The following is a 134,291-nucleotide window of genomic DNA, read 5'->3' on the forward strand; positions in this document are numbered from 1 at the left end:
CTTTAAACAGTCTTGATTCAGGCTCTGCTCCTGCTAGCCTGCCAACACCTGCTGGCGAAGGTAGGGCCAGACCAGTGACTGTTTCTGCATGAGCAAGCCGTTATAAAAGCAGCTAAATGACTCTTCATTTTACAAAATACCCCTTTGTGATACATGTATGCATTAGGCTCTGTGAGCATTTTAGAGACTCACACCTCAGTTTTCATTGAGACTACCAGTCCAAAACACTGTTTAATCTGATTTTTACCATGCACAAGAAAGACATATTTTAGAAACAGATATAGATATGTGGGATTCTTCTTGTGCCTGTTCCTCATGCAGCTCTCAGGAGGAGTGGCAATATCTTCAATTTAGTTATTAGCTTTTTAATAGCATGTGAATCCCATCCTAGAAAAGCATACTTTGGTGCAAGAAAAGAGATAAGCTAAAGGTTAAGGCTTTCGTACACATAGATCCAAAACATGAAAAACTTCTCTATACAAGGATGTGTTATTCTAAAGTCACTGTAATGAATGTTTACCCTAATGCTTCTGATCTTTAGAAAGAACCAGAGCACATATACTGTTGAAGCAGCAGCATGTATTTTGACCTGAAAAAAAAAAAAAAAAAAACATATCCTGTCACCTATATGAATAGTTTTTGCTCTCTTAAAAATATCTGTATTATATAAAGCAAATTATCAACAACAGAAACAAAACCAAATCTTTATTATTCCAAACATCACAGAAGTTCAGGAGCAGTTTTAAAGAGTGAAAATGCCCACATGTAACAGCTAGGAGTTCCTCTGTAATTATGTGCACACAATTTTACATCAATCCAAGAGAAAAAAAATATGGTTCTGAAGAATCAAAACATTGCTGTTTCTACCAACGAGCTTGGAAAGAAGCTTCTCCATAATATAGTATGAGGTAGTACAATGAAACTAAACCATATCTGTCAAGTAAAGGATGATTTGGTATTTTGTATTGTACAGATGCTATCTTTAAAATGATAGAAACCAGGCATGTAAACTTCTTAGTCAACAAGCTGCATCTCTAGTTTTGTTTCTTGGGAATTTTGGGGTTTGGATTTGTTTTTAAGACAAGACTACAGGTCAGGCAAACTGAAATCAGAGTTGTACTGTGATCTTCAATTGAGCAGCATTTCACTTCAGATTTATCTGCTAAATAGGTTAATTTATAAAAGGGAATTAAGTGACTCAGCATCGTATTTCTCCCTGATATTTGCAAAAAATCAAGGGATTAGAAAAATCATCCAGGGATCTTCCTGTGAGAAATTATTTACATTATGTACAGAAATATAAAAGACTTCAGTGTTTAAAAAAACAGAAGCACACTTTAAAGAGAAATGTGAGAATTTGAAGACAGACATTTTTCCTGTTTTTTTTTTTTTTTTTTTTCCAAACAGTACAACACAGCATCTTATTTAGGAATTCTAATAAATTGAATTGGTTTATGTAAACTACATTTTTAAGTCTTTAAAACCAAACTGAGGCCAGAAAACTATGTCTCAATGGAGCACTGGTTTACTGCCCACTCTTCCTCCACTGTTTCCCTACTTACTTATGCTGATAATCATTTATGGAGTTAAAAGTAAATACAGAAGTAGCTATCCAGTATCTGAAGGAACAGAGAGCTTCATGTTTCTGGTTTGTTAGAAGTAGACCAGTATCAAAAGAACCAGCTTAAAGACAGAACTGAGAGTTTTTATTTTACTGAAGGGAAACCTTTAAAATAATCGCATGTGATTTCTGTATTGGCTTTATTCATATTGAACAGCACATATCAGCACTCTTACCCCACTAACCAGTTATTTACATTCAGCAGCATCAAAAGGAAGTACAGAAATGCCTGTAAAACTCTCCATCTCCACAATCATAAAATGTTACACTTGTGGATACTTTCATGAGCCCCTGCTGGAAGATTGAAGATGTAGAAAGTTAAGGAAACATTTTGGTAACATCATACTTTCACAAAAACAGAACCTATTTGGATAGCTATTGGTACCTGCAAGGAAACAAGCTAACAAGGTCTTTCCTATTCAAACGGGAGATGAAAGCTGCTGTGGATAGAACAAACTCAGTACAGTTCCAGAGAGAAGGAAAAAAGTTAACAAATCTGAAAGTTAAACCACTTTCTGTTCTAGCAACGGTATTCATGAGCTGTTCTCTCACCAGGCATGTTTAGATGCATGTGATACTGAGGAAAACACACTGACAGATGCCAAGAAACTAGGATGATACAAAAAACGCAAAAAACATTAACAATGTAAAAACTCAGGCCTCAAAATTAATTATGTCAAACTTGAATTGCAAATCAGCATGGACTTATTTCCACTTTTGAAGAATGGAAGGTTCTAGATACATCCATTAGCTTGATCACAACGGTATTTTTGGCTTACTTAACTGGCACATTCTGTACTGTGTTGCAAATTAGTGCATCACAAGAGTAACCTAAATAATTTCAGATCTTCCCATCCTGATCTCAAATCTCTAGTTCATCTTTCTCCTGTCACAACAGTACAGAGAAAAAGGATATCATTGCCTCAGACTGCAAGTGGCAGAGCAGCTTCTCCAAAGGAGGATAGCGGCAGAGGGAGGGAACACAGCCCAGCATGATGAGTTTGTGCTTGGCTCTTGTGATAGCAACATTAAGGCGTCGCCAATCCTTCAGGAGGACACCAAGCTGAAAAATAAGCATAATTTGCTTTTCTTTTTCCTACCTAGCCTTCAGAACTTACTGTAGATAGACACATTTTGAAAATGAAGGGTTTAACTATTAAAATTGACTGAAAGTTAATATGGCCAACTTACATTTTCATCATTGCTGTTTCTAACAAAAGATACAATTATGATACTTTTGTCTCTCCCTTGGTATTTGTCTACTGTGTTGACTTCCACTCTGCTCTCCTTCAATTTTGCCATCAAATCAGTGATTGTTTTTAATTGATGTCTGTATGGTGATATAATGCCAATGTCTGAAGGCTTACAGCCAGCCTGAAGGAAGAAGAAACAAGAAAAAAAAGTGGTCACTACAATTGTTTGGGATACTCATTACTGCCAGAAGACCCTCAAGGATTCACACTCAACTTTCAATAGGTCTGTTAATAACTGGTATTAACTAAAGAACATAGAAAATATTTGTTACTGCAAGCTCCCAAGCTTTGTCCTAATCTAGCACAAAGACATACATGCTTGAAATCCTCTGCTTTTCTTCCTCTGAGGTGAACATTCAGAACTCCTAGTCTGTACTGCTCCTGAAGCTGACTTGATGAAATAAGGAAGAACAGCAAATCCTCTCCCTCCCTCACAAGAAAGTCTTCGTCTCTTAGAAGAATATGGCACCCACATATTTTTGCATCTCAAATACAACCAGGCAAGAGACAGGGAACTGAATGTAGACTTCAAGCTGCTCACTCATCTGGGGTGAAATAACAAACATCTTTATGTGAAACCAGTCTAAAATCTGAGCATACGCTAAATTAGCCTCTGCTTTCTAGATCTAAATTCCATTTACCACCTTCTTAATTTTCTGTCATTTACATGTAGCCAATGTTTATTTTATCCCTCAAAGAACAGATACATATAGAGTACATATAGTCACCATTATTATAACTATAAAAATTATTAATAATAAGCCTGTCCCTCCAACAATATAATAAAATAAAAGATACCTTAATAAATAAGGATGTGAGGAAGAGTACTAGTTTAGCTTCTGTTACGTTACTTACACCACCTTTTTCTGCATGTTCTGGTGCTGGGACCTTCAAAGATACAAACAGAAAATAATAACTCTTGCTGTCTACACTGGCATGCTACATTCTCACTCCTAACTCATTCTATCATCTGTGTTTTTATAGTAACATTTTAAATAAAACTAAATGCTAAATTTTACAGACTATAAGAACCTATACTGTAACTTCAGAACACTGCATTTGCAAAACAAGTTGAAATAATCTGCTGAAACACATTTCTGATATTTGCAAATCACCTTAAGAAGGCTTCCATACAACTTCACAGTTCACACAAAATGTATCATATAAAACAAGTGGGCATTTCCCTGCCCAGCCTGACAAGGTAAAAGAGCAAACTACATTTGATATGGAACTTCTGTTTTAAGGCTTTCCACAACAATGATCTTTTCAGTGAATTTCCCCATTTCCCAGAGTTTTTATTCCTTAAATGCTTGAAAGCCTACATTTAAAAATACATGAAGAGCTATCCAAAACAGCAGTATAAAATTGAACTTCCAAATGTTTTTTTATTTATTCACTGAATTTACTATTTCTTAACTTTCCCCACACCATGTATGAATGAGCCCAGAAAGACAGAAAACTAGCTTAGAATGCAAACTTGGCAGACAGGTGGGGTGCCCGAGGATTGGAAGAAAGCCAATGTCACTCCAGTCTTCAAAAAAGGGTAAGAAAGAGGTTCCAGGAAATGACAGGCCAGTGAGACTCCCCTCCATCCCTGGAAAATGATGCAGTGGCTCATTCTGGAAGTCAGCTCTAGGTACTTGGGAGAGAAGATGATGATCAGGAGTAGTCAGCATGGATTTACCAAGGGGAAATCATGCTTGACTAATCTGAGCCTTCTATGATGTTGTAACTGAATGGGTAGATGCAGGGAGATCAGTGGATGTAGTCTACCTTGATCTTAGTAAGGCTTCTGACACTGTCTCCCGTAACACCCTTCCAAGTAAGCTCAGGAAGTGTGGGATAGAAGAACAAACAGTGAGATGGATTAGGAACTGGTTACAATATAGACTCCAAAGAGCGGTGGTCAATGGTGCCAAGTCCAGCTGGAGCTAGTGGAGTCCCCTAGGGATCAGTGCTGGGTCCAGTCCTGTTCAACATCATCACCAATGACATTAATGAGGGGACACTGTTTGCTCAGCAAGTTTGTTGACTATACCAAACCAGGAGGCTTGGCTGAAACACCTGAAGGCTGTGTGGTCATTCAGCGAGACCTGGACAGACTGGAGAGCTGGGCAGAGAGAAACCTAATGAGGTTCAACAAGGATAAGTACAGAGTCCTGCATCTGGGAAGAAACAATAAACTGCACTAGTACAGTTTAGGAGGTGATCTGCTAGAGAGCAGCCCCATGGAGAAGGATCCGGGAGTCCTGGTAGATAACAAGTTATCCATGGGTCAGCAATGTGGCCTTGTGGCCAGGAGGGCTAAGGGTATCCTGAGGTGCATGAAGAGGAGTGTGTCCAACAGATCAAGGGAGGTTTCTCCTCCTCCTCTACTCTGCCTTGGTGAGACCAACGTGAGGAGGAACTTCTTCACTGTGAGGGTCACAGAGCACTGAAACAGGCTCCCCGGAGAGGTTGTGGAGTCTCCTTTTCTGGAGACTTTCAATGCATCCTTTTCTGGATGCATTCCTGTGTGACCTGTACTAGATTCTATGGTCCTCCTCTGGCAAGGGGGTTGGACTCGATTTCCAGAGGTCCTTTCCAACCCCTAACATCCTGTGATCCTGTGAACTTCAGTTATTTCAGCATCACAGCTGTATATTTTTTCTCTTAGTTCAGCTCTTGGCTTCTATAAAGTTTAAGTAGTATCACTAGCAATGGATGTGTCCCTGATGTCCTTCTTGTAAACTAGCATTGAGCTAACTATCTGGGGTTAAGTAACAAACCTCTTGATTTAAAAAAGTCTAAAACTGAGCATACACTAAATCAGCCTCTGCTTTCCAGCTCTGAACACCATTTACTACCACTTATTACTTAATCCATTCCACTATTTGCCTCTTGTTATTAGTGACATACATTTTGTTTTCTTAGAGGCCACTTTGTTCAGTTTTCTTTCTAATTTTTTATGACATCTTTACCCCTTAATATGGGAGGTGATATAGTTTGACTTAAAGCAACTCTCTCAGAAGCCTATTACGAGTTTTACTTGTCCAAAGAACCATCCTATCTACTATCACCTGAGTGGCTGAATTTCTTACTATAACACTGACCATGCAGGTAAAGTAATACACAGTATTTGTATGAATGGTGGGTTGTATCTGCTCGCTACAGCAGTATCACCACACACAGAATCTGAGTAGTATACAAGATGCAGCAAAAGCTTGGCAAGTCCAAGAATTCAGCTGACTCATTGAGATTAAGTGCAATCTATGTTCAATGCCTAGAGCACTAAAGCACTGCAACTGAAAAAAAAAGGAATCCTCTAACAGAGATGGACAAACCCACAGGTGACACTACTGCAACTCTATATAGTGGTCTTCGAGGCAACACATATATTAATAGTAAGTTACTGCACCCCCAGGTTTATTTTAAGATTCCAACCACACAACCCCCCCAGTCTGTATTGTTGCTTAAGTAGTGCACTACAAGCTCCACCCAGAACTGTATTTTTTTGCAACACATCCTCCAAGCTTCTTTTCCATGACTTAGCATGTTTTCAGTATGTTGTGCAGATTAAAGAAGCAAAAGATATTTTCCTTCATATTAGAAGACTCCAATACCTTTTCCAAAACAGCAGTTTTGACATTGCCTGTCTCAAAAGGTACATGGATCAGTACTTTCTGCAAGCTAACTTTTTTCACCCTGCCATTCATGCACTCAGCCTAACTGTTGTTATGACTTGTCCTATCAAAACTGAATTAAGATCTACACTGTTACAGCTGTTTGTTATTTTGGTTTAATTTTAAATTCACAGTGCTTAAAACATCATGCCATCTCCAAACTTGTGTGTGCTCAAGTTTTCTTCAAGAACTGTTTTACCAAACACTTGCTTTCTATCCACGCTAGCATTAACATGGTCAAAACCTATACAATGATTACTCCAGGGAAAAAAGGATCTAAAACCTAGGTCATGCTTATGATAAATAGAATTGGAAGTTTGTATTATTAGTTCCAGATAGTGCACAAAAAAAAACCCAACCCCACAAAACCACCTTTGGCCTAGAAATCCTCAGAAGACTGATACTAAGTCAAGGATATATGTTTTCATATCCTGTTGGAGAAACTGCAGACACAGCGTGTGGCAAAAAACAAAGAGATTTCCAACTACTGTCGTAAACATTTCATGTTATTAAATCAGAAAACAATAGAGGCTTTTTCCTTGTTTTGAGAAGTAAGCATAATAAACGCAAGCTCCATGATAATATGGTATTTTTTACTCACCTTCCTTCCCTATTGTATCTCCTCACAAATACATTCATAGTGTAACTAAGAAAAGCTGAAGGAACAACAGTACACAGGGGAAAAAAGGCTATAAAAATCAAAGACAAAAAAAAAATGTACTGGCTTTGTGTTTGGTGCGGGTTTTGGGGATGGAATTTTTTTCATCCCTTTTTTTTTTTCTAACACAATACCTAGGAGTTTTGATAGGAAGCCAGCGTAGCTGCAGACTTTGAGCCACTCTATGTACATGAGAACAAAGCTTATAGCACATTTACTGTGTTCTGAAGTATTCCGAACTGAAACTTTCAGCTGCTCCTTAGATGTGCTGTTTCCAGCAGTAGTTGTACTACCCCAATTCATCAGCTATATACACATTTTTGCATGTTGTACATTTCACATGTAATTAGAAATCCAGTTTTTAAAATTACGTATTTAACCCTAGCTAAGCTGTATGAAGTTCAATGTGTTGACTACATTGAGCATTAGCATTCAAAAACACTATTTTGAAAGGAGAACACAATGAACCTTACCTTCTCTGTGTTCAGAAAGCAGACAGGTGTGTCTGGATCAAGTACTTCTTTCAACCAGGTTTTCGAAACATCTGCAAGCTCAAGTTTTAGGTTTTTTATGTTGGACAGGTTAACAGTGGCATTTGACACCTTCTCTGAGCCACATTCCAGTTTGCCTTCATATACTAACATGTTACTCAGTGACATAATTTTACTAAAGATTTAAAGAAACAAGAAAAGGCATTAAACCTCACAGTTTCCATCTCACATTATATTCCTGTGTAATAAATAAAAGTTTAAAATACCTATTCATTCTGTACTGCACAGTTAATTGGACAACAGCATTTTGGTTTTTTTCCAGCCTTTTAAATAAACTTTCACTCATGCCAAGATCTCTGTTAGAAGAGAGAAATAACATCTGTCAAAACACTGCAAGAGCCTTCCCAGAATTCACATTACTAACAACTGTCCAGCAGCATTTTATCTTACCTTGCTTCTGCATTCAGTACAAGTGGAGGCAGCTGCTGGTGATCTCCTACCAGCACAAACCTTTTGGAGCAGAATAGTGGGCCCAGGCAGGTGAGCTGGCTTATCTGGGAAGCTTCATCAACTATACAGAAATCAAATTGCTTCCGATCAAAGATGGGGTGATTTACTCCCATGCAAGATGCTGCTACCACTGGCTGAAAATTGAGACACACTTTAAGGATATGGATACATCTGACACCCCTTAGCACTACATTTTCCAGGTTAAAAGAAAAAAAATACCTCAAATAAAGCTAAAGAAATCAAAGCATTAGTCCTTGAAATCAGACAAACACACCTTACAAACATATTGGCCTCACAGGTTCTTGCATTGGTTACAAGTGACAAAACAAAAACCAGCTTTAGAGAGGAGTGTAGTAAACTTGTACCTGGCTACATGTTTAGAGTGGCCTCAGGATCTACGCATATAGAATTCATGGAGCATGCTAAAATTACTACTGTAGAAAATTATGCCTCTTGGGGTGTTTTTTTTTTTTTCAGAATTCCAAAGAGAAGATTGTTGTAATGTGGTGGGCTGAAATTTCCCTCCCACATTAACAACACTAGACTAGCTCAGTTGGGAAGCAAATGTAGCTGTATTTACAGGCAAAAACTATAGTCTACAATGAAATGCAATGAATATATACAAAATATACAGTATTTACAAATATGTCCAATTACAGAAAAGCACAAAACCCTCCTGGCCAAAGCCAGGAAAGCTGCCCCCTCCCCCAGACTCCCCTGTGGCAGAAGGAAGAAAAACCAGAAGCAGAGAGATTGTTAGAACTTAGCTTTTCAAGGTCAGCATGCCAGTATGTTATCTTCAAAGCAAAGCCAGAAGAGAAACGCAGACTGCCCAGCAGAGAAACACCAGACAGACTGACTTTGAGTACTGACTCTTAAACATCTCTATCTCCCCAATGGAAGTGTTTAGAATAATCTTTTTTTTTTTTTTTTTTTTACACCCAATCATGATTTAGTTACATTTTTTTACTTTTCTGCTTGAACTCTGTGAAAAGAAATTAAAGGCATAGCCTTAAACCATCACAAAGATAAAAGAGCAGCAGCAACAGAGTCCTTCCCACAACTGTGCTTTCACTACAATGACTAAAATACGAAATGTTCAGTGATTTCCTTTATGACTCGTCCCCTGCAATGCCTGTCAACAAAAAATTAAACAGCAGCCTTTGGAAAGTTAACTCTAGCTACCCTGAGGCTTCATTCTTTTAACAAATGTAACATAGAGCTGCCACTGAATCAGTTCACCCAGCTCCCATTACAATGTGCATTAATAGTCATACAGGTGTCACTAATCTTTCCATCAAAAAAAAAAATAAAAAATCAGTGTTTGGCCAGGTCAGCTCCACAGAACACCACTTCATCTTCCCCCATCTGCTGACTGCGCAGATGGCACCACCAGCACATGTGGGAGGAGAAACAGGACAAACAGCAGAAAGATATGAAGAAAGGTAGAGGACATTGCAGAAGTTAATCATCACCATCCCACACAAGAGCTGGGATAAAAACACTGAAGTCTTCAGAATTTATCACTTAAAGTTACATGGACATAAACAATACTTTTCAACTTTCAGACTGTTAATTTCAGTCATTATTTCCTATCACAAAATTATAGCCATGTAGAGATTGAGTATCTTTTTCAGCTCAGATTTCCTGCAGCAGTAAGATGTACCCTTGGGATGGGCTCCTTTTCAGCAGCATCCAAACCTACCAGAACACTAATGTAATTAGCCTTAACAAATTTGCAGGGCTAGCAAAACCCACTTTTCTTACCTGACTGTTATAGACCTCTTCCAAGTCTGTTACACATTTAATTGATTTGGACCTGCAAATTTCTTCCTCTGTATATTTCTGTATGTCTGGATGAACCTTCTGAGCTCGCCCCAAGCGCAAGAAACCAACTTTGAATTTGGCTAGCTTTAGCAGGATATTGTCCACAGCGGTGTGCGTAAAACTTGTCAGAAGTACGCTGAAGCCACAAGCAGAAAGAATTCTCACCTAATGAGTGGCAAAGAAAAGTAGTTGTTAGATCGTATTCAAGAATCAGCAATCCCATGTTTGACTGGGTAGACAAGAAGTTTTGGAGGAAGCCAATAATAAGTATGACTTCATTTCAGTCTTTCTAGCAGATCTGCCAATTAGCCATTGTCAAAGCAACATGGGCTGTAGACTTGATGGCTTTCATAAACAGGCTTACCACACATACAAGCGGCATGAGCTAGAGACACTCATGCACACTCAAACTGCACTGAGAAGGAACTGCACCCTAAAGATCCCCACTGTAAGAACAAGTCATGCAGGTCACTCCCACAAACTGCTCTCCATGACAAATTAGCTACAACATATTCAGTAGAACACACTGGTCTGATAATAGCAGCAGCTGCTGATGTTCCAGCCTCCTCTTTTCCTATGAGCAGATGACAACTGGAGGCAAGATGACACTGCTATTTCAAGAAAAACTCATCTTGGCCCACAGTCTGAATCCAGTATGCTCCCTACAGTCTCTTCCTGGGGAAACGACCATCAGCTACAGAAGATAATTAGCAGGCTGTGCACAGTTTCAGCACCATGCATTTATACAGTTTACAGTGGACAAGTTACTGACTTCCCCAAGGAGTCCCTTTGTTTGAGCTGTAACTTAAGATTTGAGGATGTGCTGACACTTGGGGGCAATATTATCACTGAAGTATCACAGAAGTAATTAAATATCACATTTTGATCTCCTCCCTTCCTACCCAAGCAAAAGAAAATCCTACTCCACAAAATACGTCTTTAGTTCCACCAAATATAATGCTTTTAAGTACAAAGACATGCATTTTCTCCTTTGAAATTATGCAGATAACAGTAGACCAAGTCATGACAATTCATGTTGCATAACTTGTTTAACACTATCCTCTAAATCTCACCAGAACAATTTAAACATCACAGTTCATGATCTTACTAGAGCACATATTGTAGTTGTTTTTCCTGTTCCAGGCATACCCACAATAAGTGTGTAGTCTCTTGAAAGCAGCACTTGTTTCATGGCTTGTTTCTGAGGTTTATTTAGACCTTTAAGAAGAAAAATCAAAATTAAATACTTACTCTTCATAACCATTGTAATAATTGCTAGTTAATAAAACAAAATTACAGCTTCCTCCTCCAAAGTCCTTAAAGAATTAAACAAAGTCCATAGGTTCTAATGAAGTAACAGTATTAAACATAATACACACGACACAGTACTGGGTCTGCACTAGAGTCCTAGAAATAAATCCCAGAAGATATTTTTATTCTTAAACTTTTTGTGACTTTTTTTGTTTCTAATATCCTAAATGATCACCTCCACATTATATCATTAAACATATGGCTCACAGTAAGGGAAAATCAGTTGTACATGCATCATCATCTTGTTTGCTTGTAAACATTATACCAGAGCTGTTGTTCCTCAGCCAGATGTCAATAAGCAGCAGGTTGCAGCTATTTGGCCTAGGCAAAGCTCAAACAAAAAAGTCTTCAGACTGAATTTTTATGAAAAGTTCTATTTGCTCCAAGAGAGTTTAAATTTCCGTTTTCACAGACAACTATTAGAGAACAACAAATTCTCAAATACAAGACACTGCCACATGCCTAAACAAACTTGTTTTTCAAAAAAGATAAAAAAAAAAGGCATCACACACTAGAGAGCAGCCAAGTCATCAAGGGCAATTATACAAGTCAATGCTTACAGCAAAGCTCATCTCTTCCTACTCCCTCAAGGTTTGCACTCTTTAGTTGCTGCAGCTTGCAGTTTCAGCAGAAGTAAGATTATTAAAAAAAAAAAATTTAAAAGCAAAACAAACATCTGGTCAGGTCTTCCAACTAGTTTAAAACTAATATAGTCACAGGAAGACATGCAAGCCAGGAAACTGATTTTCATTTTTAAGCAGAAAAACTTATCACTGGACCCCAAAGCAGGGGAAAAGAAACCTTGTATTTCGTGTGCTAATACTTTGGACATAGACATACTCTCAAGCAGATGATTTTGGGGAAAGACTTTGTACCTTTTAAAATATTTGCAACAGTTTCCTTTGCTTCTGGAGGAAGGACAGAGCTTAAATGCTGAATAAAACGTGGTTTTTCAAAATCAATTATCAAGTTGCGGAGCCTTTCACTGTGGATTTAAAAAAAAAAAAAAATCAAAACCCAGAAAAAACCCGAGAAGAGCTACCAGCTGAGAAACTTTATCTGAAAACACTAAATTTGTGAAATTAGTTGGATTTTTCATACCTGACTGGGGAATTTTTCATCAATTTAGAAAGGTTTTCAAAAGGGACTCCAATGCCAAAACCTCCTTCTTCGTGATCCAACCTAAATACAGTGTTCTTGGGGAGCTTTGACAGATTCCTGAAGGATAACAGTAACATGGACAAAATCATTCTGTTTACAAGCAGTATAATGATTAAAGACTTATTAATAAGTGTTAAGTGATATCTTCCAGAGGTCCCAGAGTGAAGCAACAGCTATTACCTATGCAAGTAAAACAACTGAAATAAACCAATATAGTCTGAATACTGAAAGTCATTATTTTATTCAAAGTATCTATGCATTTCTGATCTGAAGGAGATGCAAGCTGATGGCATTCGCAAGCATGCTTTTATCCAGAGAACTTAGTTCAAAAAACAGTTACATGCACTGATCAAGTACGGACACTTTTAATGGCTGAAAGATACTTCCCCAAGCCCAGAGAGAAGAGAGAGAACACGTTAGCACTTTTTGGACACCAAGAAGTACTGAAGACCAGATCATAGTGTCTTCAGACAAATATTTTTGTTTCTGCTCTATTACCTGCCCAACAAACAGGAGACTTCTGTCACACTGACTCCTCTAACATAGCCAGTAGCCAAACCAAGTAAACCATTTTCCTCTCCACTCACAATCACTCGATCACCAACCAATAGGTTTGTTCCAGGTATGGCACCATTTCTGCGTTGGAAAATATGTAGATACTGTCCCTCGGAAATTTCCCGCACTTCATCAACTCTGATCATGTTTCCAACACAATCTCCAGCCATCTCTCTGAAGACATTAGAAAAATAAATACACTTTAATATTAATATCCTCTCAGTAAGAGAAATATTTAAAACATACACAAGTGAAAGGACTTTAAAAAATCCAACACATACTCCCCAAAACGGAAATACAAAGGACAAAACAACAAATATCCCCAAAACAACAAAAAAGGGTACAAGCCACACACAAGGAGAATGAGGAAGATTGAACAGTCACTTTACAAAAGCCATTTTGACCAGAAAAGGACTGTAAAAGTAGTGCAAGCATGGTACTTGTTCTAAGAACAGACTCTAATACGTAGGCTGAAGTCATCTATAATTTTCTGTTAAAAAACAAATACTGAAACATATAGATTCACTTCACTAAGATGTTGCCTGTTCCACTTAAAATAACTCAGCAACATCTCACATCTGCAGCTGCCTTGAAACGGGCCTACAAAGTGCCATTTACTTTTCACACAGCTGCTGGACTAGGTGAGATCTAACAACATGCTACTTCAGCCAACAATAGCCCTTAGCCATTCTTAGCTACATCTAGGAATATGGTCCAAAAACCACATCACTGTCAAGCAAATCCTCGGGAAGGCAGCACAGTGAGCCCAACTCACAATCAGTACCCAGCCTCTGGTGCCAGCAACATGAACAAAACAGAAGTACACCACTTTTGCTCCCGAAAACTGAGACTCCACTTTGCTCCTTCCTGTGTGTGACTTAACAACAAAAAAAACCTCAACATCCTATTGCCAACACAAACCCAACAAATCTATTAGGCTATTGTGTTCATCAGGTCACATCTCACCAAAAAAACCCTGCCTATGCAAGTAGCATATTCAGCTATTTCTACAAGAAGCAGAAAATAACTAGTTTTCCTTGTAGTGAAAACACGTTTCACTCGTGCTTCATTTTCAGTTACTGAAGGGAGCACTATTTATACCAGGGGAGAAAGTACTTCTTACCTTTCCACAGAAGGTAGCATCCATATATTTTTATATCCCTTTTTATACTCTTCACTTTGCAGCTCCAAGGTTAACATTAGATACCACAGGCTGAAATACTCTAAGTGGGAGGGTTTCAGGTGCTGGGTTTCTCTTTCAATAATAGGTACCATACCAGGAGGAAAAGACACACTATCCATCTTTTGTTCTACAGCTCTAGGAGCAGAGGCAAGCATAGAAAAGATTTAACTTGTGTCTTTTTTCTTGCAAATCACTATATATATAATGCCAAATATATACTGTAACATACCAGACAGATTAATCTATCATCACTGACAAAGTTGAATCCATATCCTTTTTTCATAAGAACCATCTCGTACTAATAACTTCACATCATCTCTATGATTTTGAATTAAGGACAATAAGCCAAATTAAATACATTTCCAAGACTGCACTGTACACATTTAGATAACCAATCTTTTACTCCTCTTTTTGTAACACAGGAATGCTATATTGAGACTTTAGTTACTAGACAAGCAGATATCAAATTAATTTAACTCAAAGCCAAATATCAAGACATTATACCTAATCACATATGCAAAATGTAACCAAAGAAAAAACTTAGTTCAGAAGTTAATGGCTACCCAGTTAGCAATAATCCTGATGATGCGACAACTGAATATTAGAAGTAATTTTTCACAAAAACTAGTTTACATAAACGTAATGTGTGCCCACAAAGCTACTTCCCCAATATACACTTTTACCACTATAATTTTTATGACAATTGGGCATTATATTCACATGAGATCACCCCAAATCTCTCCTGTTCTAACATATTTTATTTGATCTCTTCAGTATACAATTCTGATTGGTTTTTGTGCAACAATAGAGTAAAACTTACAAGTTTAAAATGGTTCACTAACTTTGGGATGCAGTAACACCTCAGCAGAGTAATACCAATGTACCATTATTTGTATGATACTCCACAAGGAAACAGTATGAAAGTGGAAGAGCTGTCCAGCCATAATGCAGCCTCAGAAGGCTGCCATTTTTTAAGAGTTGCAAGAATATCACTTTGACAAGTTGTAATTACTATTAACTTAGACATAACAGAAATCTGATATAATCAGCAAGTATTTTGTTGAGTTTTATCTCAGATCTTGTCTTGCAGATAGCGTACCTGAGCAAATACATTGTCTGTAACTCACAAGGGTGCAAGAGTCCTCGAACAGAAATAAGAAATAAAAATGAAATCACAGTACCAAAAGCTACAATTATTCAAGATTATTTAAAAACACAAATCAAACTTTTGTTTACCTGCTGTAAAGAAAGCAATTGTGCATTTGGGAACAAAATTTACAGGCTTGATTGTCATCAACTACAGGGGGCAAAGCAGCAAGCTGCAAATGCTGTCTTCCCACAGCAGCTTTATATGTACTATGCATTAAGTAGAAGGCCACGTGGTTTCTTAGCTTCATTAATTCTGTCAAAAAAAAAAAAAGAAGATGACATTTTGGGCTTCATTTGTAATAACTTCTAACTCAAAAGTAACTACCCATCAATTCTGTAGTCAATTAAGAAGTGAGAATTCATATAGCAAAGTCCGAGTGGAGTATTAATAAAAACTAAGTTTATAAAATAAGCTTATTGTAATTCGTAACATTGTAACATGATACATGTCTGAATACAGGTATGTTCATGTAAGCATACCTTATGCTATTGCTAAAATATTTCATTTTAATTATGATAATTATGGTTTCTGGGGAAGGGAATCAACTTCACCTCTTCGGTCCATGCGAGCTCCAGAAACAGGGTACATAGTACCAGTTTTAAGATAAAGAAGAAATCCAGCTTCAGGATCTACTCTTCGTTCTAAATTCAACAATGTGTACAGAATAACCTGCAAACATTGTAGATAAACTTATTACAATGCATTAAAACCAAAATACACTAGAAGCTGTATTTAGTTTTTCCATCATTTACATGGTTAAGCAGCCATTACTATCACAAGTAGTCTAGAGGCCACGAATAGTAAATACCTAACCAAGGATTGCCATTAAGGGGCATCCTCCTTAACAAAAGCTTATAGCAAGACTACTCGCTCCAGATCAGGCCGTCTCTGGACAGATGTCCAACACTAATTCCTAAAGCAGTCTGCCTCATCCTAATACTTCAGTGTAGTAAGAAGAGACTAAAGAACAGATATTCCAATATAACAACTCTAAACATGTTTGAAAGTGGTAAATGCATCTCTTTCTCACTCTTCAGTTCACTTGTATTTTATATCAGTAGCTTTGGGAATGCCAGTATCAGCATAAATCCAGAGCATACCACATACAAAAGGTTTCACATTCATCAGACAAAATAGCTCATCTAGTAAATTAAGTATAAATAACCACTGATTGTGAAAACTGACACTTGGGTTCCATACCTGACTTCTGTGCTCTATGGAGTTAGATTCCTTGCCAGACTTGAGCTCTAAGGGCATTATCCTAGACTGTACTCCAGTCTGGCGGTGGATTTTTACCCTGGCTGTAACATCAACCTTCCCCTTCAGCCCAAACCTGGGAGACCAGATATTCTCTTCAACATCCAAGATATCTACAAACTCTATCTTGGAAGAACAATCTTCTCTTTTTCCATCACTTGGCCTAGGAAGAAAATTAAGTCAGAAGTTAACAATTTTCCTTAATTCTTCATATTAAAATTTGTTGCCTTTTTTTTTTTTGCATTATAGGCACTCATTAAGCACTAAGTAAAGTACATCTTCCCATTAACAGAGGAAGAATCATGTCAGAAAATTATTTCTATTATCTATTGGCATACAGTTTTGCTATTCACCTACACTTCAAAGTTAAATTTTTTTTTTAAACTTTTTAATATTTTTTGACCTTCTCTGACTAATCACATTCTAAACCAATTTGTTTCTTCAAAAAGTTTACTGATATAACACTGGAAAGCAGCATACAGATTTTACTCAGACCTGCCATTTCATTGGCACTTTAATACCCTATAGATATTATAACTAACAGCAAAAAGTGACAGTCAAGAGCAGCTCCATGGCAGAAGAATAAAATCCCTGTTTCACTGATAAAACTCTTATGTTAGTGAAGAATTACATTTGATTACTACAGCTTCACATTCTGATCTGTAATCTTGCACATATTTACAGTGTCTTCTAGCTTAGTCAGTAGACTTAGTATGCTTGCTTTTCTAATTACTAAAATTTCTACTTCGCACCACACTGTTTACAAGGATTTTAAGACCAATAAGCTATTTATGTCACTTCACCCTCAGTCTTAACATCCTCCCCACTACTCACAACAGCAGCTAAACATGAAGTGTTAAGGTAAGCTATTTTGGCAGCAAGGCCATTAATTAGCTCCATATCATTGAGAAGATTTGCATTAAAAATGTTGTTCTAAAAATGAGAAGTAAACTGAACAAGATCTGACACAAAACAGTTTTAACTTAGACTTCTGGGTTCTTACAGTTTTAGTTGCATTTTGGTTTGGTTATCTGGATTGTGCATGAAGTCTTCTACCCATTTAAAAAACGATGGCAAATATTCTTGCACCTCCTGCATTATTTCTGTTTGTTTCAGATTTAAATGATACCTAAAAAAATAAAGCCATGCACATGGAGACAGAAAAGTTACATTTGCTGCACTAGCAACATTTTGCCTCAAGTAGCAACATAACAGATGTAACTGCCAAGTTTTTTATAAATATCTATAAATTGTTGATAATGAGAGATTCACTAAGAGTTCGACTCAATCCTTAAAATTATAACTGAACATCTATTACAAAAGACAAAATGACACTAAGCTCATTTCTGATGCAACTTTTGAAATGACAGGTGAAGCACAATGAAAGCATCAGCATGGTAGATGCAATGAAACAAAACTAGTAGTTCAATTGCAAGAAAGGAACACCAAACTATTGCATTTAAAAACATCTGTTCCTATGCTTTATGCAAAATTGAAAACAGTCAAAAAATATTTTAAAATACCATTTGCTTTTATTTCAATACACTGATTCACTGCTTCTTCATGTACACTTTGACAGGTTGCAGGCTATTTTAATGGGACAGGAATTACGATCCTCTGCAGCTGCTACAGTTACAAATATCTAAGAAAGCAGAAGTGTCATTACACAGAACCTGATCACGGGGCATTAGATAAATTGGTGCTGACATTCACTAGAAATAATGTAATTATTCTACAGCAATAGAGTAATAAATCTTGTTACAATGTTCCAACTCCTTTGGAACTAACACTGCCATTTCCCAACATATATTTTATAATACTCTAGACAGAGTAATCTTTTACATGATTGAATTAGATTTAATCAGGCATACAGTAAAATATTATAACTGCCAGACATTCATCTTGCCATTTTATGATAGAAATACAAAGATTATTGACTAGCATTTCTATTAACTTTGCAGAGAAAATAAGTTAAAGGTCCTCTGACAGTTGAGCCATTAAGTAACCATATTAAAGTATATGAAAATATCAGACACCTCCTTCCTTGGTCAGTCACAAGATTCTTGTTCATCTCCTAAAGATCAAAATTAATTGTGGTTACAACATTTAACTCAGCTTTGGAAAGTGCCTGAAAAATCTAATGTTACAGCCACAAACATTCCAATCTGCTTGGACTGAAAAAAAAAAAAAGAAACAAAAAAAACTCCACACAGTTACTCCAGAAACATAGTTCAGATCAGTAAAAGATACCCAAATATCATTAAGCAAGGTCATTTGGCAGGAATCTCCCATATTAGTGCTGCAATTTTTCAAGTACAACTTTATCTGCTAGTTCAAGTGTTCCTACCAAGTCTTCCAAGCATAATAGACAAACACTTACATTTCTTTGAGATACTTCTGTCCATACACTATTTTATTTGCTAGTACTTCAACTTTTTCTTGTGCCAAGTTATTAGTTACTGATTGCTGGAAAATTTCATGAAGAATTGTACCAATGAGTGTTTGGCGTGAACCAAACTCTGAGCCCTGCAACAGATGTTAGAAAACACATATAATACATAAATATTTATGCCCACTTCATGCCAACTTTTCTGTGAAGTTATGGTTTTTATTTCCTGCATATGATGGACTATATGATGGATCATTAGAGGTTTCACCTCACTAATACCTATTCAAACCTGACAGTTAGACAGATGTAAATGGGTCTCTCCTATTGCTTTATCTCTCAATTTTAATGTTACAACCCCTGCATGGTTGACAGGCAAGAAAAACGTACAGATTAAAATCCATTTTGAGCAAGTTTTGCCTACGGGCAGTATTAATAGCAGTATTTCCTAATGTAAAAGTTATTATTACTTTTTTCTTTTCCATGACGCAGTTATCAATTCACACAAGATTATTCCAAGTATCAGTGGATAAGGAATTGGCTGAATGGTCACAGAGGGTAGTGCTCCTCTAATGAAGGGCTCACACTACTTCACAGTCTTAATCTCCTGTATTAAATTTCTTGCTTCAATCACAGACCTATTTACATTTGGATTTATATTCCTACCATGTCCACAAGTTTTCCTCAGCTGAAGATGGCAGCTGTTGTTTCTCTACCATCCGTTTATCAGCAAGGACACTACCACAACAAACTTTTCCTCATCGCAAACTCCAGCAGCTGGATTCAGATTCCAGAGTTAGTCTACACCAGTTCTGAGCTGAATCGGCCAATGTTTTCAGGGGCTTTTAACTTGGTCAACTGCAGTTATGTTTTCATATGGTGAAAAATAGCCCCATCCCTCACAAAGTATTCATATCCACACAAAACGTGGCAAGAGATTATTAAAACAGTTGCCAGAATTTAAAGTGGAATGACCATTTCTTTGTCCAATTACCTGTATTAAGAATACAGGATTATCTCAGCTGCAATTCTCAAAAAACACAAGCAGGAGCATCTGAGGAAACTGGAGTTGTTTAGCCTGGAGAAAACAAGGCTGAGGAGAGACCTTCTGGTTTCTCTACAACTTCCTGAAAGGAGGTTGGAGCAAAGGTGAGAGTGGGTCTCTTCTCCCAAGTAACAAATGATAGGATAAGAGCAAACGACCTCAAATTGCCCCAGAGTAGGCTTAGGTTGGACACAAAAGAACAACTTCTTCACCAAAAAGGTTATCAAGTCCTGGAAGAGGTTGCCCAGGGAGGTGGTGGAATTACCAACCCTGGAGGGACCTAAAAGACTTGGAGATGTAGTGTTGAGGGGCGTGATTTAGTGGTAGACTTGGCAGAGCTGGGGTTAATTGTTGGACCTGACAATTCTAAAGGTTTCTTGCAACCAAAACAATTCCATGGTTCTAAGTTGAACCAGAGAGTTTTCATTCTAAATTACTCTATGCTGCAAACATTATGAATAGCTAATAATAACATTTTTTATATTGAGCTAACCCACCATTCTCGATGGAACAGTAACTCATTAACATACTCGATGTTCTGGAATTAACACTTACCCTAAACTTTTCACTCAGCACTGCTCTTCTCACACATCGGATACTATTTGATATTGTAGTGCCAGAAAGCAGCAAATCTGGGTAAAGGACCAAGTAGCCAGACTGTTCATTTATGACCCAGGTACCAGAGCTACACTCCCCTTCTAAATGAATGATATCTCCTGGAAGAACTGGAACAGACTCCCTGCAATGCAACACATTTGAACAACCATTTGCAGGCCAGGAACATCATATATTAATGTACCATTTATAATACATCAGAACTGACGTACTTGGAAACAGGAGGTAATTGTGATTCTTTTTAAAGAAATTAACTTTAACAAAATCTTAAAGTAAAAAAAGGAATTTTTGCTGAGAAAGCATTGATAATTTTGAGTACTGGGCCATGCATCAGGACAGCCTGAATGTAGGAAAATCCTCCTGGCTTCAAGCCATTCTAGAGCTGTGAACTAAGCCATTTCAGCATCCTTATGTTTTATATTGGCATACTGCTTTTTCATTACATGAGATTTAACTTTTTACTTTGCAATTCTTGTTGTTTCAGAAGCTCAGTAAAATACTTCAACTGATTTAGAAATTTCAAAGTTCAAGGCCTTTAACATATTTTCCTTCAAGAAATGGGAGCCTTACACTTTTCTCCTATCTTTCAGGCTTCAACAGAAAATGAAGCAGTTCCAAACAGCACATGCACACCCATGTGTTTCAAAAGACTAAGCTAGTCTTTTTTTCTGTAATAAGCCATGCAATGTACAAACACCTAGAATTACAACCCTATCCTTGAAAATCTCTTGCAGTAGAGCTCAAACTAAGGCAACTTTAACAGACTGTATAAAACCCCACATTTTACAGACATAGCTTTGTACATTTTTATGTATGAGGGCACATAATTTAGAAGAACACTTCTAACTGTTGCAAGACAACACTTAAAATGGCCTGCTTAGAGCTTATTGAAGTTTGTTAGTACAAACTAAAACTTTAAGGTAGCAATACCCACTCAACACAAGTTATAGAACATGAGTTCTCCCAGGGTGAATAGCCTTTACGCTAATATACTCATATTACATTAAATAAATGTCGCTTCAGGACATGCTATCATTTTTGATAAATTAAAACTCATGTCAAAGGTAACACCAAGAAAATTGAATTAATAATCCAATATTTCACCCTCTTTTCAGACATCTACATTTCTGTATGGATTACCAGCCATTCCTAAGAATGCACAGTTCTGTGTCTTCCAGGGACTGAGATGCTGTAATTGTCAAGTGTTTCTCAGGGTCACTTCCATTTCTCTGTATCATGTTGACTTCCAACACACAGTATCTGTTGTTCAACCCATTCCTAAGTATTGTGTCAGGGGAGTCAGTCCCTTTCTTCTGAAAACTGAAGTAACAATTCATTAGTGCAAAGACACCTCAGTATCTGAAAAGAGAACGGCCAACCCATATATACAAGGATAGGGAAAGATTCAAGTGTAAATCCAGCTTTACCCCTCTTCATTTTTTATATACCTTTAGAGTTGTTTTTCAGTTCTACCCAGGTAGACTGTAGGAAATCTTATATTTGGTAATGCCTTTTTAGATGATGGGGATAAAAAACAAGCATTTGGGCATTTAAAACATAAAGGGAGATACAGGTATTAGGAATTTGTTATTTTTGCAGATAGTACTTCCTTTTGGTGTCCAAATACTTGTACTCATCTAGAAGTTAATCATAACTGCACTGCAACCCTGTGCTTGTGAGAAAGCTTGTATCTCTCTGAACACTGTAAAGCACACAAGAATTCCTACAATCACCCAAGTACATCAAACACAGAGAGCTTTCTTTTCCCTTAACCTCAAGATAATCATAGAGCTGATATTCAGGGTCCAGTTTTCTTCTAGCCAATGGTCCAAATTTCGGGTAGAGCAGCCAGGCCAACCAGTCTTCTGACTCCGAACACCGGGGGCTACAGCTCTGGACAAAACCGGAGGCTCACGCCAGCCGCCTGCACCCCACCCCATCGTCCACCCTGCCCACGGCAAACACCAGTTACTCGCCAAGCAGCAGCGGGTTCCTTTCACCATCTGATCCAGGCAATCCCGAACGCTTCCTAACTTTCCCCCATCCCCGACGAAGGCCTGTGCAGCCCCGTCTCCGCTCCGATGAACCTGAAGCCAACTTTCTGCCTTCCCGCGCCCGGAGCCGGAGGGGCCGAGAAGGACCAATAGGGAGCGCGACATGAAATTTCAAACCCCCCGCGCTCACGGCCGTCTCCACCCACTTGTTCCTCTCATTCTGCCGCTACCTCTCAGCCATGAGCAGCTCCCCCGCCACGCACAGTTCAGTTCAGCTCGGCTCGGCTCAGCTCCACGGCCCAGACCCAACACACACTAAGAGGAAAACGCGAGCCGGTTCAGACCCCCGCTGCATAAGACACCAGGACGCAGGCGCACTACAGCCCCATTACCCTCCTCGCTCCCAGCTCTGCCACTGGCGGACTGAGAGTAGGCACAGCCAATGGGAGGGTGGGGAGAGGGGCCCTCCGCCATGGAGGGGCGGGGCGCGCGCTTCCCGCGCGGGCAGGGGATTTTAAGGCGCGAAGTGGCGCGCGGCTTTTGCTCTGCTGCCGTAAGGGAGTCTGAGGGGCGTCCTCCTGGCAGCCAAGTGCTCAGCTCTGCCCGTCGCTTTTTTTTCCATTCTGGCCCGTCTTCTGATACCAGCGCAGCTGCGTGAGGCACAATGAGACGAGGCTTTTGCTCCCAGCTGCTTATGGGTGAATCTCAGCCCGAGAGTCAAACTCTTTGTTTAGTAAAATGAATCGTCACGCTTGGGGATGTTCTTTCTAAGGGGTTAAGTTCCAGATAGATTTCATTACTGTTTTTTGCTGTTGTTTTTGCCCACAAGATCACTACTTAAGCAAAGTATGCTGAAGCTGAGGCCTTCGCTTCTAGCGAAGATTGAAGGACACAGGTATTAAATGTAAATACATCTATTGTGTTTAAACTACTGTTTTAAACGTCAGGAAAATTATATACTAAGAGTTTGGCCTTGTATCTCTTTAATGGATCCAAACATTACAAAACAGTATGAGGCTCTAGTCATGCAAAGATGAGCTTTGGCCAATAATTATACATCCCAACAAAGTGATCAAAGCTTCAATTTTAAAAGGTAGGAACACACTTAAAGTTGCTTCTTTAGTTTTATTTGGGATAGTCCTGAGAAACACAGCAAACTACATTAATTTTGCTTTTCATTTCAGAACCTCTAATATAAGCTTACCTTTGTGTCAACACTATTAAACACACAGTCACATAAGTAAAAGGGATTACATACTTAAGTTTCATACATTTGATAACCTTGTGTCCTCTAGTCTTTCTTATTGCCTGTACATTTATCTTTTTTTTAACAAGATTACAAAACATACTTCAAATACTTTTTGCTAACTTAAAATCCAAGCAGTCTGTGAAATCTAGAAAAATACCAAGCCCTTACTTTAGTACCAAAAAATACTGAAGTGTTTAGACCACGGGCGTTTCTAACTTTCTGGCATCACTGGTTGAGAAAAATATTCTTACCCTTTTAAGATACATCAGTGTTCTCCATCAAGTTTGAACTGTATAAATTCAGGAACTGTAAAAACATTTGCATTGGATAATGAAGTTTGTTCCTTCAAATCATGGGACAAACAGGGAGTTAGCTACCTACACTTACAATCAGTTAAGGTGCTTTATATGTCCTCACTTTTTCACCCACAGATTTACCCAGGGAAATCTACAAAAGGAATTTAGAGCTGTGTCTTCTCCAGCAACTGACTCAGTAATATATACTTGCCTGCTGTCATGATGGGTAAGTTTATTCTAAAAGCTAAATTTGGGATTAAATTTATTTTACATCAGATCTACCAGTAAAGTGACACCAATAAAATCCATCCATTTCTTTTGGTGGGTTAACCTTTCATCAGATCATGGAAGCACCGTATCAAGCCCATCTATTCTGGATGAGGCAAAACGTCAAACAGCACCTGAAGGTGCAAATACAGGGGGGAAAAAAAAGGCACATCTCTCTTTTTAATAGTGGGTTTAGCTCTACTGCAAGGACTTTAAATGCTAAAAATTTGCTGTGATATTGGGCAACTTTCTTTCACTAAAAATCAGATGAAAAATCTTGTTTTCTCTTAATTAAGAATTACAGTATTATGCATACAGATAATTCCAGAAACATGCAGCACATGTATGCAGCACATACAAATCACACAAGTAAGTTAGTTCAAAAATTTTAATAAAATAAATTGAAATACATTTCATTCTCTGTCCATAGCTACATTGTCATATATTGAAGAAATACATACTTTTAAAGAAACTGGAGAAAAAATTTTGAGCCACAGAAGTTATAACAACTCAAAATCCAGTTTGTCAAATCTGTCAAAATTAAACAAATTGCTCTTACCATCCACCACTTAACCATTACCAATTCTTAAAAGACACTGCTGAGATATTTATAATAAATAAATAACTTATGTCAAAGTAAATGCTTTACAGTTTTCCTGAATCAAGTGATTAAAATCAAGAGTGCCAATGCAAATCATGTATAAACAAGTCTGGAAAATAATTCCCTCTGCAAATAGAACTGTAATAGTCTATTGCATACCATACTTCAGAAACAGTACATATACACATATACGACTCCAATACAATCTTCATTTTCTTTTCTTGCATGAGACGTTGAATACAGTCTGTGTACCTAAATAAGTAAACGCAGCAGCATGCAGTCTTATTTGTCACTGTGTTTTAAGGTAGGCACAAACCTGTTCACATTAGCTAGTTCCACCAAGTACATAAAATACTCAGCCTTCAATAAAGTGGGTTGAGAACATTCAGCTCCATAGAATAAGGTACAGAAATGCTTTGTAAGACTAGGCCCATATTAATTTCCTCAAGGATACGTTTTCTAGCACTTGTCCCTGGAAAAGTTTCCCCTATTTTGTGTAAATACATTTTAGAATAGAATGTATCCCAAGAAGCCAGTTTTCAGATTGCAAGACTTCTAATAATGTTAAATGCATGTTGTCATTTCATATTGAAATGGGTGAAGAGACTTTCATGTGTACCAGTCTGAAGATATAGGCACTGTTCTTACAAACAGCCAACTTGTAAAAAAAATTAATGAAAAGATGCTTAAGCTGTGGTCTGCTGGGTTCAGCTTCTGCAGGGCTGGCATGTATTTGAATATGGAAATAATTGCATTTTGTTCAAATCTATTTATTCAATTTAATTTTTAAAGAAAAACAGATGCCTAACTACTACCTTAAAAAGCAATATAGCCTTGTGTGTAACTCCTGTCATGGTGATAAGCTGACTGACTAACTAACAGCTTGAAACCCATACAAAATGTGGGTGTGGTTTTAAAACTATGCCATTCTTAACGTTAATCCAATGAAGCCTATGAGATCAAGTACAAAAGTGTTTGTAGCTAGTAATGTTTATTTTGATCTGTCTTGTGGTGTGACTCAAGGGAATTAACCTCATTTTGGCAAATAAAAACATAAGACAGCAGCAGTTCCACAGTAACAGATAGCTTTTTTTCTTAAACTTCAAGTAATTCACTCACCAATATAATCTGAGGATTGATAGTGTATTTTACAGGAAAGGCCTTAAATAAAAAAAAAAATTAGTTGAGGTGCAAGAATTGTTTCATAAGTTCATATGTGGTAAAAGCCACAGCCTGGGAAGGTATACAGCGAATATAATTCAGAGATAAGCCACGGTATAATCCTCTTCGTATTCCATGTTGCTGATACACATACTTCAGAGTCTGCACCATTGTACTGGAAAAATAAGAACTCAAATCATTATTGGCTACACACACTCAATTAAAATAGCTTTATTTAAATACAAGACACTTGCTTTACTTTACTGGTAAAGTTAATGTTGGGGGGGAATTTCCAACACATGACATTAAGAAAACCCCACGGGACTCCATATAGCAAAGCATTACAGCCTTTTAAGACACCAGAAGAGTCTGAACTTCTCCAAGAAATTTGGGCACAAGGTCTTAGAATTGGCAAGTGGACAGTGCGATCCCAACTAACAAAGTTTCACTCTGAAAATATTTGCCCTAGAACACACATTAAGACATTTTACACCAGAACAGTTATGTATATTTTTACCTATCTGACAGGAAGGATTTGAGAAGCATCAGTTCTTCTTACAAATGTAATACAGAGCAACAGAAACAATTAGCTCATTGTAGCACACATTTCTTGCATTAAATATCAGTATGTTGGCTTGTATCCTGTTCTTTCTTTGATCACTTGATCATTAAAGACACAGCTCTTTGAAAATATTTTATATGTGCCCCAAAGCTTCAAGATTTCCTACTCATTTTATTCTCTCATCCTCTAAAGACAAATGTCTATTCTTCTTCAAGGTACAGCTACCTCCAAACACAATCACAGTAACATTGCTAAATTGGGAAGTCTGTAAAAGTACTTCTCACAATGCAGAAAGTAAAATTTCAAGAAAAATTAACACATTTTTATTTTAGATGTATTTGGAGTGGAAGATAGCCAAGAAAAATGACACACCAGAAAAAAAAATTAAGGTTGCTAAGGAAAAATAGCAGCAATTTTCACAGTAAACAGTCTAAGTGGTTTCTGAAAGGTCAAGACAGACTACTGTTAGTAAGATACAATTCACTACACAGGAGGTTCCTGCTGAATCATGCTGAATTCAGACATGCAGAATCCCACAAGTTAACTAACCATGATAAAACTGTCCTGGTTCTGAATGTGGTTCAAACAATTTGAAAATCAGGAAGTTTTTCAAGATGAGAGCTGATTTAATACTATGACTTCAAGGATATTCTAATACTTCCACTCCTAGTGGAAGAATCCCAACTGGGGGTGTGGGACACCACTGTAAATGCAAGAAAGGTCAATTAAGGCTGTATTATGCAGTCATTTTATGGAACGGGTTCTACACCATTAAAAACCACTTTGAAAGATTTCCTTTCAGTAGAAACATGCAGTCTCTCTCACGGGTCCTGCTGATATTGAAGACAGACATCACAAGCTGAGTTAAAATACAAAAATCCCCATGTTACTAATACAGTATTACTAACCAAAATGACATTGTGGTCGAAATTATTTTTTTAAACCCAAGCGATAATGGCAGCTTTTGACTTTGTGGAAACTTATTCCTTAAAAGAATGAAGAAATCATCAACATAGTAGTTTGGGGTGGGTTAGTGGGTTTTTTTGCTTGGTTGGTTGGTTTGGTTTTGTTGACATTTTTTGGTTGGTTGGAGTTTTGTTAGTGGTGGTTGGTTGGGTTGGGTTTGTTTACTTTAGAATTTAACTTTGCTCAAGCATGTAAGAACTCAGTTACTACAGATTAAAAGAAAATACTTACAGGCACTTTTCAGAGTCCGGGAGAACTGCTCCTAACTGCATTCGCCTACGAGTTACATCAAGGGGATATCTACAAGGGAGATATTTGAACAGCAGTTCAACCAGGTGTGTGGTGACTACATGAACATTACTTACAAAAGAGTACAAAGAAGTCCATGTGCACCCATGCTCCCTTTTCAGTGAGTCAGGAATCCAGTTCAGATTCTCAGCATAGCTGAAAGCCCTCCAAAACAAGGGAGATTTGCCCTCTACAACTAAAACCAGCAAATCACATCTCTTAATAGATTTCATTTGGCACAACTGAGGAAGACACATGAAGATCAGATGAGAGTATAAAATTGTCTGTAAAGCGCTCGAGGGAAAAGACACCTGAATCAAAAATAAGATTAACAGTTTAAGGATTAGTAGAAAATTATATTTGCAACACAGTGATTTGGTAAAAAAAAAAAAAAAAATCAATGCCATAAGTTCATTAAATTAATGTATTTTATGGACAAAAAAAAAAATATCACAAGGGCAGTATGAGAACAGAGAAAGTAGGCAAAGTAATAATTGATGCCAAATACAATATCATAGAATGATCTGGGTTGGAAGGGACCTCCAAAGGTCATCTAGCCCAAACCCGTCTGCAGTAAGCAAGGGCATCCTCAGCTAGATCAGGTTGTGCTATCTAAGACTTCTTTGGGGTTTTTTTTCCCCCTTTTTTTAAAAAAAAAGTATGGCCTCACAGGTTACTTTGTTTTAAAGATAAATTGAATAAAATTCTGCAAATTATGTTCAAAATCAAAATTTCAAAGCTTGCCAAACAAGATTCCAACTGAGTTTAACAGATTTGTCAAAATTTTATTGACTTAATGCGTGTATCTTTAAAAGACTGTGAAGATTAAATAGATATTTAGTAAATGAAACAATAGGAGATAAATGAATTCCGGTCTGAATAACCTGATTTAAAAACTTACTAATAACTAGACTTACAGAAAATCGTATTCACTGATAGAAGTTTCTTCAGAATGCAGCTACATAGAAAAGAAACAAAACACAAACAATACCCAAAACTTACGATATCGTCTGAGCTATTGCTCCAGCTATGCCACCACACAGCAGATTTACATGTGTTTTCAAAACTAAGACATCAGGATTATCTAATGAAGGCCGTCCAAGTAAGTTAGGTGCCTGAGCAAGTCCAATGCTCTTTAAGGTACCAAACGTAAAAAATGAAAAACCTAAAAGAAAATATAATTTTATGTACTTTCATTAAAAAAACAATTTGTCGATGCATCATCATCATAAACAAAAAGATGTCATTACAAAATGAAATTACTTTCCAATTCTTTTAGAAGGTTGTTTTAAGCAGAGAGACAAATCGTATTTGAATTTCTACAGTAACTTCTGTCCAATCGATTAGCCTTTACAATTAACATTAAAAAATGCTTTAAATGGGAATGCTCTTTATATTAACTCCCACAATCTTTTTAACTGAAGAATATCTTTTTTAAATAAGTGTAGTTTAGCTGAGTAATCCGGATGTTCCTCCATCCCACATCACCACTACTTTAGCCTGTGCTATTATTTACGTAAATTACCAGGAGATGGAGCCAATACAGAAGCTTTAAGTTTCCATCTATAGTGGCCTCTGCTCTCTCTCTCGTTTTGAGAGAAACATCCTTCAGGCTTTTTTGTGAGAAAGCTGAGAAGCAGAATAGAAAGCACCACTACTTTACATCTCTTCCTCTCAGCTCCAAGTTTAAGAACAGCTAGGCTTTGCCTGTTGAAATGCTTTTGCATGCTGGTAATTCTAGATTAAGAGTAAAGAACTGCAATTGCTCCTACTGACTTTCCCTCTCCATTCAGTAAAAAAATGAATCCTTGATTTTAACAGAAGCTAACTAGTTGTGCAAATATATTATGTAAATTTAGTAGTGCACATTAACTGCAGAAGTACTTCCATGTTCTGTTTTTAATTTACCTGCATATGGTGCCATTCCTACAACAGTTGGCATCAACCCTCTGTAGAACCCACTAAAACCACCTTCCTTTGAAAGAAAAACACAAGTATGTTAGTGGCAAGAAATACAAAAAATGTTATAGGACTGCTCATACAGATTCATCTGACAACAATCTGACTAGCATAATTTAGCACCAAGGAGTGAACATCTAGCTCAATTTCTTGTACCTGAAGAATTGAGGGGACAACTGTCTGGCTCCATGTGAGAGAAATGAAATCAAAGGAGAAAAATCTACATCTGATATCATAATCTAGGAGACATTATGCATATCCCTCCTCCCCAGATGTTTTTTATTCTTGAAAAGCAACATCACTCTGATAGTATTGTCTTTCCACTCATGAGTCTTAGCTACATTGTACCAGCCTAAGCAGAAAGAAGCATCCAGATAATTATTTTACATTAAGAAATTCCCTGCGCACGCAATGAAGTCATGTTATTTTCCTCCAAGCCACTATTTTCAATGCAGTGTAACATTCTTTAAAGAGCATATTTTGCTTTGACATGACTGAAGATTAAAAGAAAAAATACCTTTGTGTAAATCATCTTGAATGCATGGATAATTCCCATGTACTTGTGTTCCCCTTTTACTTGGAACGCCAGACGAACTCTAACCATATCAAGAGGGTAAGTACAAATCACTGCTGTAATACCTTTATTGAAAACAAAAACAAAACAAGCAAAACAAAACTCACCTACACCTTATCTGATTTTAGAATTTTGAAAATTAGATTTTCCTTTTGTGACAGTGAATATAATAGCACATACAAATTATTTTGTTAAAGAAACACTTGAAGTCATTTATAATCATCAAATAGGAACACTACCTTCAGCAACACACAAAGGATTTATGTTTATACTTGGTGTTCACTGAAGCTGCACAGCTCAACTTTGGTTTTCCAGAGATTTCTGGGTCTAACTGGCTTCACAATGAACAATCTTAGTTAAGCCCATGGCTCATAAGCATCAGGCTAGTCAAGCACAACAGCTTTACTGGGTTGCAACTGACACAAAACCTAATCCTAACATACCTTAAAAATAAAAATAAAAAAAAAATTGAAAATGCAAACCACCAAATTTATCTGTTTAATTTCAAAAAGTTTGTGTCACAATCTGATGTGATTACTGGATACAGATAGAAGTATCTATCTAGTGCATCTGAAAATACTACACACATTCTAATTACATGTAAAATAAAGTCAGAATCATACCAAAAACGATTACTTAACTGCACTGCATTACTGCATTTTAATAGTTCATCTTACATCAGCACTTCTGATTGAAAACTCCAAGAAAAAAAAAAAAAAAACAAAAACCACCAACCCACCAAACTATTTTTAGATTTAGGATGCAAAAATATTAAAAAAAAAATCATCAGGATTCATCCAGTTATGAACTGCTTCAAAACCGATTAGATGCTGACCAACTTGTAACTTTGGAAACAGAACTCCACCATAGAAAACAACTCCCGTAACAGTTACCTGAAAAACCAGTTCCTTCCAAGTAGTTTTTGAGGCAAACAACTCAATTGCTGACAAATCATTTGGGGGAAACAGTTAAAACTGTTTGCTAAAAACAGCAGCCATTTTTTGGTGGTATGCTATTATCACAAAAAATACAAACACTGGGAAATTGAGAAAAAGAAAGCAAATATCTTGGCGATTGTTTTCTGGCAGCTGTTATGATTTAGCTAAAGATCACCCTTAAACATGGGTCCTATAAAAGATGAGCACACTCTTTACGCTAGTAGGAAATTGCCATTTCCTCTTCAGTTTTAATAGTCTGTTAATGATATCTCCTTTTGTAGGTGTATGATTCTCCCTCCATTCCACAAGGTCAAAAGAAAAATCACAAGGGGGAAAAAACCAACCAAATGAACAACAAAGCTCAAACACAACTCCTTCAGAAAACAGCCTCTTCATAACTTCTATGTCCAGAGAGGAAAAAAGAACAACCATCAACTTTAGTAAACTGAATCATGTGACAGAAGGTATCAGGATTAGATGGGGATAAAAAAAAAAAAACCCAAACAACAGCAAAACACCCTAAGTAAGCTAGCAAAAAAGCTAATGTTAATCAACTATCAAATGAGAGTAAAGTTTATGGTTTTCCGGAGTATTTATCAGTAATTTATTTCAGAAGATGAAAACATCTCATATTTTTAGACAATTCTCTGAACAAAAAGCAGACATCTGCAGTTGGTTTCTGTTGTTTCATTTATAAGGTTCAAAAGTTGGAAGCTGCAAAACACCAAAGCAATTTTAGGATAGTTTCCACTGTTAATGGCAATCCCTCAGGCTATGGCCTTTTTCTAATGGGCTGACTGGGATGTCCAGAAAAATTGTAGAATGGAGGAATTCAAGGAGTTTTTGAAAAATAAAAAGAGAAAAAAGTTTTTTATAGAGATTAAGAGTTCACAGGAAAGTCATCCTTCTTCAGAAGACAGACAACTTTATCCCTCTTCTCTTTCCAAGCACACACTGATATGAATCCAGGAACATTCTCTGAACAAAATCTAGCAAGCAGACCAGCCAAGAGCTTAGTGAATGCACCATCTAGTGAACACAGTCCAAGAATAGTACAAGTGGAAAAAAAATAAACAAAACCAAAACAACAACAACAACAAAACACTACCAGTAATAAGGACCTAAATAGGAACTGGTTGCGGGGGAAGGGGGGTTGGTTGGGGTTTTTTCACAATCTGCTTGTTAAAATCCTTTAGCCATGAATTCAAAGAAAAAATGTTGTTTCTAACGTCAGCCACAAAAAAACACTTTCTTGAAGCAACTGAAAGGCTTGCTAGTGCTTACTGTGAATATAAGCAAAACGTATATATGAGGGATCAAGATTTCCTTTGGGACTCAGACTGTTCTGTCTGGGAGCAATGTTGGCCAGCGTTGGGACACAGTCATTGCAGTGATGTCTACAAAACTGCAAATCTCATCTCTAAATGAGTTACCAGAAATCAGACCACGGCATCTTAAGGCCGATTCCCTGTCTCGAGGAAGCAAAGTCTCTCCCATGGCTGGTTAAACAGGAACAATTTCTAGTGCCTGATCTGAAATAATCGTAGTAGGGCAAGGTAGCTCCTCCTTGCTTTGTGGAGCCACTTTTTCAAATACAGCAGACTTTCATTGCAAATGCTGGCTCATAAGTAAAAAGAGTCAGGGAAAGACCATTCTTCACTTACCGTATTGTCCTCAAGCACCTTTGACCACTCTTGTGGACAAGATACTGAGTTACACAGACCTTTACTGAGATTTAGTGACAATGAAGCAGGAATAAGACTGCCCTTGACTTGCTTCCCAGGCTTTGGGAGTTAACATTAAGATTAGCTGTAGAGGGATTTATCTCTGTCTCCCAATTTCACTACTATTCCCCCACTCTTAGTAATTGTAGCAATAGTGAAGTACGTTTACAAAGATCACATACTGCAAGCATCTGATAAGCATTTTTATGTCTGTATCATGGTCTTTGTACTTTATCCATAACTACATAGACCATATTATATATTACCATGATTCAGAGATATATAGAGTTCAAAAAGTGATAAGCACGAGTCACAGCCTTGAACTGTAGAAGATAAGCTCTTTAACTAGTATGAAAACTAGTTTATCAAGGAGGTATCTTCACGAACTACAGAGAAATAGGTAATGACAAAGTATATTTATTAGACAGGCTAAAGAACTAATTTACAAGTCCTAATATTGCTAGACCTCCAATATAGAATTATTTCTTTAGACCGTCCAGAAACAAACAGCACAGATTCTTTTAATATGTTGACTCAAATAGCTGTCATTGACACACTATTTAAAATAGTATTACTTTCCAATTGCTTTGTCTGAAAGTAAAAAGAGATGGGGAAAAAAAAACCCCACCATGTTTTCTGTATTAGTTGCATGGAATTTGAGTTTATTCTAGATAATATTTTGGCTTTAAGTGCAGGGAATGAAATACACATTTCTGCAGTTTAATTCAGATGGAAAACTAAAATATTGAACATAAGTGTTATTTGATCGTTTGTTTCCTAAACTCCACTAAACTGATTTCTCTATCTTCTCCCCAGCTCTGTCTTAGCTTAAAAAGTTAGACACCATTTATCTGTTAATGAGGTGTTACAGCTGAAATTTAAATCACACAAGACTCAGGAAATTCAGAATTAAAGTTTCCACAATAACTTTAACTTGGCCTCCATAAATACATGCATTACAATAGGTTTTTCTCTCCTCTCACTTCACTACCCCCCATCCTCATTGCCTTGTTCTTCCCTATGGATATACTTTCAATCCCGTTTATCAGTAACAGATAAACGTTTGCCACCACCCTGAAGGCGACTCAGGTCTGTTGATTCTAACCAAACAAAACCCATTTAACCAGTAAGGTGCTTAAAACAATGTCAGATGCTATTAATTTATCTGCACAAGGAATTCCAGCATGTCCAACACTGACAGAGTTAAGCTGATTATTTGGTGTTTTCACAGTGCCTCAAGTCAGTTTCCAGGTCTCTGACAAGGCTCCTGAAAAAGCCAGTAATAAGCTTTTTGGGGAAAAAAAAAAAGTTTAAAAATTAAACTGTTCTTTAGGACAGTTAAAACCAGGGTGAGGAAAACAAAAGCAACACACACCAAAACCAAACAAATAAACAAAAAGGAAAACGATCTGTGTATTTTTTCCCCCCATTTTTTCACATAGAAAGCCAGCCAAGTTCTGGAATGTGCCTCACCAAATGAGCTTTGTGGATTTTTTAGGATCTTGAAGTTTTAAATTTTTTCTCCTTTCCCTCTGATAACATGCAAAGCCAAAATACTTCCATGAGGTCCTCCTAGTTTAACTAAAGGTAGTATTTAGACAAATCCCAGTATTTTTATTCTAAAAGAAGCTACGTATACTCATGTCATAACTATAAGGACTGCCACTACACAGTATTAAGCCTGTTTTACAAAGTAAGAACACATGAAGAACCACCTCAAATTCAGTCCACTATTACTTACCTTTCCCTGTTTTTTCTTAGCTATTTTTGGCTGAATGACTAGCAAGAGGAAAATAGAAATGTATAATCATATTACATACAGGCAGTTAACAAATGGGGTTTTCTGCTGCTATTGCACTAATAAATTATGGTTTTAACATTCAAACATATGATGTAAGAGTATCATGACAATCCTGCACAGGCATTTCTCGCAAATCCAAAGAATCCACAGCAGACATGCTGAGGAGCCAACTACACTAAAAACTGCATCTGTATACGACATCTTGGTGAGACTGGATTTTTCATTTATTAACAGATATAACAAACACTAAAAGCTGTCATTTACAGCACACCAAATTCAGTGCCTGAAAAAATACACTTTATGGAATACACAGACAAAAAATTTTCAGTTAGGCAACTACTTATTACATTAACCATCTAATAGTATTTCTTCTTAATGCAAATTTGCAACAGTTTGATCTGAAAACACATCAAATCATCCTCTGAATAAATATTAACTTTTCAGCAAAACGAATGTCTGCAATCAGAGTAGAAAACCATACCTGCCATAGATCCAGCCATTAATCGATGCACGTGCCCTGAAATCCCAAGTTGCTTCTTTATTACCTACAAAATACAAGCATTTGCAACAGTTGTGTATTAGCAAACACAGGACAGTACATCATGGGTCTGTTAGTACATTCATGCAAACTCTGTAGCTGCTTCCAAGAAGTTTACAATGCTACAAAGTCAAAACAGAGCACTTGCTGTTAAAGGAGTTTTCCAAACATTGCTGCTGTTACAGATTTCTTACTAAAACCATTAAAGTGCTAAAATTCTAAGGCAAAACAACTAGTTGAAAATATTTGTACAGTTAGTTGAAAGTATTTGTACAATTAGTTGAAAGTATTCATACTGTTCACTTAAGAAACTAGATCTTTATTTAGTTATCTTTAATGTGTGCCAAACGAGGCAAACTGAATACTATCCCTGTTGCATGATAGAGAGCAAAGGACCCTGAGCAAAGTTGAGAAATGGTATCTGAGTAGATTTTTCCTTCCACACATGCGAAACGTACTTCTACAAAAGTATTTTTAATATTATAGGTGCATTAAAAAGATTAAAAAAATCTGACAAGCACTTGAAAGCAAGAACTTCTTAAGCTACATTATGTCTTGGAAGAAAGTTAGAAATTTGTTTCCAGGCTTTATCAAATATCTAGGACTAGTTAAGAAGCAGTTTCTTCTATAATGATGACAATTTAATATCTTCTTTAAGAATATTTTGTCCTTTATACACTCCTGCAAAACCTCTGGTGTGTTTATTCTCAATTAATGTGTAAAAAAACCTGCTATGACAACAAATACTTCCTTGAAATCTGCAGATGCGTAATTTCATTATAAAGCATGGCATGCAGTCTTTTATTCAACACAGCATAAAACAAGCACAGGTTAATAGCATTTATGATTACAGCACAAAAAAGAACACAAGAAACTCATTACAGATACTTCTTTGTATCAGCCTTCTGAAATTTCCTCTTTAGGGAAGGGAATTACAATTTCAGTCTCATTGTCTCCTGTAAAGATCATGCAGTTTACTTCACTGGGCACTAACTCTGACCTTTCAAACACAAGATTCCTCATTGCTAGCAGTAAAATAGTACTTTTCACCATATAAGCAATGTGTAAAATCATGTTGATGCTAACACCTGACCTCCCACAGACATTGCAGGGATTTATTGTGAAAGAGTAAACGCATGAGAACAGAAGGCAATCCACCAGTCTTGTGGGACACTGAAATGAGCATTTTCTCTGCCAGGTCATTTTTATCTAGAGCCTAACACAGTCAGGTCAAGTAACAGTCATATGTAGACAAACTTTAATGTTTAAGTTATTCCATTCATCAAGTACTGAGAATCATAACAATATACAATAAAGAGGTTTCATTTTACGTTATTCACAAAGGGCTATCTAAAGCATTACAAATAGTAGTAGGTTTTAGATTACCTTTTCATTAAAAATGTGCTATTCACAACAAAGATACAAAAATCAGTGGGATTTTTTTCTTAAGCAACATTGTAAATAGTTTCACTGTTGCCCTGACATTTTTAATTAGTAGGTTCAGATAAAACTGAACAACCTTCAAAAAAGACATGCAGCTTAACTAACAACGAGTTTCAGTGTTAAGTTTTGATCATTTAAAGAATTTGTAGTCATTGAAGGCAGAAAACAGAAAAAAAAAGGGAAAAAAAAATTTAACTACCTTTTTATACTGGTCAAATGCCATAAACTGAATTGCACCATATGGAAAGATTCTAATCATCATTGCCCCATTTCCTTTATATAGCCCAAGGTAACCTTCCTTTCTGGGGACAGCACGCAATGTAGAAAAGACTCCTGCCAGCAACACAAATAGAAGTATTCAAAAATTGAACTGGGGAAGGGAAAAAGAAAAAAAAAACAACAACAAACAAATATTACTGACAATAAGAAAGTATTCACGGAACTAAGGTCAAATCATGATGGTCATGAAGCTACAGAGTGGAAAATCCACTTTCAATGCATAAATATTATTAAGCAGGAGGAATTTTAAAGATAAGTTTTATCAGCTTTCTCACTTCCCAGATCTGAACCTCCTTCTGGCCGCCAGTAAGCCTATTGCAGGTGATACTATCCACCCACAGAAGCTAATACCAGCAATGGAAGGAAGGGAAACAGTTCCGTTGCAATTCAGTCAATTAAAAAAATCAATACTTAAACCATGGGAGAACAATCTAATATTGTTGCATGCTAGATTATGGAATAAATGCTGTCACTGAGGAAGTGCAGCAAACAAGGTTAAGACTCATTACTTACAACTTAAAACATCTCACACTTCCTGTCCCACAGCTGTTTGCAACAAGAAGCAATCCTATTCCTTTTTAATAGATGGGAAACAATGCAAGATCACACAGGTTGGGCAAAACCTACAGCTCTATTACAAACAGTTATGCATGACTGCTATCAAATTGCCTTTTTTTAAAGGAATAAACTATAAGAGTTAAACAGCTTTCATTCACAAGCAACTACTTAATGTAATGGCTGAAAATGAAAAAGGCTTAGACATTTATTTTCAGACAGAAAAAAAAAGTAGTTGGCAAATTTTCATTTGAAGCTTAAATAAAACAATTATTGTGTTCCAGGGTTCTAAGAATACAATATTCTATGTATTTTTTAGACGTCTTGCTTATTACAAGTCTTAGAAAACACTTATGCCATGATCAGACTTTCTCTCAACACTGCAATGCTAAGTTATTGTTCTTATTTCCTAAAACACAGGCTCTGAGAATCATGTGGCACCAACTCCACAGAGCAATGGTAGTACAAACATGAGGACCTTCAACAGATTAGCCCTCTGCGTCTCTGCACCTACAGGTATCTCATTCACAAAACTTTCTTTTTTGCCTACGTGTAACAAGGACATGCATTCAAGTCAGACATTTCAAATAGCCAGCATCACATCTAACACCTAAATAGCAAAGAACGTAAGATTTTAGTTGTCAATTATCACACAGGGCAAAGCAAACAGAAAATAAGGATTTAAAATATCAGTAATATCAGTCAAAACAATTATTTCAGTATAAAGTTCTTAGACTGCAGGTTTGAATGCACACTTATATGACTGCTACCAAAACGCCACATTACCTGTGTTTCCCTTTTCGGTACAGTGAAGTGAATGCATATTCACTGAATATTGTTTCAAGATTTATTTTCCAGCCTTTAACAAAAAATTTAGTGCCTACACTGCATGTAAAATTAACCAACTCTTTTTTTTTTCTTGACAACTCTAACACACCTAAATTTCAGAACATAAGTTATGATGTATATCAAGGACATAGGACACAGAATACCTCCGGCACTATGCACAAGAGGGCACTGTTACAGCCCCACATAGAAAGGTGCTGAACATGCTGACAAATGAGTTTATTCTCTCACCATGATGCAACGCAAGGGCCGAATGCAAGATCACCTGCCTTCACACCATTCACAAATCCACTTCTACCTTCAACTCACATCAGCCTCCTTGCTGCTTGCAAGCATAAGTGCATCGGAGTCTTGCAGGATTTGGTGTCCCTGTGAAGACTACCAAGCTCTGAAAAGGATGGGTGTCCCACAGCCCCCAGGAACTGGCAATTGCTGTAGCAAGCTGCAGCAGTTACCAGCAGGGACAGTTTTGACATAAATGATCCAGGCTTTGGACCTGTGATTACCAATCTCCTGCTGGCTTCAGTGAGGGGGGAGATGCCTTACTGAGGATTATTCTGACATCTCAATCTCCAACATATCAATCAGTACCACAACTTACTTGCACAGTGCTTTTTCTTTTTGAATGCTACCAGCAACCGACCAGACAGATCCAACCCTATCTAATTAGCTTCTTTTTTTTAATCAGCCACATGGCTGATTAAACATACCCCAAAGACACACATTGCATGGAAACCCAAACATTAGAATACAGCAGCCATCTTACCTAGATGTTTGTAATGGTGGTTATGAGCTTGCAGCAAAATCTTTACTCGATCCAGTGGTGCAGTAGTTGTTTTGGCACAACATCCTGCAACACCTTTCCAAGAGGGGAAACAGAAAAGTGACGGGAAGCAAAAATTCTTTATGTCAGCACATAAATGTTCAGCACATAAATTTTTAAATGGAATAGGGAAGGAGAAACTCAGGAAGTGGAAGAAGCCCCGATGACAAACAGTCTCTATGAGTATGCTACAAACGCCTTAATGAAAAGCATAAGCTACTTCTTCCGATTACAAAAACCCGGGTCATCATTTTCCAGCTGCGAAGTCGCAGCAGAAGCACTCAAAGCGACTCAAAGAGTTTTCCGCCCTGCTCCTTCCTTCCCCCGCTGCGGAAAACAACCCTAGCTGCTTTCCCCAAAGGAGCGCTGTGTACCCTCCGCTACCCCAAGGCCAGACTCAACAGTGAGGGCAGCCTGACGTGAAAACTGTAAATACACGTCCTCTGCCTCCGTGCAGGCAGGCAGCCGGGATAGCTCCCTACGGGAGGGACAGCAGGCTTTTTCTCTGGGAGCTCAGTAACGGGGGTTCATGCTCGCCAAGCTGACCTCCGCTTCGCACCACCTGGCTCCTCACACCAGCAGCCGCAAGCGTTTCTGCACAGGGACGTCCCCGAGTCCGCTGACGGAGGCTTGGATTCTGAACTGGCGCCTACCCGGTCTCTTCGCCAGGTCAGGCACACGTGCGAGCCGCTCGCGCGTACCGAGCGGCCCGCGTTAGCACACCGGGGAAAAAAAATGGAGAGCCGCTTGCTTCCCCAGGTGACGATACTTTAGACAGCCATTCTAGAAGGATATTGACATGGAAGCCACCTCCGCCGCTCGGGCCCGCCCCTCGCAGCCCGCGACAGGCCCGCGGAGACGGGGCAAAGGCTCGCCGAGAGCACCCACCTCCGGCGATGAAGGAGCGCAACCAGTAGAAATCTCGGCGCGCCGCGGCCGGGGGCAGCGCGGCGCCGGGCCCCGCCGCCGCCGGAGAAGCCATAGGGCAGAGCCGGGCACAGAGCGTGGGTGGCGGCGGCTCCCTCAGGCGGCCAGCGGGCAGCGCGCGGTGCTGCCCGGCTTCCCCGCCGCGGCGCAGGGGCGGAGCTCGGGGCGGCCGCCGCCGTCAATGCAGGCCCCGCCGTCAATGCAGGCCCCACCACGCCGAGCCATGGCCGGGGCCGTTGATCCGCGCCGCGGCGCCTGCAGAACGCGTCAGCGGCGGAGGGTGTGTAGCGGGCCGTCCCGCCCCTCTGCCCGCACTTCGTTTTTGCTGCAGCTGGGTGGGTAACTTCTCTTCGTGTACTTGGGCCGGAGCGGGGCGGGTGGCTGGTCAAATCGCTAATGCCCCTGGGGGTAGCTTGCTGCTGCTGCTGTATATAAATGGTCATTGATGGCCTGTTCCAATAAATACATGTATTCAGAGTTATAGTTGCATGCAACCAAAGCTTAAAGAGCTTTAATTAGGCTGTAAAAGAATTCGATTATTTTTCTAATGGCATTTAAGTAGCTACTTAAACCTCTTCCTATAACATCAATATTTGTCTATAGTTACAGTTTCATATCGACAAAAAAAAAAAATCTATCAGAAAGGGAAGTAGATACTGCCAAAACCAGAAAAAGTTGAACTTTTTTAGAATCAGCAAGGTTAAACCAAGTATCTCTGCAGCTGTCCACAGTTTCTGAAGTTAATTCAGGTTTTCTGCAGTCTCTCTGTTGAATACACCATGTAAGGCTTTCCAAGGGGCATTTAGCTAAATTTTCCCCCTCAATTTATGAGGAAAAAAAAAGACAACCAAAACACTCTTTGGGTGCTGGTGCATGGTATAAGGAAGGAGAGAATGCTTGATGCAGAAATTGGTGAGGAAGGTAATATTGTCAGCTTTTCTTTGTTTTCTTCAGCTACTCATATATTTCTTATATACTTTTTCCTCCCATTGACTTGAGTTTCAGGTATTTGACATACCAAAAATCCCTTTTTTAGAAGTCAGTTTTAACATGAAAATCCCCAGTCAAACCCCATGAAAAAAAAAAACAATCTTAGTGCTTGCCCAAGTAAAATGAACCCATTTCCAAATAAATGTGCTGGAACACTTTTTTTTTAAAAAACTTTTTTTTGGGGGGGTGCTGTTTGTGTCAAACTGTCTTCGGCAGAAATGACTAATTTTTTCCTTTAATAAATTACATTCCTTAAAATTACATTTACTTCAACATAAGGAAAACTGTGTTGCTGTTTGATCATTGTCATTTATGTGCTTGGGGAATGGCTGTTAGGATACGCGTTTTTTTCCATTAATACAAAAATACATACCAAAGATGGACAGATTTATTCCAGAAAATACAAAACAAATCTTTTGTAGAAGAAAACTCTCAAACCTTTTTACAGCTTTTAATGTACTTGGGAAATTCATAATGTTTGTTCAAGTCACTCTGGTGTGTCAGTGCCTAACGGAAAACCAACTGTTCTGTGGGTTATTAAAGTAATCCTTATAGTCATTGTTGGTGTGGTCTTTCCCAGACAATTTGTATTCTTTTGGGATTCTGCTCAGGAAAAACCTCCACACACATACCACAGCAATCATATTGCTTTAACAGCTCCAACTGTAGAAACTTAATTTGCTGATTTCACACAGAAAAGTGCTTCAGCTACACTGACAGCTGAAAGTCATCTAGTTTCTAGAGTTTCACCAGTGACTAGAAAAATCAGGTAACTGCCTAAATGGGCAGTTACTTCTTTTGGATATAGGCAAGATATGTCAGGAAGGTATTTCAACCCTTGTAATTTAAGGAAGTGTGCAGCATGAGTGCATACTGTTTAGGAAAATAATAAGAAACTTGTATTGCAAAATTAAACAGAACATCTCATGGAGGTCTACTAGCACACAGAACTCAGCAATGAGCTTTATGAACATAGCACTTTCTGAAATTCTTCCGTGTTACTTGTTGTTATAAAATGCTCTGAGCTTCTGTTTTCTTTATTAGCCTCAGTAGTAGTTCATCTTAACATTCTCATTGTTGTCACTTAATCCTAGAAATGTTTTATGCTCTTTACTGAATTTCTCTGGTGCTCTTTTTTGGAAGCCATTCTTAGAAGTCATCAGCATTTAGAATGTCACACAGGTTATGCTCATGCCTGACACTGCCATACTTCCATGGCAGACTGATAATTAAAGACATTAAAGGTACTTCAGAACAGAACTACTAAGCTGAAGAAAAAAATCAAGCAGGTAGGTAGTTTTATTGATATATATAATTCAGTTTTTAATTTTCTGTTCAGGTTGCTTGGTTTTGTAGAAATATTTTAAATATTTATAAATTGAAATAAATTATTGAGGCTGAAGTTATCTAAGCTATTTTCATAGTGGCTGCTGCTGCTAAGATTATTTTCAGTGCTTTTAAAATGCTGATGTATATCAAGTTCTGGTTAAAGACAGTTGTATAGATTATACTCAAGTGTCGTGTCTCTGGGCTATAGGCATCAGAACATTTTTTTTTTTATATACATGTTTCTGCTCTTTACTAGTTAGGAGTCTAAAGTAACATCTATCTAATTATCCATTCATTTGCCCAGAACCATACCCAAAACTTCCAGAAGTACAGAATTTTTCCCATGTGAAACTTAGGAATTTAAGATTTTTTTTTTTCTGCAATAAGAATTACAGCTTGCAAAGTAGAAATACTCAAGCACATCTCAATTCCTGCCATCTTGAGTTCTCTATCAGCAAACAGAGAGAACAGGGCCGATTCCTGAGGTGAGATGTGCTAGGAGCCAAGGGTGCATGGGTAGTATTCTTACCGACAGGGTGCAGTTCTGCAGCAGGACAGAGACAGGTGCTGAGAAAAGGCTCCATCAACAGTCACAGCAAGTGCACAAAGCAGGCCCAGGGTTCATCCAGATACACAAATCAGCAGCAGTAGGAGATAAGGCCCAAAACAAGACTGGAAATTAGTCTGAAGTTCATCTAGAAGCCAAGTACCAGCCAAAAACCCCAAAACTATAGGCAGAACACAAGGCAAGAACACCCATAATGTAACTTAGACAAGAAGTGACTATTTGGTTAGTCCTGATCTCCAGGTACATGGGTGGAAGCTCCAGGCGAGGCTGGTCAGGGCCACTAACAGGGCCTCTAGCACCCTCAGAACCCTGACAATCTCTACCCATAGCTGTCAGTGAGGTTTCTAAGGAACAGAAATATTTGACACTTCAAAGTCATTGAGTTGTCGCATATAGTAGTGCCAAATTTCTTCGGCTTAGCAGACCTTTTCCTTTCTTCATACCTCAACCTTCTGATGCTGTGTGGCTTACTGAAAAAGTGCAGTAGACTTGAAGCATCCAAAAATGTGGGGTTGGTGTGTGCACAATTGATCATGTCTTCCTTTACCTGCTAGGCACAACCCAGTCATTCTGCACGCATGCTTTGTATTGCTTACACAACATCATGCAGTGAAGTAGGGGCCTATATCTCCAATAAAAATAGGAACTAGGGGCAAACTGCTGTCTACTGCAGATCAGGAACATCTGATAAGGAATGTTCAGAATAAGTGCAATGGGTCTCTATAATGGGTGTCAGCTGTTGAAATCATAGGCCCTTCTGACTTTATGTAAAATTAATGCTTAAACTATGTTCAGCATGCTTACAAATGTTAGCTTATTTCAGTGCCAATCAGGCAGGTAGATACTATCAACAGAACCAGGACCAAGAAAGACTAAATGAGGAAGTGATTGTCAAAACCACAATTATAATTCAAGAGTTTCTGCATTAAACTTGTGTTGTTCAAGACTTTTTTTCTTTCAGATACTGCCAGCTAAAAATGCTGTGGATGATTTGTGTGTTACAAATACAAAAGCACTAACAGTGATTGGCTTGTGTTCAGCTGGGTTCTCAGGCACAGCACCACGTCAGTATAGCAGTAGCTTTATGGGTTGAGTCTTGTCTGGGAGCAGGCTGGTTACTTTGTCACACTGGAGTCCAACCTCATAAATGTGAGGGAGACTGCAGGGTATGTTCTTTAATCCAGGCTTTGTAATTGCGCAAGGAGACAGCTCTAATATCTCAGCATTGTGTTTCCACTACAAGGCTAGCAGGGATAGCCAAGTTGAGCCTGGTTACATCCAATCTGCTTTACAAAGTAGCAGAGGTCTCTTTGCAGTGCAATTCTGGTTGTAGGTTTGGAGGGCTTGGGTTCAGCATCAGTGATGCGTTTAACATTCCCTAACTGGTAACTGTGTTACCAGACCTGTTTCTGACCTACAAATTGACTTCTTAGTTCAAACTCAGACCTGCTTCACCTCCTAGGAGCTGATATATTGTCTGTGTTCCTGCCTGACTCTGGATACCATTCCTAGGCCTGTCCTGTTTGCCTTATTTGTGTACAGTGGGACTGGGCACTGGCTAGGCAAGATCCTTGTCCTGGCTGTTGTGTGGAGCTCCTTGTCTCTCAGGGAGCAACTACCCCTCACAGCTTCCTGATGCTCACGGAAGACTCATATTTGCCAGAGATGCAGAACTCTTATAGGTGCATGCACTGTATTCCTTGGTACTATGTTATCCATTAATTCTGCAGTGGTGTACCTAGCACTTTGCATGTTATTTTGGATAAAAACACAGGGGTGGTAGTACTGTGTTGAACCAAAGGTCCACCAGTTTAAAACTGTACTCCTGATAGTAGCTAAATAGACAGTGTAGTGATGTTTACTGTTCTGTTCTACCCTTCTGTAATGATTTCTAGCACCTCATTTGAGCGCATAAAACAATTTCAAGGTTCCTCTGTCACAGTAGCAGGATCTCTATTTTTGAATGGTTGTATCTAATTCACAGGCCATCACTTCCGTGTTCCTCCCATGTGCCTCACTTTGTATTTTAGTACAAGTAGTTTATCCACTGTTTTGTTGCCCAGCCACTTATTGGTGTGAGTTTTCTCCAAACATTTCTACCATACTTGTGTTGGTAGGCTGAGTATCTTAGTGTTGCTAGAAAAGATTGTCACCTGGTGCTACTTGCTTCTCAAGATATTTATTAGTGTTGAAAAAGACCATAAGCATCTGTGGCTGTGGAAATAAACAGTTGTTAATTCTTCTTTGTTTCCTAGCCTTTACAATCTTTTTAATGGAGCTATGATTGTAGGTGTAGGTGCTACATGTTCCCATGAAGCCTTAGCCCTCCTTGCTTGTTTTCCCCCACATTACTAATTTTTTGCTCTGTGTTTTCTTCAAGACCACAACTTGCGTCTTATTCCATCTTCCCAAGAAACATACTTAGCTTATGTGGTACTTTATCAGGTTCCAGTTCCTTCTTCTTACTTGTGGTGTGCAGCAATAATTCTGTTACTTCTCAATTCATCCATGATTTTATCTTATGAAAATAGTTTGTGTTACCTCTTCTTTTAGCAGGGCAGATCTTTGGAGTAGCAGAAAACCTCATCTCCAGCCCTCTAGAAAAGCAGTGTTTTTAGCAAATGGTCAGACTGGGGAAATTGGGTTTGCAGTCTTTAAGGGATATAAGACAGGCAAGGAGCAGACTCAGGACTTTAAATTTTAGGAAGACAAACTTACAGATCCTTAGGGAGTTAGTCAGTAGGGCTCCATGGGAAAAGATCAACAGGGATAGGGGAGCAGAGCTAAAGTGTCAGGTCTTTAAGGACACTCCCCTTAGAGCACAAGAAATAAAACTCCTGTAAATAAGAAATCAGGCAATGAAGGGAAGGGACTGGCATGGCTGAGTACAGGCCTGCTGGTAAAAATAAAGAGCAAGAGGGAACAGCAGAAACAGTGGCAGCAGGGACAGGTAAACTGGAAGGAGCATAGGAACACCACCTGATTGTGTAGAGATGAGGTCAGGAGGGCCAAGGCATAGATGGAGCTGAACCTGGCAAGGGATGCAAAGAATAACAAAAGGGCTTCTACAGGTACATTAACTGGCATTGCTAAAATTACCTGCCACAGAGAGCAAATGTTCAAAATTAGTCATGGGTTGTTTGTTGTGGCATCTGAAAAGTCAGTGAACTTGGCTAAGGTTCCCAGATGGCATTCCTTTTGTCCTGCAAGGAAGGGGAGGTGAGAAGAGGATGGAGGTACAAATTGGAGGCAGGCTACCTACACACTGGCACTGAACTGCAGTGGTGACATTAAGGTGTGCAGATTAGTGCCATTGCTTTCCCTTTCCAAGACATGAATTAAAATTGTCAGCAGAATACTGACATTTAAAGCGTCTTTCCACAGGTGGCTGTGGATGGTACTGCTCACTGGTATAAAATAGAAAAGCCTCTCTGCAGTCTAGCATTTAATGGTGGGGTCACGTTGGAAGTGCTTTGTACTACAAGAGCTAGAGACTTAATAATAATGCAGATAGGTTAACAAGTCTTGCCAGGGTATATTGTTTTGTAGATCCCATTTCCAACATCTGGTTTTCAGTCTGAAGGGACTTTAGACTTGGTGGCCTGCTCTCCATTCTGACAAAAGGCTGTAGTGATAATGAGTTGTGTAAGAAGGCAGGACCGACTCCTTCTTTTACTATAACACTTTGCTCACCCGCTTCCCTCTGGCAAGGAGCAGCAAACATCATCAGCGGCTCCTAATGGATTAGGTGGGGGATGGGGAGAGCAAGGCTCAAAATTTTTTTTCTCTTTCTTGCAGGACGGAGAGGGCAGCTCAGCAGCTTTTCTTGTCTGCCAGCATCTTCTCCATGCTTCTGGATGTCTTTGCTCCGACCGGGCCCTCGTGAACGCCGATGTTTGGGGGGTCCTCCTGGATGGCACATGTAAAGGGGACTCCTCGCCCGTCACTGCTGACCAGGCTTTTCCTCTCCTAGCCTTGAAAAAGGGGATGATTTCAGAGTGTGTCACCTCCGCTGCTGATCGGGAGGTACGTGGCGTCAAACCGCAGCTTCTGCAGCAACAGAATTAATTTGCGTCTTCTCTTATTAGCGTAATTTTGTTTATTTACGTTGTTATTGTTAAATAATTCCCGGTGTTACTAGTCTGGCACGCCGGCTGCGGCTCTCGGGTGGCAGCCGGGGAGGGGACCGCCGCCACCGCTGTTCTCCCCGGAATCGTGCCGGGCGAGCACCTCTGCTGCTGGTCGGTGGGTGGGTGAGGGGGTGGTGGCGAATCCCGCTCCAGCCGCGGGGGATCCAGGGCGCGTTTTGCCGCCTGCCGGGAGGGCTCGGTGCGGCGAGCGCCCCGCCGAGCCGCCCCCTCCCCGCTCCCTCCCGGAGGGTCCGGCCAGGGGCGACCAACGCCGCTGCCGCCGAGAGCACGTCTCGCGGGCCGGGGCTCCCTCTCCCGCGCCTGGACTCGTCGCGTTATGGGAGCCTCCCTCCCCCGGGGGCCCGGGCCGTGAACCGCGCCTCGCCCCGCTGCCAGCGCGGACCTCCAAGGCATGGCAGCATCGCCCCTTCCCGAGAGCTTTGGGCCGGTCTCGCCGCAGCCCTGGTAGGTGTGTGGGACGGGTCCCGGGGCTAATGCAGTGGGGCGGCAGAGACCTCCGCTTTCGGACCCCCCCTCTCCTTTTTCTGAAACACCTTCCGTTTCTCCCCCCTTCCCGTCTCACTTAGTCGCTTGGTTCGTGGCAAAGTTGAGCTAGGGTAGAGTGGTGAAACGGGCACAACTGCGGCCGGGCTGGAAGCCCTGCTGGTCGGGCCCTTTCGAAGCGAGGAGGAGGAAGAGGGCAGGCTGGGTTTTATTGAAGTGCAAAATGCAGTTTGTTGGCCGAAAGAGCGAAAAGTTCGGTCTCCCTGGCTGTGCTGGAGGGTGTTTGCGCTGCAGCCGCCAGAGGCTGCCTGGAAAAACCCGCCAGGCGAGAGAAGCTGCTTGCAGCGTCCGCAGAGGGCAGGGAACAATTAAAGGGACCTTGCCCGGCAACCTGGTCCTCAGGCCAGCCGGAAAAACCCTGCAGCTAGCACCCCCACCCTCTCCCAGGAAAAAAAAAAACAAAAAAAAACCAACACAAACCAAACCCACCCATCCACAAAAATCCAAAACCCAACCAAGCAAAACCAACCAACCAACAAATCAAAAAAAACCCAGCGCCAACTAAAACCCCCAAGAAAACCAAACCCAAAAGCCCCAGCCCCCCCAAAAAAGCAGCAAACAGGCAAGCGAGGGCAGCATTCCCCTCGGGAGGTGCCGCTGGTGTGCGAGACCTGGGGGAGCATCCCCGGGGGCAGGTCCCCGCTTTTGCCGTGGGAGCAACTAAATGAGCGCTGGGGTCGTTTCCATTGTCTGCAGCCCCGGGGAGGGCTCCTGGGGGATGCGGGGGTGCACGGCCAGCGGCGGGGCCGGGCCACGAGGAGCCGTTGCCTCCCCCCGAGGCGAGCCCTGCCTGCCCCTTCCCTTCTCCCTTCCCCCCTCTCCCCCCCCCCGCGCGGGTCCGCCTGCCTGCACTACAGGAATCAGAACCCGGCGAGGCTGTAGCCCCGAGGTGCTCCCAGGCGCCGAGTGTCTATCCAGCTGCTGCTGGAGCTGGGGGGAGAAGAGGTGGTAGCCCTTTTGGAACTGGAGCTTTGGTGCTAGCAGAGAGATGGTCCCTGCCGTGCTCGTGATGGAGCCACGGGAGAAGGACGCGGTTCGCCGAATGGGATGGATAAGGAGAAAGGTGCAGGCAGCCTGTTGGAAGGTAGGAGCAGTTAACCTTACAGAGGTACATTCGGCAGCGCCCGCGGAGGAAGCGGGGGAGCATGATGGACTTGAGAAGGGACCGGGCACCGCGGCAGTCAAAGGAGTCGCGCCAATCGTGTGTCTAGCCCGTCTTACACTCAGCCAGCCTATCCTGCTGCACCCCAAAGATATTTAAAGAGCGACATAGACCTCGTCACTTGCATCTTGGCCTATGTAGCAGCAGGCCAGCGTGGTGAGATGCTCCTCCTTTAAGGAGGAGAAAAGAGTATGCACGTAGGCATCCAGAGCAGGGCATGAGCACACCGATGTCACTGCATAGCCTCCTCGAGTGGGGCAATGAGTAATCGGTGTCTGTGAAGAGAGTGGCTAGGGCAGCTGCATCAGCCTGGATCCAGGCAGAGAGCTCTCTTTCTGGGAGCATTAATAAAGGCAAAAGTGGGCAAAGTTGCATTTGCAGTTAGATATTTAAACATGATTGGGTAAGGCATGTTCTAGGGCAAAGGTGCCTCTTTAAATTGTAAAGCTAATGGAGAAAACTGAAAATAACTGAAAAAATCTTGCAAGTAGTAGCACTTCCCAGCTGTGCTCAGTACTGGTTTTAAGGTACTCTTGTGGAGATGTAGAAGGTGGTTCTGTACAGTAATCGCCTTGTTTGCACTAGTGTCAGTCAGCACGAATTGGGAGTACAGATTGAATTCAGAAAATTTACCATTTATTCTTTTTTGGGCCAAAATTGGGCAGGTAGCATGGTCAACCCTGGCTGTAAGGAAAAAGGCTTTTTTATGCTTTTCAGAAGCAGGTTTTCCAGCACCACAAGGGTGGGTGGTTGTTCTTGGTAGGAGGCTCAACCCTGGACAAGAGGGGTTGGTTGTGCTTGGAGGAGACAAGGATGGGCTGGGTTGCACGAAGCAGGTAATGAGAGAAGAATTCAAGGTGAGACATACCAAGGAACTTTCTGATATTTATGGTTTCTCTAAGAGCTACATCCTCACTGTGCAATAATTCAGAATCCCCACTGATAGTGTTTTACTGCAGCTATGTGATACCTCTGGTTGTTAAAGGTAGCCTAAGCATTTCCATCCAGCTTTCTGTTTTCAGTTACTTAAAAAACACCTTTCAGGCTTAAATTTTTGAGGCTTAATCTTTGCCTGAAGGTTCTTCCCTCCATCTTCTCCTTTTAACTGAGCTTGAGATAAAGTGATTTAGTTAGATTTTTTGGTTGTTTTTTGTTTTTCGAAGAAAAGGCAACCCCCCTAAAGAAAGGAGTTAAATATTAGCATAAATAAATGCAGTATTTGATACAGAATAAATGCAGAATTAAAAGGCCATAAGATTAGTTGGGGGGTTTTGTTTGTTTTGCTTGCTTTTTCTATATTCAAAGATATCTGGTGTGTTCTGGTGGAATGGGCTTTCATTTAGGAACCCTTTGTGTCTTTACTTTTTAGCATTGCCCCTGCTAAGGTCAGTGTTTGGCTGCACAGAAGAGAGCTTAAAGCAAGCCTATGCTCCTGCCTGGGCTAGAGGGAGAATGCTTGCACATGTGGTGTGAGTCTTCACAATGGGTTTTTCGTGCCGGTTGTTTATCTGAGGCTTGATCTGGTTTTGTGGTTTAAGCATGTGTTTCCTTGCCACACTCTTATAAAACACCATTTTAATAGAGTTTTCTCTAAAGCAGGAGGGTTTTTTATTTTTGTGGTATTTTTGTATCATTTTCACTCACTGCATGAGTCATGACACTGCAAAATGCTAAGCATTGATGTCTCTTGCTGAATTCTTAAGGATTGTGTATTTCGCAGCAAATAGGAAATAGGATGTGGTGGCAGACCAGCTTCATCCAGACTAATCCTTGAAGCTCAGAGGTGGCCTTCTGGGTGCAGTGAGGACAAAAATTTAGGATGAAGGCCTAGATGTGTTTGGTCTGCTCAACATCGTCTGCTGTTACTCATGTCAGTAAGAAAAGGGTTATACTCTGAGTGTGAGAAATGGAGGTGACACCCTGCAGTGCCTGCCCCAGATCTACAGTTATGCTACTGGAAAGTATAAACTTAAGTCAAAGTTTAATATATATATGGGTAAAATATACCTGATTGCCTTAAGAGTGCCATAATTTACTGTAAAATAAACCAGAAAAATGATACATAGCAAAACAGAAAACGATTTTTGAACGATATGTGAGATTATAGAAACACCACTTGAAAAACGCTGTGGGAGGAGAGTATAGGGAGCTGCAGGATGGTGAATGATGGGGGGACCTTGGTGCCTCTGTCTGGCCTGGGAAGGGGAGAGGCTTCTTCACAAGACTATGCATGAAACAACTTATGGTACTGAGAAGTTTTAATTTTTTTTCTTAACCAAAACCAAATGGGTACTCAAGGATTAAAGAAGGGGGGGAAAGGGAAAAATCAAAGCTAAGTCCCTTCTCCTAACCCATTTCCCTTCTTTTCATATACAAAGTATTGTTCAGAGTAATCAGTAGATGCAAGGGATCCGGCAAGACTGAAAAGCAGGTCAGCATTGATGCACCTGGGAAGAATATGGAGATGATCTATAACATAATCCTGAGAAAAATGTGAAAAGCTTTTGCAGCTAACATGAGGGTCAGCTTTTCTAATGTTTGTCTTCTCTGGTGTCCCTTGCATCTTCCTCTAGAGTATCTGCTGCTGGAGGATGAGATACTTTTCAGTTCAAAGGTGTAGATCCAAGCTTATGTGACAATTAAGTCAAGCTGTATCCCTTATTGGTCAGGACCTGTGTGTTGAATCACTTCTATGAAAGTTTCCAGATCTTGCTTCTCCACCAGACCTATCTCTTGTGACTTCAAAAAAAGATACCTAAAAGGTGAAACAAAATGTATTTAATTAGTGCCTCTGACTGTAGTGAAACCAGGCTCAACTAGTCCTACCTGCATCATTTTTTTCCTCATGCAGCTGTGTTTGTTCAGGGGTCACTTGATCTCTTTCATGATGCTGTAAAAAACTTGATACCATTTTATGAGAATATATCTTTTAATATCTCTTCCCCCCCCCATCTTCTATTAAGAAAAAAGTTATGAAACAGAATCTTGATGGATACTACCTCTAAAAAGAAAACTTCCTTTATGTATTTGTCCTTTTGTGTAAGGGGAAAGTAAGAAAAGTGTGGGGGTGTTTTGGGATTACTTTTTTTTTTTTTTTTTTTCCTGAAGGCATTCCAGCAGTGTGGGGTTAAATTCCCCAACTGCTCTGTAGGCAAAATTCTCGTTATAATTGTTTGGAATTTTGATCAAGAGGAGACTAAAACATTTAGCCCTTGATTAGCTTTTTAGCAGTCTTTGCTGTGAATTGTAGCTGTCAGTTGGATTGCTCCAGATTTATTACGGTGAATGGAAAAAAAAAGTAAGGAACAGCTTTCAGATTTTCACATGAACTAGAAAAAGGGATAAGTTGGCTCAATTAACAAACAGTTTCAGGATGCATTATTATTACCTAGGGCAGTTCCCTGCAAACCCTCCTGTAGGTATTGCTGGTTTTACTTAATAGAGATGCCTGTCCTCTGTTCTCCTGGAGAGTATGGTGCATCCCACCTGGCCTTTGGAAGAGAGCATTGAGTAAGTTTGTTTCTCTCCAGGATGATATAAAGCAGCAAAGTTATTCTGTTGCCCTATGAGGTTTATATTTGATAATCCTGCTAAGTCCACATAAATATTTTTGAAATATAATTAATTTATTGCTATGGAATGTGGTTAATGTGGTACAGCTGTTGGCTGTCCTTAAGAAGTAACAGGAGGCAATTTGCAACTGCAGGCATCAACTGAGATGTTAACTGTGCTTGAAATGGAAAAGGGAAGGTAAAATATTTCCTACTGTTACACAAAACAGTGCTTGAATACTGAGCTTGTAGATGCCTAGAATTTTGGTTCTAATTGTGAAAGAGTAAACAAAGGCATAACAACATAATTCAAGTTTATTAGACACTTTCTAAAAATAGTTAGAGAGTTTGTATCCAGCATTTAACTAGTATTCATCAACACTATGGGCTTTCTTTAAGGGAAGCAAAGATCTCTTGCTGGCAGGCATTTCTCTCAAAACCTTACAGCCACCTTGGGGATCAAATGCTCAGAGTCCTAGACAAATATAACTCAAGTTAAGTATTAATTGGAGAAAAGAAAAATTTTTGTTAGCGGTCTATCAACCAGATTGCTTCTGAGAAGCCTAAATTCACTCCAGTGACAAAACTGAAACAAAATAGATGAAACTGGTGGTGTTCTTGTGCCCCAATATTGTCATCTCCAGGCAAGACAAATACTACCAGCCTTTGCCATCTACATTAAGGCAGCATGTGAATGTCAGTTCATTTCCTACAAATATTAGCATTCTTTGTTTGCCAAGAAAAAGGGAAGTCTTCAGCCACAAGATGTTCGTAGCCTCTAATTTTAATCCTGAAAAAAAGCAAGACTTGGGCTTTGCTACTTTTTCTACATTCTTGGCAGACCAGTATGTTTTTCTGCATTAAAAAACAACCAACCAAAAAACCCCAAAACAGACAGCAAAGCCCACCACCACCAAAAAGCAAGTAAAAACCCAGGATGGTCTTGCTTCTTCAGTCCTGAAGCAACCATGTTGCACTTTCCAAGTGCAGCCAAAAACATATCCTGTAATTATAATAATGATTTGTTACAAATGAAGCTTCTAATAAATAATTTTGATGATCATGCTTCCCAAACTTATACAGTAACAGTGGCAACTGCTTGTGTAGAGAAGTAAACTGAGCAAAGCATTATGCACATTCAGTATCTTGAAAAATCCAGTCTTTTCCCACTCCAGATCTTCTGTATTGTCTCATAATTCTGCTTCTGTTTCAGGGCTGATAAAGAAAAATCCTTCAGCGCCCCTTCCTGCTTCTCACATTCCCATGTTGCCTGGCCCTTGTTGTTTGCTTGCTTTCTTCCTTGCTCTCCTGGCTGTAGTCTCTGAAAGTAGCTTGCATTTCCTCTCCTGCCACTGTTATGTAGCATCTGCCACTAGTGGCTGCAGATACACTGCCTGCTGCTTGCTTCCTACCGGTTTTCAGCCCTTTACGCTATCCCTTGAAATGAGGAACCCAGCCTCTGTCAAAACCAAACCCACAAGAAACTGGGGAAGCTTTTTGCAGGCTGACAACTGTTTCATAGACCTGCTGATGTGATGCCAATGTTTTCTTTGATTCATAGGGTGACTGGTAATGGCCATGTCCCCCTTCTCCCATGCATCTCCAGAGAAGGGCAAAAGGAGAAAAATACTCAGATTACCTTCATTTCAGTTTTCTATGTATTCTGCTATTTCAGTGCCTGACCCGACTTTTACACGGTGTTTCTGCAGAAGCTGTTAAGGTCTATTCTGTGGCATTTGAAGCATTACCTGCAATTACAAACAATTGCACATGTCTACTTGGGCTTTCCAGGTTAGATATTTTGCCAAGATGAAAGAGGGAAGTTGTTAGTTTGTTTATTTTGTGTTTGATGGGTCTGTTCTGCTTTTTAAACCTGCTCTTCAAGTGCCCTTGCCTTTTTGTTTGCCATCCTTTAGCATTTCTGGGGTGTCAAGCATACTGGGCTGTGCCAGCATGGCTCTGCACAGCTTCAGCAAATCTCAGAGCAAGCCGTAGGTAAATTCTGCTTCTGTAAGCTCTCTCTTGTGGCTTCAAGGTAGGGTTGAGGTCATGCGAAGTCGAGTGCACTCTGACATCACCATCACCTTAAAAGGCTGGTAAGGTAGGAGCTTGGTAGCACCCTTATTTCCTTTACTACTTCCTTTAGAAACCAGGATCACTTTTTAAAACATCCTTTAGAGGCCAAGATTTTTGTTCTTCCTTTTCTTTCGCTCTTCCTGTCAGTGAAGTGAAGGTAGTAGCTTATGGGTGACTTTATTTGTTCTTGTGAAATTCAGAGGAATGATGACAATGGGAAGATACCCTCCTGCCTGAGACTACAGTTTCTTGCTCTACCCGCTCCCATTTTTAGGCTGCACTTGTCTACCAATCTGATTATTCAAATAGCTAAATAAAGGTATAAAAGCACTATGTACTTATGAAAATTGATTTTGATTTAAAGAACTACAGCCCACCTTGAAGAAAACTGATTTGGACAATGAAGAATCTATTGTATCTTCTGAAGTGACTGAACAGTATTTGTGGAGTTGGGGGGATTCAGCATAGTGGTTGTATTTGGGGGCAAGCAACACGTGTGGTGTTTTGTTGATGGCACATACGTTAGTAATCGTAATGATGAAGCAGAGATGACTGTCTCCATAATACATTTTGATATAGCTAGACAGGACAGAATCAAGGCTTGCAGTGTAATACAGTGTGCTGGTATGTTATCCTGGGAGATAACACTTGGAAAGACAGTTCTTCCCTGGTTCAGTCACCCTGCAACTAGCATCACAAGTTAGCTCCCTGTCTTCAGGAGCTAGTAACTTCTGCCATTTTTGCCAGGATTGTACCATAGAGGGCAGCCGATGAGTGGTAAAAAAAATGAAGGCTGTCCTGGTGTATGAGTGCACAAACACAATAAATTGGCTTTGTTTTTTTTCCTTGGTTGTCCTTACAGTAATAGATAAGATGTTAAATATAAATCTATGGACATAAAATTTACCCATTCTTATTCAAGGGAAGGGATGGTTAATTAACTGATAATAAGGTTAAGATGATTCAAAATTCTTAAAACTGACATAAACCAGTAAATAAGTGATTTTTTGCTTCAACAGCCCTGTTTGCTTCTTCATTTGTGTAAGAAGCACTTCGACAGTCTTTGCATTTTGCAATATACCAATATTTTTCAAAGCTTTTATATGAATTGAATATAAGGTTCAATACCAATGTTTCTAATATTTTTAAATGGCCAGTTTAATACATGTGCACCCTTCATAGACTGTAATTCTTTTAATGATGTTTTCTATCTTCTATTTCAGAGTTAACACTGGATCACCACAGAGGGCAGCTACAGGAGCATGCAGTTTTCTATTGAAACAAGAGCTCATGATTTTTTTCCATCGCTCCTCTTAACATTTCTACTACTCCGCAGACATGGCTCACCATGCAAGGTCTCCCAGATTAGTCAAAAAGGAAGAGTTAGGCAAAAGGAAAACTAACCAGGGCAAAAAGAAATGTAGCCAAGTGAGAAAGAAAACCACAAAGACCTCCACTAAAGCTTTTAGTTCTGGAAAAAGCAAAAAGCCAGCACAAGAAAAAGATGCTAAGAAAAAACAGCAAGAAAAGAAAACAATCATGAGCTCTTCAGGTAGGCTTCTCAGGAGCAGTGTAACCAGAACCTTGTCCGGAGCATCTTGGGTAACTTTAGAGAAAGCTGACAATATCCTCTTTCATAGTCAGGATTCTTTCAACATCAACGGCTTTACAATGTCCCTCCGCAACCGATCGCTCTCTCATAGGTTGTCTCAAACTCCACCAATTGCAAAACCCAAGAAAGCTGCAGCACAAAAAAGACTAGAAACAAAGGAAATGCATGAGCAAGAAGCCCTAGCAGTAGTGGAAGGAAAAAACACTGAAACAGGCAAAAGTGGTTTGAAACAAGATTTTGCACAAAATGAGTTAACTCCTCTGCCTGTAGAAGATGCTGCATGTAGTGCAGGTGAAGAGCCTGATATCCTATGTGCCAGTCAAGACAAAGAGGTAGAAATACCAGAAACAAATGACTCCATTCCAAGTACTCAGCTAATTGATGACTATACAGAAGCATCAGAGGTGAAGTGCAAGCATGAAGACCTGCCTTGTGAGCAGACACCCAGCGACCTCACTATGGGTAGTTCAGTTGAAGCAGTTGTTGAAGATGCTGCGCTTGTGCTACTGTCTTCTCCTTCTGACTCCAAAATCACCTCTGAATCAAACTCGAAGCTGTGTGTGGAGACTCCCTTCCGTCTGGTGCCTAACAGTAAAGAACCTGACTCCAGTGCTGTTGATACCTCAGACCTCAGCTCAGCAGTACAATTAGAAAAGTCAGTCCCACTTGCCGAATACCACATTGAAGCAGAGTCAGACCTGGTGCTACCTAGTGAAGAACAAGACTCAAATTCTGCACCTATAGTTACCTCTGAGTTTAACTCTCAAGAACATTTATTAGCAGATGCGAACTCACTTGCAGAGTCCTGCCTGAAGGCAGGCTGGGATTCAGAGTCTGAGAATAGAGACATTGTTTCAAATTCCAGCTCTGTAGCTGCCACTGAATCAAATTCACTTTTACATTTTGAAGGTGAAAGCTCACTTGCAGAACCTCATATGAAACTGGTTATGGATTTTGTCCCCATTCACAAAGAACTTGACTCAAGTTTGGATTTGAGCTGTACAAGAGCAAACTCAGAACCTGACTCAAAAAACATACTTGCAGTATATGAACCAATTCCTGATACCTCTTTAAACAATATTGAAGTGGAGGACATTGAACAGCTTGCTAAATGTATCAATGCAGAGACATTAATTTTTAATTCAGGCTATGTCCCCACATTATCTCCAGATTTAGAAAAAAGCACAGTTGAGAAAATCTTTGGTGAAAGCTCTGGACAATTCTCTGAAGGTTTTGTTTCAGAGTTGCCTTTAGGCATGGAAATCTCTGATCTTGCCTCAGAAAAAGCCATAAATGCAGATTTGCCAGCTGACTCAAAACTGCAGCATAATGATTATTCATCACAGCTGGGAAGCATTGGAGTAAGCTTGAATTTGGTTCAGGTTGTGAGCAACAGCACTGAAGCAGCTGAGGCCTCAGGGCCATCCTCTCTCAAAAATCCAGCTGGTGATTACCCTATTCCATATTCATCTCTTCTCCCTATGCTAGAAAAAAAGAAACGAAGGCGTTGTGGAGTCTGTGAGCCTTGTCTGCGGAAAACCAATTGTGAAGAATGCAGCTGTTGCAGGAAACGCAAAACTAGTCACCGGATATGTAAAAAGAGAAAATGTGAAGAATTGAAAAAGCCACCACCACCAGTCATGCTACCTTTTGAGGTAAGCCAGTGAAGGTGCAAATTGAGTCACTCTTTTGAGGCTTGAGGTGTGTCTTAAAAATCTGCACAGGGAAATGCTGCTCACTGTACAGCTTTAGAGAGCTTAGGGCTCCTGCTGGAGCTAGCAGGTTGTACAGTAACTTTCTCTTGTCATCAATAGAGGTGTAGATTAAAGTGAGCTGGAGTTACTGTTGTTTCTGCTGTAGACGAATAAAATAAGAGGTAAGTATAGCTTTAACTCTGTGTTCCACGTACTGGTATATTACCCAAAATAATGAATTAACTGAGGGCATGGAGAGACATAAACTATTTAAGTGCTGAATGTGGGAAGGAGGGAGAACAAGAGTAGTCTTAGGAGACTGAGTTACTAGGCAGTGTCTGTATTTCCAAGAATTTAAGGTTTAAAAGCAAAGGAGGGCAAACTCTTTAATTCAAGTAGCTTGCTTATGATTTAGTGGAAATAAATGTATGAACTGCAGAACCAAATTGTAGCTGCATTTTCCCCTTTCACACCTCTCTGCCTTTCTAACTGTCTGTTCTTCTGTTTCTCTTATTTCACTCCTCCTCCCTGTCTGCCTTTGTCTGTTGTTATTATATCCATCATACATACTTCTTCTGTTTCTTACTCATTTTCCTGATCCATCAGCCTTTTATAACTCAGATCATTACTTCTGGAACAAAGAGGAGGGGAAAAGACAGTCTATATGTCCCTGTGATAACTGCACTGACCTTCTGAGAAATTTCAGTTCGAGAACAGGCTTTAAATCAGGTAAGTAGGGAGTTGAACATAGATTTCCCACATCCCAACTGAATTCTCTGCCCTCTGAGCTGCAGAGTTCTGCTTCATATGTTCCTGTAGTACCTGGGTCACAGAGAGGGAGGCGCTGTCTCATTAGTTATGGCACTGGGACATTTGCCACTGGGATGTGGGAAACTGAAGTTCAAGTCTGTGCACCAGTGTGTACTCCAAGTGGAGAAGCTCGCCCTGGGGAGTAGAAGCTGCAAAACCTTTCTTGATAGCAGTTTCATTCAAGTGGCATGTTCTTACAGCAGGTAGAAATTCCTGGCAGCTGCAGAGATCTCAGGAAACCTCCTGTTTTCACTGCTCTGTCCTGTACTTACCAACATTTGCACAGAAGTCCATTCTGGTTTTAATGTAGGCAAGCACAAAGAAAAGTTCTGTAGCAGTGAGGGGATATAGTATATTCCCATTTGTGGGGGGAAGTTTATTTTAAGTTACAACGTTTGGGGAAGTGGGTTTAAACAGCTTGGCTCATGGTTCATTCAAAAAACTCTTTGTCTCAACTGCTCCTAAATGCTCTTGGGGGAAAAAAAAATTAAGAGGAGAGGGACAGCTATCATGTGACTGAAGATATTAAAACAGTAAAAGTTATGGAGATTGATCCTGACTTTTTACAGTGAAAAAGTAGTGACCCTGCATCCTTTTGTATATTTAGTCAGAGGGATTGAGGAAGCTCATGGGAGAGAATTGGTGGAGGTGAGGTAGGAAGTGATCTAAAAGCCATGTTTTAAAAAGGGTTTTGACAGGGTGGGTGAAAGGAAGTGAAAGGAAGTGCTATGAACTTTTGTGTTCCAGGCTAAACATACTTCTTTTCTTGTTCCTCAGACTGACCTTCTCCTTGCAGATTAGCTTTGCCCCTTCACCTTTGTCCTCTCTGGGTGCTCCTTTTGCTTTCTTTATGAGAGATTGCTTGGTTTTATTATTTTCTTTGGCAGCTGCTTTTTGGTGTGCTTTTATTGAACCGGATGCATTTTGTACAACACATTTAGAACTGCACTAGCAGCCTCCTTCATTTCTTGTTAAATGCCACCTGAAATTTCATAGTACTGCATGGAGGAAATGAAGTATTGCTGACATTTAAGAACATGTCAGGTATTTTCTTATGAAATTGTATTTGAATGAAAGCTGATGCCCTTTCAGCTGTACTTAGAAGCAAACACTGCCTCCCTACAGAAACAGTGCTCTGAGAAAATGAAAGAGGAAAGTATTTCTACAATATAGATATGTGGCAAGAGATCTTTCATCTCTTGATGGGGGAGGTGTTGAAAGATGGAAAACATGGTATCATTGTTCAGCATCTATACTTTAGATAGGATTGTAGCACTCTGGAAGGAAATCCCATTGTGAGTTCTCAAACTGGTAGGACTGGGACTGCAACAGCTAGGACTTCTATGACATTAATGTGCTTCAAATAGAGGCCAACTGGGGAAAACCCAAAACTGCCTCTGTCCATGGTATAGAAAGTTTAACATAATAATTTAGAGAAATGGGCTTGGCTTCAGTGCATTCCTTGTTCAGAAGAATCATGTGTCTCCCTCTCATGTTGGTGTAATATAAGCATTTTTGGAGGTGATTCACTAGAAAGGAGAGTGTAGGTGATAAACACACTTTGCATGAGCATAATGTAAACATTGGTGTTTTGCCTTAAAGGGAATTATCTCTTCTTATTCTAGTTACAGAAAGCAGAAGTCACAGTGAATCAGTGAGAGCTCTGTACATTAAGTGGCTATAGGATAGGCATCACATGGCTATTTAAAAAAAGAAAACAGTGTTGGTTTTCCTTAAGAACTTAGGTGGATTTACAGTTATGCTATATATATATGTTTACAGTAAGGCCTGGCTGGCAGAAGCTGTGAATGCAGCCTGAAGCGCGTATTCCAACATACATGCCCCTGTGTGCACAGGCATTCAACACTCAGAGTACTGGTTACATGTCTGGAGGTGGTATTAGTTACAATACTGTTATTTTCATTATTTCACACACAATCCAGATAAAGATTTGAAAACTAATTTGACTTGAAAAATATCACTCATAAACCTTTAGTGATATTTTGCCTTGCTGAATGTAATGTGTTTTGCAGGGACGTGACATCGTGAAAGTCTGCACAAAGCGTTGTGCACTCTAGTTCACAGCCCTTCTGCATAGCAATATTGTTGTATGTAATGTCCCTCTTCCTGAAGGCTTCTTACTTAGGAGCTGGTTAAGAAAACATTCTAGAATGTGTGTGTGTGAACTATTTGCTTACAGAATTTCTGGAAGGAGCAGCTTTGAAAATAAGAGAAAAAAAGGCTTGACACTGGGTTACCATCCCTCTCAGAATGAATAATGCTTCACCTTAAAAATTACAGCAGTGTGTGACTCCTTACATTTTTGTTTTTCCAAACCTGCCATTTTCTGAAACACCATAGCAGTTACTGAAGGCTATTTCACAGCTCTTTTCTACCAAAAAGCATTTTTCATTCCAAGAGGTGGTCTGCTTTGCTGGCACTGCATCCTCACATGTGTCAAGGATGGCTGGACACATTGCAGCATGGGGCAAGAATTTCTCAGGCTTCAAAACTGTCATACATATAGGGAAGGTGGTCCATTATTTGTTTCATTTTTTCCTTGGAAAAAGAATTTCTGTTTTGCACAGGCAGCTGTTTCAGATGCAGCTGCACATGCTGTGATGAAAACATTGTCTTCTAGGTGCTTGGCATACATTGATGGAGCTGTCTGTTGTACGTGGTGTACTGGGCTCTGGCTGGGCAGGCAGTCTCAGCTCTCATCTGGTTTCCTGCTGGGCAGGGCTCCCCTGTGTGTAGCCATCACCCTGGCCCAGGAGGGTGCCAAGCTGAACAGCTCCAGTTGCTGAGGTGAACTTGCAGAGTTTCATAACATGCCACTGGAGCTCCTCTTGCCCAAAAGGCTATGAATATAGAGGGCTACTGCAGAGCTGCCACAAAACCAGTAGTTGTGGACAGCCCTTGTCTCCCAAAGGGTGCTTTCTGCAAAGCTTGCCAATGTTTTAGGGCCTTATCTGGGCAGGGACCCCTGCTGGCCTGAAAGCACCTCCCAGGGTGGGCTTTAGCTTGTATTAGGTAATGTACTACCATCATGGTAGATTTAGTGGGTCCTGGAGTCAACAAACTGAGAAAAAAAAATCAGATCACTGAGTGCAAGTTCAGTGGGTTGACCAGGGTGTCTGGAGACAGCTTATTTAATAGCTGTAATCTGAGTAACATGGAAATATTTAACAACAATAAGAGCCTGCTTGCTTGTGGGTTTTTAACATGTTGCCGAAACCCCAGATGCATTTGAAGAGGATGGTGCAATTAGAATTGGTTGCGAACTTCCTAGTAAGGCATTCCTTGAATAGAAGATGCTGTTTAACAGAAAGCTTTCATAGCTACTCTTTGTCTTGGTGCAACTTTTTGTTTGTTTTTAATTTCTCAAGATTCCATGTGAAATCTCTGCTTAAAACTGGAAAAGGGGGAAAGAATTATTAGAACAGCTTGGTGCTGAAGGTTTTTTTCTTGATACCGAGCAGGGGCTTGAACTTTGGTCTCCCACCTCCTATCTGCCTCCTCTTGAATTTTTGAAAGGTTTGCTCTGCTTTGGAGCACAACCAAGTGGCAAAATTTTACAAAAAGCGAGATGGAATACTTGATTTCTAGCCAGACCTAGTTATAATCTTGAAGTTTAGATGCTATGGTATTTATTTTACGATGGACTCCAGAAATATGTAAGCCAGTTAAATTTTAAAATAAGTGCTCATAAAAACACTCCTCTTGAATGTGATACTGGAGAGTTTTGAAAGAGGATAGCATGGGGGCTTAGAGGAGTTAGGTAACATGTGTGGCAAAGATGAGCAAAGATGTGTACAGCCTACTCTGCGGATGCAGTACGGGGAGTGGAGTAGAGCAGTTTACTCTTACTGTGGGTGTGTGAAATAATTACAACTCACGCTTCTCTGCCATTCTCTGTGATCCTGGGCATGGACTTCAATGCAGCCTAAATTACAGGCAAACAGGTTAGTCTGAGATCTCATTATTTTCAGAGGATGTGATTAAAAAGGGGTTTCTTCCCTGCTCCGTATTTTCTGTGCCGTTTCTTGCAGCTTTTACAGAGATTTTTTTTTTATTATTTGAAGGAGTTTCTTTCCTTCCCTGTATAGCACCCATCCTAAGAGGAGGGGAAACTGCCTAACAAGGAAACCTGAAACTCCTGCTTAAGTGCTGTCCAGTGCACACAATGACTTGGGGACTAAATCAGAACACTGGGTCGTAGGTTTCTAAGGAAACAAACAATTTTTTTAATTGGACAGTAAAGCATCTTAAATAGCCAAAACTTTGAAGCCAATCAGGTCACCAAGTGTATGTACCTCTCTTCGTTTAATATGCTTAGAGACCTGTGCAAACTTGTATCTTGGAAAACACTGCAAACCGATACTTTTATCTTACGTCATCCTAAATCCTGTTTCTCACAGTGCTCTGGTGCAACAAAGATCTTACATGCAAAGTAGCATCAGGCTACATGAAAGGGCGAGGACTTTCTCTGACTGAACTGATATGTCTGAGCATTTGCACTGCTTAACTGATTGGCACCGATAACTGGACAGGAATTACACTTGTAATTTAGCAATAGATAAAGAAAGCAGTTTTAAAGTGTGGTCCATTGCTGCTGAAAAGATGTTTTTACAGTGTTTTCATGTGTAGTGCATAAATCTCTGGCCAAATTTCTGGTTAGATGTCAACTGCAAATGGTTTCAGTCAAGCCTGCAGTGATTGATGGTGTGTTAGATACGTTATTTGTTGTCTGTGATTAACAAGTGTTTGTCTGATGCATTAGGGTGTGGTGGGAAAACTTGGAGTGGTGACCTCTCCATCCTTCTTCCATTGGGATGAATGTTTTAAGCAAGTAGAAACGTGGGAACCTAATTGTATATTGTACTTTGTGTTTATATGCTGGCCTATTCCCATCATAATCTGTTTGCAGCAGGCAGGTTGCTAGGTGTGACCGAACTAGGTGAAGACAAAGCCATATCTTTCAGCTGGGACATGCGGGTTATATGCAGCAGGCTATGGTGTGCAGGCAAGGTCCGAGTGAGCATGGTGGTTGTGGAGTCTGGTGTATGCTGCACTCTCACATCTACGTAGAGTTTTTGGAGAGGGCTGGTGCCTTGCAACTGATCCATCAGCCTGGGCCATCTGTCGAAGACAAGCCTTGGGCTGTGGGTTCGCTCAGGTGCCCACTGGTTCCCTCTCTCCAGGATCAGCCGCGGGGTCTTGGAGAGCTTTATCAGTAGAGTCTCCCTGGCCATTTGGTCCTGTGTACACACCACGGGGGCCCAGGGGGAACTCTGCTGCGCCTGGCCCTGTCCAAGGCTTAGCGCGCACACGTGCATCCCTGCGTGTGCATGGAGGCGGCACGCGTGCGGGTGCACAGGCATCGCGTGTCCTCGTCTGACCCCGCATGCAGCAGCATTTACCCAGCCCGGAGACCCCGGGGCCGTTGCCCAGGTGGGTGTCCCGCACACCAACCCCGCCGCGGGCCGGCTCCGCATCCGCGGTGAGTCCGTACCGCCTCTTGCGGGCGGCTGCTGCGGCGCCCGCACGGGAGACCCTTTGTTTGGGCAGGGTCGGCACGAGAGCGGAGGAGGCCCGCGGGGGGGCGCTGCGGGCCGCAGCCGCCCCACCATTGGTTGGCAGCAGCTCCTGGTTCCTAGCGACGACGGCGTGCCCGCGGCGCCGGGAGCGCGCACGGGGAGGCGGAGGCGGGGCAGCTGTGCGCGCGCCCGCCTGGCCGACCGCGGCAGCTCCGCACGAGGCTCGCGCCCGCGACGCCGCCTGGAGGAGGGCGCCGCTGCGGCAGGAAGCAAGATGGCCGCCCCGCGGGCGCCGCTGTGAGGAATGCGGGGCACCAGCAAGGCCGGCTCCAGGGGGGCGGCGGCGGCGGGGCCTCTGCCCTCGGCCGTCTCCGGCGTCGCCGAGTATCGGGGTGGCGGTGGAGACGCCGCGTAGAGCCGCCGCCAGCCCTCTGGAGTACCGCATGTAAAGCATTCTGGGTATTTTAATTAAGAAATAGTTGCAGTTCGATAATAAAACCGGAGGTGACTGTTTTTGTGACCACAACTTATTCTGCAATTTGATGTTTTTTTAGGTTCTAACTGAAAACAAAAGACCTCAGAGGAGGAAACAAAGAATTTTAAAGGTAATCGATGATTGCTTTCATATTTATCCTCTCCCATTTTAAGCAGCATTTTCTTGTCATCTAGATCTGGAAGCCAGAGGGTTAACTGCTGGGAAGGGGCACTTTTCAGCTATTCAGGAGGTTAGCTAATTTTTAAAAGCACAGAACATGTTCTTTTTATCTCCCTTTCCCTTTCTCTCTGGTATGTTGTATACATATTTGAATCTTTCAAAAGCACAAGTCTCCTGACAAAAAGTTTGCTTTCCACTGCATTGAAGATTCACTTTTAATTTCCTCTAGTTTCATACTTCCAAAGGTAATAGCTAAATGCTTATTGGTGAGTTTTTTAGTATACAGATTTTCTGGCATCTGAAATTTCATGTGAAAAGTTAATGCTGTAATGCAAACCAAATGAACAAAAGTGGAAATTTCATGATTACATTACTGTAGTTTTGATTTCCATTACTATAGTTTTGATTTCCTTTTTTCTTTAAACTTTAGAGCATATCAAGTGAAACTGAAAATTCTGTGAACTTAAAACAGCCTTCAGTTTCACATGGTAAAAGGTTTCGTCATGATTTTTAAGATGGCTATCTTTGATGGTAACAAAAGATTGGTGTTTCCAATGGAAATGTTTCAGCTTCTGTAACAAAATTCAGACTTGCTACACTTGTGGCTAATTGTTATTTTTTGAAAGTAATGGGTAAGCATATATATATTGCATTTTTTGAGTTAGTCTTTAGGATGTTTTGACTAGCAATAAATCATTAATTTTGTTGTTGCAAACTAACATGTTGGAAGATGGATGATGCAAGCAAAATGGATAGTGTGTGTAAGATGAAGCTCAGCAAAATAAGGAAAAATAGTTGTTAAACTTTGAGGAACTATTTTCTTATAACAGCTACATGTAATATAGTTTAGTATTGTTTTAGTACATTAACATTTCAGAAATTGGACAGTAGAACTGATACATGCTGAATGTCTGTGGTGTAATTTTATTTGAAAAAATCTTGACTTTTTGTTTCAAATGTCTGTTTTGTGTTCATTGTTGCACATTACAGAAACTTCCTTAAAGGAGTTACAATTTTGTAAGACAAAGCAACATTAAAAAATTAAGCAAGGAGAAAATATCCTTATTTGACTTGCAAGTGTGTCCAATCTCAAGGGTATCTGTCTTTTTATGTGGGAGTAGTTGTGCAAGCCACCTCCCTGTGTGCTGACAGTTACTGTGTTTGCACAATGCTAATAAGTGCTTTCCCCCCCCTTGCATTAATTAAATGAATCCATTAAAACAATATCATTTTTCATTAAGTCATGGATATGCTTTTAATGATTCATTTGAATTACTGATGCTCTTGTGGCACACAGGTGTAGTTAAAACTTCACCATTTGTTTATTCTGGGTTTTTTTTTGTTGATAGTAGTGTGCAAAATAAGGGGTGTTTGTAAATATGCCCTTCAGCTTTGTGAGGTGTAATTTGTATGACACTTGTTCTGTCAGAAGTGTGAAAAACCTCACTTTTTGTGGTGATAGCAGATACCTTGTGTTAGGTGTCTGTCTACGGTAGGACTTCATAGCGGGTCTGCAGATTTGTCTTTCTTGAGTTCAATTTGCCACATTTTCTGATTTGGTGGCAGGGCAGGTTGCTCTTTAATATGATGCAGTCATTCTCCTTTCCAAAAGCCTTCTGAAGAGTTTGGTTCTTGGTTTGGTTGTTGTTTTTTTTCCCTCCCTTGTTTTTTAAATGGAAAGTTTTGTCTGGTTTTGTGCGTGTGTGTGTAGTGGCCTGTGTTGGTCATTGGACTTGTGTTTATTTCTGATTTGACTTCGCTGAATTGATTCTACAGTGTTTGCTTTTTGGGTTTAGGTACAGTTCTTTGTGTTTTCCGGTATTTTCCTTTGTTTTGTGGTGCTAAAGTGTATTTTGTAAGAGTTTGCTCACTTGCATCTACCAAGTCAGTCATGGTACCCCTGAAGGCATCTCATGAAACACCTATGTTTTTTTTTTCTTCATTTTTTTGTTTTTATTGGAGAGAGGAGAAGGGAAGTTGGTCATCCTAAGTTAGGTTGCAGCTCTCTGTCAGCTGCAATAAACTTGTAAAGGACTCTGCAAATTATGCCATTTTTTCTAAGGGTATTTTTAGAAATATGATTAACATGGTTTTTGTTATTGGTGAGACTGCCATGTAAAGTGGTATATTATTGATTGAATTATAACTTCAGCATCTGATTTAATGATCAGTAGTGCTTGAGGGCATCTGACCTTTTAAAAACTTTAATTATTTTTTTTCCCTCTGTGTTTTCCTTTGAATAGTAGTGTAAACTTTCTTGAAGGAGGATTTGTAGTACTGTCTTTCGGTAATACATGGAGTTAGTATTTCTCCAATCCTCCTAATTTTACAGATTTCCTGGGAGGGCTAGTGCTCTTTCTAATTGTGTTTCTTAGGACCAACATATTTACCATTTCTTTACAGGGTGAAAATAAACAATGCTTTCCTGTTTGGAAACACGTTGTACAAACTGTAAACATGAAGACTCAAAAGTGATACTGTGCCCTTTGTTTGCTATTGGTCGTTTTCCACACTTGTTTTAGTGTTCTGTTCTGGTTATTGTAGGAAGGGTCACTTAGGAAATTTTTCTGTACCATAAATACTGTATTAGGTTTTCCATGTTTATTTTGAAAGAACGTTTGAAATATTCATCTCTTCTAGCAAGCAAATGCTCATTAAAGAAAGAGTCTTTGTGAGTCCATAGTAATGGATACTAAGGAAGGAGTATACGCAGGAGTTTTCTTACTGTTTATATTGTGTGCTTTCCCCAGGTAAGCAGACACTTTAATTCCTGATAAAGTCCATATAGATAGGATTCATACTTAAAAATTAATTTACCTGCATTTCCGAAGGTATATTACATACCCATCCTCACTTGTAAGCTCTTTAACCACTTGCAGTGTTCTCACTCAGTTTGGGCAGTGCACTGCACCTCTCCTTAACAGTGGGGAAATTCTTGCAGTCATGTGCAAGTTTATTAACAGAGAGCTGGGAGGAATGGGACATGGCATTGTGTTGTCAGGGAAATCTGCAGTTAACAAGTAGAGATGGCAGTGGCACCAGTAAGGAACCCACCCACAGATCAGGGTGCAGCTGATGAACAAGTACAGTATGTGGTTTTTCTGCTGGCTTCTATGGAGTCAAGGCTACCATTTGGATGCTTGTAGATTTTTGCTGCCTTACAGGAGACTTAAAATTTTAAAACAAAAGATCACTGCCAAAAAAAAAAAAAAAAAAAGAGATATCCAGAAAAATATATGCAGTGCTAAGTGAGTATTATAACTGCATGCACATTCTTTGTTCTCTGACTGATTCTGTTTGCATATTTATGCATAAACACTGTACTGGCAATTGTGTATGCCAGAAAAGTGCAAATGATGCCTGCTAAACTGTAAAATCCCTTTAGCTTGAGCCAGGCTAATAGCTAGAGACGACTCAGTATCTAGAACTTTGGGTTGTTTATAAACATCATATTAGAAACCAGTGAAAGTTTAATTTCCATCAAAGCTACAAATATATACACATAAAACCCACAGTCTTTTCTTATCAAAAACAACTTTATATTTTAAAGTTAGTTCGGCAGACCTGCTGTGTCGGTGTGAGCTGAAATTCCCCCCCCACCGACAATAACCAGGCTAGCTCAGTCTGGAAGCAAATGAAAAGCTGTATTTACAAGCAGATGAAATGCAATGAATATGTACAAATATACAAAATTCACAACACTTACAAATATATACAATCAACAGAAAAGCACAACCGATCTCCCTTTGCTTCCCCCCAAGGGGACCCTCCCAAAGGGGCCTCTCTCTCTCCCAAGAGCTTCCCCCCCAGACCCCCCTGGACAGAGAAGCAGAGTTTAGTTAGAGCAGAAAGTTGTTAACTTAGCTGCCAAGGTCAGTGTGTTATCTTCAGCCAGAAGAGAAGAAGAAACAGCAGCCAGACAGCCCAGCAACTGCCCCCACTGCCGAACGCAGAATGTGCAGAGTGCCTCCTTTGTTTTGGGTAATAGTTCTTAAACATTTCTATCTATCCAATGGAAGTGTTTAGAACAATTGTTATTTTGCTTTCTTACACCCAATAGTGACTTATTTACATTCTTTCACTTTCTCTGTTCTGAACTTTGCAAGGAAAAATTAAAAAGACAGTTTCAAACCACCACAGTCCACCCCTTCTAAACAATTCCATTGGCTGCTACTATCATTTATCTAACCTAAAATAATATCTACAACAATAGGTGAATAAAGACCATAGTCCATTCCGGCTATCTCGGATGTAGATGATTCAAAAGAGTCAAATCACAGGAAAAACAGCAAACAGCTTGTTTCCTCGCAGATGGAGCGAAGAAAGGAACAGGGACTCTCAGGTGACTCAGGGCTCTCAGGATTCGTGCACCGTAGATCTCATGAACTCTCCTCTTGGGCGCAATGCTGTATCTGCGCAACACTCTGAATTTAACCTCTCTCAGCCAAAGTTAGATTTCTTTGTGGAATACACTGAATTTCACCATTTTCTTGCATCACCCAATAGGTGTGACCAGGACCTTCAGCAGAAACCACCCCTCGGACAGGTTTGGCCTCTCCTGAAGGAGAAAATACCCAAACAGTTTTGCCTAACAGATTCTTTTCTCTGATAACAGGAACTCTATCACCTTCCTCCTTTCACAACAAATCTGATTGGGCAGGTCCAGCTCGATTCACTGAACCTCTACTATTCACTAACCAGGTCGCTTGTGCTAAATGTTTCTCCCAGTTTTTCAAAGATCCACCCCCCATGGCTTTGAGAGTGGTTTTCAGCAAACCGTTGTAGCGTTCGATCTTCCCTGCAGCTGGTGCATAGTAGGGAATGTGGAATATCCACTCGATGCCGTGCTCTTTGGCCCAGTTTTTTACAAGATTGTTCTTGAAATGAGTTCCGTTGTCCGACTCAATCCTCTCTGGAGTTCCGTGTCTCCACAGGATTTGTCTCTCCAGGCCAAGAATGGTGTTACGTGCAGTTGCATGAGGAACTGGATAAGTTTCCAGCCATCCAGTGCTTGCCTCTACCATAGTCAGCACATACTGCTTACCAGTTCGAGAACGAGGTAGAGTGATGTAGTCAATCTGCCAGGCTTCACCATACTTGTACTTGGACCATCGGTCACCATACCACAAGGGCTTGATCCGCTTTGCCTGCTTAATAGCAGCACAAATGTCACAGTCATGGATGACTTGTGTGATAGCATCCATGGAAATGTCAATGGATCTGTCACGAGCCCATCGGTAGGTTACATCTCTGCCTTGATGTCCTGACGAGTCATGGGCCCACTGAGCTAAGAACAGCTCACCTCGGTGTTTCCAGTCAAGATCAGGATCAGGATCAGTGTTTGTGTCCACCTGGGAAACTCTTGCAGCTAGATCTGCCTGATGGTTGTGTTGTTGTTCTTCAGTAGCTTTGCTCTTAGGAATGTGAGCATCGATGTGTCTCACTTTCACTGGGATTCTCTCAACGCGAGCAGCAATGTCTTGCCACAGATCTGCAGCCCAGATAGGCTTTCCTTTCCTCTGCCAGCCATTCTTCTTCCAGTCTTTCAGCCAACCCCACAAGGCATTGGCTACCATCCACGAGTCAGTGTAGAGATAAAGCTTTGGCCATCTCTCACGTTCAGCTACGTTAAGAGCTAGCTGGACAGCTTTTACTTCTGCAAATTGACTGGATTCTCCTTCTCCATCTCTCACTTCTGCAACTCTGCGCGTTGGGCTCCACACTGCAGATTTCCATCTCCGCTTGTTCCCAACAAGACGACAGGAACCGTCTGTGAACAAAGCATATCTCTTTTCATCATCAGACAGATCACTGTAAGGAGGAGCTTCCTCAGCACGAGTTACTCTCTCCTCTGGAGGTTTAGCACAGCTTGTGCCTTCTGGCCAGTTTGTGATCACCTCCACCAAACCAGGCCTTTCGAGATTTCCCATTCGAGCTCTCTGTGTTATCAGAGCCATCCACTTAGACCAGGTAGCATCTGTTGCATGATGCGGTGAAGAACCTTTGCCTTTGAACATCCAATTCAGAACTGGCAATCTAGGAGCTAGAAGAAGTTGTGACTCAGTTCCGATCACTTCAGAAGCAGCTTTCACTCCTTCATAAGCAGCTAAAATCTCTTTCTCTGTTGGAGTGTAGTTTGCCTCTGAGCCTTTGTAGCCACGACCCCAGAAACCAAGAGGACGTCCTCGTGTCTCCCCTGGAGCTCTTTGCCATAAGCACCAGGTTGGACCATTGTCACTCGTGGCCGTGTACAGAATGTTCTTAATGTCTGGACCAGTTCGGACAGGTCCCAGACCCATCGCTTGGACTACCTCTCGCTTGATCTGGTCAAAGGCTGCTTGTTGCTCAGGACCCCATTGGAAACTGTTTCTCTTTCGAGTCACATCATAGAGAGGTTTCACAATCTGACTGTATCCAGGAATGTGCAGTCTCCAAAATCCCACTGTGCCTAAGAAACGCAGAGTTTCTTTCTTGTTGATGGGATTTGCCATGGTGAAGACTCTGTTTATCACATCCATTGGGATGTGACGGCGACCGTTTTGCCACCGCACTCCCAGAAACTGGATTTCTCTGGCAGGTCCTTTCACCTTGTCTCGCTTGATAGCGAAACCAGCTTGCAAGAGAATGTCAAGGATTTTGTTACCTTTCTCGAAGACTTCTTCAGCAGTCTCATCCCAGACGATGATGTCATCGATGAACTGAATGTGTTCTGGAGCTCCACCTTTCTCCAAAGCATCATGGATCACTGCATGGCAGATGGTTGAACTGTGAATCCACCCCTGGGGCAAACGATTGAATGTGTACTGAATGCCTCTCCAGGTGAAAGCAAACTGAGGCCTGCATTCCTCTGCTATGGGAATAGAGAAGAAAGCATTAGCAATGTCTATGGTAGCATACCATTTGGCCTGCTTGGATTCCAGCTCATATTGGAGTTCCATCATGTCTGGTACAGCTGCACTCATGGGTGGAGTTACTTCATTCAAGGCACGGAAATCAACTGTCAGACGCCAGTCTCCATTCTGCTTTCTCACAGGCCAGATTGGACTGTTGAAAGGTGAATGAGTTTTGCTGATGACCTTCTGACTCTCCAACTGATGAATCAAGTTTTGAATGGGCACCAAAGAGTCACGGTTGGTTCTGTATTGTCTGTGATGCACAGTTTGAGAAGCAACCGGCAGCTTTACATCCTCTATCTCATGTTGTCCCACAACTGCAGATTCATCTGAAAGCTCAGGTCTAATGGAAAACTTCAATTTTCCTCCATCAATTTCTACAGTTGCTATTCCAAAAGCCCATTTGTAACCCTTAGGGTCTTTAAAACGCCCTTCTCTCAGAAAGTCAATTCCCAAAATACAAGGTGCATTAGGACCTGTTACAATAGTATGTTTCTTCCACTGCTTCCCAGTTAAACTTATATCAACCTCTATCTTAAACAACTCTTGAGATCCACCAGTGACTCCTTGAATAGTTATAGATTCTCCCCCTTGATAATTTGATGGTATTATGGTGCACTGAGCTCCTGTGTCAACCAAGGCCCTGTACTTCTGAAATTTTGAAGTGCCAGGCCACTGGATGTACACATCCCAATAGATTCTGTTATCTCCATTATCCCTTACCTCCCCCTGGCGGAAGGCAGGGCATCCCTAATGGTGGGGATTACCTCCACATGTACAGCTGGCACAACGTCCAGCATCAGAATTAGGATCACTGTTGGAGCTATCAGAGTTGTTCTGGGAAACTGAGGAAGCGACAGCTACCCTCCTGGTATTGCTACCTCGGGATCTGCCCCTCTGCAGCTCCCGTAACCTCTTGAAAAGATCAGAAGTTGGTTGACCATCCCATCTGTTCATGTTCTCACCAAACTGATCACGCAGAGTTATCCAGATACTGCCACGTGATTGCCTCTGCTGTCTGTTTTGGTTTGACCTATTCTGGAATGGCCTCCTTGGAGCACGTCTGTTCCTAACAGCTGAAACTTGTATCCATCTGGAGGAAGAGGAATCAGAATCATCCCTCTTCATCAAGTTGGATATGGAGGTTTTAAGTTCCTCCTGCAGCTCTTTCATGCAATTCTTTATTTCTCCAGACAGAGTTTCAATGGCTGAAACCAAAGAAGTACGTGCAAGACTATCCTCCAACTGCCTCATTTGGTCAGTGAAATAGCCAACAGTGGGAGGCACTCCACCATAATTTCTTGCCACAATCCTGCTTGCCAGAATAGTAGCATAATTAGGAGGAGCAAGCTTAATGAGCTTTTTGGCAAGGCCTGTTCCAACAGGAATTGCATCAGAATTCAGAGTCTTATGATCTCCGTATATTATTTCTCTCACAGCAAATTCTCTCAGACGCTTGATTCCCTCATCTATTGTGGTCCAAGGCTTAGGGTTCCATGGTAAATCATCTCTGCTGGGGTTCCTCAGTGAGACTGCCAGTAGGAGGCGTGCCCACAGATAAGCTTTACCAATGCACTTGCCTAGATGCCTGTCTATGCCTGTATCCTTTGAGAGCATCCCCAACTGAGAGGCCGACTTGTCGCCTACCACCAATGCTGGGGCTCCCATATCAAAACACCTGGCTAGCCAAGACAGGACTGTCTCGTTATCTCCTCTGATGTAATCCTTCCTCACATGTCTAATTTCCTGTCTGGGTGCATTAGCTGACTGTATGTCATCCTCATCATCATCATCATCATCATCATCATCCTGAGGTCGCTGTCCCCATAATCCTATTTTAATCCTCCATTGAATTTCTTTGAGTTCAGAGGCACTACCAGCAGTTGCTAATCTACTAGGGTCTACATCCTGACCTACATCTCCATCATCCATGTGGGGTCTCAAGAGGTCTACCAGAGTTTTAAGGCTAACCCTCACTTCCTCATCAGAAGGATCTTTCTTAACAGAGGGACCCTGAGTAGAAGGACCCTCATCTCCATCTGCACCATCTCCTGCAGCATCTGCATCTCCTCCTGCATCTCCTTTACGCTTTCTGCTTACAGTGGCCACCAAATTTACTGGCTTGGTTTTCACATTCACAGCAGAGTTGGAAGAGCAAGTAGCCTTATGTCTTTCTTGACACAGTGCTATCAGTAGCCATATGATTATTCCAAGAAGCAACAAAATTAAGGCAAGCACAAGATATCTAGGGTACCACTGGTTCCAAGGACCCTCTGTAGTTGTAAGAGGCGTAACAAACTCATATGTGTCTGCTAGCACATCCATAGTTGAGTTACCATAGCTTCTTAGCCCAATAAGACCACAACAGAATTCACCAACATTCAGTAACTTGTTCTTAACCCAAAGAAATGACTTATATGCCACATATCTCACAATCTTGTCTATCATGCAAGAAATGGCCCATCTGTAAACAATCGCACCGATAATAGATGAAATAGAATGACTCAGAATCCAAAACAGCTTCATTTTGCTTCCTAATCTGAGCAGAAATAAATCAAACAAGCAATCGAGCCCCGAGTTAGAGCGCCAAAAATAAAAAGTGTGTCGGTGTGAGCTGAAATTCCCCCCCACCGACAATAACCAGGCTAGCTCAGTCTGGAAGCAAATGAAAAGCTGTATTTACAAGCAGATGAAATGCAATGAATATGTACAAATATACAAAATTCACAACACTTACAAATATATACAATCAACAGAAAAGCACAACCGATCTCCCTTTGCTTCCCCCCAAGGGGACCCTCCCAAAGGGGCCTCCCTCTCCCAGGAGCTTCCCCCCTGGACAGAGAAGCAGAGTTTAGTTAGAGCAGAAAGTTGTTAACTTAGCTGCCAAGGTCAGTGTGTGTTATCTTCAGCCAGAAGAGAAGAAGAAACAGCAGCCAGACAGCCCAGCAACTGCCCCCACTGCCGAACGCAGAATGTGCAGAGTGCCTCCTTTGTTTTGGGTAATAGTTCTTAAACATTTCTATCTATCCAATGGAAGTGTTTAGAACAATCGTTATTTTGCTTTCTTACACCCAATAGTGACTTATTTACATTCTTTCACTTTCTCTGTTCTGAACTTTGCAGGGAAAAATTAAAAAGACAGTTTCAAACCACCACACCTGCTATTGCCCTTTTTTTTTTATGATGCAGTTTCAGTTTTGCTGCCTAAAGAAATTAAAAATAGACTTTCTTGTCAAGGTTATAAGACCTATTATAAGAAAGTAGCTGCTAATGTTCATGCTAGTGCTTTGAGCATGGATTGAACTGATTTTGAACGTTTATTCCAGATCATGGTGTATGTTTTAAATGCAAAATATCTGCCAGAATATTTAGTTGGAAGAAATTAAATTTTATTTTTAAAGGGGGAAAATAGTAATGAGTAAGTCATTGGATGGAATTGTATTGAAGTGGAATTTTACAGAGGAAGAAAACAAAATGGTGTAATAGCAGCTGGAAAGGATGTTGTCCAGAAAATATTTATCTTATTCTCTGTGGTTTTTAAAGGGATATTATCACCTTAGATTGTGTTCCTTCAGTAAACACTGATTAAAATTACTTTGAGAATGTGTCTGCCTATTTCTTATGTGCCTTTTTCGCTTCTTTTTTTGATAGGGATGTGAGTGGCCTACACGAATTAGTTAACTTTCATTTTTAAAATAAATCACATTACATTTGTTTAAAAAAAACCTAGGTACTGTATAAGATATGCTCTAATTCTGACCTTTTTCAAGCTGCATATGTGTCTTTCTAAATGACATTTTCTTTGGTGCTTTGTAGGCTCATGCACCTCACTTGGTGAAAGCACTTGATTATGGCTGTAATTTAGTAGCACACTTCCATGTGCAGCCTTCCCAGTGCTCCCACATGAATGCACTCCTGTGAACACAGGCAGCCCTTCCATATTTAGTTTGTACAGTACTGATAAGACTCTTGCATTTGTAGACATTTTTTGAATGGAGTCTTAACAAAAAAGGCTTTTTGTAAATGGTCTGTAAATTATTAATCATACTCTAGTAATTTCCTAATTGTTAATTTTTTCCAGCCATCTTCTGGGCCAGTTGAAGCTGTCCTTTTTCTTGTGGTGCAGTGAGCAGCACAGGGTACAGATATGCTCTCCTTGCTTTGCAGCCCCTTTCTGCAAAGCTCCCTTAGTGCTGCTCTCTCTCCTGTTCACCTCCTTAGGATCCCTGCACTGCTCACTCAGCAGTATTATCATGCTCCTCTTTACTCCCACAAGAAGGGGACACCATCCATTGAGAATAGGCTAGGGAGGAGTAGGATTTTCTATTTCAACTCTATTTTAATTTTATTTGTTGCTGTAGCAGAGCAGTCAGGAGGGTAGCACTGCTCCTCATGGAATAGTGAAGGCAGAGGTGCAATGAGCCTGGGAAACGCTGAGTAAGGGTAGGTTGAACCTACTGATTAGAGTGGTTTTGAAGGACATTTTCATGGTTTGAATAGCTCTTTATTTGTACATCTTGACTGTCACTCTTTTGGTGCAGTGTTGAAACTTCTGCTTTAGTGGATTTATTTGTAATCAAAAATACCATAAAATAATCAGTAAAAGTTACACAGGCTACAGTAAGGAAGGAAAATGTAGATGTGTTAGTGAAGCTACAGCATTACAAAGCAAACATTGGTTTCTTATTCCAGGTACCTTGGTCTTTTGGTGTGATTTGCATTCACTACCAAATTACAAGCTTTACTGAGCATTGTACTTGCTGGATGTAATGTAGGCATTGAAATAATGCTTTGCAAACTAAAATACTTTCTTGTCAGATTGCTGTTTATCCATGCATCTATAGATAGTAATATCTAAAGGGAATCCAATACCATACTGCTAAGCAAGTTTTTAATTGCTTTTAGTAACCAGCGCAGAAGGAAACCCGTGAAAAGCCCTAAGATTACTTAGATAGCAGCACATTTTTCACTTTTGTGATTTTTGTTTCTCTGCAATGTTATACTAATACTTTTAGTGTTACCGAGTATGAGAAAGTTAATTCAGCAGACATTCCTACAGCAGACTTTGACATTAGTAGGAGCCTTGCCTGTGTCAAGACCAAAATAAAATAAATTCCTAATGATAGGATTTCATTTGGAAGAATCCATGCGTTCTTATAGTGGTGTTTCCTTTTAAAATGTCAAATATATGAAACATAACCAATATCAGGGAAAAAAAAACAGTAAATGCATATAAGGAACTAATAAAAATCACTTTTCATTAACTTGTGTAAAATTAATATAGAAAAGATAGTTGACTGTCCTTGTTTTCCTGGCAGCTTTAATCTTAAGCTTTTGAGAATGTTAGGATCTTTTAAGGCTGACTTAAAATTGAGTGGTTTGTGTCTTGACACCTGACTGTGAATTCCTTCCTCGGTGTTTTGTTACTGTTGTTTCTATTGTATTATGTTTATGCTCTGTAGTAAAGTTTGGCTATAAGTTTTATTTTCCAAAAATAAAGGTTTTGCTGAACTTGTTATAACAAGAGGAACAATTTGTGTGTATTTAAAAATGGAAAGTGTTTGCTTTTGGGACAGATGATCAGTGTCTGAACGCTACAATGCAAACAATGCAGTGCCACTCCAGAGCAACATTGCTGTTATTCCAGTATGTGAGTGAAAGCTGGTATTCCTTTAAACAGAAAATAGGAGTTACATACACTGTGAATTCTATTTTGAGCTTTATTTAAACCATAGGTGTGTTTGTTCTGAGCAAGAAGAGAAATATAATTTATCATTTTTGCTAGGCTTTTTTTCCTCATGCTAGTAAGCAAAACATTCAAGTGCTGCAACCTTGTAGCCTTGGTAGCTGAAGTGGTCAGTATGACTTGACTTCTTTCTGTTATCTTCACTACCTTTACCTGTCGATAACTTTTCTATTTCTGGAGAGTATTAGTTACTCCTTTTAGTCTTGTGGCCTCTCATCAGCTTTAAAACCAGGCTAGCATATACCCATAATATAGATGTTTAAATTTGGACAAGACTTGTTGCAGTGTGTGCTTGGGACCTGCACTGGTATTTCAGAGTGAGGGGAAAATGGGACCTATGTGAAGGCTGGTAGCACTGTTAAATTAGTGTTGGGTGTCCTTAGCAGATCTGCTCTGAGAGCAGCTGCTGGCATGTAGCAACTTAGAAGTAATACAATTGGTTGTACAGCAGATGGTCAGGCACTTAAACTGGGCCCTAAATTAAGGAGCTGAGTATCTTCCTGATTAGATTATAGAAACTGGAATGTGGTGTTTTCTTAGCTGTTGTGATCTTTACTGAACTGAAATGAAAATTATAAGCTTGTATCAATTTGTTTTGCATGTGATCACTTGTGTGAAGAGGTTGTAAGACTGTGTCAGCTTATTTATATTAAACACGGTTTAAAAATACCTCAAAGAAGTCCAATTTTAAAATTCCCATGGATGGAAAGTGCATCAAATCACCTAACAAGATGCTTAAAAGATTCTTTACTCTTTCTCTGTCCCTCTGCAAAAATGTGCTGCACTGTCACTCAAGGCCAGACTTCTCTGGCCTTAACTTAGAGTCATTGAGCCTCGTTATACTCTTGTCTGCTAGAACAAGGAGCCTTCTGTTACCAGCCACATAGCCTTAGCAGCAGTTTGTGGCTTTTGCAATTTTCTTTTTCTTTGGTAAATAGCAAAGACTGAACTTGAGGCTTTCACTTCAAGATGTTTCAATGCTTTGTCATTCTTGTAGTCCTCCAAGCCCTCTCCAGCATATCAATGTCTTGCTTGAATTGGGTACACCAGAACCGGATGCTTAATTCCACTAGCAGGTGCAAAAGTGCCAAGTACAGGGCAGAAAGTAACCTGTCCTTTCCTAATGATATTGTTATTTATGCACCCAGGAATCCCACTAAGTCTTTGGGCCATAAAGTTGCAACAGAAGTTTCTATAGTTACTGTGCAGTTGATTATTGACCATGTTAATATCCTTCCTAAAGGCCTTGCTTGCTAAGACAGAAAACTGCGTTTTTGTAAATCCAGTCCCATGCCTTTGCTGCTAGATACACAACTTCACCTTTCGTGATATTGAAATGTGTGCTTGCAGCTGGCTTCCCAATTAATTTAGGGACCATCATGTCTGATCTTTTAATTATTAGTTATTTTTTTATCAGTATTTTCACCGTTCTTTCAGATCACTGCTAAAAATGTCCTATATAGCTGTGACCTGTTCCCTGAAGATCCTGTTAGGAACACTGTGATGATTCTCCATTTACAGTTAAGTGCCAGGCAGTGCTTTCTTAATGTGGTGGTGATGGTTTCAGAGATGAATAGACCACAAGAGACATTAGCTAGGATGGGTAAATTCAAAGACTGAATTTCTTTCATCTCTGCTCTTGAATTAAAGCACATTAGAAGTGGGTTGTATTAGGGAATACATATTGCTGCTGATAGTATAATTTTTCTTTTGTGGTTTAATTGAGTGCCAGTGTTTCTTTGAGTGCTTAGTTTCAATGTTGAAGACAAATGATTGAGTAATTCAAAACACCAGTGAAAAACAAACCAAACCCAAAACAAACCAAAACCCACCAAGCAAGATGTTTATTTATATTTGCTTCTGTGGCAGAAAAAGTACTGTAATGTTTGGTTTGTTGTTTTATTGGTTATTTTTTTCTTCTTTCTTAATACATCCTCTTCTTGGGTGCCTGTGTAGGAGAATGGGGTGTCCTTCATTCTGTTTTTTCTTGCTCCTGTTCACAGCTTTCACAACTTAGAACTCAAGGCTGATAGAAACAATATGAGTTCGTGGATGAAAGAGCTTATTTCCAAGTAGTAATACAATAAATCCATCTCTCTGGGGATCACCATTTGAAGCTTTTAGAGCTAGAATTAGTATCCCATAGTTTTTCATTTTATTAGTAAGTGTATCCTTTAAAATCTGATACTTTAGCTCTTTGTGATTCATCTCACTGAAGCTGTTACACAAGGTGGGCAAGAGGACTGTGGGACTGGTGTAAGAGAGAAGGTGAAGAGAGCAAAGATGTAAAGACTTTAAGGCCATAATGTACTTAATTCCTTGTTGAAAGACATGATAAGGAACTTTCCTGGTGGGAAAGCTGCCTAGTGTTTGAAGAACATAGTAAAGAGCACAAAATGAAGATGAAATGGAGAAGGTGAGAGCTAAGCTGTTGTGTGTTGTGGCTATGGATCTAGAAAAGCAAAACCACTGTCAACTGTAGCAGACTTTCCAGCTGTTCTAAGATCCAGTGTGAAATGATACGTGCTGTGATACTTAAATTGGTGGGTTTGGGTGCATTTGATACTCCAGGGCAGAGGAGCTGGTAGGGAGTGGGAATCTCTGTAGGAAAGCCCCGTGTATCTTGAGCTGTCTCACCCACATGTCCTGGGTTGGATTTCTTGATCCAGATCTTCAAAACCTCTTGTTTTTCTGAGTTTTCCTATAAACCAGCCTCTCTGCTAAAAGTAGTCTACCTCATTTTGCCAAGAGTAGAGGCTATTTGTTTTGATTACAGTAGCTTCTAAACCGCAGAATTATTACCTGCCCTGTCTCTGTGCTGTCTCTGAACATTGCTCTCTTGAGGGAGAAAACACCTTGCATGTGCAGGCTGTGTTACATTAAAGGGCCCCAAGCTGTTTCTCTGTGCTAAGACCTATGGAAAGTGTGCTTTACCTGAGCTGCTGTGGAAGTGCATTGTGCTAGGAGACTTTTCATGCCTATGGTTGTAAGGCAAGCATGGTGGTAATTGTTCTGTGCCTCTGGTGAGTTTCATTGCAATATCCTATTCCCAGCTTGCAGCCTGGCCCTGCTCAGCTGTTTTCATCTCTCTGCAATAATGTACAGCATGTTGTTGTTGTCTATTAGGATAGGCAATTATGACATAATCTTAAATAAAAGTTTCTCCTTAAATGTGTTATTGTAGCTGAATTTATTTTGCAGCACCCTGCCTGACATTGGTCTTTCTTCTAAGCAGCACATGGCTTTCTACATGGCCCTAGGCATAAGCAACTGTTTATCCACACCTGTGCTCTGTCTCCTTGTCCTGTTTGTATCTTATCTTCTGATCCCTATATGCTGGTCTGTACAGTGAAAAGTCCTGGATTCCCCTGAGTTCCTCCATGTCCTGGGGGGAGCAGAGGCTGGAGAGGAGGAATAAGTTGCATAGGAGTAAATAGCTGCTGGTCAGGTCCTAGATGTCTGATGTTTTCTTACTTCTTGGTGAAGCAGTGACATCTGGCAGTTGAATTGTGAATAAAACACACTGTTCAGATGTTAGATGAACTACTTTTTCCCAAATAGTTTTTCTGAAATAAAAACTTCGGTTGTGGTATTTGAGCTGTGTGGAGCTGCCAGCTCTGTGCCAGCAGCCTGTACCAGACTGTACTCTGGTTCCTGTCCTGATAACATGAACTACTACAGAGGATAAGCCTGACCATGATGTCTCCAGATACAGCAGTGCTCTCTTTAATGAGAAAGAGAGGAAATTACTTTTATTGATCCAGTTTATGCTTCAGCTTTTCATTATACTTGTGTGAAAGATTTCGAAATCAATCAGATCAGACTCATATGCTTAAGTTCCATGAATTTTAAGCCTGTTGCTTGGAATTGTTATCCTTGTCTGCAGTTCTCACTATGGCTTTTTTTGACTCCTGACTAAAGACTTGAGTATCGATTCTCATAGGTTGTTCAGCTGCAAAAGGTTATTGCTGAGCCATTACTTTTGGTCTGCCAGGCTTATATTGTGGAGAAGAATCAAATGAGCTCGGTCCCTGCTAGTATGTCTGCATTTCTTATTTATGTTGGAAAGCAATAACCTTGCATGTTAACCAGGAAAGACCACTGGGAAATCTGGAGAGGAAAGAAAAAGATGTAATTTTTTTTTAGAATCCATTGTAGTTCAGTAGCAGAAGAGAAAAAGACACAGTGCTCAAAAGGAAGAGTTTGATTAAAAAAAAAAAAATCTAGTTAATTTTTCCACACAGAAATTTTTATAAAAATATGAACCAAATCATGCCAATAATATGATTCATCTGGTTGTTTTTTTTTTCTTCCTCATTGCAGGGCAGCTTCTAATAATATTAGTGGAAATTATGAAATACGAGAAATAATTTTATTTTAAAAGAATCCTCCCTTACTGCTGGGATCACTGAGGTCTTGGGGGGATGCAGAAGTAGACCTGAGCACTGCTAGCAGTGCTTTTTTCTCAGATGGCAGTATTTTATTGTTGAATAGCATAGTTAAAAGGGAGGTGTGATGACATTTTTGCACTTGGAGTCCTGTCAGAGGACTCTGTCAAGATGTTGTCATCTCTGCTGGTCACAAATGAACCTTCCTTCTTACCCCCACGACTCATTGCTCTCAATTTACCAAACTTAGATTATTTTTTTAACGTAGTTTGTAACACTCTCTAAAAACGAAGAGGATCCAAAAACATGTTGTCATGTTGAAAATATACAAATGCTGAGGAGTTATTTTAATCTATTTGCTTCCATCTCCTCAGCCTCTTAATTACCTAATTGTGTACTTTTAGTAACAGTTTTACATGGCTGAGAGACCTTTCGGACTGATAGAGATCTTACACATACTTGCTATGTATAGAGCAGTGTCATATCCTAGGGTTTCTTAAAGTCAAGGTAACTGAAATTCACAGGTACAGAATTATGGGGGTTTAGTTTTCCATGGTGGACCCTTAAAATATTTTCTGGTGCTGTTGCAGAGGCCTGTGTATTGCATTTACCTCAGCTAACAACAGAGCTGCCTAACTACTTTTGTGGATCCCTTAGAAATTGCTCAGTGATCCCCTGGCAGTATGGATCATTGATTGATAATCACCAGGACCCAGAGGAGTTCAGGCTCACAGACTGTTAGGCGTCTCTGTGTAGTGAAACATTAAAAAAGGTATCTTTCTTTCCTATTGTAATTTCCATAGGTTCAGCTTAGCTGCATAGGTGCTGCACGTGTTTCTGTAGCATTTCCATGAGATTTTAGGATGCTTTTCCTCATATCTAGGGCATGCTATGGATGGCTGGCTTTGTTTTTTATCAATTGGGGATCAGCTGGGAGGTGAGCACTGGGCTCCAGATGGAGCTGGGTCTGTATGCCTTGTTTTGCCTGAGGATTTCTGACATTTCCATCTTGATGGTTATGATTAATCATAAATCTAATTTGCATTTGTTCTTCTGAGTTATTTTCTCAGAGAAGTCCCTGTGCTGTAGTTGGTATGGCCACAAAACCACATCTGATTTAATCAAAGGTTTTGTATGAAAGTGGGTGCTATTGTCTGAGAATAACTAAAATGCACTGTGCCAACCTATGATTAATTAACCACTTGTATTGCTTATATCTTATTTGAAAAGCAGTCCTGGTTTTCTCAAGTGGGGCTTAGGGCTACAGATACTGTACCATCTAAAAGCAATTTAAATAAGATTAAGTACCAGCACTGTCTATTACGAATTAAAATTATTTTGTAAACCTAATATAAGTAGAAATAAAACATTATTAATGTAATAAAAATTGCCTTTATTGCAATTTCTGCATGAGTTCTTGCATTATTTTTTTATTTTATTTTAACAGCAATTGCCTAATTCCTTAATGCTTATTTATAATGCTGTCTTAAGGTCAGGATTCTTTCAAGGACACAGTATTCTGACTCTGTCTAGATTTTGACATTTCTTCAGTGACATGAACTGTATAATACCAGGGAAGATGAAGAGTATATTTAACCAAATCTGAGAATTTCGAGATTACAGTGTTCAGAAAGCTGGAAGTTGCCATCTAAATACCAAAGCTAAATGCAGTGTTTAGAGGGGAACTTTCAGGTGAGCTGATGCTGATAATCTCACCAGCCATTTCCACTTAGATTTTGTCAGTTTTGTAAGGGCTTGCAGCTAAGCCTGAAAACCAGTCATTCTTGCTGGTGAGTCCAACTGGGTGTTGGATCAGTTAACTGAGCAGGCCAAATGGGTATAATTACACCAAATTACTACTTTCTGTGGTACAAGCCTTTGGATTTCAGTCCTGCTCTGAACTCAAGGGAGGGTTTCATCTGCTTATGCAAATTCATTAAAAACTGACTCCTTAGATCTGATTCAGAATGCTAACATTCTTTATTCGTTCATTTGGTTTGGTCTCCCACCACCACCACATGCACGTGCTTGCTTCTTCTGTTTCCCTAACAGTAGGGAAAAATAGCCATAAATATAGATGGGGTCTAGAGGCTTCAGCAGGTTTTTATGACTTCCTGAGCTGCTTTTTCAATGCCCATGCCTGTGGTAATCAGAATATTCTGAATATCTGCCAAAGTAGGGTTTAACTGCTGTAAATCTTACTGCTTTGAACAGCTTTTACAACAGTTTTAAAAAAATTATTATTATTATTTTGCAGGCAAATTTAGAAAACAAACCAGTAAATGGCCGCAGACCAGAACTCATGGAATGCAGTATATGTGGTCATGGTGAAAAATACAGGGCAAAACCAAATCAAGCAGTACCCATTGAAAATGTTCAGTCTAAGCAGAAAGCAAGAATGACAGGCTTAGAAGCAGAGAAGTGGGCACATAATGAGAAGCCATCTTTTGGTGTCCATGTCAATGGAGATAACCATGCAACTGTGGTGGGCACTGAACACTTGAAAAACGCTGAGGACAGTGAAAGCACAGTCCCTCCCAGTCAGTTAGCTGAGCCAAAAAAATCATTTGCACAGACCATCAAAAATGGCATCAAACCTCTACATTATTCACCACCAGAAGCAGTTGCTTTGCTGAAAGAAGTAACCCTAGAGGAAAGGACAGATTTGACAAGCAGCTCCCATATGCAGTGGATGAAAGGTACCAATGTGAAGAGCGCAGTAAACAGTCGTACCACAGGTGTGGGCTGTGTTCACCTGGAGAAAGAAGGAAATACTTTAATGAAAGAGGAAAACTGCACTTGCAGTGTCTTTGGGGATTCCTCTGAGAAGTCAGTTTTGCAGACAAATTCTGTTTTGGATCTGCAGGAAAGCTTGTGTCCACTGCCTGAAGAAGTACATGTAGGGAAGGATGGCTCTGAGGTACCTAACACAGAGACACAGCATGAGGATTTTTCACTCCAGCCAACTTTCCTGTCCCTGATTAAAAACAGAAATTTAACCATTGAGCAGCTTGTAGCTATTGAAGCTTTAACACAGTTATCTGAAGCCCCTTTAGAAACCTCACCAGCTAAAACAGAAAGTACTGAATATACAAAAGAAACAACTTCCAGCTTGCTCCATAGTTATCAAAGGGACATCTCACCCTCCCTCACATCTTCTGCATTAAAAGAAATCAAAGACACTTACTTACAGAATGAGCAACAGCTCTTGGCTCACTGTGCTCAGTCGCAGAAGCAGCTCCCTAATAAGGCAGTGTTATACAATGGCCAAAGTTCAGTTTCTGAATTGTGTGATAAACCTGCCAACCCAACTGCTGAGATGTATAAATTACAGTTATTCTCAAGAGATACTGAAACTTCATCTGACTTAACATCTAATTCAAAGTCATTTTCAGGATATACTAACAAGAACAATTACACTTGTGATCCAGTCACCCGCTCACAGTATTGCAGTACCTCACATAACATCCAGCAAACAAGTAACAGCTTGGAAGCTCTTGGTCAGTTAGAGCAAAAGCCAGCCTGTAATGATTTGAAGTTGGAAGCTAGTTCTTTAAGTAAAGAAGGTGGAATTCACAGCCAGGATGAAGAGGATGTAGCTGCACAACTCACTCAACTCGCAGCGCTAATTGAATCAAAACAGACAAATTCAGAGCAAAAGAATGACATAAAGGCATCGCTGCTTAATCTAATATCACATGAAAAGCAGCCAAAATACAACCAAGATGTGCTGCCGAAAAAAGAATCTGCATTTTTTAGGAATAATTATAGTTCCTTACTGTTAAAGCAAAAACAACCAATAAATAAAAAAGGAAATGCTGTGCCGTGGAAATCAAGACCCAAAAAGAAGCCTCAAGAAGCACGCTATCAACAAAATAATCAAAACCAGCTAGAACTGTTGTCATGCCAGCATAATGAGTTGCAGGACATTTGGATATCATCAAAACTGCATAAGCTTGGTCAAACCATGCCACAGGATTCAAGAATAGCTCCATCTGAAAAAAAATCTCCAAGAACCAAAGTCCAGAGAGCACCGAATCAAAATACTTCAGTATCGCAAGAAAAAACTAGATTATTTCTCCCACAAACGCAGATAAAATTCCATAGATGTTTACCCGAGGTACCGCAAGAGAGAAGAAAAGACAGGTTGTTTGGCTGTGAAGTGGTGAATGAGCAAATCAAAACTGCAGGCTCCAGTGACCCACTGAGCACTGATCCACTAAAAAATGAAGTTGTTGCATGTAACCAGCATAGCAACCTGTCCTCCCGTAATCCTCCGTCTGTGTCACAGTTGAAACCAGCTTTCTTATTGAACAGACCAAGTGCAAACCTACAGATGTTTACAGAAAAACACAATTCTCAGGTACAGCAAACAGCAAATGTCAGTCAGACAAATCCCTTGCCTCAAACTTTTAGTCGATCTAACCTGAGAGAGAATGAAACATGCAGTGAAGACAAAGCCTATGTTCAGCAGGGTGCTGTCAAACAACAAGTAGAGTCCAAGTCACAAGTGCTGCCTCTTCCCTGTGGTGGGGCCCAGGTACCAGGTGCTCTTGAAGCTCTCAGGAATATGGAGCATGCAAATGAAGTGACCGCTCTGATATCAACCAATTTGGGTACTGAGCACCCACAGAGCACAGGCAACTCAGGGTGTTCTCCAGCAAAAAACACACTCAGCAGTTTCCTTGAATCACCTATGAAGTTTCTTGATACTCCCACAAAAAATTTAATAGATACACCTACAAAAAAAGGACAGCCTGAATTGCCAACTTGTGACTGTGTTGGTAAGTCTTTTCACTAACCTTTGGCTGTACCCTTCAGGGGTGTGTTCATGTTGTTTGTTTTCATGTGAGAAAGTATACTTGACAGCTACTTAGTTGTTGCAAAAGGATCAGTGTTCTGCCATTAGGAAATGGGAAGAAATTATTTTTTCCTTTCCTGTAACTTTTGCTTGGAGTTCTTTGGGCCTGCAAATCATAGCAGAACTGAGTATTTTTGCCATTGCAACTGGCAGGTTTAAGTTCTTTGCTTGCATTTCAACCCAGGAAGAAAACGTGAGGGTTGTTTTGTCATTGCACCAGCTGGTGCTCTGTGTGAATTTATTTGTAGAATATCAGCTTCTTATTTTTGTAGTCTAGAACTAGTTTTTACCCAAGATAGGCTGTGTAAAACTTTCCCAGTATATTGAGATGATTGCCTAAATGCTGTTAGATGAGCAGCAGGGCATAGCTGTGTGTGGTCTCTGTACTGTCTCCTGGTTGGTCCTGATGACTGTTGTCACTTTGCCTTGAAGAGTCCATGCAGAGGGGAGAGGTAAGGTGCAGCTCAGGTGAGGCCACCTGTATTTTACCTTGCAAGATGGTATGTCAGATTGAGTTCAGTATTGAGGGTTTTACAAATACAGCTTGGTGGATGGCATTCGAAATGCTGTGTTTTCAGACTAGTGAAGCGCACAGATGGAAAAACAAGTCAAGAGACTTACCAATAAGTTGCACACAGGCAAATGGTTTCAACTTTAATGTTCTGAATTGGCAAAGTGCTAGTTAAGAGGCCTGGATTACGTTTTCTGTTCTGTAATATGTAACTATCAGTTAATTAATTTTTTTTCTCCTCAATTCTCCTTTGTCTAAAATGTTTTCCTCCTAACAAAGATACTGGGAAGCTTACTTAGTCAATACATGCTAGCTCCTGTAATGAAAATTGGTAAAGAATGCAAAATTACTGTAATTATGATCATAACATAAAGAAAAAATACTAGCAAATTATAAGAGGAAACAAGTATAGAATTTTGATGCCTCTGAGGAGAAAAATCTGTCATACTTTTTATTCATTACATTTTAGGAACAAATTTGATGTATTGTAATTTAACTTGTAAGAAGTTTCTGTAAACCATTTCTAGGTATACTTGTAATGGTGTAAATATATTTTGCTTACAGAGCAAATAATAGAGAAAGATGAAGGCCCCTATTACACACACCTCGGGACAGGACCAAGTGTTGCTGCTGTGAGAGAAATAATGGAGAACAGGTGAGGAAAATTCAGCATTTAAAGCTCACAGTATTTTTGACTGTCTAAACAGGAAAGAAGGGCTATGAGCAATCAGGTGCTATGTTTAGCTTTGTTTTTCCAAACTTTCTGCAGTACTCGTTTTTAAAGTGATTTTCTGTTCAGATGTGCATGAAGTGAGCACTAGCATTTCAGTTCCAATCTTGTATGTCTGCTCTCAGCTCTTGCAACTTTAGGGCTGAATTTTCAAGTGCAGTGTGTTCTTAACTGCTGTTGAAGATCGCTGGAGTGACAGAGATCAGCAGCTGGCAGAATTAGGTTTTACATGCAAAGAAGCTGTGGCAAACTGGATAGAAGGGTCACCTAGCATACTAGAATTTACATGCAGATAACATTTTCTACCCCAGATAATTTTTCCTTGGTATAACCTTGTTTTCAGGAGAGAGATGTCAAAGATTTCTCTTACAAATAGGAGTTTGAACATAAAACTATGTTTTTGTATTACAAATATTTTGGTTTTCTTCTCTTCTCAGTTATTCTTGTTTTATTGAAAACGTTTCCTATTTTAAAATTATCTGTGGTGGTTTGTTTTACTCATGAACTTTTTTTTTATTGTAGATATGGAGCAAAAGGAAGTGCTGTAAGAATAGAGGTAGTGGTTTATACAGGAAAGGAAGGAAAAAGCTCTCAGGGCTGTCCAATTGCCAAGTGGGTAAGTTTTTACGTTACAGCAGTAAAATCATTGTGAGTTTTAAATATCAAACAATGTGTAATCATTTGTCTTAAATATAATCTGATCTTTAACAAAGATCTGTTTTTTAATGTAATTGTACAAATCTGTATGAATGGTGACACTAAGGAAAAAGGTATTTATTTATTTTAATTTAATCTGTGGTGCCGTTTTAGTCTGTGGTTTGAATGAGTGTGAAAGAGAGGTGCTTAAGAAAGTTAGCAGAGATAACCAAAGGTGTCAGGGTAAAAAGACCCTGGTAGTGTGCAAAAGTTGGAGTATCTAGTGAAATATGTTACTGGGAAGTGTGAAAGGGAGAAAAGAATGGATGGTTGCTTAGGAGAGCTGGAAAATTCTGCTAAGTTTTTAAAACCATTCTCAGTTGTATGAACACCTGAAGAAAAGAGACTGTGATGGATGAAGAAGTTCCATCTCATATGCCATGGGCTTTACTGCTACTTTTGACAAGCTGAACCTCAGTATTTGGAAATTTAAAGTTGTGGTGATAGTTTTCACCAAGGTCTTGTCTCACACTGCTTCATAGGAGCCAGAAAATGAGGTAACAGACACAAGCTCCAGGAGAGAGCTTGGAAGGAATTGATTCTCCTTAATCATTGCTGAAACCACTGAGGGAGGTAAAAGTAGACTGGAAAACTTGTAAACTTTGGAAAATAATAAAGTAACTTGGTTGTTAAAAGAAAGAACATTTATGAACATTTATTGCTCTATTTAGGAAATTCAGACTTGATTGAAAAAAAACGGTGAGGATAACTCTGCAGTTGGTAGACTGCGTTTGTAACTGCATGACCAAAACAAGGCTGTTACATGGTGTACATGAATGGTATTGCATTCTAAACACTTATTGCTGTTGTGTGGAACAGTCAAAATTGTGTTGTACTCAATACATAAAGTGTGCGCTGCTTCACAGACAACATATAATAACATATCAGCACCCAATAAAAAAAGGTGGCAAAACTAACAACTAACCCAAACAGAATGGAATGTTTTTTCTCAGGGTTTCAACTAAATAAAATACTCTGTTTTAACAGAGGGCAGGAGTTAAAATTCTTACTTTAGAAACACTTGTGAGCCTTAGAATTCAGGTTCTTATAAACTTGCAGAATCTTTTATCTTTCAGTCTTCTTTTGAGAAGAAATAAACATCTGTCTCTTCTGTATTTTTTCATGTTTTCTGGTTTTGGGTGATACGTTGTCCTGATGGATGTTGACAGTAATGTTCCTATTAGCTGAACTTAAGTATTATCAGTAAATATTGCCTTGGGTATGAAGCATTATGGTAATTGTACATGTAAGCATTAGACTGACACCCACCTGAGCTAAACTGTGTGCAGTGAAGATAAGCTTGCTGTTGTTTTCATTACATGCAGTGGCAAGGAGACTGCTTGGCCACTGATTTATTTATTTTATTTTTACATCAGAAATTCTTTTTGGACATAAAAGTGAGACAATACTATTAGTAGAATTTTGCCTGAAATTTCGAATGTGTGTAGGTAGGATATCTGTGTAGGTAGTAACTGTGTGATTAGAAAATACCATGCCATTCTATGACGTATGCCAGAGTAAATATACTCCTTTCTGTTTACATTTCTTGTGCTTTTTAGCTTTGCCCAACTTCATCACAATTCTTCATAAGCTAAAAACTCTTTAAAGTACTGAAATCACTGGCCTATCACTCTTGGTAACCCATTCTTATAATAAAAAGTTTCATGTTATTGTGCACTGTCTTTAATCAGACTATGACAAGTTACTCAAATGGTATCAGTCTTGTGATTTTATCTGTGCTTTGGCTGGTAACAGATGTGTTGTGGGTTTTTTTCTGCTCTTCATGTGTCTGATGGTAAATTAAAATTCATGTGAAATAGCTTTTGAGGTGGTTGTTCATGAGTAACTCTCTGTAGGCATCATCCCTCTGCCTGACCTCAGAGGAGGTCAGCTTTGGGTCTTCATGTTTTCCGCATTAGCCTCATTTCCTGTGGGTTCTGTCTCCTGGTTTCAGTAGATGTTGGCTTAGATCAGCTAAGCTATCATTGCTGTCTGGTGACTTTATTCAGAGTTGCAATGTAAGTTTTACAGCTCCAGCTCTGAGTAAAGACATGAGATAAGTGCAAGCCCAAAGGTCCTTCTTGCCAATATCCTGCCTCCAGCATGGACCCAGAGCAGAAAGGTGTTAATAGCAGGGTAGTTGCCTCCCAGAAAACTTGTTCGTAACTCTGTGGTTCCCTGAGCTGGAGGCAGTGTCTTTGTGTTCAGTTATCTTGCATAAATAATGTCATATTTATTTCTTCTTTTCTTTCCTGTTAAGAGTTAAAATGGTGCAAAATGTTTTCAGCTTTGTGCTCTATTCCCAGTAATTCCTAACAAAAGCCTTTCCTCCCTTAGAGAGCAGTGATTCGGAAGTTTCATAGCACTTTATCATTATGCCAGATTCTCATTCCTGCATGCTAATGGCCAAGTTGGAGTCTCTATCTACATCTAAAAATAGAACTGTTTTCTCCGTGTGCATTAAATATGCATATCCACAGTGAATTTTATCTGCCATTTTACAACCCACTCAGCAGTATGAACTCCTTCATTTGTTTGCAAACTATGTTTGGCTTCGCTACTCTGAATTGCTTTGTGTCATCAACAAACATTGTCATCCTTTTATCTACCCTTAGCAAACACACTGAATAGCACAAGCTTGAACACAGTTCTGCGGAGCTCCCATCGGAGACATACCAGCCTTTGTTTCCTGTCTCTTCACCAGTTATTCATGTGTGGGCTTTTGATTTGTCCCAAGACACATTAGGGGTTTTTTAAGAGCCTTTACTAAGAGACCTTACTGAGTGATGTTTGGATACGTGGAGAGACCTGCAGTATGACTGAGTTGTGACTTCACTTCAGAAGAGTTTGGTTTCTCCCTGTCCATCACACTTCTTTCCTGTGTGCTTTGCCCCACAAAAATACCAGGTTAACAAACATCTTTCTTCTAAGGTTGCTTTACGAAGTGGTATCCTCTTGGTAATCCTCAGGCCCTCTGATGTTAATGTATTATAAATCAAGACAGTGCATGTCACATTTATTACTTCATCTGTTTCATCTTCGAGTTTCTTCAGTGGATGTCATCTGACCTTTACAAATTGCTGCTGTTTGGTGGGGGGGGATTGTTGTTCAATTTTGTGTTGCTGTTGTGGGTTGGTATTTTTTGTTTGTTTTTGTCACTATGGTCCTTTAACTACCTCTGGGAGCCTTCTCTTAGCCTGCTGGTGCCCTAATTAGTATTGTGGAGCTTTTGTGGCTTTTGCCAGTGGTATCTCAAACTTTCTCACCTCCGAACTGCCTGCCTTTTTGGAGTTTAGATTTGTAACTTGACAGATCTTTATTTTCTTTTCTGTAGCCTTGGTTATATGTTAGTAAGATGCAATAATAATAATAAAAAGGATGGATTAAAAAGGGATAAAGAAACTGATTAGAAATACTTCTAAAATGTATTAAAAGTTGAAATTTCAATCCTGCACAAACCTGAAACTAACATCAACCTTGAACTAACATCAACATTGAAATTAATCACTTTTTGAAAGTAATGCCTATATAACTCACTGTTGTAACTGAGATTTTATAGATCGTTGAACTGAAAGGAAATTGCAGCTAAACACCAGAAACTACAATTTGTTGAATGCTGAACGAGTCCTAATAGCAATAATTCTTCTGCAGATACAGAAAAGAGAATTTATTGTTTTCTTCAGTTTGCTAGTTTATCTTGAGTTGAGAAAGCGAATGAAATGTAGAACTGAAAAGGCAAGAAAACTGAGAAGTCACTGCAGCTCATAGGCTCTCTAGCGCAAAGTTATTATACACAATCTCTTCTGATGTCTATTTTATTCAAGAACATGAGCTGCCAACTGAGCAAGGTACTTCACTCTGCAGTGGATGATCATGACTGAACACCACTTTATCAGGAGCTCAGGCACCTGGAAGCAGGCTCCCTGATGCCCAATTTCTGTATCCCTCTTGGCGGTGAAGTGGTCAGGGGGGCTGGAGTGGCACTGGGGACAGTGCAGCTGTCACGCTGTTTGGAACACGATATTGGACAGGTTTTGAAAATGGCTTTATAGTAAGTTCTCCTGCACTGACTGTTCCCAGCTCCATTCTGCTCTTAACAATTTACTGTACTTCAAGCTTGAAATAATATAATAATAATATAATAATAATATTAAACTGTCTCCATGGGAGAAGTCATTTTGGCACATGGTGGGGGGTTTGTTCACCTTTTGGGACAATGTTGTACTAGAGCAGTGCTTTCTTGCCACACCGCTGTAATATTTTATGTTAGTGTGTGTGGCGGGTACTGCATTTGTGCAGGCATTATTTTCACTGTTTGCTGAGAGCTATACCCGCTAAATACAGAGTGGGGAGAATTGATTTTTTGGATGAAAACGTTTGGAATGTTATCCATTCTTTAAGTGCTGCAGTGCTTTGAGATTCAAATTTATTAGAAACTTTCACATGGTTTCTGAAGTAAAAGTGTTTTAATATTGTTCGATATGAAGAACTACTCAAATAGTTTAATAAACATGAAACTAAAAAGCTACTAATTATTATAAAAGACCAAGGATTTACCTGTTATCACTACTGTAATTAAAACAAAAGGGCTATCTCAACAGAGAGCAGAGTCTTGCTGTCATCTTTATGATAAAGTTGTTGTGGTGTGGTGGGCTGAAATTCCCCTCCCACATTAACAACTCCAGACTAGCTCAGTTCAGAAGCAAATGAAACTGTATTTACAGGCAAAACTACAATCTATGATGAAATGTGATGAATATGTACAAATATACACTATTCACAACATTTACAAATACGTACAATTAACAGAAAAACACAACAAAACCCCCTGACCCCAGAGAGGCCCTTGCTTTTTCTCCTCCCGACTTCCCCAGACCCCCCTGGCAGAAGGAAGAAAGACAAGAAACAGAGAGATTTGTTACACTTAACTTGTCACGGTCAGTATGCCAGTATGTTATCTGCAGAAGAGAAACACAGAACAGAGAGACTGAGAGAGACTGCCTGTACCTTGTTTTGAGTACTGACTCTTAAACATTTCTCTCTCTCCAGTGTGTTTAGAATAATCATTATTTTGTTTTCTTACACCCAATTGTGATTTATTTACATTCTTTTACCTTTCTGCTCGAACAAACTCTGTGAGAAAATAATAAAGGCACAGCCTTAAAACTATCACAAAAGTGGAGTTGAACCATGTCCTGCAATATAAATGGAAAGGGAGGTTTGACAGAATGAGGAGGATAAGAGGGCACTGGGAGCTGAGACTTGAGTTTTGCCCTCATTTCTACAGTATTGGTGGCATAATTAGAGAAGAATCACTTAACCTACATATAGTGCAGCCTGCTCCTTTGTGAGCAACAGTGCATCCAAAAGCAACCTGAAACCAGGTGTTTGCAGGTAACTGCAGATACCAGCCTTCAGGGATACCCTGTAAAAAGAACCAAGTCGCTTCAGAGTGTTGAGAATGACAGGAACTGTTCTGTGCTAATACTTTCAGTGTAGTCTGCAGGTACTCAAGAGGAGAGAATTTAGGGTAGTGGAAGTCCTTTTTTAATACTACTCAGACATTCTGAGAATGAAAGGATATAACATTTTCTAGTAAGAAAAGAGTTTAATGTGGCTTAATGTGCCTGTAGGGGTGAAGCAGCAGAAAAGAGGGCAGGCTGATTTTGGTGGCAAATATTTCTGCTGCTATTACATTGGATCGCCTGCCACAAGAGCAGCAGGATTGAACAGACTGAACTCACTTTGTGCTAGGGGAGATGATTATGAAATTATGTCTTAGCGGAGACTCTTGTCCAGTGTTGAGGACTCCACAGAGACCCTGCACAGAGACAAAATCCAGAGAAAACCTGGAGCCAAACTGTTCTGCTGTGTTCTCACTTTAAAATCAGTTCCTCATACCCTGCACAGGAGACTTAGCTATTTTGTAGAGGAAATACAGAGTGGGCTGGAGGGAGAATTGCAGTGGAACCACCTGGAGATGAAATAAACCTAAAAAGCCTTTCTTTGTTGGTTGCATTATTTAGCTCATCCAGTAACTTACAGCAATGTATTTAACTTGCACCTACAAATTTGTGCTAGTGGTGTCTGGTTTAGATCAAGTTAACACGACTGTTCTGGTGAGCCTAAACTGGAAGGTAATTTCTCATTCATGTGGTAATTCAGCATCTGGTATGCTGAGCTTCTGCTGACTTGACTCTGAGCTACTTACATAATTCATGTACATGCTGATTTAGATAGGCTGGCTTATGTTTAGTAACATCAAGTGATTTATATTCACAGTGTACTTATTCCTTGTTCTAGAGCTCCTTCCAAGGGTTGAGACAATTGCTTCAGCAATCTAAAAGAAATAAGTAAGTAGAACTTGAGCATTTGGAGAGCTGGAGTAGGTCTTACTGACAACACAGCTTTACTGATGCTGGTCAGTATGTTCAAAAATTATTTGAAACAAGTGGGACATGCTGAAGCACTAACCACTGATGATACAAATTTGCTCAGGATGATGATGAGGAGGGACAGATACCATGAACAGGAGGAAGGTCTTGTGACCCAAACCAAATGGTCACTAAAATGGCAGATAAAACCCACTTGATAAATACAAAGCTACACAAAAAGCAGTGTTGTAGTTTCATGTATGTGATGAATGGTAACTAGCATGTTACTGCCTGGGACATGAGTCCATTAGACATCAGTTTCAGTAGTGATGGAAACAGGGAAAGAAACTGGTGAGAATTACTGAGAAGCAGTACAGAAAACATGAAACGTGCCTCTATAAAAGAGTGTGCTTGCTAAAATGAGCTCAGGGATAATCTGGCCCTACTCCTGCAAAAAGATGATAATGTGATATTTAAATCTTACATAATACTTTGCAAACTTATTACAGGTTTGCTTTGTTGATCATCTTGGGTTTTCTTTGTATGTCACTAATGCATCACTGTTATTTTGTGTGGAAAAGTAATTGCAGGAGGAAAGTTCCATGTTAACAAAAACTAGCTTTAAAGATCCACCATTTATCAAATATTTACTTTCTCATTCCTCTTAAATTCATCAAGGACCAAAATTAAACAAAGTAAAATATTAAATTATTTACTGTATCACTACTGTTAACTACAGCACAGAAATTGAGAGCCAGAGCAATAGCTTTTGGACACAGAATCTGCCAGCTGATTGTGCATTGTTCAGAGCCTGAGGAAACATTCAGGGACTTGCTCCATTTGTTGCATATTTAACTTAGTATTTGACATGTCAGTGTTTCATATGTAAACAATAAATGCACTGAGAGTTACATTTACAAACTTTCAATACAAATAAATACACATTTTAAATTATTGCATGAAGAACTGATTAATCAAATTGCATTATTATCATATTGTCTGTGGTTGTGACAGTACATTAATTCCTTTTGCCTTGAAGAGGACGCTTTGTCAAACGCATGCTGAAAAGAACAGTGCGCTAAAGCATAGGCTAAGGTTTTATATATTCTATTCTTCTGATGACATTATTAAGACAATATTGCTGTTGTATGAATTTAACAAGCATGAGATTTCTGTAAAGTAAATGGTGGGGCAGGTAGTTAAAACACTGTATGGTTTGGGGATGTTTAAGGGTGAAAAGGTCTTGGAGCCATCCTCAGTAATTTCAGGCTGCAATAGAAGTAAAGACATAAACTGGAGACAGCTAAGGCATAATTTAAAAATGCACTAAAGCCTCCCTAGGTCCATGACTTTAAAAAGCAGTGAGAAATCTGTGAGCACATCAGGCAAAATCTTGATCAGTAGTACACAGCTTGTAGTTGTGCGTTGGATTGTGCTCATGACTCAGATAACCATAAGTTGAGTAACAAAAGCAAGTGCAGGCAGTTTAACTTAATATGCTTACTTACAATACAATATACATCTTGTAGAGTTAAAACATTTATTTGACATAGTCAGGCACTAGAAAACAGCAAGCTTGGAAATTAATGGAGTTACGTCACTGTTGATGCAACTAAGAAGTCACCTGAATTTATGCTATGGTTTTCTGTTGTCCTGCTCACACACTGCTCTGTGAACCTAGCATGGCATTGCTGTGGGGTGTGATGACTGCGGAAGAGAGGTTTCGTCTGACTGCCAACGTCAGCCACAGCATGCCAAGGGGCAGCATCAGTTTATGTGGGGAAAGCAGTATAGCTACAGCTCTGTCTTCAGTGGTCCTGTCTGTGGGCCCAGAGGAGCCGTGACTTTCAGTGCAAGCTGTGCTCTTCTAAGAATTTAACAGTCAAGCAAGAACAGTTGCCTGGCCTCTGCTAGCAAAAAGAGGGAAGTGTTCCAGCAGCAGTCAGCTGAACTTCTTAAGAGCCGTGGAAATCAAATTTGGGCACTTAACAAATCTGTTAGCTACCTCAGTGGGCTGAAGGATGATGGATCCTAAAATGGTTTTGGGTGCAGTAAGTGTTGCACTCTCTCCAGCATGCATAATGAAGCCAATTCCAGCTATATGTACCTCCAGGGAGGTATGATGTTAGTTTAGAAGAAGCTATAAATTTCTTTCCTGTCTGTTTGCCATTTTGTCTGAAATGTGTTGTTGTAGTTTAGAACTAGATGAGAACTCAAAAAGGGCAACCTGATGTTCTAGCAAGAAACTAAGAGGTACCAGATTCCTTCACTGAAGTTACCAAGTCTAAAAACAAAATAGAAAAAAAGGCTGAAAGCATCACTCTCCATGCTGAGGAACAAAATTAAATTCCTCTCCTGAAGGAACTGTGCTGCCTGAAGAATGTGAAATTGTACTGCCATGAATACCCTGCACTGTATATCAGCTGAGACTGATTCTCTGTAACCTTCAGATATAAATAAGTTGTGTTATTTTTCTTTCTTTATAAAAAATCATGTGCTGGCTGATGTGTCACAACCAAGACTCCTGTGGAGGAATGGTATCTTGGATGAATTGCTTATTTTCTCACTAAGCGTAAGGCTGATTGTCAGACTGTATGATTAACTTTAGAAAGGGGATACTGTCTCTCTTGGCACAAATTAACCTTGCTTCCTCCTGCTAAACCTGCAGAGATTTCCCTCTGAAATTGTTCACTGATCGAAAACCTTTTCATGTGCAGACTAATTGCATTTATACTATGGTCCTCACTTTTCATGATTTCAAGTAAGATAGTCACAGTTGATCAGGCTGGAAGTCACACACAAATGACAGCTGCACTTCTGGCAACAAAGAAGCTTTGACATCAAATACGGGAATGTGCCTGAAAACTCAGATACTTGGAGGTATTCAAATAGTAAGGGAAACTGCTGGCTTCCTGCTTTTGCAGTGCAGGACATGTCTCTGGGAGTTCCAGTGGAGACGGAGGGGATGTTGGGTGGGAAGCCAGGGTGACTGCACACACCCATGGCCATGGAGCCAGCAGACGGTATCTGCAGTGCAAGGGCTCACCATTTACACACTGAGGAAGAAAGACTTGCTGGGCTCCATACATGCATGACAGAGCTGAGGGAAGAGGATTTAGCATCTAGAGTCTGGGATGTCCAGGCCTAATACAATTGAAGCTTAACGCTGAGGTCCTGGGTCATGACACCTGTATGTTGGAGCATACAGGTGATGCTAGCTAAAACACATTTGAGGAACAGAGAAACATCTTTTCAGAGATTATGTTCCTGTGTTTCCTAGCTTTAATGCATTCTTTTGGTCTTCTTACTACGCAACTTTGATTCAGATTATGATAAAACCCTAACTGTGTGGGACCTGGACTGTCTTGCTTTTTTCTTTCTTTTTTCTTTTTCTTCTTTTTTTTTTCCCCTGTTCAGTGGTATATTGTGCTTTTCCATTTTGTGTTAGTCTTCGTGGTTTATGGCTACAGGTGACAAAGACTGCTATATATCACAGAGTTCAGTACAAAACTTCAGCATACTGTTAACTTTAATGTAGGTTACCTAGGGACATGGCCTAAAAGATCTTACTGCTTCCTTCACTCAAGAACAGTTGACTTTTGTTGCTTTCTCCTAATCCTACTTTGCAAGGTGGGAACTGGTTTTGTACTGACAGGTAACTTTGGTGACCATTCTAACCCATGTGTGCACTTTATCTATCTTCATTCTGAGTTTTGGCCATGTGCTTTCAGTATTGCTTTCAAGGTAACGCTTAGGTTTGCAGTGGGTCTGTTGTCTCAGGATAATTATTTCCTTCTAATCCATCTTCCTCTTAATCCATCTTCTTTATCATCTGTGTAGAACACCTAACATGCTCCTCATGCTGTAAAAAGTACTGCTATTGCTTCTGTAGGTAAAAAGGCAACAGAAAAGGATGTTCTGCATCTGAGATCAGTGTGCAGTGCTGTCCCAGTCCTGCTTGCTGATGGATGCTTTCTGGGCAGCAGCTTCTTCATTCTTCAGGCCTCATGTACCCCAGAGAAGAGTAACACATCAAGTATTTCCTACACTTATATAAGAATAAAAAAAATTATTCTTCCAGGTGATACGAAGAAGTAGCGACGAGGAAAAATTGCTGTGCTTGGTACGTCAGCGTGCAGGACACCACTGTCAGACTGCTGTCATTGTGATTCTCATCCTGGCCTGGGAAGGGATCCCTCACCTTCTGGCTGATACGCTCTACAAAGAGCTGACACAGAGCCTCAGGAAATACGGCTGTCCCACCAGCCGTAGGTGTGCATTAAATGAAGAGTAAGTCACGTAGAGAACAGCATGATTGTTGTCTGGCCTCTGGAAGGTTCTGCAGTAACTTGGAAGTTCAGTAGCTGCACTAATGAAATTAGTCATTTAAAGCTGCAAACTACTAGGTGTCATTTCACTGTAAAATGTAGCTCTTGGCTTTTCTGGAGAGCAGGATCTGGGTCATAGCAGTACAACTGCACCCAGGGAAAGGGAGTGCCAATGAACTTCTCTGTGGCTTTGTGCAGGCTGCCCAAGACAGTCAGTGTGCCCTTTGCACACATGGCCATGTGAGAGAGCTGCTAAAAGCTGATACATGAATAAACAGATTGAACACCTAAAATTAGGATCTTCCTTTCCATGCCCCTGAGAGCAATGTAGTTCAATTGACTAGATAATGTGTTGCACCTGAGACTCTGGAGCAGTTCTGCCTTTGTGCTGATTTTTGTGTAGCCCACATTTAACAGAATCCAGTAGCTGCACAGTGGCCTGAATCTAAAGCTTGTGTTCTTGAAGGTGTGAGCTGAGCAGAGTTGTTCCATTTGGAAATTCAGATCGGTCTAGAACTAATGGTACTGCCACACAAAACAAAGTGGTAACTGGATTATGGGGTAACCTGTAGTAGCAGTGGTATTTTCTTAGGTAAAGATTTATCCAACTGGAGAGGTCAAAATTGAAGTGACCTGGGATGAGTACATGGATATAGCTGTAACAGAGCATTGTGCATTTCCCAGAACTGGCACTTCCAGGAGTTAAGACTGTCTTATAGGGAAAAATGTCAGTCCTCTACACACGAATGTTTCCTTAATAGAACAGATCTAGTTAAACTGTCTATTTTATAAATTCCTGTGGTGTTATGCTATGTATTAGAAAAGGAATAGTGAATAGCACTGACCTGAAAAAAAAAGAGCAGCTGCATTGTCAGCTAACTTATGTGTCTTCATTTCCTTTCCTAGCCGTACTTGTGCATGTCAAGGACTTGATCCAGAAACTTGTGGAGCATCATTTTCATTTGGCTGTTCATGGAGTATGTATTTCAATGGCTGTAAATTTGCCAGAAGCAAAAACCCCAGGAAATTTAGGCTTCTCACGGATGACCCTAAACAAGTAAGATTTATTTGATTTATTGAGGGCTTTTTTGTCCTCCAGATACTAATTCTGATGATTTTTCAGCACCAGAAATCTGTGGATATCCACCCTTTCTCTCACTCACATATAGCTAATCTCATGTATATCTTATCACACAGGCATCTTAACTAAATGCTTTGTAACTGTAGTAATTTATAGTTGCGTTTTATAGTTGTACAGTAGAATTGAGAGTTGTTCAACTGTATGATGTTTACCATGTATTTAAATAGCCTAAAATTACCCTTGAATGCTTTTCATCTCCACTGTGTAACTCTGTATGAAATGTTAATTATTTCTAAGTATAAATTACAACTAAAGGTTTTTCTGAGCACGAGGGATTCAGTCCTTTTGCTTTGTAGAACATTGTGTGCTTTGGGTTGCATTGTCTTCATGCTATCTAGCCAGTCAACCACTTGGTCTTCTGTCACTTAGAACAAAGCTTTTTTGTGTGGACAGCATGTTTTTCAAACATGCCACAAGGACTGAATATACTGAACTATGATTGCTGCTTGCAAGGTTAGTGCTGACATAAAGCTGAGATAGCACAGAAGACATGATGATGGGTCGTTTGAAGTAATGAACCTCTAAAAGAAACAAACCACAAACAAAAAACCACATTTGTTTCCTACATTGGTAATATTTTCACAGTGAAGGAATAAAGGTAACTGCTGTCTGATGAATATAGATTCAAGGTAACTCAGAACTGTCTTTGTTCTGACTGTAGATGTCTTAACCTTACTTCCTTGTGCAACTCCTACATGAAAGCACCATGTCTTTACAAGCATATCTGGTATGCTTTAAGACACCTGTCCTGTAGGGCAGTCACTTAGCTCTCTGAGAGAGATGTCATTTGATTCACTGGAGCTAAATATTCCTCCTAAGTCTGAAATGGTGAAGCATCTTTCATGCTTATGTGCATGAATCCAAACACACAGCCTTCTCCTTCAAAGGAGATCCCCTTCTCCTTTGTCCTTTTCCATTCTCAGTGATGCTGTGTTTTTAGGTTCTTCTTTGTGTAATGCTGTGCATGGAACGTTCTGTGTTCTGTATGTTTTTTAATGTTTTTAGTAATGGTGGCTTGGGCAATCAAGGGAGGCAGCAAACTTCATCTGTACTGTTAGTGAAATGCCAGGCTGTGCCAGATCTCCTTGAGATAGGTCTGATGGATCTTTGATCAGAGCATGCCATGTGAGACTACAGGTTCTCTTGGTGCCATTATTTACTCTTAAGTCTGAGATGGCCACCCTGAAGTCCATTAGACGCTTAGTCAAGCACAGTGGCATTCATGGCAGCATGTAGAAGTGATGGCCTGGCTACTTCTGGAAGAGAATGCTTTCTACCATAGAGTAAAAGCAGCTACCTAAAAGAGAAGATGACTTAACCAGAACATTTTCAAAATGCATGGCCTAAAAGTGTATTCCCCTATTTCCCCTTTATACGGAAGTTTTTTTAAGCCCCTTCAGATTCTGGAGCTGAGCAGAGGAGAGGAGGGTTGCACAGCACATAGGTGTGTGTTGAGGGCAGCACATTCACTTGTGGTCTGCCACTGGGCAGCAGTGGTGTCTGGACAGCTGAAGTGTGCACACAGCTTATCACTGCATCTGGAAGAAGTGAAATTACTGGTAAATAATTTTCCTCTTAATTTGGTTTTATTGTTATTTTTTTCTAGCAGATACTTCTTCCAGCTAAATATTGGACATTGATGATTTTGCAGATGACATAAAGCTAGGAGGTATAGCAAATTAAGAAGATAGTTCAAAGTCCAGAAAGATTTGGATCTCTTGAGGCACAGGATGGAGTGAGATGAGGTTAAGGGTGTAATATGCCTAGGTAGGAATAGACCATAGGATAGATAATATGGATGTAGTTCAGAAAAACCTCGATGATCAGCTGGCTGTAGTGACAGTTAAAAATATGGTATCATTTTGTAATGGAGCGTCGCACTGAACAATGTGAAAGCATCCCTACATGTGCATGTGTATTGGTGTTCACAATAGATGGTGAGCAGGTATTTCCATGAAGTCCTGAGTTCTGCACCTCCAAGAACGAAATAGTTAGCAAATGTTTCTAATGAGTCTGCAGCGATGTCAGTGGTGTACCTCTTCCCCCGGAACTCAAAAATGAATGCTAAATTCTACTGAGAGTTACTGATAGGATCCAAAGAAAAAGGAGGAGCCTAGGGTCCTTTAACAGAGCTGGATGGACATAAATTTAGGCCCCACAAAAAAAAACCCCAACCAACAACAAAACCAAAACCAACCAACCAACCAACCAAAAAAAACTGAAAGAAGAATTGGGATTCAATCAGCATATAGTGTAACTTTTCTCTTCCAGGTGTTACTTGTCTATTTTGCATGGAACATACCTCATTCCTTGACTGTGTATCAGAAGAGGGGAATGATACAGGAATTGGTTCCTTGTTTAGTGGAGTGCGTTTCTTTGCCCTAACAGATACACTTCATTGTTATTGGGCTGACTTAATTTCAGTAAATATAGGCTTATTTATGGTTGGTGCCAAAAGGCAGCAAAACCAGAAGTCAGATTAATAAAATACAAGGTAGAGTTGGACTTTCTTAGCTTCGCTGACTTGTTGGACGTCTCTAAACCGGATTAGATTATTTTAAAGCAATTGCAGCACACTGAATGTTGCCTTTTCCTGCAGGAGGAACTTCTTGAAAATAATTTGCAAACTTTAGCTACTGATGTGGCTCCGGTTTATAAAAAGCTTGCTCCTGAAGCTTTCCAGAACCAGGTAGGTCTGTGACATTCATCTAGTGTAGCTGTAGCTCTGAACAGGCAGCATTAGCTAGAAAGAGAGATGACACCCCCCCCCAGTCTGTTCAAGGGCACAAGCCATAGCCCTCACAGAAGTGCATTTTAAAATACTGCACCTTCCTTATTTCAGCTGATGGTTAAGTCATGCCCTAAGTAGTGCACATGTCTAAGGTGTAGAGATAGAAACATTTTATTTACAATACTATTACTTAAAGACATAATGACTCTGGCTGAGCTGATTGTCCTGGTGACATCCAGTTTAAGTGCTGCACGTTGCATTGGAAACTGTACTTTCTGCCCACCCCTGCTGGCTGTTTCTTCAGTCAGCTGTGGCTCCCAGGGCTACAGGGTGCTCCCTTGCAGTCCCCAGTACCTGCAGTTGTTGTACTTTCAGGTGGAAAACGAACACATGGGCCCTGATTGCCGGCTGGGATCCAAGGACGGGCGGCCTTTCTCCGGTGTAACAGCATGCATAGATTTCTGTGCCCATGCCCACAAGGACACACACAACATGCACAATGGAAGCACCGTGGTACGTACACAGCATTTTCTCATCTCTACTGGTTGTTGCTCTGATTGTTGTGTGCCTTAAAATGCTGTTCCATTTAGTGGGTGTGTTTGCAGGAGGTTTTTGAAGGTATGAGATTAACTGCATGTTACCATTTATAACCCCCCCACATTATTTGCATGTATTTATTACTGACTTACAGAGAACAGAAGTTGATCTTATTACAGGATAGATCAACAGAGGTCTGGGAGTGATCCCTCCTACAAAATACCTGAATTCTTTCAAGATACTCAAGCCCTTTGGAGAGGACTGGCCCTATAACAGCTGAGCTATTCACAGCAGAGTTTTGATGTTCAAAGTCAAATAATTATCTAACCAAGGAGTTATACAGACTTTAGTAGAGAAAGAGCTAAAGCGAACTGATTCATGATTAATTTACCTTCCCCAGGCTCAAATGTCATCAAATTAACTTTTTCTTGCACTGTGCACTTACCAGGTTTCATGTTAGTAGTTACTTTTCAGAAAGTAGAACACAGTATCATGGTGTCAAAAGGAAAACCCACAAACGTGGAGGGTTTTTTGGTGTGGTGGTAGTACTTGAATACCTTGCTGGATTGCTAGTGAGAAAATCAGTAGGGAATCACAAGCAACCTTTTAGAAACTGCAACCATAATCCTGAAGAAAGACAAGCTCATATGAGAAAAGATAAAATAAGACTGTTTACTCAGTAGTTAGAGCATTGCAGTACTATGACTATCTGGGATGACTTCTTGTGCCTCAATGGAAGTAACACTCAACAACAATTTATCAAAGGATGCGTATCTGGGGGAAAAAAATCTAAAACCTCTGCCTACTCTAGAAACAGTCTTTTAAAATTTGGACATGAAAACTGAATTCTGTTGCTGTGATTAAATAAACTGTTGCATATACTAAGGAAATGACTGGTACAATTGTTGAAGATTTAACTGTGTGCTGGGATGGTGGATAAATGTCCCTTACTTTAGTGTGGAAGCAGGTCTGGGAATTTGCCAGGAATGCCAGTCCTGAAGAGACTGGGATTTTGTCCAGTGCTGAGATGCCACTTATAGTTATTCTTTAAGAAAATATTGAGAGCACACTTTGCAGAATATTAGTAAGATTCTATGATGAAACTCACATTTAAGTACAGTCACTGAGTAGGAAGGCAGCCAGTGGCAGTAAAGTCACTACAGGGACAGGCTGTGAGAGTTGGGTCTGTTCAGCCTGGAGAAGAAATGGCTCCAGGGACACCTTAGAGCAGCTTTACAGTAACTGAAGGGGGCTACAGGAAAGCTTGGAAGGGACTTTTTACAAAGGCTTGCAGTGACAGGAGAAAAGGCAATGGCTTTCAGCTGGAAGAGGGCAGATTTAGACTGGAGATTAGGAAGAAATTCTTTACAGTCAGAGCAGTGAGACACTGGAAGAGGTTACGCAGGGAGGTCATGGATGCCCCCTCCCGGGAGGTGTTTAAGGCCAGGATGGATGAGGCTTCGAGCAAGCTGGTCTAGTGGGAGATGTCCCTGCCTAATCGGGGAGCAGGGTTGGAACTAAGTGATCTTCAAGGTCCCTTCCATCCCAAACCATTCAATGAACTATGAATTTAAACCTCTTAAAGATCCCAAATTGCAAAATGAGGCTTCCTGTCCATGACAAACTGCCTGGTGCATTTTAAATGAAATTTAATTTAGGTATTCCAAAAAAACAATTCTATTTTGTTAAATGCTGCACTGTTGCAACTTACAGACAAAATGAAATGGAAGCTAAGCCTGCTATTCATTCTGTCATACTGCATCCCAGAAAATTCCTAAGCTGTGGCCAGAAGTGGCTGGAGGGAGCCCTTTTTTCAAGGAATGGATTGGGGAATAGTTCCACAAATGTATTTGTCTGTAATCACCTAGGGTTATTTCAGCTTCAGATCATCCTTGCTGATGTTGGCACTTTATTTCTTGTTAATTTTGTCTTATGACTAAGTGCTAATAACATGGGAAAACTAGTGGTAAGAACACAAATAGAAATTGCTGTGTGTGACTAGCATCTGTCTGTTCATTTCCTGCATTCCTATCCATCTCCAAAAGTTGCTCTGACTGCCTGCTTAGTTTAAAAGACACTGATTTAAGTCACCGATAATGATGGAGGAATCATTTACTTAAGTATTACATATTTTGTTTGTAAAATGTACTATGTGCAAGTAACAGATCTAAGGTGACAGCTTTTGTGTAGATGATTGTTTTCTGATGGCCTGCTAATGAACAGAATGAGGAATATTTGCCCAGCCTTACTAACCTCAAATACCCATAGCTTTATTTAATATTTTTCTCATTTGTTTATTTGAAGTTTTTAAATGGTAATGACAACCTTACAGTCTGTACAAAGTGTGCCTAGCTAGTGTTGGTAAGGTTTCTTCCCTTCCTCCTTATTCCAACAGGAAATGTTAATTTATATAATCTAACAAAAGTTGCTCCCAACTAAAAACTCTACAATAAATAGCTTGTATGACTCTACCTGCGAATGCTGCCAGCTCTATCACTGCTGCTTACAGCAGAAGTGACACCTCTGCATTTTCTCCCATCAGTTGGTGGTGAATCACTTTTATCAGAAAAGGAAAGGGAAGCTGCACAGTGCACTGAAAGTAAAGGCAAAACAGGATCCATGTAAATGATCTAAACCAGCCACAGACAAGGGTTCAGCAAAGCACTTACAAGAATTTCATGTCCAACATGAAGTTTACTGTGTGCTTAAAGGAATACCACAAGCTGCCAGTGCCAGTTTTGTTGCTCTGTCTCTGCTGGAATTTCAGAGAAGCAGTCTTGTATTTTCCTGGGTATATATGTTTTGATGATTAGCTGCATCATTTGTGTGTGACTGAAAATAAATGAGGCAGTTATAAGTGGAGGGAAAAAAGCACTGAAAATATCTTCTGTAGGTACAAGACAGAACAGTACATCTAAACTCACACGGACTGATGATTATCAAGAGAGATCAGGTGTGCTGAACATCGTTTCTGGCTAGCAGAATCATGCCCTGAATTTAGCAGAGCTGCTTTTTGTTTGAAAAGCTAAAAAAGAATACTCCCTGTATGCTACACACATGGCAGTGTTTACCTGAAAGACACATAGGTAATTTCTGCCTCCAAGTACACAACCCGTTCGTACTTGGACTCTTTCAACGTTCTCTGATGGAGCACTGATGTACGGTACAGCTGTAGCACTAGGGTGCAGTGTTTCTTGTGGAGACACACAGCTTTTCTAGTTATTTATGGAGTCTGTGAAATCTTAAGTATTTTTGTTTCTTTAATGCATTAGCTGCAAAGGATCCCGTTCTTCATGCCTGTGTGAAGCCCTTTAAATCACTGTTGACATACAGTGATGGGGAAAAAACACTTAGCAAAGGCTTCACTTAGTTCTCTACCATGTATAGGAGTATTTCCCATCCTATGGGGCATGTTGTCCTTTTTCTAGGGTTGGGAAAGGAGAGAAAACAGCTGCAGCCATTTATAATGGTTGGTGCCACACAGTCTGTAGCAGGCACTGTGGAAAAGGAGAAGGAGGATCATGGATGTTAGGGGTTGGAAGAGAACCTCCGGAGATCATCTAGTCCAACCCTTCTGCCAGAGCAGGACCACAGAATCTAGTGCAGGTTGCACAGGAATGCATCCAGATGGGTCTTGAAAGTCTCCAGAAAAGGAGACTCCACAACCACTCTGGGGAGCCTGTTTCAGTGCTCTGCGACCCTCCTCATGTTGAGGTGGAACCTCCTGTGTGGTAGTTGCCCCTTGTCCAATCACAGGGTGCAACTGAGAAGAGCCTGTCCCCTCCCTCTTGACACCCAGCCCTCAGATACTTGCAAACATACGTTAAATCCCCTCTCAGTCTTCTCTTCTCCAGACTAAAAAGCTCCAGGTCTCTCAGTCTCTCTTCATAGGGAGTGCTCCAGTCCCTTAATCATCCTCATAGCCCTCCATTGGACTCTCTCAAGTAGATCCCTGTCCCTCTTGAACGTGGGAGGCCAAAATTGGATGCAATATTCCAGGTGAGGTCTCACCAGGGCAGAGTAGAGAGGGAAGAGGACCTCCCTCTATCTGTTGGACATGTTCCTCTTAACGCACCCCAGGATCCCATTGGCCGCCTTGGCCACAAGGCCACACTGCTGATTTATGGATAACTTGTTATGCACCCAAACTCCCAGATCCTTCTCCACAGGGCTCCTCTCTAGCAGATCACCTCCTAACCTCTACTGGTGCAGTTTGTTATTCCTTCCCAGATGCAGGACTCTGTACTTATCCTTGTTGAACCTCATTAGGTTTCTCTCTGCCCAGCTCTCAGTCTGTCCAGGTCTTGCTGAATGACCACACAGCCTTCAGGTGTTTCAGCCAAGCCTCCTGGTTTGGTATAGTCAACAAACTTGCTGAGCAGACACTGTCCCCTCATCAATGTCAATGATAAAGATGTTGAACAGGACCAGACCCAGCACTGATCCCTGGGGAGACTCCACTAGTTACAGCTCCGCAGATGAACTTGGCACCATTGACCACCACTCTTTGGACTCTATTTTGTAACCAGTTCCCAAACCATCTCACTGTCCGTTCTCCTATCCCACACTTCCTGAGCTTGCTCACAAGGATGTTATGGGAGACGGTGTCAAAAGCCTTGCTAAGATCAAGGTAGACTACATCCACTGATCTCCCTGCATCTACCCATTCAGCTACAACATCATAGAATGCTATCAGATTAGTCAAGCATGATTTCCCCTTGGTAAATCCATCCTGACTACTCCTGATCATCATCTTCTCTTCCAAGTGCCTAGAGATGACTTCCAGGATCAGCCACTCCATCATTTTTCCTGCTTCAAGGGCAGCTACAATGTAACATTGTTGGTGGCAGAATTAAGCTGTGTCGATCAGCAATCCATCCACTTAAAAAAGTTCTCTGCTTTTACTGAATTTCTGTAGTTGTAGCTCAAGTCATGGCCTATAGGTGCAAGCCTCTGCAAATGTCGCTGTGAATGGACTTTTCTGGACCACGCTCACAGCTTGCTTTGTGAGCAACAGAAATACTGGATGCCTAAATGGGTGGTTCAGATTAGAACAAAGAGGAGGAAAGTTGAACCCCACAGGGCTGTGAAGGAAGGATTTTTGGTAGTGTTCTTCCAGCTGTGACAAAGGAGGAACATTAGAAATTCTCTCTGCTAACCTGCAAGCTCCCAGACAGTGGTGTGTGCCCCATACCCACACTGTAGCTTATGGCACCAAAACACTGTCTCATGACTTGTCACCTGTGTCTAGTGGTCAGAAGTGATTGAACATGTTTGGGTCTCCTCTCTCTGGCCAAATGAAAGACAGTTTGCCTCAGCTGTAAAGGAAAAAGCAACATTGTTGCCATTCATAATGGGAAGCACTTAGACAGCAGCACCTCAGAGTCTCACCTGGCATCCACCCTGCTTTCCAGCTGCAAAGCGCAGATGAATACAGGAAGCGTGATTCCACCTTTCAGGTTTACAAAGGCTGTTTGACTGCTTTGTTGGAACTTCAAATTAAAACATCTGTTCTTAGGACAGAGTGAAAAAGACTACATCATGTCTACATGTGAAAGTTCAGCGGGTCAAAGGTAGATCAAAGAGTCCCATAATAATGTGGTGGGAGCTGTGTGGCTACAGGTGTTTCTCTGGAGATCTATGAAGGCAATTCAGTTGAGCTCATGGGTGCATTTTCAGTTTAAAAGAAAAATAAAGTTTTATGAATATGCAAGTTTTACCATGACATTACTGGACACAGAACAGGTAATGGGTTTGGTCACCAAGTGTGATCACCTCCACCAAACCAGGCCTTTCGAGATTTCCCATTCGAGCTCTCTGTGTTATCAGAGCCATCCACTTAGACCAGGTAGCATCTGTTGCATGATGTGGTGAAGAACCTTTGCCTTTGAACATCCAATTCAGAACTGGCAATCTAGGAGCTAGAAGAAGTTGTGACTCAGTTCCGATCACTTCAGAAGCAGCTTTCACTCCTTCATAAGCAGCTAAAATCTCTTTCTCTGTTGGAGTGTAGTTTGCCTCTGAGCCTCTGTAGCTACAACCCCAGAAACCAAGAGGACGTCCTCGTGTCTCCCCTGGAGCTCTTTGCCATAAGCACCAGGTTGGACCATTGTCACTCACGGCTGTGTACAGAATGTTCTTAATGTCTGGACCAGATCGGACAGGTCCCAGACCCATTGCTTGGACTACCTCTCGCTTTATCTGGTCAAAGGCTGCTTGTTGCTCAGGACCCCATTGGAAACTGTTTCTCTTTCGAGTCACATCATATAGAGGTTTCACAATCTGACTGTATCCAGGAATGTGCAGTCTCCAAAATCCCACTATGCCTAGGAAGCGCAGAGTTTCTTTCTTGTTGATGGGATTTGCCATGGTGAAGACTCTGTTTATCATATCCATTGGGATGTGACGGCGACCATCTTGCCACCGCACTCCCAGAAACTGGATTTCTCTGGCAGGTCCTTTCACCTTGTCTCGCTTGATAGCGAAACCAGCTTGCAAGAGAATGTCAAGGATTTTGTTACCTTTCTCGAAGACTTCTTCAGCAGTCTCACCCCAGACGATGATGTCATCGATGAACTGAATGTGTTCTGGAGCTCCACCTTTCTCCAAAGCATCATGGATCACTGCATGGCAGATGGTTGAACTGTGAATCCACCCCTGGGGCAAACGATTGAATGTGTACTGAATGCCTCTCCAGGTGAAAGCAAACTGAGGCCTGCATTCCTCTGCTATGGGAATAGAGAAGAAAGCATTAGCAATGTCTATGGTAGCATACCATTTGGCCTGCTTGGATTCCAGCTCATATTGGAGTTCCATCATGTCTGGTACAGCTGCACTCATGGGTGGAGTTACTTCATTCAAGGCACGGAAATCAACTGTCAGACGCCAGTCTCCATTCTGCTTTCTCACAGGCCAGATTGGACTGTTGAAAGGTGAATGAGTTTTGCTGATGACCTTCTGACTCTCCAACTGATGAATCAAGTTTTGAATGGGCACCAAAGAGTTACGGTTGATTCTGTATTGTCTGTGATGCACAGTTTGAGAAGCAACTGGTAGCTTTACATCCTCTATCTCATGTTGTCCCACAACTGCAGATTCATCTGAAAGCTCAGGTCTAATGGACAACTTCAATTTTCCTCCATCAATTTCTACAGTTGCTATTCCAAAAGCCCATTTGTAACCCTTAGGGTCTTTAAAACGCCCTTCTCTCAGAAAGTCAATTCCCAAAATACAAGGTGCATTAGGACCTGTTACAATAGTATGTTTCTTCCACTGCTTCCCAGTTAAACTTACATCAACCTCTATCTTAAACAACTCTTGAGATCCACCAGTGACTCCCTGAATAGTTATAGATTCTCCCCCTTGATAATTTGATGGTATTATGGTGCACTGAGCTCCTGTGTCAACCAAGGCCCTGTACTTCTGAAATTTTGAAGTGCCAGGCCACTGGATGTACACATCCCAATAGATTCTGTTATCTCCATTATCCCTTACCTCCCCCTGGCGGAAGGCAGGGCACCCCTAATGGTGGGGATTACCTCCACATGTACAGCTGGCACAACGTCCAGCATCAGAATTAGGATCACTGTTGGAGCTATCAGAGTTGTTCTGGGAAACTGAGGAAGCGACAGCTACCCTCCTGGTATTGCTACCTCGGGATCTGCCCCTCTGCAGCTCCCGTAACCTCTTGAAAAGATCAGAAGTTGGTTGACCATCCCATCTGTTCATGTTCTCACCAAACTGATCACGTAGAGTTATCCAGATACTGCCACGTGATTGTCATCCTCATCATCATCATCATCATCATCATCATCCTGAGGTTGCTGTCCCCATAATCCTGTTGTAATCCTCCATTGAATTTCCTTGAGTTCAGAGGCTCTGCCAGCAGTTGCTAATCTACTAGGGTCTACATCCTGACCTACATCTCCATCTTCCATGTGGGGTCTCAAGAGGTCTACCAGAGTTTTAAGGCTAACCCTCACTTCCTCATCAGAAGGATCTTTCTTAACAGAGGGACCCTGAGTAGAAGGACCCTCATCTCCATCTGCACCATCTCCTGCAGCATCTGCATCTCCTCCTGCAGCTCCTTTACGCTTTCTGCTTACAGTGGCCACCAAATTTACTGGCTTGGTTTTCACATTCACAGCAGAGTTGGAAGAGCAAGTAGCCTTATGTCTTTCTTGACACAGTGCTATCAGTAGCCATATGATTATTCCAAGAAGCAACAAAATTAAGATTAAGGCTAGCACAAGATATCTAGGGTACCACTGGTTACAAAGACCCTCTGTAGTTGTAAGAGGAGTAACAAACTCAAATGTGTCTGCTAGCACATCCATAGTTGAGTTACCATAGCTTCTTAGCCCAATAAGACCACAACAGAATTCACCAACATTCAGTAACTTGTTCTTAACCCAAAGAAATGACTTATATGCCACAAATCTCACAATCTTGTCTATCATGCAAGAAATGGCCCATCTGTAGACAATTGCACTGATAATAGATGAAATAGAATGACTCAGAATCCAAAACAGCTTCATTTTGCTTCTTAATCTTCTTCCTAATCTGAGCAGAAATAAATCAAACAAGCAATCGAGCCCCATGTTGGGCGCCAAAAATAAAAAGTGTGTCGGTGTGAGCTGAAATTCCCCCCCACCAACAATAACCAGGCTAGCTCAGTCTGGAAGCAAATGAAAAGCTGTATTTACAAGCAGAGTCTAAAATCTACGATGAAATGCAATGAATATGTACAAATATACAAAATTCACAACATTCACAAATATATACAATCAACAGAAAAGCACAACCGATCTCCCTTTGCTTCCCCCCAAGGGGACCCTCCCAAAGGGGCCTCTCTCTCTCCCAAGAGCTTCCCCCCCCAGACTCCCCTGGACAGAGAAGCAGAGTTAGTTAAGCAGAAAGTTGTTAACTTAGCTGCCAAGGTCAGTGTGTGTTATCTTCAGCCAGAAGAGAAGAAGAAACAGCAGCCAGACAGCCCAGCAACTGCCCCCACTGCCGAACGCAGAATGTGCAGAATGCCTCCTTTGTTTTGGGTAATAGTTCTTAAACATTTCTATCTATCCAATGGAAGTGTTTAGAACAATCGTTATTTTGCTTTCTTACACCCAATAGTGACTTATTTACATTCTTTCACTTTCTCTGTTCTGAACTTTGCAAGGAAAAATTAAAAAGACAGTTTCAAACCATCACACCAAGCATGGTAGAAACTTAAACAAAGCCCTTAACCAACATTTTCTTTGGCTTTTGAGCATCCTGGATGATGTAGCTACATGTTCTGGAAAAAGTATTTAGAGTAGCAGGATGTGCAGCAACTTTGACAGAGCCCATCATTTCCGGTATCTGAAGGGGGCCTACAAGAAAGCTGGGGAGGGACTTTTTAGGATATCAGGTAGTGACAGGACTAGGGGGAATGGAATAAAGCTGGAAGTGGGGAGATTCAGGCTGGATGTGAGGAAGAAGTTCTTCACCATGAGAGTGGTGAGACCCTGGAATGGGTTGTCCAGGGAGGTGGTTGAGGCCCCATCCCTGGAGGTGTTTAAGGCCAGGCTGGATGAGGCTCTGGCCAGCCTGATCTAGTGTGAGGTGTTCCTGACCATGGCAGGGGGTTGGAACTACATGATCCTTGTGGTCCCTTCCAACCCTGACTGATTCTATGATTTCCTCACATTTGGGTTTTTATTTCTCAGTTTGCAGTCAGTGCCAGTGGAAAATGCTGGTTTTATCTTCTCAGCGATGGCTTCTCTTTTAACTTTCTTAATGCAATATTTTGCACAGATTTGAATATGAGAGTGGGTTTTGAAATGGACATTTCTCTGTTCTACTTCAGCTGTAGATTGCTAGCTTATCTGTAGGGCCTTAAGTTACAGCTGTTTTCCCTGTTACATTAACTTCCCATTAGCCATTTTCTATTGTGTCCTTCCTTTTCTGTTAAAATATATCATGGGGGACACTGACCTTGAAATGTTACACACAATAAATTTTCTGTCATGGTATTTAGGCTGTAAGCTAACCTACCTTTGCCTAATTGTAAGTCAGATGAATGATGTTTAATATATTTTTCAAGAGCAAATCTAATAAATGTGCAAGACCAGTTTTTCATTAAAGTCTCTGGTGAAGTGCATGAAAATTTGGGACTAAATGGGATGAGGGGCTCAGTTTTCAGAATAAGCAGGATTGTGGATTGAACTGTGAAGATTTCAATGTGTTTCAGACACAGGTCAGAGAGAATATGTCAGAAGACAAGTAAGAACCATACAGTTCCTGATGAGTACAAGTGGGAGCAAGGCCCCCATGTTCATTTCATTATTGCTTTTGTTTTCAGTTCAGAAGGGGAGGACATGCTGGGCTTTCTAAGAACATGAGTCATGTGCAATTGTGCTCTATGTCCTACCCTCTCTCACCCTTCCTGAAAAACTTGGAATCCACAGGCAAATTTCAACTAGATTTCACTTAATTTAGCAGAAATGGAAATGTCTTTGGAGATTTTAAACTCTGGCTCCAAGGTGTGCAGTTTCTTTGCTAACTGGGGCAAGATGGATGGAGGTTCACTCCTCTATTGAGGAGGCGGCAGGGTCCTTATGGCAGCAGCCAGGAGGCACTGGTAGCTTCACCCAGCCTCTGCTTCTGATTGCTGGTGCCCAGCAGAGATGGGAGCAGGAATAAGGGTGCTAGACTGGATGTGGGGGAGCATGGGGATGGAGGAGTCCACAGGGAACAAGGTGTCATTTGCTGCTCATGGAACAACTTGTTTTTTCTAAATCTTCCTCATAGTCCAAAGGCTGCCCAGTTGAGGTAAGTACGCATGGAGCAAGCACATCAGTAAGCACTGCTCATCAGCTTCTAACTGCCCCTTCACTTTACCTTCTTAAGAGCCCTTCTCTTGATTCTTTCGAAATGCCACCCAAAAAGCTCTTCTCCTTTGTCTGTCCCTCAGATTTTCTCCTGCTGCTGCTCTGCAACTGTCAAGCTTTGCACATAGCTATTTATAAAGCCCTGATCACCTCTTTATTGATTTAGGATTTTTAGTTTGTGACTCTGTGATTTTATTATTCTGGAAATAATTGTGTGATGCCTTTATGTGAAAGCTGTGTTATAAAATAGAACATTTGTGATTTTCCCCTCTAAATAATAATACTCTTCTCCCCTGAAATGTTAGGCATGGTGGCAGGATTCTGGGAAACTGGATGACCTCTTTATGATAGGCACCACGGTCAGCCTACACAGTGATGGAATGATAATGTTTCCATCTAAGGGAGTGTCTTCTCATCCTTGCATGGTGCTCAGATTTCTGTGCAATGTGTGTAGTTAGTAACTCCCTGTGCAACAGACTTTGAGCCAAGCCATGACACTGATGTGTGGTTTTCTAGGGATGCAGAATGTGGTTGTGAAAGCCTTCGGTCTGTTGTGAATATTATCAATAGAGCTGTAAGTGATGTAACTGTCTGTACGTTTGCTCCTGCCTGTAAAACTTCTGCCATCCCTCAGACAGCACAGAATGAAGCCAGGAAGCACAGTGCTGGGTTTAGTGCAGTTTTGATGGCAAAAGGTTGGCATTGATAATGGCCCAAACTCTGTAACTGCTGAAAATTAAGTAGTCCAAATGTTCAGCAGTGATCTGGAAAAATTATAACATGCAAGCTGTTGCAGTAAGTTTGAATATTTATCCACATTTTTGATGCACCCCTATCAGACTGGATGTAAAAAGCGCTCGCCCTGGCTCCAGCATCTAGTAACACACAGCAATACATCAGTGGCCTGAGAGTATCCAGGTGTCAACTGGGTCTCACAGCTTCATTATGGCAGACAGGCAGAGCCAGGAAAGGTGTTAATTAAAGAAAGTGTGAGGAAGATAGAGCTGTGACTTGCAAAAAATCCAGAGCAGTATGAATAAACCCCGAAAACTCCAAATGCTTGGGAATTTCCAGTGTATTTACAGCTCAGATTATTTACCAAGGTGACATGTTTGTGGATAGTGTAAGCACAGACAAAATTTCATTTTTCTTGTCCCAAGACATGTGCCTTGATCCTATTCTTTAAGAGCCAATAATTCTTCTGCATCATCATAAATCAAGCCAAGTATTTGCCAGATGTTTGCTTTTGGAAGACCCATAGGATTAAGGACAAAAACCCATGAGAAAAGAGTCAAGTTTAGGATGACTGCTTAAATATTTCAGTAACTTTTTATTTTATGTATGTGGCTGTATTTGTAAATGTCTCTGTTCTTGCCAGGTCTGTACATTGACAAAGGAGGACAACCGGAGAGTGGGGGTGATTCCGAGTGATGAACAGCTCCATGTGTTACCTCTTTACAAAATTTCACAAACAGATGAATTTGGCACCGAAGAGGGACTGGAAGCTAAGATAAAAGCCGGAGCCATACAGGTGCTCACAGCTTTTCCCAGAGAAGTACGAATGTTAGCTGAGCCTCTCAGAGCTACAAAGAAAAAGAAACCAGACACAAGGAGGACCTCAAGTGAAAAGCAGCCATTAACAGACAGAAAGTACTCCACACCAGTAAAGCTGAAAACCGAAGCCCCAGAAAATCTTGGCAACACCTTGCATTGTTTAGGTGAGTGGTGCTTATTACTTGCTGCCAGTCTCTTCTGCTACTGTGTTGCCTTCTACCCATTCAAGGGGAAGGAAAAGCTCCTGAATACTCCTCAGAGTTATGAAATGCTTGTATGTTCTGCATTTTTAATGAGCAAGTCATTGTAGTCAGTATTCTCTCTGAAGATGATTGCTCCAAAATAAGTTTGGTGGTTTGTGATCACCAATGAAATATATCCAGGTTCCCTTATTCTAGTAAATAGTGGCAGTGAGATCATATTGAAATACCATTGTAGGACAGTCATCTAAATAACGTGAGTTTCTGCCACTTGAAAGACAACAACTCTGTTATCCGCTGCCCGTGACAGACGGTGGCTTTCCCAGTCTGAGTTATTGCTAATTTCTTGTCAATGGCATGGAGACTGTTTCAAAGCAAGAGATTTGCCAAAAAAAAAAAGGGCTTTATCAAATCAGGCAATGTATCCAAAATTGAACTGGAGAGGTGGTCTGTCTCAGCCGCTAGGTAAGAGGCATGCCATGTTTCTTCTTCTACAAAATTACTGTGGCCAGAGCTGCCTGCCACCAGACATGTTTGTGCAATGCAGAATCATGACTTGGTTGAACTGTGTGGAGGTGCTTCTGATCTGGGGTCCGGTTTTGGACCAGGACTTCAGAGGATAGAGCTATGCTCTGGGACTTCACAGTAATGAGAAGTAGAAAAGAAGGAAGAGGTGGAGCAAGCCATGGAGGGGAAAAATAATAAAATAGCTTCTGTAATTAGAGGGGAAAAATAATAAAAAGAGTTAAAGCATAGCCTGTCTACCTTTCAGGAAGAAGAGAGGAAAATTATCCAACCTGCTGTCATTTGAATTTTATTTCATAAGAGACACCAAGATCTATGTAGTAGATTTAAGGGGAAGAAAAATAGCTACACGTTTAGAATAATGTTTGTGTTTGGGGAGTGAAAAATTAAAATACCCCAAACCTCCATTTGATGCAATTTTGTAACTTGCACTCAGCACCCTGCTTCGTCTGAGTGGTGGAGGAAAGGCAGGCGATAAATACTGCATAGAGCAAGATGGAATAAGAAGAGAAGCCCCTAAAAAATTAGGCAGACACTACTAATTTATATGCAAGTTTGGGAGAGACAGTTCAAGCTTTGAAACAGATATAAATGGACTCCTTGGGCTGAGGATGATGTCCAGCAATAACTCTGAAGCAATGATTACAAACTTCCTTCATGCTTGGAGTGGACTGGAAGTCCTGGAAACACTGGAGGACTCTGATTTGGGAGGGAATGCTGAAATTGTCAGATCTCACTGGAAGGTTGTTTTTAAACAGAGTTCTGAACTGCCTAACCACATGGCATTGTGGTTACAAATGGGCTCGGCTTCACCACCTGAAAACCATGCCCTGAACAAATGATACCATAGCCAGGTTTTTAGCAGATGCTTTGGGAGCACAGAACTTCATTCCTTGGATATGCACAAATAATAAATAGCTGTGTAAATAAACCAACCTGCATAATTCATTTGGACTTGAAGCGTTTTGGTAAATTAATTTATAAGGACTACTGAAAAAAAGTAAGATACTACGGAAGAAGTACTTCTATGAGTGAGAAAGTTGCTCAGAGATGGAAAAGGAAGAATGTAAATAGAAATCTTTTAATTTCTTCTTAGTTTAATGAAGGAGCCACAAGAAGACTGACTATCCCATGTTGCCTATTACATAGATGTAGTAAGTTCTTTTGAAAGAGATCTGACTGTCAGTATCCTCCAGCTGGAGAGTTTGAGACTGAATAGATCGAATTATACTGGATAAAACAGATGAGTCACCAGCTTCGTTTCTCAGCTGGCCACAGCATAGTGGCAGCCATTTCAGACAGTAGCTCCCAGTGCTCTGTAACAGGAGATACTTCTGGGGAGCAATGCCACCTTACCTGAACCCACAATGACTTCCCTCTACCCATACATTTTAATTAACTTTTCTTAATCTCTGCTACTTTGCCCTGCAGAGCAAGGAGCTTCTGGCAAGAGCTGGAAATCTGCTGGAGCCACAGGCATTATGAGAGTTCTTGGGGCTGTTACAGCTTATGTGCAGAGAATGTAGGTCTGTTTTCAGAGATGATGGGAAGTGTGATTCCCAAATGCTGTTTCCTCTTTTGCAGGAAGACCTTGGTCTGGGAGGATGTGTGTTCTTAATTAAATTAAACATTTTGATTTCATAGAAAAGGTTTTTTTAAGACTTGATGAGGTTTCCTTATATCCCTCCACAACTTCAGTATTTGCTGCTAACTGTTGTGCCTAGAATTTATCCCACTTTGTTATTTTTGCATCCCCAATGAACGTTTTTTTAATCCATCACTACCTGCAAATTATTTGAAGACAGAATAGAAGAAAGAATAGTTCTGTGTCTGGTGCAGCAATTAAACATTCTGCGTATTGATGGAGCAAAGAAACAACACTGACAGGGATGGTCTTTTATGAGGATATGCAAGAGCTGCCTGTGGGGTGCCAGTCTGCCAGCAAAACACACATAAACAATTTCAGGGCACGATGCAAATCCCATCAAAGTCAATGGAATTCCTTCCCATTACTCCAGTGGACTCTGGACTGAACTGATCCATGATGAGAATGAGTCATCCGAGGCGACTGTTCCACAAATAAGCACAACTGCAGGGTGCCAAGACTGGAAATTGATTAGGGAGCTGACATAATTTGAAGCATGTCTCCACAAAGGTCTGAAATAATTAATGTGTGGCAATTAGGTGGAAGACAGCCAAAGCACATGATGCAACTTCCTAAGGACGGATTCACCTGCAGTATGTTGCCATGTACTTTGTTGGGGACTTTTTTAAGGAAGATTGGAGTAGTTACTTGCCACTGCAGGAATCAGTGTAATTCAGTAACTTTTTTGGTGTGATAGACAAGATCCATAAATACACATTTTTCTTTTATTATAATAAGGGTCTATGGCAGCCACAAATCTTACTTCTTTTTAATTTCAGACAGACTGAATTTCACCAGTTAATGTGAAAACTCTAACCTGGTGCTTCCTGCCAGCCTGGGCAGAGCTGAAGGGCAGTAGTTGGCTGCTGGGAAGCACTTGTATAGAACTGGGTTGTGTGAACCAGGACTGAGTGGTTATTCCATTTTATCTCTTTCATTCATCCCTTTCTATTTTCTATAGCAGCAGTCTGACTGGAAAAGGTTAATGTGCTAGTTAAGCAAGGTTTATGTATGTACTTATGGTCATAAAGGTATCCCTAAAAAGTGAAAAACAACCACATGATGTGTCTCTTCTGTATGAGCAAGCAAGTATTAAAATATTATAAAAGGTGTATTTTATTAATTAAGTGAGGAAAAGTACTTACTTTGGTGTGCATTGCTTTTTAGGGAACAAATCAGATGCTTTAAAACCTGGAATAAAAATGGAGGCTTCCGATCACCTCTATGCCATTAAACACACTTCAAACACTACTAAAAATTGCTCCTTGTTGAAACAGTACACGGCTTCCTCCCCTTTTAAGGTGGATAGTTTACACCCCTATTCATCTTTAGCACACAAGTCTGGCATCACAGCAGTGACCAATATTCAACAGGATTTTTCAGTTCCCTACGGGTATTTTGAATGCAGCAGTAAGCAACCTCACGTGACACCTTACATTAATTGTAAGAACTTTGATGTGGCAGTCAAAGATTATACTGGAATTTTGCTGAATGAGAAGATGAAGGGTGTGCCACCAATTCTTCCAGAGGTCACTGTGCCAGGCCCCCCAGCCCATAGAGCCCCCCTGCCCACTATACTTGAACATCAGCCAGACAAGCAGAATTGTCAGCTTCAGTCAGACAGCTCTGCCTCTTCACAGCCCATCAGCTCCTGTGACCTGTCAGTACCACTGAGCTCTCCGGCAAAAGACGCCGTGGGAAGTGAAGCTGAGTGTTCCCATGGATGTCCAGTGGAAAGGGACAGCTCCCATGAAGAGCAGCTGTGCCATTTTGACTGTGCTGACATAAAGCAGAGCACTGCACTGGGACAGCCAACTGATTTGGAAGAAAAAGCTGAGGAAATATGGTCAGACAGTGAGCACAATTTTTTGGATGATGAGATTGGTGGTGTTGCTGTGGCACCTTCTCATGGTTCTATCCTAATTGAATGCGCAAGACGTGAACTCCATGCTACCACGCCTATTAAAAAGCCCAACCGCAATCATCCCACCAGGATTTCTTTGGTTTTCTACCAGCACAAAAATTTAAATGAGCCAAAGCACGGTTTAGCCATGTGGGAAGCAAAGATGGCTGAGAGGGCGAAAGAAAAAGAAAAAGAAGCAGAAAGATTAGGAACGGAGAACACTGAACTAAACCCTAGCAGCAGGAAAACAAAGCAAACAAGTGAAACCAGAGATATTTTTTATGAAGATAATGAGTTCAACCAAATTCCATCACGCAGAGCATTAACAGTAACTAAGGATAACGTGATAACAGTATCTTCTTATGCCCTTACACGAGTTGCAGGGCCTTACAACCATTGGGCATAGGTTTCAGTGTCAAATGCCTCCTCTTGGTGCAGTGTTACACAGTGTTTAAGGTGCTGTTAAAGAACAAGTCTTGTGTAGTTTACTATTTGCTCATCTCAACCATTTTAAGGCTGAGGTAAAAAGAAAGTGGGGGGGGTTTCATCTTAAACTGTGACTTTAACATTTGGTGGTGCTCAAGCACAATTTAAGCAAAAAGAAAAAAGAAAAATGTATAGTTTTAATACATTCTAAAAAAGATTCTGTTTAGGTTATTAACCTTGATTGAATCATTCAGTTTATTACCTTTAGGAATTTATATTTTGGTGCTTTAAATCAAGTCTGTTTACTACAAGAATCATTTATAAGGATTTTAACAGGTTCGCATTTTATGGTGTTAAATCAAGTTATACAGTAATAGCTCTACACAGCTCTTGGTGCTTAACCACATTGAACAGTTATAAATAAGCTGAATTATTACTTCATGGTGCCATTGCTTTAACAACTTCCAACCACTGATGTATAGTCCAAACAGCAGATAAATCTTTTAGAAAACCAATGATTTTTTTTTTCTCTAGAGATGTCATTATGTAAGAAATGAAGTTATTGGCAATGATGGCTGGAAGTTGTTTTTAAGCTGTAAATATATATTTTAAAAGCACTTTCTATTTTTAAAATTAACTTGAAATAGTATAGTATAAGGATCATATTGTTTAAGGTTTGTGCATACTCTACAGAAGACATCATTTTATTCTTGCTGTGTAGAGTTCCATATTGTTACAGCTGCAGTATGTATGCTAACAGCATATGTGATTGTTTTTAGACTTGACCTTTTTCATCGAAGATTTTATGTCGCATTTAAACCACAGTTATCAAATACAGAAACATTTTATTATTTTCATGAGTGTACAAACAATGAATTAGGAGATGTCTTGTCAGTACGTGTGTTGTTGGGAGATAGGAATATTGTTTGGTTTTTTTTAAAGGCAGCATTTGTTATGATTGCTTTCAGCAATAAGTGCATAAGTCTCATTCCTTTGGAGCATTTTAAGTTAATGTGACAACCAAATGTTCCTAATGCCTCAGGGGTAGGATTGTTTTGGAATAAAAAGATACCCCCTAGAGTTGCCTTATTCTATTCTGGGAAAAAAATAATTTGGGGAAAATACAAAGTAAGTGTTGGAAAATATAAAACTTCTAATATTTAACAGCTAATTTTTCACCAACTGTGCTATTCACCAGCTCTCTACGTTCAGTTTTTGTACAAAATATTTTAAACATTTTTCCAGTGATTCCCACATTTCATGTAAAAAGGGTTGTATTCTTCCTTCCAAACAGAGGACGGTTATCTTCTCCATTTCTATTGTAAAAGGGACTATTTGCCAGACCCTAGGAAAAACAGACACTCCCTTGCTTTTAAATACTGTAGCATCCCACTCTTCTTTCTGATTCACCTCTCCTGTGTGTTTTGTTTTTAAACTTATTTAAACAGATTACCAAATGGCAATGTTAACTAAGGACTGACCTCATCCTGCAGCTTCTCCCATGAGAACAGCCTTGCGTAGCCATAGCTGTCTGGTCAGAGCCAGCAGGAGTGCTCAGGTCAGGACTCCTTCTGTGACCGAGAGCTGCAGGGTCAGGGCCCCAGAGGTGAAGCTGTACCTTACTTCTGCCTTGGAGTCCTCTCCACTGGGGTAACCTGTAGGTGTGAAGAGGTCAGAAAATGTACTAATAATATGTTTGATAATGTTCTAGCATTGTGGTTTTGTGACAGAGGAGTACGAACTATCTAGATCTGCTCTATTTCAAACCCAGACAAGGTGCTTTTTCCTTGGGAAGCTGAACCGTAAGCACTGTTTACGGTTTTGGTACGAAAAATAAATGCGCCACCTGTGATCTTAACACAGTGCCAGTTAGGACCTTTGTGCTACAAATGTTGAAATGTGGCTGTAGGTCCCTGAGACTGTTCTGTACAGATGTGCACACCTGCAGGTCTGAAGTAACAATGTAAGGACCTTGGGTTCAGTTCTGCAGCTTCCTGTCAGGATTAACAGAACTGTTGAAGGCAGAGGATGGCCTAACTGAACCCTTCTTTGTATCTTACCTATTTTAAGTAAGTTTGTAAAAACCGGGTATGCTGCAAATTTTAGTTCAAAGCTTAGTATTAGTTCAAATAGAGGATATGAAGGGATTGTAAATAGTAATAAAACAAAACCAATATTATGCCATCATTTTATACCAGCAGTTTCATGCTTCTTGACTACGTAATACACAATATACATCAAATCATTATGGTATTTTGTGTGCCTTAGATTTCCATTTGAAAACTTGTATATTTTTGGTGAGCCGAAGATTAGTAAGAGTTCCAGCAGTCCTTACAGTAAGCAGTACTGTTCCACTCATGTTTGCTACCTGAAAACCCTTGTCCCCTCCCACAGCTGATCATGTAAAGGAAAGATTAGTGTACTGGTTTCACTGATAGTGCTGATAGGTTTAGTTTGTATCCATGCAGACCGAAAAATTTCATTTCTCAGTCAGCACTCTCATGTGATTAAGTTTTTCTGCACAAAATCAGTAAATTATAGAGCCATCTCCTAATATTTTAAAAGGTTCAGATTCTTAAAGTGGATCATTTTTACTTGAATCTTCCCCTATAAATGCTCGTGTTTAACTTATGCATTATTGGAAACTTCAAGATGATAATGTTCCATTGGAAAACCAGCAGCTTCCCTCAGAGAAGTGAGAAACAGGTGGATTTGAAAGGATACCTCCAAACACAGGCCCTGGCAAGTCATTGCACAGGTCAGTCCTGGTCTTTTTAGAAATGGCCCTTTTAACAGAGAAAGATCTTAACATAATGCTTTAACTGATAGGTGCTAAAACTCCTAGTTAACTATTTTAAGCTTACTTACACAAGAAGAATGTTTGGTATATAGAACAAAATGCCACTGGTGGTGCTCTTTCCTTGGCTGCCTGTCACACAGCTACTTTTCCAGGCAGGCCAGCCACTTCCAGTTCCTGCTGTGACACAGCAGGCTGTAATCTGAGAAGTTGATATTTTCCATTGCTGTACTGCAGTATAGAAAATGTAACTGCTCACTCTTTTTACAATTGTGTGCTATTTATTGTAACATCTCAGAACAGTTATCAGTCTTATATGCCAGTTATGTTGTTTCGAGTAAGGTTATCACTATACAACAGTATTTGTCTCTTAAAATTTGCTAATCTGTGGGTCTGTTGTTTTCTTTGCAGCCCACACAACCACTTGAGTTAGCTCTTGGCCTTTAACAAGGTCCTTTTGACCAGCTCAAGAGCTGGATCTAAAATGAAGTTAGCTGGCTAGGTCAGACCTACCTGTTTTAATTGGTTTCTAGCAGCTGGCACTATGCTCTGGGTGAAAAAACAGAAAGTGGACTCAGGTGTGCTCTGGTGATGGGGTGTGGTTGTGTGTTGATCCTTATTCACAGTATGCTAACAAAAACATGATCTAACATGGGACAACTCTGACTTCCCAGAAGGAATGTCTCTCATGCCTTTCTTCACTGGGTGCAGCACTGCCACTTTACCCTCACTCTGGAGCGGAGGAGGAGTGCTTTCTGCAGAAGCTGGCTCTGACTCCCTCAGTCCCTGTTGGAGTTACTGCAGTCGTGCCCAATTCAGTAGTGAATTATACTCATGCAGTTTCTCTGTGCTTACTGATTTGTAATGTGCTGTTACATTACAGAAAATGGAAACAATTCTTACTATAAATATTTTGGTCATAAGATCCAAACAGATTTTTAAGAACTTAGAAGTACCGGTGACTTTCTAGCTGTAACAGTTGTATTCAGATTTATTTCAAGGACTTTTTAAGCTAATTTAGGAATAACTGCTGTTGTAAGTCCTTATCTTACCTGTGACAGTGCTTCTCTACGCTTAGAACAAGCGATATCTGTAGTATCTTAAGCAATGTTTTACATTAAGCATGGGTGAATAGCAACTTCTTTAGTACTTAAGGTTATTTGTAACATACAACTGTTTGGGGATTTTTAATAACCTTTTTAATATCATTGCAGTATTATGTTAAATTGGGCTAAATTTGGGTCCTGCTTATGTTGCTGCAGCCCCCCTGACTGCAATGTGTTCATTCATTACACTTTCACACCATTTTCATGTGTAGCTGGATGGAACTGAATAGTAACAGTGCCAATAACAGGCCAAGGCTGAGTCAGACCCTCACAACCCTACAGTTAATAGATTTTGCAAGGACAAGTGGAGAGAGATTTGGAGTAAATGTTGTACTCTGGTTAAACACAGAGGTGGCTGTAGAGAGAAATCATACCTTCACCTCAAGTTTCAGGTAAGCAGCTCTATTTCAGGCCACCTGCAGGCTTATGCTCTTAACAGCTTGAGCAGCAAAAAGGCAGGAACTACTTCATTGTTATTAAAGGGTATAGGGGTGTCAGCATCACTGTTTTCCTCTTTCTGATAATAAATACCTTAGGATTCTTTTTTCAATCCATTTCCCCAGTTCATCATCCCAACACAGTTTGCAGTGTTCAGCCACACATTTTAACTTCAGTTTTAAAAGATAGGAGATACTGTTTCATGCTGTATTCTTAATTCTTCCCATAACAGTATATTTTTCTCTTTTCTTCTACTAGACCATTATATATGTAATTTTTCCACACATACATATATTAAAGTGCTAGAAGGGTGCTAAACAACTTAATGTGAAGACAATGTGGTTCTGTTTCCAACACCCTGCACACCCTCCCATCTTTCCTCATAAAGTCAGAGAATTCAGGAGTAGACCCCAAAATGCTACACATGTAGGGAGGAGGGTAGATGAGGCAGTTAATCTACAGAGAGTTACCAGTTAAGAGTAAATAAGCTATATTCCAAAGTGCTGTTGCAGTAGAGCAAGGCAACTGCTAGCTTGATGTTCAGTGTTGCAATTGTTGCCGCAGAACATTTTAATACTGTTGTGGAAAGTTTTGTGCTCTGATCAATATTTTACATGTATATCTGTATTTTTGTTATTGTAATGGAAAAAAGTCTAAGGTTTGGGAGTCATATTAAAATAAGAATGAAGGCCCTGATTATCATTTATACTACTGTCCTTTGCATCCGATTAAAAGGATAAAGGGCCTGAAATGGATGATTCAGCTTACATGCTTCCGAGTATCCCATTGCACTGACAGTGGTATGGAAAGTCAGCAGTATAAATCATCTGAAATCAATTTCAAGATATCCCTACTGTGTGCTTACTGGCCGGTAACATCCAGATTGTTCTCAGTTTAGAAATACAGGCTGGAAAGGAACTGGCTTGGTTTTTATCAGGTTTTAAGCATTCACTTACATTGGCTGTCCTTTTCCAACACTATGTACAAAGAGAATGTGGTAAAAGGTTTTTGTACATGTAGGTAATGGCCTGGCTAGAGATCTCTCAGAACTGTCAATAACACTGTGTCTGAGCTTTGGTAGTTTTTCTTAAAATACTTGCTTTCCTTTACCATAAATTCATCCCTTTTAGTTGATTATATAGATTGGGGTTGTGACAATCCACTTAACTCTATTCTTTTCTGACTGAAGACCCAGCATTGCATGTTCCTGTCCCACTGTGGTCAGTTTTGGTACATAAAGCTAAAAGGCAGTGTTTCCTGACTGCCTGAATTGTGGTGATACTCAATGTGAAACCATTAGCACTGCCCTGCAAGCTTGAGTCATGCAGAGCTTCCCCTGCTGCCAATGGAAGCCCCATTATAGTGCAGTTAGAGAATGCAATACAGTGCAAACTTCTCTTTCAATACAAGTTTGAGTAAAAGGAAATATATTTTCCTCCTTAAATTTCTAAACTGCAGTGATACTGCAGAGCCTAATGAGGACAGATTTTGTGCTAACTCTGTGAGTGCCAGTCTAATCCATGCAACTCAAAAGGCAGGACTTTATGAACCTCTTGTCCTCAGAATGAAAAAATAACTGTAGGCAAGAAAAACAAACGTAATATCCCAATGCCACTAAAATAAAGCTAGTTCTAACCAATACAAACATCCAGACATTTCAGTCCCTACCAACCATTCTACCATTCTTCGTTCAGTTTGAGACAGCTCTTCATAATATGACAACACCAGAGCAGGTCATAAATACTGCCCAGACATTGATGTCATAAGGAAGAACATTAATATGTAAGGACACACTGTGCTGACATGCTATGGTTAATGGAATTCTTTCCTGCTTTGTAAAGCAAAAAGATTAACAGGATGCTGAAGCAAAAAAAAAGAAAGTCAGCCTTGCCTTTCTTTCCTCCTCTATTTTCTTTTCTCTCTTTTTCTTTCTTTCTCTGGGATGCATTGGATATTTATTTTTCAAATTTGGATTTGAGAATTTGGATTATTTCCAGTTACCAACCTACAGTATTTTGATCTGGAACCTGTAATTTTTCGAAACAAAATATTATGTACTGGGAGGAAAAAATCAGAAAGAAAAAGCAGTTCATTATGTCACACTATTTACAGGAGAAAGTATAAAATTTACCTCTTTTCTCACAAAACATTTGGGCCTGATTCTTTCCTAGTAAAACTGAGCACAGTTTCATGGGGCTGGTGGAGCTGTGCAGAGTTATATTAGCTGAGAAACTGAACCTTAAAATCTTCTTTGCAGACAAGGGAACCCTTACTAGCAGTACTTGAAGACTTGTGAGTTGTGACTGCATGTTACTTGAAAGATCTAATTAAGCTATGTTTTTTGGTGCAAGCAGTTGTTGTACATGATTTCATGTTTATGTAGCAAGATGCATTGAAATGTCAATACTAGTATTGAAACATACATGTAAAAATTGTTGTGGAAATTGTTTGTTCTGTTCTATTTTTCTTGTGTGTCTCATCTGTTTAGAACGTAAACTTTCCCTTTTTTTCTATTTTTTATTGTCCTAACTGAATAAGGCTAAATGAATACTGTAATTGAAAATATATTTTAAATCTTGTCATGAGTTTTTAAAAAGACTATTACAAATTGTACCATTCCTGATTACACAGAACTTTGTGGGTGGTTTTAAATAAATTTTATACTTCTATTTTGCACTTAGTCGTCTAATTTTTCTTTCCTGTGTTTTTCGTGCATTTCTTGTAAAATGCTTTGAGAAATAAAAGTGATTTTTTTTCCTAATACAAACCAACGCAAACTCGTGCTGAAGTACACAAAGACTAAAAATTTAGGCTAGGAGAGCCTGTACCACACAACTAACAGCAAAATTAATGCCCTGTTGCATAATGTTATGTCTCTGAACCCTCTAAAACCATTCCATGGCTTGAAATTTTAGACAAGGAAGTAAATAAATTCTGATTCTGAGCTAGAAATGGTCTGGTCCTGCAGCATATCTAGGGTTGCTGAGAACGTCATCAAACATGTTCTGACAATAGCAAGGAGTTACTCTAATAAACATACCAGTCTAGGTTCTGTATGATTATATAATTTACCCTGTAGTCTGTAAAACATCTTGTTAAGGGAGGAGTAAGAGAATAATTGCTAATAAAAGGATTTTTTTTAATGAGCCATTTTTCCTGCAGAAATTTTTCTCTCAATGCTAATAAGCATTGTTATGTGTAGAAATACATTTGTGAATTAACTCAGCCCTCTAGGACTGCAGTGTTTCACCCAAGTCAGCAGGGTCTCTGCACTGGAAAGGGATGGGCACCCATCTGGTCCCTGTTGTCAGTGTGCTGGTGCTCTGCGCAGGACTGATGTGTCCCCAGCTGAGCTGTGCAGCAAGAGAAACAACCACAAAATCCTGACTAGAAAGGACAAAATTGATGGTGAACACATCTACACAGTGTCTCTTTTTCCTACCAGCCCTGTCTGATGGAGCAAGGTTATGGGAATCATTTACTGTGGCTTTTAATTCTCATCCAGGGGAAACAGCCCGGGTTTTATTTTCTTCAAATCAAAGGGTATGGTTGTTTTCCTCTCAAGACAAAACTGACCTCAGCACTGGTTTGCTTTACTATGTCTGCTTTCACATTCTAGTGCAGAACAGCACTACTAGACAGAATTCCTCTTGCTTAGATCTGAAGAAAAAGAAGAATATAACTCTGAATGTTCATATTTGCTTCTTTTTCTTCTACAGCAAGTGCATGAGGAAAAGCTGTTGTTACAGTAATCATCCAGATAACTGGAATCACATGGATTGCACAAAAATGCTGCTATCATCAGGCTTCAGTCATTTCCTAGAAATAAACTGCATTATGTGTTACGACTCATCTAGCTCCTGGGAGTAATACAGTAATCCAAAGGGAAGCCTTTACCCTCCTATATAACCTGCTGCTCTTTTAGAGGATAATCATTACTGGGTTTTTATAGCAACATCTCCCAGCTTGCCCCAGGCCTTCTCTAAATGGTGCTGTCAAATCTTTCAACAGTACTTTGGGTTCCACACTTTGGAACTGCAGTCTGGAGTCTACAGCACAGGTGTCTAAAAGGCATGTGCAGTTTGAATGGCACTTGCAGTCCTGGGAGCAGACCCAAGAACATAATTTTGGAGGAAAAGATGCTGATGAGAATGTTTTTCTGTCTCCCTTTCAGGTCCTGACAGTGAGCTGTACGTTGCCTCCCCCAGCATTCCCCCTGCCTAGCATGTTCCCAAGGGCTGCATTTCACCATGTACAACATGTTGCATGCCAGAGCTTGTGGGAACAAAACTAACCCAAATTTACCTGCCCTGGCAGCCCTGAAAGGTTGCCAAATATGAGTTTATCTTGTAGAGCTTAACACCTGGGGGTGGCATCAGTACTTTCTCAGATCTTTGACTACTTACACAAAACATACAGGTAACAGAATACTGTATAGTACAGTTGGTTGCTTTTACATTCTTAAGATGTTACAGCCTTAAACTATAAGAACTATTAAACTGGTATTAATTGTGAACAATAGTTTGAACTGCAAGATGGACTTTTTTGTTACAGTTACCATTTTCTGCAGTACTCTTAATACCCAATAAAGACCACTGAACAGCAGGGTTTGTCTGTTGTTGCATAATGCTAAAGCTGATTACTGTTGACAAATATTATTATATTAGTTCATCAAAACATACATAATATCAGTTCATTAAAATACTGGCTTTTTGTGAATTCTCTACATCAGAACGAGCAATGTATTCAAATACAAACACAAGTAAGACAGTGCTTCCATCAGCAGTGTTTTGGTTCAGGAAATGTCCTGGATAGTCTAAAATTACCTCATTACTAGCAATGCCCATCTGTGGAAATTAAAATCGAGCTATTTCAATAACCACTGGCTGAAGCACAATTCCTAAGAGCCTCTAATTCCCTGTCCAGTCTGCTCACTTCTGGATATTCTTTTGTGATATACACCACCTACACAAAATTCTTACAGCAGTTGAATTCTTGAAAATGTCTTTTCACACAAAGCCAAAGATTACTTACAATCACAGAATGGTTTGCGTTGGAAGGGACCTTAAAGATCACCTAGTTCCAACCCCCTGCACCATGGGTAGGGACACCACCTAAAAGACCAGCTTGCTTAAGACCTCATCCAACACTTCCAGGGACAAGGCCACAGCTTCCCTGGGCAACCTGTTCCAGTTTCTCACCACCCACAAAGAATTTCTTCCTATGTCCAATCTAAATCTACCCTCATCTAGTTTAAAGCTATTCCCCCTCATCCTATCACTACAAGCCCTTGTAAGCACTCCCCAGCTTTCTTTTAAGTCCAGTTTAGGCACTGGAGGGCCACTATAAGGTCTCCCTAAAGCCTTCCCTTCCAGGCTGAACAGATCCAACCCCCTCAGCCTGTCCCCATAAGGGAGGTGCTCCAGCCCTCTGATCATCCTTGTGGGCCTCCTCTGGCCTCTCTCCGACAGATCCATGTCCTTCTTGTGCTAGGGACACCAGAGCTGGACAGAGGGCTCCTGGGGCGGTCTCAAGAGAGCAGAGCAGAGGGGTAGAATCACCTCCCTTGACTTTCTGGCCATGCATCTTTTATGTGGCCCAAGACACAGCTGGTTTCTTTGGGCTTTTTTTTCCCCCTATTGTATCAGGTGTACAGCTCCCTAACTTAACAAGGTACACTTCTCCACTGTTTCATCCTGAAGCATCCTGAACTGCTGCTGGAGGCATCATGACTTACCCCTATTTTTCAGCTCAGAACAGTAAAACTTCCCCACCACCACCTTTGTCTTACATGTAGACTTCTGGTTTTGCACAGCACTCTTCACGTGAGGAGTCCCTTCTGGGAAATGAAGTGCTTCAATCAAGCACACACTTCTGTGACAGACCCTAATTCATTTGCACAATAGCCGAAAGCCTTTGTAAGGATTCATATGGGTTACAGCTGTGACAAGTTTTAAGGGTGAGATTTGTTGGGCTGTTGTAAATTATCTTGTTCTATGAGGGTAAGAAGCTGTAAGTGGCTCAGGTGTGATGCTGATTAACAACTCTCCTTAGGCTTCAGCTTGTATGAGGTCTAACTATGTAGTAAAAACCCAAAACAACAACAAAAAAAGCAGCACGCTTTACTTCTTAGTGCTCATCAGCAAGCCCTGCAATGCTAGAGGCTCCCTATCACCTCATAGAGTACAGGAAAGTATTCCTTTTACATGCAACTTCATCTGAGCAACTGCCCTCTGAAGCTGGAAGAGGCATTACTTGGGGTTGTTACTGCACACAAGTTCTCAAAATGTTCCCTGTTTGTATTGTGAATCACAGTCTGTGTGGTCCACAGCAGGTTCAAGTGCTGAATCTCTACACTGGGCTGTGCTTCCCTGGGGATTTCGCTTGCCTGTCCTTCAGATCATAGCCTATGCTCTGCTATGGGAAGAGGCTAAATATTGCAGGCAGTAATGGAATGGAGATAGGTTCTTGGCTCTCAATCTCCTGCTTTTCAAGCAACAGAGCTAAGATTTCTGATCTCCTTTATTGCCTGGCTAGAAGTGCATAAACTCTGTCTTTCATACAGTTTGGTTACTCCAAGATTATAAGGAAATAGACGAGAAATCCTCCCTTCTGATGCACCCTGAAAAACAGAGCTTTCCTAAAGGTTCTGAGGACTTTCCTAAAGTACTCAAATACAAATCACCTTGGTTAAGAAGAATCCTTAAAACCTACATCTTTCTCTGGGACAGCTCTACCTGTACTCCCTGCTCAATATAAATTTTGTCTCTTCCCTGAGGCAGGAGGCAAACATTATAGCTCTTCCTGGACAGGAAGCATAACTAACATTCATAACAATATTTTATCCTGCAACATTAACTATACTCCCTTAACAACTGTAAGACTCAGGTAAGTCCTTGTGCTGAAAGTTAAATGTCAAATAGCTAAGCAAAACCAGAAGTCATAAAATCTGAAACCAAATCTGACTTTAGTACAAACTTACTTTTAAGAGCTACAGTTACATTTTCCAAGAGGAGGCCTCCTCCTTTAAAGAAATGTGCATTTCTCTGAAATTTCACATCAGCTACGTGAACAATTTTCAAAAGGGTTTCTTTATAACGTATCTTTTCAATCCTAAGAATGTATTGGCTTGAATTTTGAAGTGACAAATGGGAGGGTTCAGAAGAAAAATTCTATTTTATACTTGGTCAGGAAAAGCTGCTTTGTTGCTTACATAAAATGACTGTGCCCAAGCATTGGTTAGGCTGTGTGAAAGCCAAGCAGAGTAACTGTAAATAACACAGACCTTGCAGGCCTCTGTGTAGGGATCTCAGCTCAGAAGTGGAACAGGAATGTTTTGCAGAGTTGGCTCACTAGTGGTGAGTTTTCCCATGAACAGGGCACCAAGATGGTATTCAGGCTACTTTTCATCCTGGCACCAGTAACAATTTGTTCACTCTCCTGTTTACCTCAGAAAGTTATTAGCAGAAAAATGGTAAGAGTTTCTTATTTTTACAGAAATATGTCTTTTTTTAATCTAGTCTGTTCCAGACTTTTTAGCTGAAGATTTTTAAATATCACTTCAGGTTTCTTTTCTTTGCCTTTTTTTTTACGCAAATACAGACACTGTGCAAGATTTTATGCCACTACTGCAGTCAACAACTAGAATTCATATAACAGCAAGGCTACATTTAATATTGTGCATCTTTTTTGTACTGCCACTACCGCTGGCTGCAACAAAGCAGTAAAGAAAACATCTTGGTCACTGCCATCTGAAGAGCCCTCTCCAGTCCAGCTGTCACTGCAGGCGGTACTGTCCTACTGACAAACTCATTTTTCTATGTATTTTCTACCCAATCTTAAATCCTTTTCTAAAAATGCTAGTTTCCATAAATATTTTTTATTTTGTTCAAAAATCAGCTTTGGACATGACTACATGAGCATGGGAGGTGCTTCAGTTCTCTGTCAGCACTCTTCAGAACTAAGCCAGCCTTATTATATAGCCCATGTCATATCCCCCTTATTCATCACAGTTAAACCTTCTATGAAACATGTGGGGATATTACTTGTATGGACTGTATCATACATAACACAGCCATGTAGTGAAAAGTGTGTTTTACCTTTTAAGTCATTCCATAATCCTGCTCAGACCTCTAAAGTTTATCTGAACAGTAATTTATGGTACTTCCAATGGAGCTCATTGGGGTTCCTCAGTGCAAGTTCACCTCAGACCCCCTGCACTACCCATCAGCACCAATAACACCAGACATTCAACTAAGGCTGAATTATGGCTGTGTACAGCTATCAGCCTTAATGAGGAGGGAGTTTTCTATGCCTGAGAAAGACATTCATTCCATTTGCCTTCTAAATTCAGTATAAGTAAACATTGTACCCCTCACTGAGATCACAGCAGGATTAGAGGCTGTATTTAATCTGCATAAACTACAGCAAAATGCAGAAATCCTTATCCCTGGGTTAGAGATGTGAATGGCATGAATATGAGAAGTAGTAAAATGAGCTGTATCAAGATCAAGCTCCTAATAATTTCACTGGGTCAACCTCTGCACGTAATACCAATGCAGACAGCTCTGCCATGCTCTCTAAAATTAGTTCAACAGCTACGAAGAGCAGATTGCAATCATAACACATATAGATCCGAAAGTTGTCAGAAATTGAGCAGGATACATTGAAACATATCTCCAACGAGGGTATGAAGAAAACATAATATAATGATCTTCCATCAGCAAAGTTACA

The 134,291-nt window shown here is 40.3% G+C and overlaps 3 protein-coding genes across 3 annotated transcripts; 1 reads left to right on the plus strand and 2 right to left on the minus strand.

Annotated features, from left to right (window-relative positions):
- Nucleotides 1-1,874: 1,874 nt before the first annotated feature.
- On the minus strand, nt 1,875-22,022 carry DNA2 (DNA replication helicase/nuclease 2). The gene is made up of 20 exons (XM_054382712.1): nt 21,826-22,022; nt 20,626-20,809; nt 19,020-19,165; nt 17,643-17,768; nt 16,583-16,802; nt 15,934-16,051; nt 15,469-15,634; nt 14,173-14,367; nt 12,993-13,223; nt 12,435-12,551; nt 12,209-12,318; nt 11,131-11,240; nt 9,963-10,187; nt 8,136-8,329; nt 7,952-8,041; nt 7,668-7,860; nt 3,673-3,762; nt 2,813-2,995; nt 2,538-2,684; nt 1,875-1,931 (listed from the first exon to the last, which is right to left on the minus strand). The coding sequence occupies exons 1-20, from the start codon at nt 22,020-22,022 to the stop codon at nt 1,875-1,877; spliced, it is 3,099 nt and encodes a 1,032-aa protein (XP_054238687.1).
- Nucleotides 22,023-26,271: 4,249 nt separating this feature from the next.
- Nucleotides 26,272-40,531, minus strand: SLC25A16 (solute carrier family 25 member 16). The gene is made up of 9 exons (XM_054382453.1): nt 40,438-40,531; nt 39,493-39,585; nt 37,246-37,379; nt 35,547-35,610; nt 30,546-30,667; nt 29,978-30,044; nt 29,072-29,234; nt 28,013-28,081; nt 26,272-26,428 (listed from the first exon to the last, which is right to left on the minus strand). Exons 1-9 carry the CDS (start codon nt 40,529-40,531, stop codon nt 26,272-26,274), a joined length of 963 nt encoding a protein of 320 aa, XP_054238428.1.
- Nucleotides 40,532-56,184: 15,653 nt separating this feature from the next.
- Nucleotides 56,185-121,197, plus strand: TET1 (tet methylcytosine dioxygenase 1). The gene is made up of 12 exons (XM_054382293.1): nt 56,185-58,113; nt 65,057-65,107; nt 84,445-86,971; nt 88,124-88,214; nt 88,812-88,905; nt 99,441-99,649; nt 100,594-100,744; nt 103,428-103,517; nt 103,935-104,072; nt 114,885-114,905; nt 116,343-116,682; nt 120,056-121,197. The coding sequence occupies exons 1-12, from the start codon at nt 56,185-56,187 to the stop codon at nt 121,195-121,197; spliced, it is 6,783 nt and encodes a 2,260-aa protein (XP_054238268.1).
- Nucleotides 121,198-134,291: the final 13,094 nt, after the last annotated feature.

The sequence above is a fragment of the Indicator indicator genome, chromosome 7, assembly GCF_027791375.1.
Source record: "Indicator indicator isolate 239-I01 chromosome 7, UM_Iind_1.1, whole genome shotgun sequence".
NCBI lineage: Eukaryota > Metazoa > Chordata > Aves > Piciformes > Indicatoridae > Indicator > Indicator indicator.

What these genes read in the sequence shown, in the direction of transcription:
- DNA2 (XM_054382712.1), bottom strand. Translation starts at nt 22,022, where the DNA reads ATGAATTGTTACTTCAGTTTTCAGAAGAAAGGGACTGACTCCCCTGAC. An exon ending in CAACTACAATATGTGCTCTA is followed by an intron (nt 10,188 to 11,130) that starts GTAAGATCATGA and finishes GCCACTCATTAG; the next exon opens with GTGAGAATTCTTTCTGCTTG. An exon ending in GCTTTCTGAACACAGAGAAG is followed by an intron (nt 3,763 to 7,667) that starts GTAAGGTTCATT and finishes GTATCTTTGAAG; the next exon opens with GTCCCAGCACCAGAACATGC.
- SLC25A16 (XM_054382453.1), bottom strand. Translation starts at nt 40,531, where the DNA reads ATGGCTTCTCCGGCGGCGGCGGGGCCCGGCGCCGCGCTGCCCCCGGCC. An exon ending in AATGGCTGGATCTATGGCAG is followed by an intron (nt 30,668 to 35,546) that starts GTATGGTTTTCT and finishes TTTTCAATAAAG; the next exon opens with GTATTACAGCAGTGATTTGT. An exon ending in GCAATAGCTCAGACGATATC is followed by an intron (nt 28,082 to 29,071) that starts GTAAGTTTTGGG and finishes TCTCCCTTGTAG; the next exon opens with ATATCCCCTTGATGTAACTC.
- TET1 (XM_054382293.1), top strand. Translation starts at nt 56,185, where the DNA reads ATGGCTCACCATGCAAGGTCTCCCAGATTAGTCAAAAAGGAAGAGTTA. An exon ending in CAGTCATGCTACCTTTTGAG is followed by an intron (nt 58,114 to 65,056) that starts GTAAGCCAGTGA and finishes ATGTTTTTTTAG; the next exon opens with GTTCTAACTGAAAACAAAAG. An exon ending in CTGAAGCTTTCCAGAACCAG is followed by an intron (nt 103,518 to 103,934) that starts GTAGGTCTGTGA and finishes TTGTACTTTCAG; the next exon opens with GTGGAAAACGAACACATGGG.